Genomic DNA, 141,049 nt, shown 5'->3' on the forward strand with positions numbered 1-141,049 from the left:
AGAATTGAAGAAGAGAAGAATCAATTTCAAATCAGCAAATTTCTATTGCTATAGAGGCTATAGAGTTTTAATTTGAATTGTGTTGTAGTATGTTTTAGTCTACTTTTCAGATAGAGTGTTTACATGGTTAGGAGAAGTTATAAATGTAGGTTGGAGAAGTTATTTATAGTTTCTTTGTAAATATTTTATGATTCAATTATGATTTTTAATGTTAAGATTATTTTGATTGACTGGTTTATTTATTTTGAAAAAGTTTTTGTTCTGTATAATATCTTATTCTATTGTAGACTCCAGGCACAGTAAAAGCTTGATATTCCCGGCGAATCAAATAACTAGATTTTTATAGTGTAATCAATCAATCAAAATTATCAATCTTTCGAAATTAGTTTTTATATGAAATAACCGTTTTTATCTTCCGATTTAAAATACCCTTTGTGTATGTCTCAATTGAGTTATACAAATTGAATCTAAAATATTTTAAAGAAAACTTTGGTGGAGGATACTTGATACCGTAGCAAACTTTTTTTCCTAGCCATCTTATTTTATCTTTTAGCTAATTATTTTTCTCGATTATCCAATCATTTCAAAAATTCAAAATCATATTTTCCTTTATTTTATTTTAGTGTTCGGTAATTATTTTGAACAAACCAGTCCATGTGGATTCAATCTCGGACTCACCAAGTTATATTACTTCGCAACATCCTACGCTTGAGATTGCAATATAAAAGTTGCAGCATCTTACACTTAATGATTAACTCACTTAAGCTCGTATATCTTGGATGGCGTGACTCTTGGATGTCGCTTCATCCAATGATGCAACGTTATTAAGATCAAACTACAAACTAAATCTGCACAACTCAATAGTCAGGATCCCATCTAGATCTATTGAGACTGTTACTCTTTTCATTCTCATAGAACCGGCCCCAGTTCGACACTCATATAGGTGATTCTTATTGTGAGTATCTCCTTATACTCGTCTTGATTTTATACCTTAATTAAGATACAAGTAATCATTAAACGCAAAACTTATCCTTATACCCTTGCAGACAATACATGCTGCAGATATCACTCTCACCATAGGAATGGGTAAGGAATTTTAATCCCTTGGTGATTTCTGGCAAGCCACACATAACTTAGTTGTCCCTTTGAACTTAGTTCTTGGGATCTCCAGTCATATAAGTAGGGTTACCATTATGATGACTCCTATGTAATAGGCTTTAATCCCATCCCCTTCGATGAACTATATACTAGCTCTTTTGTCAAACCTTTTGTTAACGGATCCGCAATATTCTCTTTAGATTTTATATAATCTATTGAGATTATTCCATTTGACAACAATTGCCTTACGGTATTATGTTGACGATGAATATGTCGCGACTTACCGTTATACATATGATTCTGTGCCCTGCCTATTACAGATTGACTATTAGAATGAATGCAAATAGCTGGCACATGTTTTGGCTACATTGGAATGTCTTCTAAGAAGTGACGAAGCCATTCTGCTTTTTCTCCTGCTTTGTCGAAAGCAATGAACTCAGATTCCATTGTGGATCGCGCAATGCATGTTTGTTTTGTGGATTTTCAAAAAATAGCAGCGTCTCCCAGAGTAAAGACATATCCACTAGTGGATTTTGAATCTTTAGTATCCGATATCCAATTTGCATCACAATAACCTTCGAGTACTGCTGGATATCGAGTAAAGTTCAAACTATGATCACGGGTAAATCTTAGATATCTAAGAACCCGAATGATCGCTTTCTAATAGTCTTCTCCAGGGTGACTAGTGTACCTACTCAATTTACTGACTGCATAAGCTATGTCAAGACGAGTACAATTCATTAGGTACATTAGGCTTCCAATGATTTTGAAGTATTTTAATTGAGACACCGTATCACCTTTATTTTTCGATAAATAAAGACTGATGTCTACAGGTGTTCTAGCTACATTCATATCATCCTTGATAAATTTATCAAGAATTTTCTCAATATAATATGATTGAGATAATGCATATCCGTAAGATGTTTTAGTAATTTTCATTCCTAAAATAACATCTGCAACCCCCATATCTTTCATATCAAATCTTTTGTTAAGCATTTGCTTAGTTGATTTGATCATGTTTTAACTGCTTCCAATGATAAGCATGCCATCTACATAAAGACAAACTATGACATATCATTGGTCAATGTTTTTAACATAGATGCACTTGTCACATTCGTTTATCTTAAACCCATTAGTAAGAATTGCATGATCAAATTTTCCATGCCATTGCTTAGGTGCTTGTTTTAATCCATAAAGAGACTTTACAAGCCGACAAACTTTCTTTTCTTGCGACACTGCAAACCCTTCGAGTTGCTCCATATAGATTTCTTCATTTAGATCACCGTTTAAGAAAGCTGTCTTAACATCCATTTGATGTATCTCTAAATTAAACAACGCTGCTATAACAATAAGCATGCGAATAGATGTTATTCTAGTTACAGGGGAATATATGTCAAAATAGTCCAGACCTTCCTTTTGTCTGTAACCTTTTACTACAAGTCTTACTTTATACTTGTTTATTGAACCATCTGCTTTCATTTTTCTCTTGAATATCTACTTATATCCAAGAGGTTTAGAACCTGGTGGAAGATCCACCAATTCCCAAGTATGATTTTGCATAATGGATTCAATTTCATTATTAACCGTCTCTTTAAGTGCTGGAGTCTCTTCATGGAGAAATCGGGCCAAATTAAGAGTTGTAAGATAGAACAACATCTTCTGTTGCCATCTCTTAAACTCAGTACCATTAAATTTTTTTGGTTTTTCTCCATGATTGATTGGTACTTGAACTTGGTTCTGGATAGGGTCCGGTGTTGGTGTAACAATTGGAATACCCCTACCAGTTGTAGTTTCAGTTGCAGTAGCCATAATCTCTGATTATAAAAATCAGAAAAAATTAAAACACAAATTAATTTTCTCGTTACTAAAACCAGAAAATAAATTATAACACAAAATAATTTTATTTTCTTTGTTACTAAAACTAGAAAAATAAAATGCCACAATAATTTTCTGTAACACAAATTAATATTCTGCAATTGTTAATGACACCAATATATTACTACTAGTTGTCAAAGAAAATAAACAGTATATTACTACTATCTGTCAAATAGCATAAACCACTATTTGTTTTTCCAACCAGAATATGTCTTTATGAAATCAAAGAAAATTAAATACAATGAAGACACCAAAAACGAATCTGTCTTAAGATTGTTGGACAATCTTCACTGTAATTAATTAATTATGTTTGTGTACTTAACAACAAACAGAATATACAAGAAATAAAGGAAATGATAGAAAATTGTTTGATTACAAAAATCAAACTAGAAATAAAATTAAATAAATAAACACAGATTTTATTTTGTTATAAAAACAAAATTAAAATCTGGTTTAATAAACAAATAAAATAGAATAATAAATTAAACAACTTACTTGATTAATTTCTTCGAATAATAATATGATCAAGTCCAGTGTTTGACACTGTGTCCTTAAGACAGATTCGTCCTCTCTTCGGTGCTTTCAGAATATGGACGTCTATCTCTCAGAATAAAATGATCAATAACAAATAAATGCAGCACTACAATTTATTTGTTCAACGAACACACTTAGTGTATACACTCTTTCTCACAGAAAAATAATGGAATAAATGCAACAAAATGCAGAGATGATTTGCAGCAAAAGATGGACAAAAATTGGAGTAAATCTAATCAAATGAGGGCTGGTCTATTTATAGAAGTAATGACATCCTTTAATTTTGAATTGAACAGGTAGCATACCTGTTTGAACAGGTACTGTACCTGTTGGGTTTGAATTTGAACAGATAACCGAATCTGTTTGAATTTCAAATCTGTTCAGTGGATTTAAATTTGAACCAAACAGATTCGATTTTGGACAGATCTGAACCTGTAAAGAATTTCTGAAGAGGTGCAAATAAAATTTTGAATTCAAAAATTAAAATTAAAATTTGGACAGAATTTATTCTATCAAAAATAAATTGAATTCAAATATTTTTGGCCCAAAAAGATTAGTATTGGATCGAACAAGCCCAACCCAACCTCACACCACGCACCTGCGCCCAAGCCCAGGCTCAGCCCAGCCCGCGCGTGTGTGGTAATTTTTTGGTCCAATGGGTCTAGCCCATAACCTCTCCCTTCTACAAAATTAAAGTGCCCCTTGGGGCTCTCCCCAAGTTATAAGTCCAAGCTATATAAACCCATTCAAAACTTCCCACCAAATCAATGTGGGACAAGCCATTTACACAAACTTTAAGGAATTTCCACCAAAACTCCATTTCCATGGAGCACACTTTGGCTTCAATTTTCCATTCACTCGATAATGGTTTTGAGCAACCAAATATACCACATGAATCACAACGCAGCATAGAACACGTTACCACTTAGACTCGCCAATTTTGGCGCATGGTTCCCACCTAAATAATTGACCAAAGATAGGAAAAAATTCTGATTTTACCCAGAATTTCAAACCATTTGTAACAGAGACAACTCCAAATTTGTCAATCAACAACACTTAGCATGCCACTCATAATAGTGCACACATCAATTTGTATTGCGCCAATCAACGCCAAAAAAATAAATAAATAAATAAAATACGGCAACGTTGAGTCATGTTTCCTTACTTTGGCTCAACTAAGATCTGACCTAAAGTCTGCAAGATTTTATACTTATCTAAAAAATAGGATTACATTGTTCATGATTGAATATCTTTAGTAAATCTAGGTCAACCAAACTAACTTCCACAACTAAGCCATTTTAGAAGGGGGGAAAATGTGTATTGAGACTTAATTTGATTAACATATTACAACACAATTTCATCGCAAAAATTTAAAATAAATAGTGACAATATTAAACAAGTTGCAAGATCCAAAGAATTGGAAATTCCCTGCATCTTGTCAACATACATGTCATTCGCAAGATCAACTAAACCTTTACAAGATGAAAACATAATTTAAAAACTCAGGCTATGTTTGGAGCAACTCTGAAAACATGATTTCAGTGCATTTTTCAATGTTTTGTTTGGTTTAAGTTTTTAAAAATTGATTCTAATGTCACATTCCAAAACTTAATTCAGATTATGTTTGGAGCGCAGAGAGATTTTTGAATTTTGAATTTTGAAAAGAGCGAATTGGGCTTACCCGGTCATTCTCCCGGACGTCCGGCCGGTTGACCGGAACAATTTTTTTTTTTTTTTTTTTTGGGTGGGCAATTGGCACCTATTATTTGAAAAAAAAAATGAGAATTTGTTTTTTATTTTTTTTATTTTACATAAAAAATATTTTCAAAATGTTTTCAAATTTTTTAAATAAAAAAATTATTTTTATCAAAAATTATTTTTTGAATTAAATTTTAAAAAGAGTTTGATTATGAGTTTTGAATAGAATTTTGAGCTGTGTATTTGGTTATGAGTTATAAGTTTTTGAATAAAACAACTTTTCTAATTTAAAAATTCATTTTAAAAATTTAAAACTCATAACCAAACAAATTTTATCTTTTTATATCATAATTTAAAATTTTAAAATATAACTCTACACTCAAATTATAATTTTAAAACTCTATCAAACACTACCTGAGTTTTTTCTCACCTTGTTTTATTTTATTCTTAGAAAAATGTTTAATTCACACAATTGCTTTTTCTTTCTCACAGCCTTCGTCTTCTCTCGGAAACAGAGCTCTCTCTCATTCTCAAGATAACTAGGGTTTCGAGTTAGGCTTCTATTTCTGTTTGAGAATCATAACTAACTATTGCTTCCTAATTTCTTAGGCTTGGTTTGGGAAGTGGGTTGGCTTTTTGATTTTTTTTTGACTATTTTAGCATGGGGCTAAAAGGTCTGATTTGGGAAGAACTTTTGGCTTTTTTGACTTTTTAAAACTTTTTTATAAGAGAAAAAATGTAATGATTATAAATTGGATATAATGTTTCATCTTATTGAGACTAAAAAGCCTATTTTGTTGTTTGTGGCTATTTTAGCCACAAACTCACTTCCCAAATAGTGGCTTATTCTGTTAGGGTTAAATAAACCCACTGAAATAAAGTCGAGAATCATGCAAACTTATCGGGTGAGTTTTATGTACATTGATATGTATTATTATTATTATTGTTCCATGAGTAATTTTATCTCTATCCACCATTGTTGTTGTTTTGTTTTTTTGAAGGCAAGCTTCGGAGGTAGGATTTGGATTAAAGGCGACATTTCTCAGGCTACAGAGGTGTATTTCAATGAGAAAATGAGAAAACGCCATTTCACCTCAAAAGTTTCCATCGGATGAGGAACCAAAGAAGATAGTGAAGGCTTTAAGGGAGAATTGGCACCTTAACTTTGCCAACATCTCCCCGATTTTTCATGTTCTCCCTTTTCCTTCTAGTTGTTTTTTTTCTTTTTGTTTTTTATTTTGGAGATTTTTATTTATTTTTTAATTCATTACAGCCTTCTAGTTAAATCTATACAATATTTTTGTCATTAAATGTGTTGAGAATACTCCATCATCCCAGCTCCGCTTAGCAACAGTAAGGGCTAAGTCTTCATCCCATATCAGCTCAGCAGTTAAGTCAGCCCCAGCTTCAGTTAGTGCAGCTACAACCGCATCAGATCAGTTAGTTACAAAGTCAGTTAGCTTAGGAGTTGGTTAGGATATCATTGTGTATTAGGAGTTTGTTATATCTGATTCCCAACTGATATATATATATATATATATACAATGTAATCTGTATAACTCATTCATTGAGGAAAATAATAAGAATTCATCTTGAGTCTATATTTCATCATGGTATCATGTTCTCCCTTTTCCAACATCCCCCCAATTTTTCATGTTTTCCCTTTTCCTTCTAGTTGTTTATTTACTTTTTGTTTTTTATTTTGGAGATTTTTATTTATTTTTTAATTCATTACAACCTTCTAGTTAAATCTATACAATATTTTTGTCATGAAATGTGTTGAGAATACTTCATCATCCCAGCTCTGCTCAGCAGCAGCAGGAGCTAAGTCTTCATCCCATATCAGCTCAGCAGTTAAGTCAACCCCAGCTTCAGTTAGTGTAGCTACAGCCACATCAAATCAATTAGTTACAAAGTCAGTTAGCTTAGGAGTTGGTTAGGATATCATTGTGTATTAGGAGTTTGTTATATCTGATTCCCAACTGATATATATATATATATATACAATGTAATCTGTACAACTCATTTATTGAGGAAAATAATAAGAATTCATCTTGAGTCTATATTTTATCATGGTATTAGAGCTGTAAAGCTCCTCCGAGCTTAGATCTATGGCCAATCTATCTTCTTCTTCTTCGATTCCATCTAACCTCACAATGTTAATCTCTAATCTGTCTTCGTTCATTACTGTGAAGCTTGATTCCAGTAATTTTGTGATTTGGAAAAGCCAAATTGAAAATATTCTCAAAGCTACGAATCTAATTGGCTATGATGATGGTACAATTTCATGTCATTCTGCTATGATCACAGATTCAACTGGAACAGAGGTTCCTAATCCCGATCACCTTCAATGAAATCTTGTTAATTCTCACCTGTTGAGTTATATTGCAGCAACTCTGTCTCCTTCAATCTACTCTACTGTATTGCAATGTCAACATTCATTTGAGATCTGGTTTGCTTTGCACAAGAGGTTTACTACCCTTTCCAGATCACACATCCATCAGTTGAAGAACAAATTAAACAATGTTGCCAAGAAGGCAGATTCAATGGAAGAATATTTTCTCAAAATCAAAGAAATTGTCAATCAGTTAGCCCTTGCTTCAGTCATCATTGATGATGAAGATCTTGTTTTACTTACACTGAATGGTCTTCCTGATGAATTTGATGCTTTTACCACCTCTATTCGATCTCGGTCTGAAACAATCACCATGGATGAGTTATCAGCATTGCTTTGTTCTGAAGCTATCCATATGGAGTCCAAAACTAAGAAGAATCTCTTAGTGCCTACAGTAGCCTTTTTAACTGTTAAAGGTTCTTCTTCTTCATCAAACTTTTAGTTTAGAGGACAAACCTATGGTTTCAGAGGCAGAAACTCTTACAGAGGTAATAGAGGTCAATCTTAAGGTTACAGAATTGGTAGTTGTTCTGGTAGGTTCACAGGAGGTTTTAGTCGAGGCAGAGGTCAAAATTCTCATTCTACTCAACAACGTCAAATTTGTGGTGGTTTTAACCACACTGCTCTTGAGTGTTCGTATAGGATGGATTCTCAGTATCGGCCATAACCACATTCTCAATATCAACCACAGCAGTATCATCAGTCTTTTTCTTCATCTGCTCCTTCACATTCTAGAGCTTTTGTTGCTGCATCTGGTTCTCCTGTTGCCTCTTCTCAAGTTCCTTGGTACCTTGACTCTACAGCAACAGATCACATCACCAATGACATGAACAATCTGACTTCTTACCAACCTTATCAAGGGACAAATCACATTCACTATTGGAAATGGTAACTCTGTCCCTATTCAGCATACTGGTAAAGGCTTTTTACCAACACCACATCATTCTTTCAAACTTAATCATGTTTTACATGCTTCTTCCATTTCTTCTAATCTTGTTTCTGTTCAAAAATTAGCAAAGGATAACAATTGCTTTATCACATTGGATGATGTTGTGATTCAAGACAAATTTTCGAAGAGAGTGCTTCACAAGGGCTCTAATGTCAATAGTCTTTACCATTTCTTGCCATCTCCTACTCCTCTATCTTTTTCTCCTTTGCAGCATTCATTGCATTTCAGCTAGTCTTCTCCACCTGTTAGTGAGAGTACTTGGCATAATAGACTAGGTCATCCCTCTCCCTTAAAGTTCCAAAGTTTACATAGTCTTTTACATTGTACTACTAATAAGCACACTTCACTATCATGTCTTGATTGCTGTGTTGCCAAGAGCCACAGGCTGCCTTTTCAATTGTCAAATTCTACTACTCATTAACCACTGTCTCTTGTTCATAGTGATGTATGGGGTCCATATGCTTCTAATTCTGGTTATAAGTACTATGTTCTTTTTGTAGATGACTTTACTAAGTTTACATGGATGTACCCATTGGCCTATAAAAGTGAAGTTTATGCTAAGTTTGTGGAGTTTAAGGCCTATATAGAGAACCAATTTCACACATCTTTACATGTTTTACGAACTGATGGAGGTACTGAGTATTTTAACAATAAAATGAAACAGTTTCTTTCTACTCAGGCATTATTCATCAACATTCTTGTCCCTGCACACCTCCACAAAATGGTGTGGCTGAGAGGAAACATAGACACATTATTGATACAACCGTTGCTCTTCTCCATCATGCTACCACGCCTTTGAAATTCTGGTTTAATGCTGTGGCTGTTGATACTTTTCTTATTAATAGGTTACCTTCTTCTAAACTGAGTAATAAATCTCCCTTTGAACTGCTATTTCATTCCTTACTAGATTATTCTCAGTTAAGAGTTTTTGGTATCCAATGTTTCCCTTAGCTCAAGCCATATGTTTCTCATAAACTTTAGTCCAAATCCATCTCTTGTGTATTTCTTGGTTACCATTCCTTTGCCAAAGGCTATCGTTGCCTTGATCCTTTTACAGGAAAAAATTATTTGTCTTGTCATGTTGCGTTTAATGAATCTATTTTTCCTTATGCTTCTCTTCCTTCTTCTTCTCATTCTTCATCTATTTCTTTACCTCAGCTTCGTACATTTTTCTGGTCTTCTGCTTGCCTTTCTCTGTGGTTAATCCTAGTTTCTCTATGGTTCCTCCTCATTCTCCTTGTTCTTCTCTAGTGGTTAGTACTTCTTCTTCTTCTTTAATGGTCCCTTCCTCCTCTCCTTCTATTCCTCCACTGTCTCACTCCATTCCTATTCAGTCCATCTCCATTCAGCTTCATCTTTCTAGGCCTACTCAAAACACTCATCCTATGCTCACCAGGTCTAAAACAGTTCCCACTTGTTTGTCTGCTCAGAAAACTTCTTATTCTTCTTTTTATTCTGATTCTGAGCCTCCCACTCATAAGAAAGCTCTTTTGTCTCCACTTTGGTCTAAAGCAATGTCTGAGGAATATGCTGTTTTACAACATCAGCAGACCTGGTCTCCTGTTTCTTTGCCATCTCACAAGACAACCATTGGGTGTAAGTGGGTCTTTAAAATCAAAAGGAACTCTGATGGGACTATTGCCAAGTACAAGGCACACCTAGTTGCTAAGGGCTACCTTCAACAAGAAGGCATTGATTTTCAAAAGACTTTTAGTCTAGTTGCCAAACAGCCCACAATTCGCATTTTGTTGTGTCTTACTCTTCATCATCAGTGGCCAATTCGTCACCTTGATATTTCTAATGCATTTCTCTGTGGGATTCTTGAAGAAGAGGTGTATATGTTACAACCCCCTGGTTTTGAGTAGCCTTCTTCTTCATTTCAAGTGTATAAGCTGCACAAAGCATTGTATGGATTAAAACAGGCACCACGTGCTTGGTATTTCACCTTCTCAACCTTTCTTCTCTCCTAAGGATTTTGCAATAGCAAGTGTGCTACCTCTCTCTTCATTCAGCACACTGCCACCTCATTCACTGTTCTCTTGATCTATGTTGATGACATTCTACTTACTGGCAATAATGCCTCTCATATTCAGTCTCTTATTTCCCAAATCAAGCATTCTCTATGAAGGAATTGGGGGATATTATTTATTTTCTTGGCTTTTCAGTTCAGTCCGCTGGTGGTTCAGGCTATTTCCTTTCTTAACAGAAATATGCTCAAGATCTTCTTCACAAAGCTGGCATAGCTTATTGCAAGCCATGCTCTTCTCCTATTGTAGTCAAGCCTTCTCTTCTTTCTAATGCTCATTTGCCCTTTGACAATCCCTCTTTATATTGCAATATTGTATGAGGTTTGCAGTATCTTACCATCACCCGACCCGATCTTTCTTTGGCTGTCAACCAGTCTTGTTAACACATGCATACCCCCACTTTTGGGCATTTTTCAGCTGTTAAACGATTACTACGTTACGTTCAGGGCACCATTGCTCATGGTTTGACGTATCAGTCTAGTACCTTTGATTTTCATGCCTTTTCAGACTCAAATTGAGTATGGAATATGCTTGACCGAAAGTCCACCTCTGGTTATTACATATTTTTGGGTTCCAACCTTATCTCTTGGTCTACTAAAAAGCAGGTCACTGTGTCTCGCTCCTCTACTAAAGTCGAATATCAAGCACTGGCTCATGTTGCTACCGAATTAGCTTGGATTCAAATACTGCTTCAGGACTTAGCTATTTCCTCCCTTATTGTCCCTATCTTATGGTGTGATAATGTATCTTCTATTGCTATTGCCTCTAGTCCATTTTTCCATTCTTGCTCCAAGCATATCGAGGTGGATTGTCCTTTTGTCAGGGATCAGGTGCTTGCTAAACAACTAAGTTTACATTATAATCCTACTCAAGATTAGTTGGCTGATATCTTCACCAAACCTTTATTTGTGGCTAGGCTCTTGTATCTTAAATCCAAACTCATGGAGTTCTATTACCCCATCAGCTTGTAGGGACATGTTGAGAATACTTCATCATCCCAGCTTCGCTTAGCAGTAGTAACAGCTAAGTCTTCATCCCATATCAACTCAGCAGTTACATCAGCCCTAGCTTCAGTTAGTGCAGCTATAGCCACATCAAATCAGTTAGTTACAAAGTCAGTTAGCTTAGGAGTTGGTTAGGATATCATTGTGTATTAGGAATTTGTTATAACTGATTCCCAACTGATATATACATATACAATGTAATCTATACAACTCATTCATTGAGGAAAATAATAAGAATTCATCGTGTCTATATTTCATCAAAATGGTTAATATAAATGTATGATTTAGAATATAGTTTGGTTTAAGGGTAATGTTTTCTCATTATGAAAAAAATTATTTTATTTTGCCAATAAATGTTTTTTTTTTTAAAATTATTTCTTCTTGATCACAAACCTTTAACCATTTAGGTTCTTGTACTGCTCTCTGGTAAAGTTTTAGAGAACCATTTTTTTTTTTGCTTACTTACCAGTGGCCACATTACTTCCAAGAGAACTAGTCTCCAAGAAGCGAAGACAAGTCCACAAGATTGGAATCGATAATTCCTTCTCCAATTTAAGCCATGCTGAAGTCGAAGTAAAATCTACAAAAATGGTTGCACAATCTTATAGATTAGTGTGGATGGGTGTCTGGGTGGGTGGATCCAAATTTGTGTTCTTGTTTTTAGATTTTATAGATGATGGGTTTAGTTGAGGTGGTGCTCCTTTTTGGGGCTTTTGCTTGTGTATTCTTTAGCTCCTTGATGCTTTTTGGTTTTTATAAAAGTATTTTATCTATCAATAAAATCTTAGATTAAAAATACAAAGCAGGAAGTTGAAAAAATCTAAACAAATAAAATATGCATGCTTGTTTCCAAGCTTTCAAACCAAATGTAAGAAAGTTGGAGAATCTACATCATTTTCTGCCAGAATAGAACCACTGGAAGAGACCCAAAGAAATCTAATAAAAAAGAACATAATGAACCCGTGAACCTGTTTCCTGCAAGATGACTGTGACTATTGACTATTGAGTTATTTCATACTCAAATTCTCTAAAATCGGAACTAGCTGATAAACCAGAAGCTTATGAAACAAGATGGACATTTTGTTGGACAATCTTCACTGTAATTAATTAATTCTGTTTGTGTACTTAACAACAAACAAAATATACAAGAAATAAAGGAAATGAGAGAAAATTGTTTGATTACAAAAATCAAACTAGAAATAAAATTAAATAAATAAAAACAGATTTTATTTTGTTACAAAAATAAAATTAAAATCTGATTTAATAAACAAATAAAATAGAATAATAAATTAAACAACTTACTTGATTAATTTCTTCGAATAATAATATGATCAAGTCCAGTGTTTGACACTGTGTCCTTAAGACAAATTCGTCCTCTCTTCGGTGCTTTCAGAATATAGACGCCTATCTCCCAGGATGAAATGATTAATAACAAATAAATACAACACTACAATTTATTTGTTCAACGAACACATTTAGTGTATACACTCTTTCTCACAGAAAAATAATAGAATAAATGCAGCAAAATGCAGAGATGATTTGCAGCAAAAGATGGACGAAAATTGGAGTAAATCTAATCAAATGAGGGCTGGTCTATTTATAGAAGTAATGGCACCCTTTAATTTTGAATTGAACAGGTATTGTACCTATTGGGTTTGAATTTGAACAGATAATCGAATCTATTTGAATTTCAAATCTGTTCGGGTGGATTTAAATTTGAACCGAACAGCTTCGGTTTTGGACAGATCTGAACCTATAAAGAATTTCTGAAGAGGTGCAAATAAAATTTTGAATTCAAAAATTAAAATTAAAATTTGGACAAAATTTATTCTATCAAAAATAAATTGAATTCAAATATTTTTGGCTCAAAAAGATTAGTATTGGGCCGAACAAACCCAACCCAGCCTCACACCATGTACCTGTGCCCAAGCCTAGGCCTAGCCTAGCCTAGCCTAACTGCAGTGGCGCATGTGTGGTGATTTTTGGGTCCAATTGGTCTAGTCCATAACCTCTCCCTTCTACAAACTTGAGGTGCCCCTTGGGGCCCTCCCCAAGTTATAAGTCCAAGCTATATAAACCCATTCAAAACTTCTCACCAAATCAATGTGGGACAAGCTATTTATACAAACTTTAAGGAATTTCCACCAAAATTCTATTTTCATGGAGCACACTTTGACTTCAATTTCTCATTCACTCGATAATGGTTTTGAGCAACCAAATATACCACGTGAATCACAACGCGGCATAGAACGCATTACCACTTAGACCCGCCAATTTTGGCGCACGGGTCCCACCTAAATAATTGACCAAAGATAGGAAAAAATTTCTGGTTTTACCCAGAATTTTAAACCATTTCTAACACATTTTGATCTTTTTAGTTACAAATTATTTCAGGTTGATGGTCAAAGTGGTTATTTTTTAGCTTTCGAGAAGTTAGGGAAGAGTTTTGGAGAGTTCATGAAAGAGAACAAGCAATTGTTTTTCAAGGATCATTTAATTTCTGAAATGTATCAACAGGTTTTAATGTAAGCTCTACAATTTTATATCTTCAATAATAATATTATTATTTCTTAAATATATCTTTATTGTATTATAAATGTAGTGAATTGCTTCGACTTTTTCAACATTTGCTAAAGCTCGAAGTGAAGGGCAATCTTACCATACAAAATATTTTCATTTCGGGTAGAGCGTCTTGTCACATTACAATGATTGATTATAGTGTTAGAGGTAAAGTATTTTTTTAATCACAAATTAATTTGGAGTTACTTGTACTGTTTTTCTTTTTTTTGACTGAAATGTTTTTTTGTAATAGTATCTCAAGGTGGCAACTCAAATTGAAAAGAGTTAGAATTACTAGTGAGGGATATGAATGCAGCTTGTGGATATGCTTACAAAATAGGGGATATGGAATCGTTTTTGAAGGGCCTTAGCAACTGATTCAAAAAGTAAGCAATTTAGTTTCAAACACCTATCTCTTATTTGTATATGTTTTTTGTTTTATAAGCAACAGAGTAAGATATATATTGATTAAAAAATAAACAAATACAAAAACAGGACAAGGATATAAGGGAAGCAAACAAAATGCCCAAACGGAAAAAGACACACAAAACCTTATACATTACAAATCGCCCTCCAATCTTCAGAAATTAGAAAGACCCTTTCAAATGGATGCCTAAAATGATGCCAAATGACACACTTTTTCCCACAAGAAGCGTACTCTTATCATATTATAATTTGGAGCATGTGACATACTATATTTATATTTACATAAATCCTTTCTTTTTTTCCTTTTTTTTTTTTTTTTTTTTTTTTTTTTTTTTTTCTTTTTCTGCAGTTTCTTTGACAACTTGCATACGTTTCCATTATTTTGGACGTTAACAATGAGGAGATCTTTGACAGGCAATGTGTGGGATTTGGTGAAAGGGACACCAAGAAGGATTTTCAGACCACTGATGTTCGGACAATCTTGGGAATTGATTATTCAAAATCACAGCAAGTTATCAAAAATCAAAGCCCATATTGATGCATTTGAATCCTTGAATCGTCCAAAAAACCTCTCCCGGCAAGTACTTTCAGTGGATGAATCATCATCGAGGGATTGTTTGGCTCTAATTAGGAAGTCTTTTGCTCACTTTGGAAAGTTAAAACAGGTTTTGTATCATCCGGTTTATTCAGTTTATTTTGTTTGTAGTTAATAAAATTTGACATGAAATAATTATATATTTGTTTGAATGTTTTGTTGTAGGATATCCAGTATGAAGAGGACATACAACGACTTTGAGAGTCTGTCTTTCCAGACCATATACGAATGTTACGAGATGTAGCCTTAGTATTTGAAGCTACTTTGTCATCCAAGTTGGTTCCGGAGATGAAGGTTCTAAAGGATATGTGGCTTCTAGACCCATAGGAGGAAAAAGATTTGAGTCTAATAGAAATATTTTTGGATTGTATTTGGAGAAAAATGGTGTTGAATAGATGCTTTGGCTTGTCTGTCAAGTGAGGTTTTAAACTAATACATTTTCTAAGACGTTATCCTAACAATTGCATTGCACATTAGCATTGAATGTATGTATGCTTTAATGGGGTTTACGTATGAATTTACTAATTGTTTAGGAAAGAGTTTCTTCTTCCTAGATAATATTTACTCACTTTACTTTTCGATTTGTTTTACTGGTTAAGCTATTATTAGTTATATACCTTAAGCGGATCTTTGTTTTGGTGTATTGAATTAAATGAGATTAGTCTAAGACCAACAACTGTTAATCTTGTGATTATTAATCTCTTTGAATTATTTGTCTCATTTCATATTTGGGTTAACTCAAGTTGGGATTATGATGAACAATTTGATAAAATCTTATTAATTTTGTAATTTAACTTATTAGTCTAAATCTCTCTTTAGTTCCCTCTATTTTGTATCTTATCATCTTTTTGAGATTCAATAGTATATCCTCCCATATGCAGGATTGTATGTCAAGATTTTTAATTTTACAAGTCAAATATATTAGATTAAGTATTTTGTTGGATTATTAATTATATTTTAAAAATAATGTCAACTCAAACAAATATGACCTTACCTTTTAAGTGTGTAAAAACTCTCTTTTTTTCTTTTTCGAAGAGTAAAATGCATTAGATGGAAACCATAATTATACAATAGCCCAACCCAAAATTAACAGTTTCTTTGAGAAACTGCTTTGGCCGCCATATGCGCCAACATTACCATGTTTCAAGGTACCTTAGTAATACAAATGAAATCAAAAGAGTTACACAAGGTTTTGATATCTACGTAATATATTTATAATATCCCAATTAGCAGCTTCTTCATGTTGGAGTTCATTTACTAATTGTACACAATCAGTAAGCAAGGTGATAGCCTTCACTTGACTTTGTACATACCAGTAAATTGCTTCAAAACACGCTCGAGTTTCCGCAATAGTTGCTGAAGATGCCAAAAAAAAAAACTGTCGTGTCAAAACATCAATAAGTATCTTGTCAAAACACCTATCTGGACACTAAGATAAATTATTAATAACAACATAACAATTACCTATTACATTTGCTTGATTTCGGCCATCCACTCTTGGTGGTAGATGAATTGTCAAACTGAGCCTGATAGCCGACCATTCCAAATGATTAATTGTGATGGACTGTCCACAATCTGTTCGTGGACAGCCTTATTTCTATGCAACCAAATGCCCCAAAGGATTTTGGCAGACTCAATTATTGCATCCTCGTCCGGAGCTTGCTTGAACCAAAATTTGATCCAGTCCCTGACTGACATTGCCTCACCTGCATCAAAATCAAGACTGAAGAAGCTTGCCAAATATGCTTGGAAAAAGGGCATTGAAAGCACATGTGTTCAAGCATTTCATCCGACGCCGCACATCATGGGCACACCGGCTGGACATCAATACCACGACCGCTTAAAATTGCTAGAACGGGCGTGTCAACTCTTGATCAAAGGTTAAGATTGTTTCAAAGAAATGTTTTGGAGGAAAGGATTATGAAAATCAACTAGGCGACGTTTGCTTAGGAAATTAAAGGGCACGCCATAAAACGTAGTTTTGGTCACAAATTATTGTGGTTATATTGCAAACTATTGAATAAAATGTATGTATGTATATATATACATATATATATGAATCATTACAATTTCATTATGAATTATTGCAATAAAATTAGTCAAATAAATTTTAAGTCTTTCATAACATATAGATATGTACAAAGAAAAAAACGCGAAAATAATTTTTTTAAATATTATAAAATTGAGACAGTTTTGGTAAAGGATGTGTATAAATAAATTATTTAAAAACAAATAGGTGATCCTTTTTTTTTTTTTAAAGATGGTGATGTAAGAGCATTCTCAGCATATCACTTATAATAGCATTTTGCTAAATTAAGGGGTTGATTTTTCAAAAATCGTTCCCCAGGACATCTATTATACCACCCCTTAAATTTAAGATTGCTACAGTCACTTCTTATTTCTAGGGAGTCATTGTAGCTCCTTTATATCTGACAGTGGTCGCCCAGTGGGATGTCCTAAATGAAGTGATATGGGTAAAACTTGCTTCGCCAATCGTCCCCCGGACATCCGGACGGTCGACCGCCCCCAACTTCTGCTGCTCTTTCTTCTTCTGTGTCTATTTAATTATTTTATTATTAAAAAATATTCAAATTTAAAAACAATTAAAAAGATTATTTTAATAGAATAGATAAAGAATATGGAGTTTGTTGGGAGAAGTAGATGAAAAAGTGATTCCTAAAATAAAAAATAAATTTTTTAATAATATTTTAGGATAAAATTTAAATAAGCTGCTGAGGATGCTCTAAGGGTGATCTTAGAGGTATTTAAAATTTTATTTGTTATGGGTAAATTACACTTTGTCCCCCTAAAGTTTTACCCATTTCCCATTTTGGCTTCTATAAGTTTAATTTTTCTCACTTTGATCCTTTATGTTTGCAATCCTTTTCACTTTGGCCCTTTAAGTTTAATTTTTTCCACTTCAGCCCTTCATATTTGCAATCCATCCCACTTTGGCCCTTCATATTTGCAATCATTCCTACTTTATTCCTATACTAACTTCCATCTAAAAAAGTAGCAGAATCTGCCACATCACTAACACATCAGCTCCATGTGTGATGTAAAAAATTCACTAAAGATGCAAAAAATAAAAATAGAAAACAAAAAAATTTATTTATTTTTTTAGTCTTTAGTAAACTTTTTTTTCAAATTTATTCATAAATATTATTACATTATAGATGCATTTAGATTAGATGCAGCTAAAAAAATAAAAACAAATTTAACCAAAAAAAGGAAAAAGTTTACTAAAGACGAAAAAAAAATGAAAATAAACTGACTCAAATATCTGTATTGTCAATTCTAAAATGAAAAATTTATTATCACTTTTTTCGTCTTTAGTGAACTTTTTTCTTTTTTTAGTTAAATTTGTCTTTATTTTTTTAGCTGCATCTGATCTAGATGCATCTATAATGTAATAATGTTTATGAATAATTTTGAAAAAAAAAGTTCACTAAAGATAAAAAAAAATTCAATTTTTTTGTTTTTTATTTTTTATTTTTTGCATCTTTAGTGAATTTTTTACATCACATATAGAGCTGATGTGTTAGTGATATGACAAATTCTATTACTTTTTTGGATGGAAGTTAGTCTAGAAGTAAAGTGAGAAGAATTGCAAACATGAAGAGCCAAAGTGGGAAGAAGTACAAACATGAAGGGCCAAGGTGGGAAGGATTACAAATATAAAGGATTAAAGTGAGAAAAATTGAAAACATAAAGGGTCAAAATGAAAAAAATTAAATTTAAAGGGCCAAAATAAAAAAATAAGTAAAACTTTACGGAAATAAAGTGTAATTTACCCATTTGTTATTTTACTTTGTCACTCACATGAGGCTCATACCTCACGTGAGAAATAAATAAAAAAGTAGGTACATATGACATTGTCTTTAAAGTAAACATGTTTAGCCCAATAAAATTGTTAGGTTAATATTTAGGGTTGTTTTTTAAACTAGTTATTACATGAAAAAAGCTTTACATAATTAAATTTAGGGAAGTGATTAAGAGTTCTAAAATTAGAATTTTAATTTGAGCTCAAGTGATATGGCAAAATAAAAAAAAATTAAAAAATAAAAAAAAATAACAACAACAGAAAACTAAGCTTAAACATCATATCACAGTAGGACCTATTTCCATTAGAGCTCTTTAGAGTTCAGCTCTCAATCGTTTTTGTTAAATTTATAGCATATTAAAAGTTGATACATAATTTGTTATGTCATTAAAAGTACAATTGTGATACTTAAATGATGAGTCTCAATCTTTTTCTTATTTTCTATTTCATTTTATGTTATTTTTTACCTACTTTTTTCTCATTCTTAGGCACCAAACAACAAGACTCACATTCATAAATATAAGGATAAATTATACGAATAATTTCTATAGTTTACACAATGTGTTAATTTGGTCCATGTTGTTTTAGTTTACTCGATTTTGCCCCTTAATTTAACGGATTGTGCCATTTTAGTCTAATAAATAATGGTTATTAAGTTTGGTGGACGAAAAGTCATGTATTAATTTCGCCCCTGTCAAAATCGAGCAAATTAAAACAATAGGGATCAAATTGACACATTGTTTAAATTACAAAGACCAAATTGATACATTGTAGACTTTCTGTCCACCAAACTTAACAACCGTTAATTATTGGAATAAAATGACACAATCTGTTAAATTAAGGGGCAAAATCGACCAAATTGAAACAATAGGGACCAAATTGGCACATCGTATAAACTAGAGGGGCCATTTGCATAATTTACCCTAAATGTAATGAGACCTATTTAGTTGTATTTTAGAGTGAGAAAAAAAGTTAGAAAAATAAAACTATATGCAATATATTTTTAAAATATATAAATGTAATGAAAAAATGAGTTAGAAAAATAAAACTTATATTTAATGTTAAATGCCTTTATCTTTTTATTTTGAAACCCCTACTTCTTTGGTTCCCGCCATCTAAAATTGCGTTTTATTAGGGGTAGGTAGCGGATATACCGATCCGCCCAAACCGATCAAACCAAACTGATTCGCCGCATTTTGGACGAATGCATAATCATGAGTGAATGGTTGCAGATTGATTTTTTCCAATCCGCTTAGTTTTGGATGGATGTCGGATTTGAGGTTCCTTTGGCCGCAACCGAACCACCAAACCGCGAACACCCATAGTAATTTGTAAGACTTTATGTTTTCAATTTGTTTAGATATTCTATTTATGTTTTCAATTGAAAATGAGTTTAAATATTCTGTTAAAAATGAGTTTTCGACTTCAATATATTTTTTGAATTGAAAAAAGTAAATGTATTATTTATCTATATTTTCTAATTTTTAAATCTTACTCTAAAAATAATAAATAAAAAAGATGATATCTGTTAGTTGGTTTTTTTTTTTCAAAAACAGATATAGATGTAATAATATAAAGACATACAATTTATACTACTGCTCTATTCATGATTTGGTGGTTTGAATTGTTTTTATATTTTAAGAACCACAGATTGTAATACTTTATGTGAATAAGGCATGCTATGGTTGTAATATGTAAATGAGGCATGCAGTGATTGTAATATTTTAAAGTTTCAAACTTTCTTTCTTTGGATGAGGCATGTAGTGATTGTAATATATTTTTAAGTCATTGATTGTAATTTTTTTTTTTTTTTTTTTTTTGAGGAAGTGTACAAATTGAATAATGTTGAAAATTTATAAAATTTTAAACCGCTAAACCAATTCACATGCATCCGCCAATCTGCCAATCCGCTCAATCCACATCTGCTGGATTGGCAGACGGATACAGATTGATTTCTCCAATCCACCAATTTGATAGACGGATGACGGATTGAAAGTTCCGTGGCCGCAACCGACCTACGCCCACCCGTACATTCTAGGAGCTTCTATTTGTACACACCTATTCTACTCTTTGCACATCCTTCTCAATACTCACACTGAAAAAATTATTCCCAATTTATTTGCTCACTGCACACATCTTTTATTCCACATCTACCCTCAAATGTAAATCACGCACACACACACACCCAGACCCCCAAACCCGTCTCTCACACACACACACCTAAACCCCCAAACCTGTGTCTCTCTCTCTCTCACACACACACCCATCTTTCACACTCTACATGTCATCTCCAAAACCTGCATCCATCCATTGAAGACATCTCATTGAAGCATTGAAGACATCTCACGTGAATCATTGAAGGAATTCTTCACGTTTGGAGAACTTAGGTTAGTTTACTTATTTTAATCCTCATTCCTATTTCATTTGTAATGTAGGGTTTGTTTTTACCATTTTTGAACGCATAGCCCACCGAAATGAGCAATCTGTTCCTCATTCGGAACTAGTTTTTCGAAAATAAACAACTTGTTCAGAAGTAAAATTCTGAAAATTATCATTTATTTCGATAGTATAATTTCAAAAAAATTTCATTTTTTCGACATTCAACTTCCGAATATGTTTAATTCGGACGACATTCAACTTCCGAAATGAATGTGGTTTTTCGGATTTCAACTTTCGAACAGAATAGAGTATTGTCGTTTTCAACTTCCGAACGTTTTTTTTTTTTTCCCCTCTTTTGTATATTCTTACAGATTTCAACTTATGTGTGCATGAACATCAAGATTTTCAGCCAACATGCCGATGTAATATATTATCCTCTTTTATTTATTTGTAATGTACTTTTGCTTTTTTGATATGTTCTCTAAAATGTGATCTTCTTTTCAAATGCAATGTATTGCACATGCACTGAGGATTGCACATCCTATCATTCGGGCTGGTTGTGAGGACGAGATTCTACATCCTCATTGACTTTACTAGGCTATCGAGGCTATGGTGCATGTCCTTAAAGGTCAGCACAGTGACGAAACTGGACCTAGTTCTGCTGGACCTAGTTGTACTGCAGGTCGCTTTTCATCTCCGACATTGACATACAGTCGTAGGCCTAGTCGTAGGCATACAGATGATTCGTGACACGTTATTTGTCAGTTGATGAAATTTTTGTGGTGTTTTTGCAAGCTGACATTGCTGTACACTTCTTGTAATAACATTATAAAAGATATTTTTTTATTGGAATGGAATGGTAACAATGGTCGATGACATTGTAAATGATATTTTCTTATTAGAATGTAGTGGTAACAATGGTCAACAACATTTAATCCATGCCACAGAACACATCAACATCAAAAAACACATCCATTAATTTCTTCCATAGAGTGAACCTGACTTTCTTGAGTTGAGACATATTCCTGCATGTTTTGTCTAACATGACAAATTTGAAATGGCTTTATAAAGACAAATTTTCAATTTGAAACTGCAAATTTAGTATGCAATTTCCGAATTTGGAATAAAAAATGAAATTTTTTTTTTTACTTCATTCGGAAGTACAGTGGCGAAAAAAATGGTATTGTTCAAATGTAGTTGTCCGAATTATTTTTACCAGTTTGGAAGTTGAATGTTGAACACTTTACATTATTTCGAACGACAACTTCCAAAATTAAATAATTATTTCGATAGTAGACTATTAAATAAATTGATATATTTCAACCCTGATTTTTCGAAAGACGCTGAAAAAAAAAAAACGACTTTTACATAACAAAACTCACCTTTCCTTGACTATCTTTCTCATAAACATTTATCTACTTCTGAAAATCTAAATTTTCAGAAGGGAAATCTTCCATTAAAATGATGAATGAGGATGAGATTTAGTGTGTAAACTAATGAAAAGCTAAGAATCAAGAATGAGGGTGTTTAGTGTGTAAACTAATGAATGGAAGCTAACAATGAAGAGTTTCAAATGATGATGATGGAATGTGGAGGTTTAGCAAAATGAGTATGGAAGAATGGAGTATCTACAATGGACTTGTAGAGCTTCAACAGCTTCAACATGAGTCTGGATGTGGATGTGCAATGAGAAATTGTGTTTATTTGAATTGTGTGTGATGTCCATAATAGTAATTTCACTTAGGGATAAAATTGTAATAAAAATAATTATCATTAAGTGTGTGCAAAGAGTAGAATGAGTGTGTGCAAATAGAAGCTCCCCTACATTCTACATGTTTTTCTTTACACTACACCATATTCTCAACTTTACCCCTCTTTATACCTCCACTCCTCCTATTCTCTCTTTCTTCGGCACGTTAGTGTGCCACTCCGATCACCCTTTTGTCCATCTCAGCCACCATCTATCACATTCTCCGGTGGTGTCAACCACTACCACTAGCCCCTGCACCTAATCCCTACCTCTCAAACCCTACCCTAAGTCTCTACCATCCCAACCATCTTCAACTCCAGTTGGCCACCCTCTCCCACCCTTTTGCAACTCCAATGCTACCCACCTCTAACACTACCTCTTAACTTGTCCCCAACTACCACCACACAGCCTCTCTCTCTCTCTCTCTCTCTCTCTCTCTCTCTCTCTCTCTCTCTCTCTCTCTCTTGTGTCACAATCGAAGAAAGTAGAGGGCAGCGACAATGCGATGGCTAAGGTTTTCAATTGCAGAGAGCAGTGGTGGCTAGGGTTTCACGAAGAAAGGTGTAGGTGGCTGTGGGAAGAGGGTGGCAGACTTGCGAATCATAGGTGTAGGGCGGTGTTGGGATGACAAGGAGGGTAGGTGATGGTAATGGCTGGTAGAATTAGGATTAGGGTTTATGAGAGATAAGGGTAAAAATAGAACTTCATGTTTGAACAAAAATGGAATTAAAAAAATAAAAAAAAAAAGAGATGAATGGTAGGTGTAAATAATACTACTCTTTTTTAATATATAACATTTTTCATTTGTTTTTATGTTTTTGCATGATATTGTGCTTTTGGTCCATAGTGATTTTAGGTTTTTGCTGACTATAATATTCCCCTTTTGCAGTCGTAGGATTAGATGAAAACTATTTCTAAATTTGATATCACTATCATACAACATTCTATGTTTTTTAATTGGTCCATTTGAAAACCATTTCTAATTTTGAGACCACTAGTCTGTAATGTTGTTTGTTTGGACTGTTTGGTCAATGAACGCACATCTTTTGTTTCATCCTCTAGCTCCATCACCTCAATGCCCATAATTTGAGCAAAAACAAGAAAGCCGCATCTCAAATTCAAAAATGCAACACAAACACTAACTATCTTTGTCGGTACGTCAGCAAGTTAAGAAACTATAAAGTTTTTTATATTCGGTGGAAGGCAGGCTGAAACTCTGGCCCAACCAAGTGAAACTAAGGATTGAAAGAGTTCACAATGTGATCTTATGGGGCCTTAAACCTCAGAGAACAACTAAGAATGTCCATTACAATTATTTAAACACTATGCATTTTGCATTAAACTCATATAATTTCACAAGTGACCTAAAGAAATATTCTTATGCTTTTAGCGGTCTCTGAACTAGTTTGTGTTATTTTTATTCAGGTCAAAAATTGTTTGGAGAGATGCAAAATATAATCAAAAAAGACGGAACATTTAAGAATTTTGAGTTTTCCTAAAGTTTTTTTTTTTTTTTTTTAAATATTTTTTTAATTAGATTTTTATTGTGTATACAGTAAAAAAACCTTTTATTCCTTAAATTTTATTGTATATATTTTCCCAACATTCGACTTTCATCTATGAAATATATGAGGTTATTAGCTATTCATATGTGGTTAGTGTTATGATTTAAAGGAAATTTTTGTACAAATAATATTGATTATATTTTAGATATTAGTTATGTTCAGATTTTAATCACAATTTATATGCTGTGATTGATAGTTATATTTTGTGATCGATTTTTTTTTTTTTTTATCATACGCACTAACCGTGATAAAAAAATGTATATATATGTGATCTTATCTTATTATTAATCATAGATCATTTAAGTTCAATATCAGGTTTTATTAGTTATTAATCACTCTTAAAATCCGTGATCTAAATATTTTTTATCACGGTCAAAACATGTGATGAAATTATCTTTCAATGACGGTCAAAAAATGTGATAAAAAATTATCCTTAATCACGTTTTGTCAAATTGAAAAATTTGTGATTAAATAACATATATCACACTTAAAATCTGTGATCTATTTATGTTTGTAGTAGTGTTTTATGTTATACAAATAAAATTGTCTAATCACTTACATGAGTTTGTGAATACTTACGCATTTTTGTGAAATTGGTCAATTTGTATGAGATAAGTTATACGAATTTTGTGCTCATTTATGCATTTGTCTGAGATCACTTATGTGACTTTGTGAAAGCTTACGTATTTCGGTGAACTAAAAGTTTTCTCAAATGACTTACACAAGATTTTGTTCGTTTACGTTTTTTTCTCAAATCGCTTATGGGCGTTTGTGAAAACTTATGCCATTTTGTAAAATTCAAAATTTTTATGGGTACAAACTTATGCGAATTTTGTTTGAACTTAGTCATTTTTGTGAAATCACTTACATGAATTGTGAAAAATTACGCATTTTTGAGAAATCAAAGTTTTCTCCAATGACTTACTCGTAAAGGTGTTCACTTACATATTTTTGTGAAATCACTTATGTCAGTTGTGAAAACTTACGCATTTTTGTGTTCTTCAAAATTTTCAGGAACAAACTTACACGATTTTTGTGTTAACTTACGCATTTTTTGTGAAATCACTTGTGTGAGTTGTGAAAACATACGTATTTTTGTGAAATCAAAGATTTATCTACCGACTAGGATATATTTGTCTTCACTTACGTATTTTTGTGAAATCACTTACGTCAGTTGTGAAAACTTACATATTTTTGTGTTGTTAACAATTTGTAGGAATAAACTTACGCGTCATTTTGTGTTAACTACCCTAAGTTTGTGACACACAACTTACGTGACTTTCTGAAAACTTACGCAAATTTAGGAAATAAAAGTGTTCTTGTCACGACCCAAACCCGCCCCTATAGGTTTAGCACCGTAACCGGCCAGTAATCCTTGAACTACCGAAGGCCTCTGAACAAATTAACAAAATTAAGGGGCTAGTGGAAGAAAATACATAAATATAGTTGTCCAATGAGCTGTGCTGACTTATATGAACAGAACATTTAAAACTTTATGTAAGTATGCAATAGTCATTCATACATTATACCCACACACATTAAAGTATCTTAAGTACAGCCAACAAAACTACAAAGTCTTATATGTACAGAAACAACCGAACTTAAACACAGGACTCTTCGGGAACCTCCACGTAAGGCACAATGATTGGCTGACAACAGAACACAAATCCAAACAAAAGCCTTCAAGCTCAAACTCCAGAATGCCCACCTACATATATATATATACACACAGTGAGCTAAAGCCCAGTGAATGACATTAAGGTAAAGGGGTTAGTGAACGAAATCCGAATATATCATAAGTAGAAAACAGACCAGAGCATAATCATTCTCATATCAGAACATAATAATGGTACATCCCATAGAACACATCACATAACGTCTTCCGACTAGAGTAATCGGTTCCGGATACCGATTAAACACATATCACCACAATGAAGTGGCTAATAAGATCTCGTAAATACATGTATGTCATAGACCCGCATTTACATGTTGTCCCCCATGACTTGGGATTATCTATGGATGCCATAATAGATTTCAAACATGGAATATTCATTCACGAAAACAGATATCATTTCAGAAATCAGAACTTATCATATTTCATTTGGAACGTAATTCATATGAACGTATCTTACAATAACATTACTCACAATGGTTTCGTGCAATGGTCAATCAACCCTCGAGTCTTGACCTACAACCACAAAATACATAACACAAGCATAACTTATCATTACACATTCATGTGGCCAACACGGCTTAGCTTTCTCACTTTAATAGCCCATTCATTCCATGCTACATAACTTGTTCATATTGCCCATATACTCGGATTCAACACATATTTTCTAATTCACTTACTTATATTTCTTAGCTTATTAATCTTTAACGGCTCATAAATCATGCCTAAGAATACCTATAAAGGGATAGGAGTGAAGATATGTACTTAAAACATCTTTTGAAAACATGCTGAAAATAAGCTGGTGGCTAGAGCCAGCTTTTCTCGGCTAGAGCAAGCAGAAGGCAAAAACAGATCTTGCTTGAGCCGGGACTTCTTCGCTCGAGCCAGCTTCTGCAGAGTTCAAAATTCTGAGAACTCGAAATGTTGGCTCAAGCCACCACTTCTTCGCTCGAGCCAACTGTAAATTTCTGGGCAGTAAGCTTAACAAAAATGGCTTCCAAACCACCTTCAAACCTTGGGGTCTTGCATGATTTGATCAAACACACAAAAATAGCTTTAGAAAACTTCAATACAAGACCCTTGAAACATCTATTATTCAAAAACTCATCAATTCTTGAAAGGTTTGAACCAAAACTTCTTCATGCAACATTTTAACTCTTCCATGGTTTTTCATAACATGCAAATAGTGATCCACAAACTCATGAATTCTGAAACTATGGACATGATATAAGCTCACATGCATGCAAGGCCTTCAAAGCTCAACTCAAAATGATGAAACCAAAGGTTAATCTCCAAGAACTTACATGCAAGTCATCATCTTGATCAAAGACCCATTTCCTTACAAATATCATGAAATTAGCTCAATAACTTAATGAAATCATGACGCATGGAGGAATAGCTACAGAAATTAGACATAGAATCCTTACCCAAAGCCTTAATTTCAGAAATATGAGTTGAATCTTCCTAGTTTTCTTCTTCTCTAGCACAAAAACAAGCCTCTCTCTCAAGAATGAGTTATCTCTCTCTCTAGTTCAAGACATTGATGAACTCAGTAAAGCCAAATGAATGATATCACACTCCCTTAACCCTCAACAGAAAATACGCAACACACACTCTCACATTCGAACACAATACACGTGCACACACATGCATTATTCCAACACACCCACAAAAGTTTTAATCCTCTACATTCAATATCACCAAATGCCTTAGCGCATCAACACTTAATCCCATCTTGGATCATTAATAGGATTAGATTAGGTACCAATCATGCGTCATTTAAATCAAACACAAGTAACCTTAATTAGTCAAGGTTAGCATAAAATTCAATTATTCAAAAATAGTTCCAATTAAGGCTTAATTTAATCACATGCGATTTTACTAAATTGAATCAGTTTTTAACAAAACTTTTCAGATGGTTCTAAAAATTCTAATTAGTCAATCCATGTGCTCAATTCATTTTCTGAAAGCATTTAGGCTAACAATTTCAGATTCAAAGTAGAAATCATGACAAATAATTTTCAAATCAGATAGATATGCACAAATTACTACAAAGCACATTTCACAATTAACAATAACACATAATTCCATTCTAAACACTTAGTTAGCATTCTTAATTACGAATTAATAGCTAATTACGGACCGGGGTTGTTACAGTTCTCCAAAGACTTACTTGTATTTGTGATCACTTACGCATTTTTGTGAAATCATTTACATCAGTTGTGAAAATTTACACATTTTTGTATTGTTGAAAATTTTTATGAATAAACTTAAGCATCATTTTGTGTTAACTACCAAAAGTTTTGTGACACACAACTTACGTGACTTTGTGAAAACTTACACAAATTTATAAAATAAAAGTGTTCTCCAAGGACTTACTAGTATTAGTGATCATTTACGCATTTTTGTGAAAGCACTTACGTCAGTTGTGAAAACTTACACATTTTTGTGTTATTGAAAATTTTTAGGAACAAACTTACGAATTTTGTGTTAATACTCTAAGTTTTGTGACACAACTTATGCGATTTTGTGAAAACTTAAGCAAATTTATAAAATAAAAGTGTTCTCTAAAAACTTACTGGTATTTGTGATCACTTATACATTTTTTGGAAAATCACTTACATCAATTGTGAAAACTTACGAATTTTTGTATTGTTAAAAATTTTTAGAAACAAACTTATACATCATTTTGCGTTAACTATCCTAAGTTTTGTGACACCATTTACGTGATTTTGTGAAAATTACTCAAATTTGTAAAATAAAGGTGTTCTTCAAAAACTTACTCGTATTTGTGATCACTTACGCATTTTTGTGAAATCACTTATGTTATTTGTGAAAAATTACGTATTTTTGTGTTCTTCAAAATTTTTAGGAACAAACTTATGACAATTTTGTGTTAATTAACTACCCTAAGTTTTATGACACACAATTTACATGACTTTGTGAAAATTTTACGCAAATTTGTGAGTAAAAGTGTTCTCCAATGACTTGTATTTTTTATCACTTACATATTTTTGCAAAATCAATTACGTTAGTTGTGGAAAGTTATGCATTTTTGTATTGTTGAAATTTTTTAAGAATAAACTTACGCAAATTTTGTGTTAACTACCCTGAGTTTTGTGACACAACTTACGCGACTTTGTGAAAACTTATGCAAATTTGTGAAATAAAAGTGTTCTTTAAGGACTTACTCGTATTTGTGATTACTTACGCATTTTTTAAAAAATCATTTACGTCAGTTGTAAAAACTTATGCAATTTTGTGTTGTTGAAAATTTTTAAGAATAAACTTACGCATTATTTTGTGTTAACTATCCTAAATTTTTTAACAACACTTACGTGATTTTGTGAAAATGTATGTAAATTTGTGAAATAAAAGTGTTCTCCAAGGACTTACTCGTATTTGTGATCATTTACTCAATTTTGTAAAATCACTTACATCAGTTGTGAAAACTTATGTATTTTTGTGTTGTCGAAAATTTTTAAGAACAAACTTACGCGAATTTTGTATTAACTACCCTGAGTTTTGTGACAAACTTACATGACTTTGTGAAAGCTTACACAATCTTGTGAAATAAAAGTGTTCTCCAAATATTTACTCGTATTTGTGATCACTTACGCATTTTTTTAGGAAATCACTTATGTTAGTTGTTAAAACTTACACAATTTTGTGAAATAAAAGTGTTCTTCAAGGACTTACTCGTATTTGTGATCACTTACGCATTTTTTGGAAAACCACTTACGTCAATTGTGAAAACTTACACATTTTTGTGTTATTAAAAATTTTTAAGAACAAATTTACGCGAATTTTGTGTTATTTACACATTTTTGTAAAATCAAAATTTTCTCCGAGAACTTATTTGTATTTATGTTCACTTATGTATTCTTATGAGATCACTTAAGTGATGTATGAAAAGTTACTCATTTTTCTGTTGTTCCAAATTTTTGGAAACTAACTTATGCAAATTTTGTGTTAATTTACGTATTTTTGTGAAATCACTTACGTGAGTAGTGAAAACTTATGCATTTTTGTGAAATCAAAATGTTCTCCAAGGACTTACTCGTATTTGTGTTCACTTAAGTATTTTTGTGAAATCACTTATGTGATTTGTGAAAATTTACATATTTTTGTATTGTTCTAAATTTTGGGAAACAAACGCGAATTTTGTGTTAACTTACGTATTTTTATGAAATCACTTACGTGAGTTATGAAAATTTACGCATTTTGTGAAATCCAAGTTTTCTCCCAAACTTACTCATATTTATGTTCACTTACGTGACTTGTGAAAATTTATGCATTTTTGTATTTTAAATTTTTGAGAACAAACTTACGTATTTTTGTGAAAACTTACACATTTTTGTGAAATCACTTACGTAAGTTGTGAAAACTTACGCATTTTGTGAAATCCAAGTTTTCTTCAAGGACTTAATCGTGTTTGTGTTTACTTACGCATTTTTGTGAAATCATTTACATAACTTGTGAAAACTTATGCATTTTTGTTTTGTACTAAAATTTTTGGAACAACTTATGCATTATTGTGAAAGCTTGAAATCACTTACATGAGTTGTGAACACTAATGCAAAATCCAAGTTTGGACTTACTTGTATTTGTGTTCACTTACGCATTTTTGTCAAATCACTTACGTGATTTGTGTAAACTTACACATTTTTATATTGTTCTAAATTTTTAGGAACAAACTTACGCATTTTTGTGAAATCTAAGTTTTTTCCAAAGACTTACTCGTATTTGTGTTCACTTACACATTTTTGTGAAATTACGTACGTGATTTGTGAAAACTTATGCATTTTTGTATTATTTTAAATTTTTGGGAATACAGTTACACATTTTTGTGCAATCACTTATGTGATTTATGAAAACTAACGCATTCTGTATTGTTCTAAATTTTTGGGAACACATTTCCGTATTTTTGTGAAAACTTACTCATTTTTATGAAATCACTTACGTGATTTATGAAAACTTACGCATTTTTATGTTGTTTTAAATTTTTGGGAACACACGCATTTTTGTGAAATTACGTGAGTTGTGAAAATTTACACATTTTTGTAAAATCTAAGTTTTCTCTAGAGACTTGCTCGTATTTGTATTCATTTATGCATTTTTGTCAAATCACTTACGTGATTTGTGTAAACTTACACATTTTTGTGTTGTTCTAAATTTTTGGAAACAAACTTACGCATTTTTGTGAAAATTACGCATTTTTGTGAAATTACTTACGTGAGTTGTCAAAACGTATGCATTTTTGAGAAATCAAGTTTTTTCCAAGAACTTACTCGTATTTGTGTTCACTTACACATTTTTGTGAAATAATTTACGTGATTTGTGAAGACTTACACATTTTTAATTATTCTAAATTTTTTATAACAAAATTACACATTTTTGTGCAATCACATATGTAATTTGTGAAAACTAATGCATTTTGTGTTGTTCTAAATTTTTTGGAACACACTTACATATTTTTGTGAAAACTTGCGTATTTTTATGAAATCATTTACATAATTTGTGAACACTTACGCATTTTTGTGTTGTTTTAAATTTTTGATAACATATTTACGCATTTTTATGAAATCACTTATATGAGTTTTGAAAATTTACGCATTTTTGTGAAATCTAAGTTTTTTTCCTGGGACTTACTCGTATTTGTGTTCATTTACGCATTATGTGAAAAAACTTACTTGATTTGTGAAAATTTATGCATTTTTGTGTTGTTCTAAATTTTTCGGAACACACTCATTTTTATGAAATCAATTATGTGAGTTATGAAAATTTAAACATTTTTGTGTTGTTCTAAATTTTTGAGAACATACTTACGCAGTTTTGTAAAAGCTTATGCATTTTTGTATTGTTCTAAATTTTTGAAAATACACTTACACGTTTTTGTAAACTCACTTATATGAGTTGTGAAAACTTAGTATTTTTATGAAATCAAAGTTTTCTCTTGGGACTTTACTCGTATTTGTGTTTACTTACGCATTTTTGTAAAATCACTTGCTTAATTTTTGAAAATTTACTAATTTTTGTTATTCTAAATTTTTGGGAACACAATTACGCATTTTTATAAAAATTTATGCATTTTTGTAAAATCACTTATATGAGTTATGAAACTTACACATTTTTGTAAAATTAATTACGTGATTTGTAAAAACTTACTCATTTTTATGTTGTTTCAAATTTTTAAAAACACATTTACGCATTTTTGTGTTTTAAATTTTTGGGAACATGCATTTTTGTGTTCTAAATTTTTGAAAACATGGTTACACATTTTTGTAAAAACTTACCCATTTTTGTGAAATCTAAATTTTCTTCAAAAACTTATTCGTATTTGTATTCACTTACACATTTTTGCGTTGTTCTAAATTTTTTGAAAACAAACTTACGTATTTTTATGAAAATACTTACACATATAATATAATCTATTATTTCAATAATGTTTATCTGTAAGTTAACATGCTTAGCAGGTCAATAATGTATCACTTCTAACACAAATTTGTACAACTAGTAATACAAACTTGTATAACCTAAACAAGGAAAATGTATAAAGAACCATGTATGCCTTGCATATAGTATGCAAACCATACCTAAGAATCCTCCTAATAATAATAATAAAATTACCATCCATCAATGTTCAAGGGTATTCAAAAGAATAATTGTGAGAACCCAAACTTATAATCCCTGAATTTACTGAATGTTGATACGTGATTGAGAATAAATTTGTGTATTGTAAAATCCATGTGTAGAATAAATTTGAATCACCAGATGATAATTATAGATAATTTCAAAATAGTTGAATATGAATTTATAGTATTATTGTATTCAAAATGATGCATCTAACAATAATAAAGGTGAGAGACTTGCCTATAATGTCTTGGAATATTAAGCCTAACCATCCATCCATGTTCTCAAGAGCATTCAAAATTACGTATCTTACAATAATAAAAGTGAGAAACTTGCAAATAATGTCTTAAGCCTGCCCACACAAGGAAAGGTGATATTAACTCTCCTCACGAATTGGACTCAACCTCAAGCCACCACACTTGAGAGCCTCGTGCAATTTTTCCATGACCACAAGGCCACAACATTTCACTAGTGCCCCATCAAAACAAATTTCTGGTAAGAATTCTTTGAAAACATCAGAGTACTCCAAGCTTTTTGCATCACACTCAGTGCAACTACTTTTCAAACCTAGAGAAAGGGAAGAATAAAAGAAACAAAAATGAGAAAATTAAGTTAATTGTATAAAATTCTACATGTAGATTGTAAATTTAATATATAATAGCTTGGTGTAATATAAACACACAAGGGTTAAAAAATAGAGGTAGTATTTTTATGTAACAGGTATACCACTGTGGTGTATTCTTCTAAATCACAAGCATGTGAAACCCATCTCCTTATGTTTGTGTGGGAGACGTATACACTACTGTGATATACCCGTTATGTAAGATACTTTCACCAAAGAACAAAAGAAGGCGTTGCTTCTCACAGTCCACAAGCTCAGGATCAAATGCATTATCGTCGAAGAACAGAGAACTGCCGTACTCCAGTTCCACCTTCGAGGAAAAAAAAAATTAAAACATTAATTGCTAAATGTCACTAAGCAAATATGCTTTACAGGTCTTTCAGGTAAAAAAATTTATATACACATAACAAACCAAAACTTAAATGCCAGGGCGCATAAAAGCTCAAATAAGATTGTAAATACGAAAAGCCTAACTACAAAGGGTAACCAATTAAAAATAAAGACAAACCCTGAAATTTGGTATTATAGATGGCAATTAAACAGTAGCTATTGAATTATGGCCCTTACCCTCTTAATAGGATCGTCCTCTTGCTTTCCAAAGAAAATTGCCAGAACCAAGTGCTCGAGTCCAACCTCCTTATCACCTGCAAAATTTGCTCAAGTTTAAAATAACACATGAATATGTGCATAAACCTACTTCCTGCCACCAGACTTGATCAAGTTTCTCCAACCCAATTCAAACATAATTATGACTCAACTACGTTTGCAACTGATCATGTTAGTTTATTTCATTTTATGCCTCGAAAATTTATAGAACATATAATTATACAGCCATTTAGAATAAAGAAGAGGATATTTTACAAGATTCATAACATTCACATATTTTAAAAGATACAAAATATTCAATGGAATATTGACGTCATTACAAAGATAAGAGATTTTACCAAGTCTGTCGGCTGCTATGCGCGATAACTTGTAAATGCTAAACATAGACAGTTTTGAATGTAATCCACCCGAACATCTTGGCCTGTCATTGAGCATCCTCACATTGTCACCAACTCTTGAAAAAGAGAGGCCAAACAAAATGTGTTGTACGCTGATGAAACGTTGACATTGCATTCTTCTCTCATTATCAGCAATGTTAATCACTCCACGAAGCTCATCTGTACAAGGTCCGAAGCTCCCACGTGATATAGGAAATATGATAGCTTCCTGAAAATAGATCAACTGTAAAAAGGAAAACAAAAGCATTGGCATGTTGTCAGCATTCAAAAGAGTTATCAGGGCCTTGATTGAACCCTATGAAGCATGGCACATCGAAAAACAAGTCATACTAGTATGTTTTGGGCACTAGTACTTCCATTTTTTTAATTTTTATTTTTAACAATAACAAAACAATTTTATTAAAATAGAAAGTGAAAACAAGGGGAGGACAAGAAGTCCTCATTCAAAGACAATAACTCAGCGCTAAAATCCAAAGAAGCGCCAACTAAAACATAAAACAAACCACCACTAGGTACAACAAACAGTATCCCAATCCCTAGTAATCAAAAAAAGAGATATGTCCTTGAAAGGAGGAGACACACTGGCCCAAACTAATGCAAAATGCCTCACCCTATCCCACAAAGCATTAACCTCTAATTCCTTTTCAAAAAAAATTCTATCATTTCTTTCCAACCAAATGGTCCAAAAGATAGCCAAGATAATGCACAACAATGTTTTGGTCTTCTATCACTAGTACTTCTATGTGTACCAAGTAGACAACATGTACTCAAATTTTTTTTCTTAATTTTTGTCATACTCAAAGGTACCTAGCATATACCTAGGTCATAACTCAACTAGAATAGGGTTGCAAACGAACAGAGACGAATCGAGCTTTGTTGGGCTTGAGTTCGCTTTTTTTGTTTATCGAGCTCGATTATCCAACTCGAGCTCGGCTCGGCTTGTTAATATTAGTTGGGGTAAATTACACTTTGCACCTCTACACTTTGCACCAAATCTCACTTTGGCCCTTACATATGAAATCATGACCATCAAGCCCTCGCACTTTTGGTCAATCCCACTTTGGTCTTTACACATGAAATCGTGACAATCAACCCCCTACACTTTTGCTCAAATCCCACCTTGGTCCCTACACAAGTATCAACGTCTCTCTTCTGTAACTTCATTTTTAAATCTTTAACAAAATCCAATCACGTGACAAAAATGTGAATACGAAATGAGAGTAAGAGAGGAAAATCATCCATGTTTCCTACCAATATACTTTGTCCTACGTGATAAGCGCGTGAGAGTTATATAATACAATATATATACATATATATTCGTATGCTAAAAATTGGAACGAAGAAGCAAGAAAATAAAGCTTTTAAAATAATAAAAAAATGTGCCAAATAAATCAAAGAGAAAGAAAGATGAATAGATAAAAGATTGTGTTATAGTGAAAATAGAGTTTTGAAATTCCAATTTATGCAAAACTTTAGCTCATCTTCTTAATCGTTCACAATATGCGTTTTGTTTTAGCCTAATATAGTCCTAATTTGATATAAATTTTGGGACAAAGTGTGTATTGGTGGAAAATGTAAATGATTTTCCTCTCTTACCCTCATGTTGTAATCATGTTCTTGTCACACGATTACATTATGTTAAAGATTTAAACAATTGAGTAATAGAAAAGGGCATATTGACACTTGTGTAGGGACCAAAGTGAGATTTGACCAAAAATATAGGGGGTTGACCGTCACAATTTCATGTGTAGGAACTAAAGTGAGATTTGGTCATAATTTCATGTGTAGGGCCAAAGTGGGATTTGATGCAAAGTGCAAGAGTGCAAAGTGTAATTTACCCTATTAGTTGAGTTCAAGCTCAGCTTGAAGACTGATAATTAATATTTTTATTATTAAAAATTACATTATTTAAATATATAAATAATATATTTATATATTATTTAATAAAAAATTTAAATACAAATATTATTTATATTATTTTAAATATAAATAATGTATTAATTCTATTATTTATACATATTTTATACTATTTAATATATAAATAATATATTTATTTTATAATTTAAATTTAAATAAAAATAAACGAGCCAAACTTATTCGATCTTGAGTTCAAAACGAGCCTAAAGGTCAAGCTTAAGCTCGTTTATTAACTTAACGAATTGAACTAAGCCAAGCCCTCAACGAGTCGAGTCAAGCTAAGCCAAGCTCGCAAATAGCTCAGTTCATTTGTAGACCTAACTAGAATAGTATTTACTTTTGAGTTGATTACATTTTTAGTCCGCATAGCATGAGTCTTGTGTCATTTTGATCCTCAATGTTTAATTTGTGCCAATATTGTCTCCAATGTATAAAACGTAAGGCAAATTACATTACTAGTCCCTATATTTTACCCCTCATATCATTTTGGTCCCTACACTTTCAAATCACTCAATTTTGACCATTAATTTTAGATTGTGTCAATTTAGTTCTATTGATAATTCCGTTAGTGTTTTTGACGAAAAATTGATCACTAAATTGATTGATGTTAACTTATTGAGTTGAGCAAACTTATAATTTTGACCCTCAAATCATGATACATTCCACTTATGTGTGTATTTTCCACTAAAAAATGCTAACAGTTGTATTCAATTGACTAAATTGAGACAATTATCTATTCAAGGTTAAAATCGAGTCAATTGGAATTACGAGGACCAAAATGCAAGGACTGTTGGTGTAATTTGACCTAAAAAGTATTTCAATTTAGTTCCCAAATGTTCAAATTACATCTATTAATAGAGTTAGATTGGGAGACTAAATTGTGACACTTTTTACACATTATAAACCAGATTGATACAAAACATTGGGACTAAATTGAAACACTTTATACATTAGGGACTAAATTGACACAATTTAAACATTGGGGACCAAAATGACTCCTACTTTGGGGACTAGAGATGTAATCAACCCTTTACTTTTAAGTGAAGTTAGTTTTATTGGATTTTTTTTTCTTAATTTTTGCCTCAAACAGAGGTACCTAGTATATATCCAAGTCATACTTCAACTAGAACCGTATTTACTTTTGGGTTGATTACATTTTTAGTCCCCAAAGGATAAGCCTTGTGTCATTTTAATCCGCTATGCTTAAATAATGTCAATCTGGTTCCCAATGTATAAAGAATGTTTCAATGTAGTACCCAAATGTTTAAATTGCATCTATTAACAAAGTTAGATTGGGAGCAAGGTTTTAAAAAGCGGCCGCAACCGTTACGTAACGCCGTTACGTAACGGTTTTGGCGGTTACCGCCACCCGTTACGGCCGCTTTTGCAGTGTGATTGAGATTCACAGGTGTGTCGACTGTAGCGGCTGCCGTAGCGGTCGTAACGGTGCCGTAACAACCATAACAGCATGTTACGCACCGTTACGTAACGGTGACAAATTGTTTCTTTAAAAAAAATACAAAAAAAAAGCTGAAAATGGGGGAAGAGGGATAGAGAGAAGAGGGAAGATAGAAGAGAGAAAATGGAGGAGCAACAGATAGAGAGAGAGAAGAGGGAAGATAAAGAACATATTATTGATTTGTTGAAACTGTAAGACCTATGCTATTCTATTCAGCTGCTATCACTAAATCATTTTGTTTGTGTGTGTCTATCTATATATTGTTTGAAAATAATAATAATAATAATAAGTGTGGTCATTATCTATTTGGCTTGGTTAAAATATGTATATATATATATATATATATTTAGGCTTTTATTTATTCTCTTACTTTTGTCATTGTTTATCTTATATATAATAGTTAGTGATTGATTTTTTGTATAATATAAAGTCATTAATTATTAAAATAAAATGTAAAAAACTCAGTTTATAGTGATTTAGAAATATGAAATATATTGGATCATACTTAAAAATTTGCAAAAATTGATCAATATTTATTTTTAACCCAATAAATATGATCATGGAAAAAAAATATGCGTATCGGTAAATTTTTTTCAAATTGTGCGAAAAATAAAAAAATTCACGGTTCCGATTACCGCAACCGTTACACTACGGCCTTTACACCCCGCAACCGCAACCGCGTCACCGCCACCGTTACGGCGACCGCAACCGCTTTTTAGAACCTTGATTGGGAGAATAAATTGAAACACTTTTTATACATTATAGACCAAATTGATACAACTTTAACATTGGGAGCAAATTGAAACAGTTTTATACACTGGAAATTAAACTAACACAATTTAAACAATGGGGACCAAAATGACACAAGACTCCTACTTTGGGGACCAAAATTGTAATTAACCTTTTACTTTTTTGCAGAAGTAAAATGAGTTTTAATGGATTTTTTTATGCTTAGAATAATTTTAAAATTAAGCTTTAATTTGCAGATTCTTTAATATAATAAAAATTAAGTTTGGTTTACTCATGCCGTATCATACCAATGCATGTACACATGCTTCATGCATATTCAGACATATCACAACTGCTTGACCACATAATGCAACGAGCAAAGGGATCTAATGAACCAGTGACAAAAACCCTAGGACGCATGATTTGACTATATCATAAAAATAAAATAAATAACTACAGCTATTGGAACAAGAGAAATGGAAAAGCAAGAAAAATGATAAACAAAAGTACATAAAAATATATACGAACCACACATTGAATCGACCCAAATATGTGTATACTGATAGGGACATGAACTCAGCAAAATATGTAAAACAACAAATTGGTTGAAGCATAAATTGAAGAATAGTTAATGAGAGATTAGTTTTATTTAGGAATTTTAGTTATAATAGGAATTTGTATTTGTTGATCCTGTTCTTATTGGACAATGCCTATGACTATATATGTGTATATGGGTGGTGTGTAGTGAAAAGATACAACAATTTTGGCATTTATTTGTTATTGTTTATTATAATTAATTAACGATTTGTCTTCAAAAAGTTAAGTAAACCCAATTTTTGACAAATGTCTTGATGATGCCTATAATCAAATGTCAGGAGGTGCTTGTGATTTATTATAAATATAGGAAGGGTATAAATCACATAGGAAGTGTAATATGGGGATAAAATATATTAGACATCATTTTGGCTGAGATCAGCAAAAATAGTATTGTTAGTAATGTCCGTAAGGTTTTAGGGTCTTGTTGATACACCTTCAAACTGTGGGGGTGTTTGTGTATTTTCATGAAAGATCAGGGGTGGGTAATTTTCACCAAACAATATATTGTTACATACATAACAAACCAAACCAAGCCTTTTAAGTCCCATCATTTTCTATATATTGTTACAAATATAGAAATAATAAAAATTTATTCATTTTCAATTTACAAATACATTTATATTTTATTATATCAAAATAATAAGAAACCATTTTTACATTCAATTCAATATTTTAAAAAACTAGGCAAGTTACGTTGACCTCCCTCAACATTTAAGAAAAATATGATAAGTACCGTAATGTAGCATAATTACCCTAGCCTCCAAACAGAGGTAACAAAATATAGATAAAATTAATATTTTCCCTTGACATACTTTGTGTTTAAAAGACAAATTGATCTCCAATACGAAATGAAAAAGTCACCTCATAGACTTGACTTAGAACCCTAACCTAGACACTTTACAATCCTAACATTAACCTAAGAGCATGGATGTAAGTTTTATGAAAATACAAAACTTAGGGAGGTTAATCTAATTATGTCAAATTGTTTGGCTTGATGTAGTGTGATTATTCCTAAGAAATAAGTGCGAACAAAAAAAAATCCCAAACATCTAATTTAGAAAGATTTACTACAAAATAAATTAGAAACTTCAGGATTTAGAAATCCTAAAACTAAAAAGTCCAGAAAGAAAGAATAGGCACCCGTCCACATTATATTTATATTATATTTATATTATCATTTGACCCTAAGTATTTTTTTTTAATTTTTTTTTATAAATGATCCTAAGTTAATTTCTTTGAACTTAAAATGTGTTTCATGTTTGTCTAGGTGATGATACATGTGTCGCAAGGGTGTTAAACTTGTTAAGTTCTAAAAAACTTTAAAAAACAATAGGGAAAATTACACTAACCACCCTTGATGTTTAGAAAAATACAATAAACCCCACAAGTTTGGTTTTAGTAAGGCTAAAAGGACTGGAACTATGTACATGGCGTGAACAAATAGGAATAACCATGGTAAAATATACATTTCAATGTAAAAGTCTAAAAGATACAAAATCGTTTTCTATTCATGCGATTAACCAATTATTGATAAAAATGGGGCTAAGTGTTCAAGTGAATTAAAACCTAAAAGAAGCCCAATGTAATTAGGCCAAACTTGTGGGCTCAATGTATTTTCCCTTAACCTCAAGGGAGGTTAGTGTAATTTACCAAAAATAATAGACACATTAGGACACATGTCCGATACGGACACCTTCTTATAAATGTTTGTGCTTCTTAGGAAATAAAGAGAGGCCACTTCATCACTCAATAAATTAAGAGGAAAAGGGGAACAGAGAAAGAGATGGCAATACCGCATCTCCTTTGAAATCAGACAAGACATAGAGCCCGTCGATTATGCCATTAGCAAAATCATAGAGCATGGTTTTTGCATCCTCAGCTATTGACTCATCAGATGATACGTCATCAACAAATCTATGTAACTCTTGAATCTTGACGTCCTTCACAGCCTCTAAAGTCAAATTATCAAGAATATGATAACATTTTGGACGAGACAACTCCAAGGTAAGCTGCATTTTACAGTCTTCCTGGTTTCCAACACAAAAATAGCAATGATGATGATGATGATGATGATGATGATGATGATGATAACAAAATAAGGTCACCTATTCAGAAAGAAAAACATAGTCCAATATAAAATATATATGCATGGATAACATATCAGACCTTTGATTGAAATTGATCATTTACATTTCAAGTATTGATCATGAAGAAAGAAAGGAAAAAAAATGAAAAATGAAAAAGAAAAAAGGAAGTACTATAGGATTAAAAAATAAGATTTAAATGAAGAAACTAGAGTGTGACTGAAAAAATTGCTTCAAATTGAAGCCTTCAATGACTAAATTGTGAATACTCTTGCAAATAAAAATGTGGGATGAGAATGAATGCTGATCATTCATCTACTTTTAACAAATGATCAGTGTTAAGAACACGACACACATCATGTTGAAGCTGCAACCCATGTTAGCATAAATAATCAGATTAGACAAGCACTAGCAGCACATCAGATTAGGCCAGCAAACCATGATTTTAGAGAACAAAACTTGAGTGATCATTCAGCTGTTACATTTAGTCTGAAGAACTAAGTTGAGGAAAATAACTTTAAAAGAAAACGCCATGCAGTAGTGATGAATTTAGTCAAGAAGACAAAAACATCAAGCTCTTACCTTTAAAGGCACATACTTCAACACCTCCCTCATTGCACTTATTATGTCAGACTGGCTAATATCATCCCACTACATCCATAAAAATTATTAATCAACTCAGCATGATTCAGTAAACCATCATTGGTGAATGAATTCTCACAACATTGCAAAATAGTAGCAACCATAATATTTGGACAATATTATGACACAAACTGAAGAAAGGAAATACCTTATCAGGGACAAAAGGAAAGGCCCACGGATAAACCTACAACAAAAGGTATGAAGACAAAATTAAACTTCCTCATAACAAAACTCAATCTAAAAATAAAAAAGGAAAGAAAGAAAGAAAAAATAAATAAAGCTATACGGGCAATCATATGGACACTTGCCAATGGTAAGAGTAGCAATAAAGTCATTACGACAATGACAATGCTGCCAAAACATCTCCGTCTACAAAGGGTGAAAATAATTCCCAACTGACCCAAAATTTTTAGGGCATTAGAACACATTTATTTATTTTTACGAGTAAGAGTAACTTTATTAGAAAAGGAGCATCAAGACGATGCTAACAAATACAACCCACACCACAAGCTAGAACACACATGCGATTGGGAAAACAGACATTGTTATCATGCATGAGCTAGAAGACACAATTCTGAAATTTATGACATATAAAAGGCTCTCAAATGATACAAATATGTAGAGTCACACCACGCTAAAATTGTGCAAACGACAAATTTTATTTGTTTAAAAAACGTATGATAGAACTTGGGAGGTGAGCATTACCTCTTCTAGTTGTCCATTCAACTACATTGTTGAGCTCCCCTTTATGGGATACTTCAGAAATTCCCCAAATGGATTGTAACAATCAAGTAGAAATTATTGATCAAGGAATTTGCAAGTATGAGGAAAGTGATATTGTTCTGGTAGAAAATTCAAAAGTCCAAGAAGCACTGAAGGGCAAAAAAATTACGTGCGCAACATCATTTTATCAAAAGATCTTCACGAACATGAAAATGCATTACAATTGTTTGATTCTATTGACCAATGTTCTTAAACACAGAAATGGCCAAACTAGAATTAGGATCTAGTCAAGGATCACCGATTCAACTAAAATCAAGCCATGAAGTCATAATTATAATTTTGACATACAAATATGAAAAATTATACTTAATTAAAATATAAAGGTATTAAGATAGATTCATTTAAATTAATTTTTATATTTTAAGATACATATATATTTACATGAATATATTTATTGAATATAATTGCCTATACATTTATATTTTATATACTGATTATTTACAAAAATAAGAAATCAAAAAAATATAATAAAAAATCAATTGTACTTGATGTTTGAAAGAAAATGCAATAAATAATATAAGGTAGCGTTTGGTAGAGTTTTAGAATTATGATTTGAGAATAGAGTTATATTTTGAGTTTGTGAGTTTTGGAATTATGATTTGAAAAGAGAAAATTTGTTTGGTTATGAGTTTTGAAAAGAGTTTGAATTTTTGATGTGATATATGAAATTAGAAAAGTTGTTTGATTCAAAAACTTACAACTCATAACCAAACACACAACTCAAAATTCTATTAAAAGCTCAAAAAAAATTTAAAAATTCCGAAAATATTTTTTATTTAAAATATAAAAATAACAGGTGCCGATTCCCCCCCCCAAAAAAAATAAAAACAAACAAACACTGTTGCGGTCAACCGGCCGGACGTCCAGGAAGATGACCGGGTAGACGTGTTTTCAAAAGTGGGTGTGGAATCAATTTTTAACCAAACACAGTACTTAAACCAAGCTGTAGAATCACGTTTCCAAAGCTCCACCAAACACAGCCTTAGTTTTCGTAATATCAACAAAGGGACATTGTGGTATAGTGGTTAAAAGTGAGACCACTATCCATGGGGTTGTGTTTGAGCCACCCTAAATGTTGACTTTTACGAAGTTTCGCTTGGCAGCTGGTAGGCCCATGTGTTAGGATCATTGGATTGCCTCAACCAGTTTTCTTGACCCAGCTACCAGTTCGAACTGGTAGCCAATTCAACCGTAGTTCTTACCAGTTGTCAATGGATTGATTGTTTATCCAGACAAAAACCTAAATCCATCAATGGGTGAATCGGTCGAATCAACCAATCTAGTCCCATTTTAATAAAACCACTGCTACTGATGCGGCTCCAACTAAAAGGATTGATTTTATTGGTATCTAAAATTGCCTTTGTGTATTAAATCCAGGTTTGGTGGACCTCGTAAACAACAACACAACCACAGTTTTCAATAAAATTTTCTAAAAACAGCCCGCTTTTTAGTAAACACCAAAAAAATATTTTGGAATTTTCGAACACTGTTTGTATACAACAATGAAAACAAAGCAAGTTTTTTAATTTTTAATTGTTCAGAATACTTCCATGAATGATAAAGGTATCCAGGGGAAAGACACGGCATTCGACAACAGCTTTCCATTCTCAAAGCTAAGTTTGCAAGAGCCTTTTTAAAAGTATGAGTTACAGGATCTTTAATGAAAACCTTGAACATGATCCAACATCGAGTCCTAGCTTGTGTTACATGAACTCTTCCACTTTGCCGAAATATATCCATGCCCACTGGATATGACTCAAGCACATAGAGGCAGGCAAAGCCTTAAATCTCAAATTCAAGAATACAGTAAAAATTGTCTTTGGGAATATGCACATATTTCAAAAGACGAGAGAAAAACTCATCTGCTTAACAATATTCATGAACGTTATAAATAGAAGAAAAACTGAGAATATAAATTTACCCAAAAGCCACTTTTGGCTGGCCGTTGAATTTGAGAAAATGAATGCAGGTGGCATCCCCTACTAATCCCTTTTCTTAATGACTTCACATATTGAGAAGATAAATTATAGAGATTCTAAACTGTGTGGACAGCAGCGATTCTAAATCCATCTCCAACAACATATTCTTTTTCTTTTTTATCAGCAACAAAATGAACTTTTATTAAAAAGAGAAAAAATAAAGAGGTTTACAAGAAGGACCGCAAAACACTAATTTCCAAAGCAGAAATCTGTGGAGGAAAACACTGATTTCCAATCACTAGAGATCAAGAAAAGCGGAATCCCTTTAAACGGGGGAGCCACTGAAGCCAAAAAAGATGCCAAATCTAACCATTTCCCACAAAGAGGTTACATCAACACTTTTATCTTCAAAGATTCTCACATTTCTTTCCAGCTAGATAACCCAAAAAATTGCCAATGCAGCGCGCAAAGCCCCAACATCTTCGCCTTTTTATTGTTGCCCAAAACTCAAAAATCAATTAAGAGCATGGATTTGCTTGCTTTGGGAGCCACCCATGCAAGGTCACCCAGAGAAAGAACTGCTACATCCACCTTGCCACTGGACAGTGTAAAAATAGATGATTCAAAGTATCCCCATTGCCCTGACACATGATACACCATTGAGGACAAAGCTAGCAATTAGGGCTCCTTTTTTTAAAAATATCATTCGTCAAAATGCTTACATGAACCAAAGACCACAAAAAAAACTAAGGCGCAAAAAACTTCCAAATTCTTTAGTGAAAAGGAAAGAATGAAACAGTTGGGTTCTCAATAATCTTATCAAAAAAAGATTTGCAAGAAAAGACACTTGAAGAATGAAAGAGTCACATCTGTTTACCACTTGCGTTACGGTCCAAAGGCAAATGGTCAATAAGAAACAACAAAGAAGCTAAATCGCCAACCTCCCTTTCAGTAAGATTTCTTGAGAAACTAAAGTTCCAAGCAATCAAAGCCAAATTAGAGCTTGCCAAAGAAGTGATGGAAGAATGATAAAGAGTTTGCTACCTATAAAGACGCAGGAAGTACACGTCAATAGAAGAGTTTCGAGTCCAAATATCCTCCCATAAATGAATTTTTTCGCCATTTCCCACCCTCAAATAAAGAAATCTAGAAAAAAGAGGGAAAACATGAGAGATTGATTTTCAATGGGATCGACAATTACCCCTAATGACCACTCAAGAAAACCTACTATCATCTTGAACCCCATACTTGCTTTTAATAATAGAATGCCATAATGAATCACTCTCCAATGGAAATCTCCATAACCACTTACCAAGAACGGCAATATTCCTCGCTGCAGTGTTGCCAAATTGCTAGACCCCCTTTTTCCTTAGACAATGAAACAATCTCCTAATTAACCAAGTGCACCTTCTTACCTTCATCCTTTCATTCCCATAGGAAATCCTTCATCAAGTTTTCCATTGTTTTTGCAATCCTGACCGGAATCTTGAAAAGGGACAGAAAGTAGATATTCACCACTCAGAATGAAATGAATCAACGTGTACCTCCAACCTTTCGAAAGCAAAGCTCTCTTCCAACCCTCCAATCTCTTACATATCTTTTCAACAACCGGAAGCCAAAATGCCTCATTCCTAGGATTACCCCGTAAAGGTTCTCAATGGAACACCCTAGAATGCCTGCCAACCTCTAAACTTGACTTTGTCGCAAATTAATACCCACTACACTGCTCTTGTTCAAATTGACCTTAAGACTCGAAACGACCTCAAAAACTCTTAAAAGAGATCAAAAGCAACCCACCGTGCTCTCCTGCCCTGATGAAAAAAATATGGTGTCATCCGCATACTGAAGATGAGACAAACTCTATCCCTCCCAAACCCCTCCACTAAACATAAATATCTAGCGCCATCAACCAACACATCTACCACCAGAATAAAGGGGAAAGGAAATAAAGGATCACCCAGCCTTAAACCTCTACTAGCCCCTACACTGCTCTTGTTCAAATTGACCTTAAGACTCGAAACGACCTCAAAAACTCTTAAAAGAGATCAAAAGCAACCCACCGTGCTCTCCTGCCCTGATGAAAAAAATATGGTGTCATCCGCATACTGAAGATGAGACAAACTCTATCCCTCCCAAACCCCTCCACTAAACATAAATATCTAGCGCCATCAACCAACACATCTACCACCAGAATAAAGGGGAAAGGAAATAAAGGATCACCCAGCCTTAAACCTCTACTAGCCCCCTAAAAGAATTCCCAAGTTCCCCATTAACAATAATTGACATGTCGCAAGTTGACAGCCACCCCCAAATCCATTTTCTCCATCTCTCTCCAAAACCCTTTCTATGCATTACAAAATCCAAAAAATGCCAATCCACATGGTCATATGCGTTCTTAAAATCAACTTTGAAAATGATACCCTCCTTTCCTCATAGTTTGGTACTTCTCCACCACTTCATTTGCTGCCAAGGCACCATCCAAAATCTGACACCCCTTAACAAAGTCTCCTTGAACCGAAGAAACAGTATCCCCCAAAGTCACTCTTAGTCTTTCTGATAGTACCTTTACCAAAATCTTATAGAGATGAGACCAAACTTATAGGTCTAAAATCATTTTCATTGAATTCTCTTTTTTATGGATCAAACATATGAATGGCACAGTTCTACAAAAATTAACAATCCCCATTTCGTGAAATTTTGAAAAACTCTCACTAAATCTCTCCACCACCTCCCAACAATCTTAAAAAATTGCCATGGAAAAACCATCTAGCCCTAGGATTTTGTCTCTTTCACATACAAAAACTGCCTCTTTAATTTCCATTTCTCAAAAGGCCTTTCTAACCACCTTGTATTTACCTCATCAATCGGCGACCACTCAAGACCTTCAATCTTAGTTCGTACTAAACCCCCCCCCCTCTTCCTCCCCCTCCAATCCGAATAAAGGTTTGAATAAAACCTAAAAATCTCGCTGATAATGTGATCGTCTTCATCGACCATCATCCCTTGCCCCACCTCTAAACTTTTTATGAACTTCCTTTTCCTTTTTCCATCCACAACCCTGTGAAAGAACTTGGAATTAAGATCTCCATCCTTGAGCCATTTTAGTTTTGCCTTTTGAGCCCAAGAAATTTGTTCCCTAAGAGCTATGAAGCACGAGTAGTCCAAAAATAGTGCCGTACATGCACCGGGTACTTACTGGGTGCGGGTACGGGTACTTACTGGGTGCGGGTGCGGGTACGGGTACGGCTGCACGCGTACCGGGTACGGCTGCACGCGTACCGGGTACGGCAAAAAGTAGTCGGGTACTTCTACCTCAGTTGGGTACGGCATAGGTACGGCTCGGGTATGGCATGGGTACGCCTTTGGTGCGTTTTGGGTACAGCGGGGACAGAAATCAAATTTTCTGAAAAATTTAGGGGTACCGGAGCAATATTAAGAAAAATTTTAAAAAAAAGAAAAAAGAAATAATGTGTATTCGAATGCCCTAATCTCATCACTTTTTTTCCCTAATCTCAATCTTATCGAAGCAAAGAGAAAGAGGCGACTTCGACCATCTCCATCACCCTCTTCTGCGACTTCGAAACAGAGATTGACTTCGACCCTCACCCTCATCTTCAACCCTCACCCTCGTCTGCGACTTCGAAACAGAGATCGACTTCGACCCTCACTCACCCTCGTCTTCGACTTCGACCCAGAGATTCGACCCTCGTCTTCGACTTCGATTCGACTTCAACCCAGATATCGACTTCAACCCAGATATCGACTTCGACCCAGATATCGACTTCGACCCTCGGCTTCGGCTTCGACTTCGACTTCAACGCAGAGATCACCCTCCTCTTCAACTTCGACCCACGGCATCAGAGGTATATCTCTTCTTCAGCTTTATTTTTTTTTTTTTTCTTGATTCTTCTTTAGTTATTAATACTGAAAATGCTAATAAATATTAATAATAAATATTAGAGATGAAAATGCTAATAATCAAAAATGGTAATAATCATAAATATTATTATTAGTTATTAATAATAAAAAATTACTTCATCTTTATTTATTATTTTTTTTTTCTTGTTTCTTCTTTAGTTATTAATACTGAAAATGCTAATAAATATTAATAATAAATATTAGAGATGAAAATGCTAATAATCATAAATGGTAATAATCAAAAATATTATAGTTTTTAGTTTTGATATTTAACTTCAATTTGTAGGTTGGATCTTTTAACCATAATTATAAAAATAAATAAATAAATAAAAAAATATCGGCGTACCGCAGCCGTACCCGTACCCTACTTTTTTGGGATTTTGCCGTATCGGCGTACCCGTACCGTACTCGTACCCGCACCCGTGCTTCTTAGCCTAAGAGTGACCTCCTCCATCCTTGATTTCAGCTCATTTCTCTCTCTTCTCAAAGCATTATCCAACCCTACACTAACCTCGACAGCATCTACCTCTTCAATTCTACCTATGTTCCCCCTTTCAATAGTTATTTCCAACAACATAACTATTGCCTAGTGTATTTTCCCCCTGCAATTGGAAGGGGGAGCATAGGTAAAATTACTCTAAAAAGTGTCTGCCTAAGCACATTGTGTCCAGTTTCAGTGACAGTTGTGGAGCCAACCCTTCCTTTCTAGCTGACCCCAAATTCCCAATTTGTTAGTATCTAAAGGCCATCCAAACACCCATTGAGAAAATTGAAAGCAAGTGACTAATTTCTTAACATACAATCAACAAACAAAACCAAATTGAATTATCAAGAAGATCATTCAAGATTGCAATTGTTTCATAACCTAGATAACAAAGTTACAGTAAAAATTACCTCAAAGCCTTTGTTTTCAGCACAACCTTGACATTGCTACATAAAGACAATTTAGTCACATGAGAAACACACAAAATAACTAGTATTAAGACCACAGCCAGCCCATGATTGAATGAATCTTGCCTGTATTATGTCACAAATATCATGTTCCCTTAGTGTGGAAAATTTTTCAACTTTCACCTTTCCCTCAGCAACAGCTACACAAGGATCGCAGTGAGCCTGCACATGGAAAAAGGAATTTAACAGTGAAAGAAAATAACAGGTGAACAACAAAAACAAAACCAAAAAAAAAAAAAAAGGCTTCATGTTAAAAGCGAAAGTTATCTGTATATACAAATCCTTACATGGCATAGGTTTGAATAGTATGTTGAACACTCATCCTTGACGATACTCATTTCATATATTCTCTCAAAATCTTCCTGGAATAAGCCAAAAAAATTGAAAATAAGGACAATTGAAGCATGTTAACAATTCACCTCATAAATGCTTGTGCAAAGTGAAACAAATTAGGAGAAACACCACAACTGCAGGTACAAAAATCAGGTTAATAAAAATATATTAGAAGATACGTATATGATGACAAAATACATGAGTGACGCATGTAAAAGAGAATAATCACATACTAGTGCGTAAAGCAAGGGAAAAATTATCCACCAGCAACCGGCAATGATTAGGTATGCAGTTCTGGCAGTTGAACATAAGTTACCCCAACTCAGCCCATTATATTTTAGGGCGTGGACTTTCTTTTTAGTCTTCAGGCAACGGATGGGGCAACATTAATTCAAGCCAAATTAATTTTCAATATAATGTTCTTACCCTTGTCCAATAAAATTTGACAAAAAATAATCTACATACAATATGCAAAATTGATTAGCCAAGAATACTGGGGCTTGTCACACCAAATCACCCCTCCATCATCAACCTATATAGCCCATTGTTTTCTAAAATCACTATTCCCATTCATCTCCTCCCCACCATGATGACAAATCGAAACACACCCTCAAACAACCCACCACCATTGGGACCACTCCTCTTCCTCTCAACCTCATATCCACCATTACCAACACCGAGTCAAACCATTGATATTGCTCAACCATCAGAGATGCCACTTCATCGAACCCATCACCAAACAACAATGCTACATACCAAGAAAAACTATCCAGAATAGTACACCTATCGACCAAATTCATTGGAAGTGTGGCCCACATCCCACTAATTTTAAATCTACACCATCCACTTCATTTTTAGTGTAAACTTTCATGGTCCCTAGCATTTTATACCATATCACAAAAGACAACCTCGTGCCATACTTTTTCTATGTTGATATGATATGGATATCAACCTAGCTTTTGGCAACAACCAACCCACACATGCCTAATCTTAATATCACTGCCACCATTTCACACTATCTGCCCATTAAAAGATGTGTAATTCTCTTAGGTTGAACAGATTTTTTTGCTAAATAAACTATTTTTCAATAGTTAATTGATCTCTCCATCAAACTTAAAGACACTTCATTATTTGAATCAACACACATTAAGTCAAGAATGCCTTGTCAACTCTAAAGACTAAACTCTTATCAGTACTCATTCATAAACAAGCTCATCCATATCCACAGAGTGTAACGAATCACTATCAAATCCATAAGCTGTTCAACATAAAGATGAGACTGCAGTAAAGATTAAAACACAGAATATTGATGCAGAACTCTAATACTACTACTAAAACCAATAGCCACAGAGAATTGACCACGTGTACATGAAGGAAGAATTTACCATATCAAAAACGCTCAACACAAATCTGACGACAACATTAAAATAACTTTCGCGAACGATATTGTAAGCACTCTCTGGGAGTAGTTTTTCCAAAGTACAGAAACCAACATAAGACATCGCCTGTAAGGTTAATGCTGCAACAGCCTTTGCAATCATGAACAGCCAATTGGAATCTCCTCCTTCCATTGCTGAGGACTGAAATGCCTAAAAAAAGAATTGATAAATTCAGATACTGAAGAGCTAATGCACAGAAAACAAGCTGCCTTACAGCCAAAAAAAAATGTTTGTATCAAACGCTATTATTATATGTATATATTGTTGTATAATTGCCAAAAAAAATAATAAAATGCCCCTTTGACATTGTATGTTACATAGAAAACCAATTTATAAAATGCCCTATTGATGGGTCTGACCTAAGTCACCAAATTGCCAAGCGGGAGCGAGAGCGGGAGCTGGAGCAAGATTTGAGGGTGTTAGCATTGATGGAACTAAAAAATATAAGTTCTATCGTCAACTAAGGAAGTTTGATGTGGATTTTGCACTAAAGAATATAAAATCAAGAAAGGCATTAGGACTAGATTATATACCTATTGAGACTTGGAAGTGTTAGGGAAGAAGGAGGTGGTTTCGTAACCAAATTATTAAAAAATATTTTAGAACCTATATATGAAAATAAAAGATGTCTAAAATTGAAATAACTATAGAGCTATTAAGTTGATGAGTCATACAATGAAATTGTGAGAGTGATAAGCATCACCTAAGAGTTACAATAAAAGTGTCGAATTATTAGTTTGGATTCATGCCCTATAGATCAACAATGAAAGCAACATATTTACTAAGAAATTTAATAGAGAAGAACACAGAGTAAGTTCTGCATAGATTTAGCAAAAGTTTATGAAATGGTCTTAGAGAAATAATATGGTAGATGTTAAGAGAAAATATGTTATCAAAGGGCATGGGCAGAGCCATGAGTTCAACATTGGAGGGGCCAAAACCTACAATATTGAATGCCATGCTAGGGCGAAGTGGGGTTTTAATGGGTCGTGTTGACTTTGCAATAAATTTTAATTTATTTAATAATAATTAACATTATTCAATGTGCTGTACTCAAGGTTGTTAAAATCGGGATCCTAGTTAGGTTCGGTGAGTGGGTTTCGAGGATCGTAAGATCCTACTTTTGATTAAAATAAGGTAACAATACAAATTAGAATTATATATATTAAAAATAAGGTGAAAAATCACAAAATCAACGATCCTACTTCCGATCCTACCTACAATCTTGCACGATTCCATACAATCTTACTTGCGATCCTATTATAACACTGATACTACAACAATCTAGATTATTTTAGCAATGTAGGATTGCAGGATCGTACAATCCAGATCGCAATTTTAACCACTATGGTTGTACTACACATTTAAGCACACGAATGCTAATCCAATAAATAATATCAATATATCAAATTTCATAATTTTTTTTAAATGATTAAAGAAAATAAAACAATGGTGTTTCTATAATCTTGTATATCCACTAATGAATTGAAGAAAAAAATATATAGTGGGAAGCCAAGAAGCTCAGACACATGTAAAAGGGTGCCATGTCTATGTCAGACACCAACACTCTCAAACAAGTGTCTATACTCCTTTCTCCCTGTCCTTAATTAAAAATACAAACCTAGATATTGGACGCGTCTGACACTCATTTTGTGGCATGCTTGTCACTTTTTGGACATTTGCTAACATATAATTTTCAAAGTCAGAAAATTTAACATAAATATCTTTTATCCTTAAAAAAAAATTATAATTATCAAAGTATATAAAATAAATTACGAAACTCAGGTGTTTGACCTCTCACAAGGCGAGGCACAAACCTTAAAGCATTGAGGCGTAAGCATTTCGAATTTTAAATTTCAATATTTAGTAAATAAATAAAATATTTTAAATAGTAAATAAATAAATAAAAATTAAATCAGTGTAAATACTTTTCTCCTCAAGTTATTGAACATTTCAATGCACAGAAGGAAGCTTGCTTTCACTGAAAGTGAATTTGACATTATTGACTCTAGTGATTGAACTTCTCACTTGAGCATTAACTTTGTATTTTTTCTTAATTGATCATTTACTCCTACTATAGAAGACAATTGCAAAAAGGAATCTTTTTTTAATTTTTTCCTTTATATGCTTAAACCATCTACTAGACTATGTTTAACAAGAGCCTAAGGCAACCTTTTCAAGCTTGTAATCCTCATATGCACGTACACATGCCTCATACTATGATGTGAAAGTCTTTGGGGAGTATAACTTAAAAATCAAAGCCTTGATGCATTTTATTTTACCTAGCCTCTCAAGGCGAGGAGAGGTGAGTATCGAGGCAAGCCTCAGTAAAGCCTTTTAAAACTTTGATAATTGTTAAGAATAATCCTAAAAAAACTTCCCAAAAATTAAATTGAAAAAGTTACGTAAAAGTATTAGTAGATGGCTAAGGCGGATAAGGCAAATGTCATAATTATATATCATATATATGTTTGCTATAGTCCAAAAATTCATGCAAGAGAACTAGATACGTGATTATTTCTTATAAAATAATTATTTAACTTAATATATATTATGCACATTCATAGATAACTATATAATATATTCCTAGACAATATAATATCAAGATATAATTATTTGTGGCGTGACCCAAACTAGTTTTACAAATTTTCTGTATCGATGTGTTTTTGTCATGTTGTATCAGTGTCTATGCTACATAGGTGAGGAGAAACAATGTAGAGAGAGAAAGTGGAGAGAGAGTATACCAAGTAAAGATGAAGAAGAAACTAGGTGAGTGAGTACTCTATTGGAGAGAATTAGCTAGTAGACCAAGCAAAGTACAAAAGCCAAGAGACTTTGAGCGTGAAAACAGTTTCTGACATGAGATTTGGAATTGCCTTGTTACAAAATTACCCTAATCGAAATGAAGTTAAAATTTTTTATGATGTTATTTATCAAAAAAATAATAATAATTTATTTATGATGTTATGTAATACTATGAGGCAATGAATATAGTTGTCAATAAACAAGTGAAGTTCAGAATCATGTAAAATGTGACTAAAGAGACTAGCCTTTTTAAAAATTTAAAATTCAAAATTTTAAGTGATGCTGTGACAACCAATTTCAGGTTGGGGGGCCAACTTTACTAGCCAACTAAACATCAATCCAGTCCACGTATTTATGTAAATGATAAAAAGTTCACTGTCAAAGGGTATTTTATTGCAATAAAAGACTTTGGGTTACAATTACAATTAGATCACCTGCCGGATAACAAGTGGATTCTAAAGCACTACAGGATTGCATTAAGGGTCAATTTGAGTCTTCACCTATTTGCCTAAATCATGGATGAATTTTTTAAACACATTAAAAATGATGTCCCATGGTGTATGTTGTACCAGATGATATTTTTTTAGTGGATCAAACTTCAGGAAGGAATTAAACCTAAATAGAAATCTTGAGAGAAACACTCAAGTCAAAAGGTTGAAATTAATATATCTAAAACCAAATATATGGAATGCAACTTTGATAACAATAGAAGTAAAATAGAGGCAAAAAGAACGAGTGAACATTTTCATAAGCTAGGATCAATTTATTAATAAAGACAGAATGGTTAGAGATGATTTAAACCAGAAAATCAAAGTACGTTGGTTCGAGAGTGGTACCAACTTGTTATGTGATCAACGAATACCAACAAATTGAAAAGAAACTTTATAAAACATCTATAAGATAAGCAATGTTTCACGGGACAAAATTAAGAAACAACACATACATAAAATGAACGTAGATGAGGATGTTTAGATTGATGTGTGGTAAGACTAGAAAAGATAGACTTAGAAATAATGTATTCGTAAAAAGCAAGAATAAGCACCAATTACAGATAAAGTTGAAAGAAAACAAATTAAGATAGTTTGGTTATGTACAACAAATATTTTTAAATGCAATGATAAGGAATATTAATAAGATCACCATAAATGAAAATGTATGAGAGAAAGGATGACCTCAACTGACATGAAACCAGGAAGTAAAGAACGGATGTGAATTTATTTAATTAATTGAGCATATACACCATGATAGAGCGAGGAATGGCAAAAAAAAGGGGATTTGCATGGCCTGCTCCACATAATTGTGACACAAGGCTTAGTTAGGTTTGGTTTGATTATGTTTTTTTGAAAATAAATAAGTACCAGAAGTGATTATCAAATTACATCATGATCTAGAACTTCATAATGTCAAAACTAAAGAGAAAATGAAACAAAACCATAATATTCCCCATGATCATAAATTAGAATTCAAAATAAATATAATATTTCCATCTTATAATCAAAACCAAAGTATATTGCATGCATAACAATTGCAATCAATCTACTCTTGCAATAGTTTGCTTAGGGGATGAAAGATTCTAATACCTCATAGGCTTCCCTTTCTCTGTCACAGTAATAATCCTTAGGCCTGCCCTTCCTAAAACTCTAAAATAGCGATAAAAGAAGTCAGAAGCACCTAATGAAAGTTAGGTTGCAGCGAAACTATTAATAAGAAACTAATGGAAAAATGAATAATTTACCAACCAAGTCATCAAATGGCTATCTTCTTCCTTTTTCCGATAAGGTTGCAACAACAGATAGACCTGTCTAGTTATGCTGTCTCTCCATTCAGTCTTTGATATTTCACTGTCCTTTCGTTTTCCAAGAAGGATCTCACATTCTTCAAGTGACATCACCTAAAAAAAGTCAGAGACGCCAAGAGAGAAAGAGAGGGAGGGAGTGAGTGAGAGAAGATGAAATTCTCATACAGGGAATATATTCAACACTCTACAATGAACCAATACCCTTGCTATATCTTCTTTTTCTGGAACGTTTGTACCATAAATATCTCGATTAACTACTTGGTGAGCCTTCTCTCGTTTAGACACAATTAGAGCAGCATCCCTGTTTTAGGATTGAGTATATAAAAACAGTTGAACAAGAGTGAAACTTAATCCTCAAAACTCCACAATTATAAGCATTGTTTCAGTTGCAACATTACTAAAGGCTCTCAAGAGGTCAATTCACTTGTCTTGAATCATGACAACCCTTTTTTCTGACTTCAAGCTATATGTATTATGTACATTCCTTTATTGGCAAAACAAATAGATCAACCCAACTCATTCGTGAACAAGCAGAGATGACATTAACGTATGAGTTTAATGGGTAGTCATTTCCCCAAGAACTACTAACCCAATCAAAATAAGCAAATATGAAACCACTGAGCTAATAATTGAACATAAACTAAGATTCTATTAATGCCTAAAAAAAAAAAATTTTTAAAAAGCACCATCCAAACTAATTGTCCCATTTCTTGTACAAACCAGACGATGCATATCATAATCACAAGAAATAATATGTAAACACATGTGGAGCAAATCACATTCCAATACCAAATTTGGAATAACTTGTAATGGTATCACAAATTGTAAAGATCACAACCATTCATGTTCTGTTTTGATTTTATAACTAGATTCAGCATCATTCTCAATTGTTCCATATTGTATCCTTGCAAACAAAATTAGAAACAACTATGGCCATTTCTATCTATTTAATATTTGTACGCCGTAACTTATGTAATAGCATTGCAGAGAATGACACTAGTCTTCTACATTTCTCAAATTCATGCTCTTACTATGGTACATCTCAACGTGTCATGTAAGAACTAAGGGCACTTCTAAGAAGGTAATGTGTCATGTCAATGTCCAACACAACATTACACTCATCAGATATTTCCCAACATTTAGAGACACATGAAACACAATACAAGTTTGAATAGAATAACTTGAAATTCAATAATATATTGAAAACAATTTAAATTTATGCCTATTTTTCACCTTTAGGCTTTAAAAATTATTAGCTTGGACTTAAATTTATTTATCCTCATATATATGACACATATGACATACAATAAGTATATATTATATATGTTGCATATGTTGTGACCTACATTATTTTTAAATTTTTGTATCGGTGTATCGATGTCATGTCACAAACATTGTGGCCTTGTTTGGTTTGCTTTTGAGAAACAAATTTTGGAGAAAAATTTTTAAAATTTTATTTGATTTAGTGATTTTGAAAAAAAAAATCCAGAATCACTTTCTATCTCCTACACATCACTCAATCACTTTTTCTTTGTCCTCTCTCTTTCTTAATCACTTTTTCTCTCACACACATCTACTCAACTACAACAAAATATCAAATCATTCCAAATTTCTATTTCCAAAATATACAACCAAACAAGCCAAAAAAATTTCTAAACTCTTTTCCTAAGATTTTTTTTGAAAATTTATCTCCCAAAATCAAACCAAACACACCGTGCTTGTGTCTCTGCTTCTTAGATTATCCCAATATTTCATAATCCATAGTAGGCATTTGCATTGACTCAAATAAACTCTCCTGCTCTGTCCTATGGAATTTGAACCAGAACTCCATTTAAAATTCATTATTTCTATGTCATTGACCTTTTCATTTGAGTATTTCAATTTACACCTCCAACCTATTCTTTATTTTTGTTTCTCTCTTTTTTATACCTTTTTCATGAACGAAATCCGCATATTTTCACATCTAGGATGTACATATATCACTATTATTGAAAAAAATTCTTGTTGCAACTGAAACTAGAACATAATGATAATAAAAATAAGATAACTGCTAAGGCTCACCATCCATCCCAAACGTAATCGACCTTCCTGCCTCGAACGGGGAAATACCCACGGACATCATCATCATCGTCACCAGAAAACTCCATACTACGCTTCAAACGGATCTAGGGTTTATCTTTGTTTTCTTTTTCACTAAACTCTCGAATTATTATATTATATTGACAGATAAAAGAAGAAGAAGATCAATCAGATGATCGGCCAAAAAGAGGAGGAGAGAGACTAAAATAAATCGGGGATTGGGATTGGGATTGGGATTGGGGTTGGGGAAAAATTAAAAATCTATTCCTCTCACTCCATTGCCATCCCTATTATCTGTCCCTCTTATGTGACCGCCTCTTCCATTTGCCCAAGCCCGACCTAATTACTAAACTTTTCCCTTCATCACCTCATTAATTCACTAACGCAGTAGTTACATATTTATGATATTTTTATATCAGAGTAATTTTTTAAAAACTATTAATGAAACGGTTTATATTAAATAGTTTAATAGTTACGATTGTACATATTTATGATATTTTTATATCAGAGTAATTTTTTAAAAACTATTAATGAAACGGTTTATATTAAATAGTTTAATAGATTAAATAGTTTAATAGTTATGATTGTGTTATATGATGATATATAAATTATAATGATATAAAAACAATAATAGACTTCGTTTAGCATGAGTTATTTTGGCTAAATTAGCTAATAAAAACAAAACATATTAATTTAACCAATATGATAAAATATTACATTCAAATCATAAATATTTCACTTTTTTTCTCATAACTATCAAATCAACTATCAAAAAAAAAAAAGTTAAAATTTATTTTGAACACAATTTTTTTAGCGAGAATAAAAATAACCAAAAAGCCAAGTCATTCATCCCAAACGAGGGCTAAGTATTAGTAGTTGACCCACTAATCTTTTTTTAATAATATTTTTTTTTATGATGTGCGTTACAAAAGAATAATATTAATTTAATTTTAAAATAAATATGGTTATAATAATTTCTTTTCATAATCTTAATCATATTGTTTCAGAAGAGTGTTATTTAAATATTTATATATAATATTTTTAGTTAATTTTTTTTGAATATTTTGGTAATTTTATAAAAATGTAATCATCATATAGTGATTTTATATATTATATATTAAATTATAAGATAATTATCATCATACATATTGTATATAGATATATAAAATTTAAATTAAATATAAATATTTCATAATAAAGATTTTCATGTTAAATAGAAAACTATCAAAATTTGGGAAAATTAATAATACATCCTCTATATGTAGAAAGTCTATAATAGTTAGAGTACTGGCAAAACATACATGGAAGTTAAAAGTCCCTAAACTTTTAGGCTCCGTTTGGTAAGATTTTCTAACTATGATTTAAAAATATAAGTTGCATTTTGAGTTTGTGTGTTTTGAAATTATGATTTGAGTGTAGAAAATTTGTTTAGTTATGATTTTTTAATAGAGTGTTGAATTGAGTTTTGAATTGAATGTGGAATTGAGTTTTGAAAGTTTGATTTGACATGTGAAGTAAGAAAATTTGTTTGGTTATGAGTTTTGGAAAAAGTTTTCAAAACTTAATTCAAATTGTTATAACTCATAACAAAACACACTACTTTCACACTATTAAAAATTCTGATCAACACTCATAACCAAACTCTTTTTAAAATTCAATTAAAAAAAATTATTATTAACAGAAAATAACATTAATCAATTTTTTAATTGGAAATACTACAAAGGAAATAATTTTTTTTCAAAATAAATATTCAAAAAATTTAAATCATAAATATTTAAATAATTTAAATAATCTAAAAAATTTAATAAGCAAAAAGTTAAAATAAATATTCAAAAAAATTAAATCATAAAAATTTAAAGGGGATTTACATACAAGTCTCATTTTGTGAACTTATAATCCATTAAGTCCTAGATAAAATTATTTGCTCCTTCAAGTCCCATTAATTTTTAATAGACTAATTTACCCTTCCAAGACCTCCCTCATAGCTATCAAACATCTATTGCTGTACTTCATTCCCTCTCTCTTACTCTTACTCTCTCTCTCTCTCTCTCTTAGCCGAAAACACGTCGGTTCTACAAACTATATTGCCTGAAGCTCGACATCACGACATCTCGAACTAGATCTAGAAATGAATCAGACTTTGAAGGAATCTCCCCAAAGCCCTCACCGCTGCAATCTCCCACCAGTGGCCATAGATTCTTGTCGCTGAGATTCTCTGACAGCCATAATAGCTTCCCTTTCTTGTAATCGTTTCTTCCTTAAACGATTTCGACTCCGTCAGCCCAATCCACTCAAGGCTGGATCATCGTCATCGGCTCACTCGCATGGCTCTCTCTCGGAGATGATCACATCAAACTAATCTCTCTCTCTGCAGTTTGGGTGTTGAAAAATGTAAAGAGGAGACACAAACAGACGCACACAGGGGGGGTCTGATCTCTCTATCCCTCTAGGTTATATCTCTCTCTCTCTCTCACTTTTCTCCCACTCTTCCACTACCTCACCTTTATTTTCATTAGTAAAATGGTGGTCTGGGCAGTGGATGAGAGAGTCTCTTCGTTCTTTCACAAACATTTCCCAAACACGTCCATTACCTCACCTTTATTTTCATTATTATAAAGCTCTATTGATAAGCCCCTTTTCCAGCATGTTCCCGCTCTCTTCAACTTTTTTTTTTTTTTTTCTATATATATATATATACATTTTTTTATTATAATATATTATATCAACATACCAACCCACAGTTTTAAATTTGGAGGATGATCTGGTCCATTGATACTTGATAATAAAGTCAGTTTATTGGTTTATTGATTTATTTGAATCATCAGTGTGTTTAGTTTTATAATTTTAAAATTGAAAATATTATCAGTTTAAAATTGAAAAAATGATAATATTCTCAGTTTTAATATTGAAAAAAATTGAAAATTTTCTCAATTTTACTAGATATTTTTGAAAAATTTCTCAATTTTTTTCATGATTAAAATTGAAAATATTATAAATTGAGAATGTTCTCAATTTCAAAACAGAGAATAATTTCAGTTTATAAAACTAATAAATTTCTCAATTTTTTTTGTAAAAATATTGTCAGTTTTAAGAAATTTTTCAATTTTTTTCATGATTAAAAATGATAATATTATAAACTGGGAATGTTCAAATTGAAAACAAGAGAAGATGAGAGAGAAAGCTAGAGAGAGCAAGCCAATGATTTTGATCAATTCAAGAGACAATGAGGATTTGATGCTCTCAGTCAAAACTGCCTTTTGCCTTTTGCCTTATATGTAGTTAATTTTTTGTGTTTTCTCAATCACGTGATTGTTTGTAATAACGTAGAAGTGGAGGTGTTGCCAAATGTTGGAGGAGAGAGTTGGAGAATAATAAATGTTGGTAGTAATAATTAACGAGGGGGGAAGGGTTTGGCTGTTAGGCACTTTGCGAGGGCGAAGGGTACCAGTCAGTCACACACAACCCAAACCAATCACAAAAGAAAAATATATATATAACTGTTTGGATTAAAGGGTAAAAATGTCTTCTTATTTATAAATAGGACTTATTGGTTCAAAAACTTTTAGATAGGACCTAAGCTACTACAAAATATGTAGATAGGACTTTTAGGTAATTAACTCAAATTTAAATAATTTAAAATTTTTAAATTTAAAAACAACTCTACCCTCAAATCGTAACCAAACCCATAAAACAAAACTCAATTAAGAAATTATTTTTAAAACTGATAACCAAACACATAACTCGAAACTTCATACTACTTTCACAACTCTACACTCAAATCATAACCAAATACATAACAAAAAAATTAAAATATTTAAAAATATTTTTATAAAATAGAGTTTGAATTTATTTTTATAAAATATTTTAAAATTTTAAAAATTAAAATCGTAATATTTAAAAATTAAAATATTTAAAAATATTCAAAAAATTAAAAAAATCGTAACATATTTAAATATTAAAATATTTGAAATATTAAAAAATTAAAATATTGATTTGAATTGAGTTTTGAAAAGAGTTTTGAATTATGTGTTTGGTTATGAATTTCGAAAAGTAATGATTATGTTTTAAATTGAGTTTTGAGAAATGTGTGTAGAATTATGATTTAAAAGCTCAAAACAAACACCACATTCAAATCAATGGATGGAACTATAATTTAAGAGGCTTACCAGACGAAGTCTTAAACTTTAGAAGATATGGTCTACGCTCCAGGTGATTCTACCGCAAAATATTCGTTGGGCACCCATTTTTTTTTTAAAAAAATTAATGTGTTTTGTTTCAATTTTTTAAAAATTAATGTTTTTGTTTTTTGTTTTTTTATTTTTTATTTTTATTGAATATTTTTAAAATTTTAATATTTTTTTTTTTTGTTTTTTTAGATACACCTTACTTAAATGTATCTAAAGAACAAAATATTTGCGAAAAATATTTTAAAAAATTAATAAATACACAAAAATACAAAAAATGTACTGAATTTTCGTATATTTTTATTTTTATATTTTTGGTATTTAGTGAATTTTTTAAAAAAAATTCACAAGTATTATACTTTTTGAGTGTATTTATATTAGGTGTGTCTAAAAATTTTAAAAATTGCTTAAATATTAAAAAAATAGTAAAAACAAAAAAAAAATACAGAAAACGAAGAAGTAGAATTTTTTAAAAAGTGAATTCTAAAAATAGAAACCAAACATATCATTTTACCCATATACAAAATGATGAAAAGGGTCACAAATAAATCCTAATTCCAGCCAACACACCCTAGGTCCGGTAGACACCACCCAGCTTTGCCCACTCTTTCCAATTGCTGCCACCACCTACTCCATTCATCGTCGCTGCCGCAACCACTGCTAGTTCTTCCTCCCATCGCCTTGCATCCACTCCCATATTCTCCTTCCATTAATGCCACCTCCATCTCCTCTATTTCCTCTTGTTGCCGCAGCCATCTCATTCGCCACTATGACCTCTTCTCTACCGTGAATCTCCAATAGATATCTGAGAAACTAGATCATGGTGTACAAAATTGGAAACCTTTAGCCTCTTTCTACAAGAGGAATGGTCGTATTCATAAAGTTGGCCATTTGAATAAAAAATATCTATTTCACTAATGCAAGGAGTTGAAGAGACCATGACTTGGAGAAGTCCTCGAAAGCAACCTAGGCTATGTTTTATAAATCACGAACTTGATGAATGTTTGGCACGGCAACGCACTGCACATATAAATTTTATGGGTCAAACAAAGCATAATGTAGGGTACACATTGAATGATGAATCACAAAACAAGTGCATATTCAATGTTGAAAATATAGTGCCAAAATGCCGATCCTAAAATCAATTTTAGATTTGAATTTCTATAAATCGCTACCGATAGTTTGTCCATTAGCTCCGATGGCAGGCAGGTGAGGTTGGTAAGGTTGGAATTAAAAGGGGTGCTCAACAAAAAAGAGAAAAATTCAAATTTGACTTGGGGGTGTACAAAGGAATGTGATGCCCAACCAAATTATTGGGGTGCATTTAGAGCTACCCCCACACTCCATTTTTTTTAGTTTTTTTGTTCCTAATTTGTCCCTATATTTAAGCTTATATTACTAGAAGCTTAAACATTTTACAAACAAAAGTGACTCTTGAACTCTTTTCACTCTGTTTAACCCTAATTTCCTGATCTTTCTCTCTACCTATTATATAACTAACGAAAGAGAGAAGAAAGAGACAGAGAAAGAAGTTTAGAAGTTATAAGATGATAAAGTCATCAATAAAGCATTGCTGATCTGAAACATATGCAACCAAAGGAAATCGCTAGTCTGCTCTGAACATTTTTTCTATGTTACAAAAGCTTTTCTATTTCTATTGAAGAAAAATGTGTTGGGCTCTTCTGGCACGTTTTGATTTAATAGTTATTTTTCCCATTAAAGATCAATTAATGAAATCATTGTCGATGTGAAGCCCCAAAAATCGAAGATATAATAACAAAGAAACACAGGGTTTTGATAAGGTTACACATCCAAAAGTAAATAATAGTGCATCAAAATTTATATATTATAGACAATGTTGCTCTTAAAAAATAAATTTTCAATAATGAGATGAAAAATCCGACGTTAGTCCACGCCTGGCACAGCTTCTCAATCTCTTCCACAAAATCTTCTACGTCGACAAATTCTCCAAAACCTGGAATCGGATGCCAAGGCAAAAGTTGTGAGTTGCGCAACCTAATAAGAACACCCAACCCCAACTTTCTACAACCTCTGGATAATACGAACAAGTAGAAGTACAAAATATAATTACATAGGTAGAGAATTAAAGAGAAATACAAACAATTACAACAATGCAGTCTTAAACAACAGCGATAAGTATCAATCAGTTAATAATATTTAACAATTAATTGCAACAGTGAAATCAAAGCCATTAGAGTGCCCCAAAGAGACCCGTCAGTCCAACCTCTAGAACTAGACACCATACTATTTGAAACTCTCCCTTTTGCTACTTTGCAGACTTTACCACGAATGCTTGCAATGATTATATACCAGGCAATGCCATTGATGAACCTCAAACGGGATATTAAAAAAAAAAAAAAGATTTTATCATCCCGAACCCAATCTTATCCCTCAAAAACAAAAAGGTTTTACCCTCCTGAATGTCCCATTTGGACCCAACTTATCTCACCAGATCAAACAACCACATAGAGTCTGAATATGCATGTTCCATCATAGGGTTAACACTACAACCACTTGCGCAAAATTTAACTCAAAGTGGATACGTTCCACCATCATTTCATTATCAAACCAACCATTATCACTTATCCTTTGAAATCATTACAAGTGAATGCAAACCCATTACCACCCGATTAAGTTTCTCATTTTTAAATTCATCAGATTTTCAATTAAAACAACGAATAATTACAACAAAGCTAACCAAAGTCAAACATGAGACAACTAAGGCATGATAAATTAAGTTCATAAAATAAGCATATATAATATCATGAACCTATAACATACAAGAGAGATGATATAGAGGTGATAATCCATAATTAAGAACACTCTCACACATAATTTCATATACTTTTTGGAAAAAAACTTTGAAGAATTATCTAGACTATTAAAAACCTTATTTTAGACTTTTATCAATTTTCATACATGCTATACATACACCAAATAATTTGTTATTTAAAAAGATGTTGATTTCATAAATATTTACTATTTTAATAATTTCTTCTCTTTTTTTTAACAATTTTTATAAATTGTAACTAAAACTTACAATTAGTGACGTTTTTCTGTGACGAATTTTTCAAATTGTCGTCGAAATTTGAAAATTAGTGAATTTTTTTGTGACGATTTTTTTAAACTATCACTAAAACCATAATTAGTGACCATTTTTGTGACAATTTTTAAACTGTCACTGAAAATTAACAATTAATGACATTTTGTAATAATGTTTGATGAAAAACGCTATTAATTATCATATGACCTATTAGACAATAAGTCCACCTATTAAGACCTACACATAAGTCTCCCAAAAAAATAACACTTCAAGAACTCCAAGAAAATCAAACGAATATGACAATGTTCTTAAAGTTACCTTGAGCTCGATAAAAGTATGGATAAATCATCACATATAATAGATAAAAGTATAGGTAAATCATCTCATGCCTCAAATCATTGATAAATATCCACATGTCAAGGTATGTTGTGCTCAAATATAATTGTTCTATGCAATTTTAGAATGATAGTTAACATGATTTCATTTAGAGCTATGCATTGTACCATGGATACTTCTAATAAGGTAAAGTGTCATGCCCAACCCACATCGCCTCCCTCAGTGAATCTTGAATCCCCTTACTCGACCCCAACATTGTGTTCATTTGGGTACCTATCATCTCATGAAGATAATAAGTATGAATGCAAATAAATAAATAAAGTTCTCTAGAAAATTTTACAACAAAAGAATATGTTTAATAATTATTTATCAATTACACCAATACCAATAGAACCAACAAAATGGGAATAAAGTGCAAAATAATAATTGAAAGTTACATGATTTGTTTTCTTTGGCCATTCATTCTTTATTGCTCCCCCAATCCCACCATACCCCAATTTGATTTTAATAAACCCAAAGCATGATATAACCCAATTTGATATAAACATGAAGCATGATTTCAATGAACACAAAGTATGATTGTGTAATTTGTGGCCGTTGGTCCACTTTATATCAATGCAAATTTTTTTCCAAGAATATAAAATAAAAATTAAAAAAAAAAAAGTACAATACTTACAAGAAAAAAGAAAATATTTCACACCTACGAATTTATTTGACATAATTCCCTAGAGATGTATAGTCAAGTTAGGCAACCAACCAAAAGAAATAGCAACTTGCTTCATCATCAAATCTCTCTAATCAAAGCTCTCTAAATAACAATGAGCAACATTGCTTCAAGTCATACAACCGAACAATAATGGATTTGCAAGGTTTTTAAGGAGTTTCACTTCTTCCTCAAGCTTTCTAATGTGAGCTTATTAAGAAAATTTAAAGAAAAACAAAATTGATAAAGCAATCCAGTCAAAAAGATAAAACCATATCAAATATATAGTACCACAAACACAAAACCAGTGTTTGGTTAAAGCAATCAATGACATGATTGTAAGAATTCATAACATAAATGTAATAAAGCAATTAAATTGGACATCAACAATACCTGTGTTTTCTCTCTTGAAGCACTACTGAGTCTTGGCAGCAATTGAAACCTTCATAGATATAGTGGCACCAAAATAGAAGCTATCAAAAAAAAAAAAAAAAATTTAACGAAATCAATACCAAAAACAATTGAAGTTAAGAGACTTAGTAAATTGACATTATTAAGTCCCATTTAAGCATTCAGATCGAGCATCCAAGTTAAACACTAAACCCCAAATTGAAAAGCCCCAAATTTTGAAATTGGAAAACCCTAGACCTTAATTTTGAAATTGAAAAGCCTCAAATCAAAACTCAAAACCCTAATATCTGAACATGGACCAGAAATTGGGTGGTGGGAGGGAGAGGTGAGAGAGCTCCGGCCGGAGGGAGAGGGGAGACGGCTCCGTTTGCTTCGTTTGAGGGTCTTCGTCGAGCGGAGGGAGAAGCGAAGACGAACCGGGCTGCGAAGGAGGTAACTCTGAAGGACTGCTCTTCGCTCTCTCTCTCTCCAGCCGTGTTGTAGTATTTGCTCTGTTTTTCCTCCTCTTTTTCTTTAGGCAAAATTTTAGGAGGGAATTTTAATTTAGCCAAAATTTTGGACGGTTTGTTTTAAATATTGAGAAGAAATTTCAATTTAGGACAAAATTTTGTAGTAAAATTTGGTTTGGCCTTAATTTATACATTTTTTTTTTATTTTTATTATTTATGTTCGTAATTTTATCTTTATTAAAGTTTAATTAATATTTTAAATGGTTGACAAGTTTTAGCTAAAATATTTAATAAAGACAATATATATTATAATAATCAATAAGGTAAAATGTTACATTTAATCCATAATTATTTTAATTTTTCTCTCACAGCCATCAAATTAACTATCAAAAAAACCAACTATCTTCTCAAATACAACTATTTTAGCCTGACTAAAATAGTCAAAAAAACCAAATATTCAACTTGTCAAATAGAGCCAATATGTCCTTACTTTAATTAGTAACACCAGTTGTCTTATAAATAAATAATTATTTATCAATTAATTATTGTACCTATTTAATAATTAAATTTGAAATGCATTATGTTGAATTTGTATTTTCTAAATTTTATGCGGTGGTAGTGGGGGCGGCAGGATGGTGTAATGATGGTATGAAGATAAAAAGCAGGTGTCGATAATAGTGTAATGACATTGGCAGTGAAATGATGATGGTAATTATGGCAATGGTGATAATGGTTATGAAGATAAATGGTTGTAGTAGTTGTAGTGGTGGTGAAGAGGCGGTAATAATAAGAGTGGAAACTGTGATGGTAATAGTGAAATGCTAGTGGTGTTTATAATGACAATGACAATGGTAATAAAGGTGGTGATAATAGTTGTGAAATCCCGTATTTTTATATAATAAAAATAATATATGTTTTTAATTTTCTTAAATAATTATTCATCATATTTTGAATTTAATAGTCTGTATATTTTTATACTGAACATTTATTCAAAATAAAATAAAATAAAATAAAATATTTTTTTGACTTTATATTAGTACCCAATATAAATTTATGAACCTTATGATATTTTTATTATATTTTTCTCTATAGTTGTTTTTTAATCAAATTACACTGAAACCTAATATTTTATATACAAAAAAAAAAACAAAAAAACAAACGTGGTGGACATGCTGATGGCATACCACCAAGTGTTCAACTTCATACCACCAAGTGTTCAACTTCTTTTGCTTTTCTTTTTTTTAAAATTCTTTTCATTTTCTTTTATCTTCTTTGAGCCTGACTTTTCTTCACATTCCTTCATCTTTTCCTTCACTTCCAGCTTCATCTCTCTCTCCCTCTCCGTCGGTTCTCCTTCTCCCTCCACCTCTCATTCTCAAAACTCTCTTTTTCCTTCCCTATCTATGTTTTTCCTCCTCCCCCGACCTCCATAGCCAAGGCCTTAACCCATACTATCACCATCCGAGCAACCAACCTGTGAACTTCACCACCATTGGCGCACCGTCGGACCACCACCACCACCACCACCATCACCTAATTCCATTATCATCTAGAGCCACCATTCACAACGTGTTGTAGCTAAAGAAAGAGAAGAAGGAAGATGGAGGAGAAAGAAACAAAGTTAGAGAAGTTTATTTTGAAGTTCAAAAGTTGATTTTCGGCTTACTTTCGGCATGCCGAAACATCTATTCCGGGGAGAAGTGAGAAAAATAGGCCATGTAAGATGAAGTACGAAGTAAGTTGAAGAGATTGGCGAAAGAATGAAGTAAAACCGTTAAGAATTAAGAAAGTTATGGAGTCCAAAAAATGGTTTGAAAAAATGTCCGAGATGGTAGGAAAATAATCTTATTTTTCGTCAAATTTTGGAGATCCGACGGCATGCAAAAAGAGACGGAATGAGGCGTGTGAGTAGTGAACCAAAAACTAGGCCGTGAGGTGAATCCAATGACAGAAAAATTAGATAAAACGGAGTTACGTTGAAGAAGATACAAGTATTTGAACCGGTGACATTGAAACTAAAATTCTGGGACTCTCTGTCGTGCATGCTGGGGCTGTTGGAGAAGATGAACTAGATTTTATCCAGTGTTTCTCGGCCCATGGTGCTACGGTGCATCCTAGTACATTTAGGTTAATCGAGTGGTCCTATGACTTTGGGGATGACCACCCTTGGGTTTTTTTGACGTGTAGAATCCATTTTTGGGGTTAGATCTTGCAAATTCTAAGTCTAAGATGATGATCAACAACTAAAAGTTCTAAGAGAATTCAATGGAAGATCAATGGTGAGATCGCGTCCGATTAATGTGAAATTTCAGCAAGACGATCATGGAGCCAGGACGGTCATATCTTACGATCAAGATCATAAATCAAATTCGGACGATAAATCGTTAGCAACCTAACATAGTAAGAAAACCCTCTCATTTTTTTTTATATTTGAAATTTCGGATTATATACATATGATAAAATGTTTAAACTTGTAGATAGAATTTTATTTATAATTGTATGAAAATTTATGATGGTATATCAAACATTGGTAGTTTGAAAATCATGATAATATTGTGGAGTTTGGACTTGCATGTGTAGTTTATGCCATTAAAAAGATTATTGAAGATGTTATTTGGCCCTTTAAATCTGTCAGAAAGTTGTACGAATTTTTAGACAATGTTATACTCGAAATTTGAAGATAATTTCTTCTACAAAGTTGTTTATAATAATGTCTAGTTCATCCACAAAATTTTTCAACAATTATTGAGTTTTGTACGAATTTATACAGATTTTTAACCAAATCTGGAGCTATAGGCAGATTTTATTATGTGTTTGAAAAATCATTAAAACTTTTATATTAAACCAAATCTGATAATTTCTAAGCAAAAAATGCAATTTGAGAAGTCTATTTTTATAATAAATTCTTAGATTATGTAATTGATTTATAAATTTAAGTATGAAATTAATTTAAGAAAATATGATAAATCTGTGTTATGAACATTCTTGGAATTTTTAAGAATTATTTGTAATTTATTTTTGGAAACTTCTTTATGAAAAATGACCATAACGTGTTTATTGAGTATTTTGTAGAGTTATATGAATTTTAGAATTGTATAAGTAATTTATTTATAATTTCACTTGCAAGATATACATTCTAAAAATTTTGGCAGATTAAGGAGGAATCAAAAATAATCTCTTCAATTGTTTCTTTGGACTAAAATTTAATATGGTGCTAATCTAGTCTTGTAGATTAAAAATCCATGCACGTGTGTGATTATGATTTATTTCTTCTTTTTGGTATCTACATCATTATTTTATACCATGGTTTAAATAAATTGTTTATTTAAATTTTGTACATTGTTTACTATTGTGTGACATGTGTAATATTTTATGTTGGGAATTTTAATGAGTTGGTAAACCATTATTTGTGATTAAAAATTGGAATTATTGGTGATTAATATCAAAATTAACTAAAATGATTAACAGCATACACAAAGTTAACAATTGACAGTTAATGTCAGTCGTTCAGGGTGAGTATTGGTTTTAAAGAGTGTATGAAATTAAGGGTTGACGGTCAATACCGGTTGTTCAGGGTGAGCCCTGGTTTGGAGAATTCTCACGTAAATTGTGTTGCGAAACTCTAAGATGGCACGAGACTTATTTGAACCCTTTTCGGTATTCGATTTTGGAATAAGAGTGGACGTGCAGGTGGCACACAGGGAGGTTACTTACCCTTGGCACACCGTTTCCTTGGGGCAGACCACGGATGCCACTACTTGGGTATATAACTCCAGACGTGGGCATCCTTGGTAGTTACGGTTGGTAACACTTAAATATTTGACCAAGGGAGAGTTTCAAATTAACCGTTGCCATGCATAGTGGTTGGTAAGTTAAATCTCTTTGGTGAGATTTCGAGTGTCACCTATTTTATTAAAATTATTGAAATTATTCTAATGGTTGTAATTTATGTTTACAATTATATTGTTATCTCATGTTTAGAATCTCAATATTTTTTTCTTAAAAAGAATGATAAGTTGGTTATGTTTTCTTACTGTGTTGCAAAACCCATGGCATATATTTTTGTTGCCCTGGCGTTTTATGTCAGGTTTTGGCGAGGAAATAATTGAAGCTGAAATGGAGTTGACGCTAACGTAGAGCCTTGGCTGACTTGAAATCATGACTAAAGTCGAATAACTTTATTATCCTATATATTAGCTATTAAGGATCTTATAATTTCATTGATGTTGTATTTGGATAATTTTAAGTTTTTATTTAATATTATTTGAACATTTGGTTATGTACGAGAGTTGGAATGCCCTATTAAGATGTCAACTTTTTAGTTTATTAAGTCATTTTGTTTATTTAATTTCCCTTGATGTTCCAAAAATTTGGGGCGTCACAGTAGTAGTGGTGGCATGATAATGGTGGTGGTGGTAACAGTGACGGTTATGATGGTAACAACAATGTTGGTGATGATCGTAGCGATGGTGAGGTTATCATGATGTATATTGACACTTGTGTATAAATATTTATAAATCAATATTAAATATTATTTATAAATTCAACATATGGGTTTCAATCTAAAAATTTTAAAGTCCTTGAAGAGATAAAAAAATGGGCCAACTTTCGGAGCTCCGACGGGACACAAAAAGAGATAGAATAAGGCGTATGATGAGTAGAATGAAAACTAAGCCATGAGGAGAATCCAATGATGTGAAAATGAGGCGAAATGGAGTTTCGATAATAGAGATACAAGGGCTTCAACATATGGGTTTTAACCTGCAAATTTTGCCCAAACAGAGAAAACAAAAGGCATAATTTCCCAACATATATACATATTTTAAAATGGTAAAAAAAGAGTGATATAAAAATTTCCCAACAACCTCATAAAGGTTTAAATTGAAATCATTTTTTTTACAAGCGACAAATGCATAATTTTCCAAAAGTTAAGGGGGGTACGTGGCCCCCCTAGGCTTCACGTGCCTCCGCCCCTAGACGTAGGGTATCTGGGTTCTTGCATAAAGTTTCTTACTACCATCAATAGTGCATGAAGCAACATCAAAAAAGAAAAATGTAAGGAGATTACATCAATAAAGAAGTGAAAGTGAAAAAAGTATCAAAGTAAAAGGCAATATAGTGTAAAATTCATGTTATTTAAAGAAAAAGAGGAACTTGCACTACAAGAATTCACACTTTTGCCGACTAAAAATTTGGTCGGCAAAAGTCCATTTTTAATCGGCAAAAGTTATCCACGACTAATTTTTTTGGTCGCCAATTGAGGGTCGCAGAAAGTAATTAGCAACTAAAAAATTTTTTAGTCGTGAAAAAGTTATATTTGCCGATTAAATTTTTGGTCGCTAAATATATAATTACTGCGACTAATCCATTTAGTAGCTAAAACACTTTAGTCGTGAAAAGTTATATTTTCCCGACCAAACATGTGAGTCACCAGTTCGCACATTCAACGACTAAATAGTTTGGTCGGCAATTGTCGCCCATTTCCACAACCAACAAATTTGGTCGCCAATTGTCACATTCTGCGACCAAAAAATTTGGTCGGCAATACATTCCACGACCAAAAAGATTGGTCGGCAATATTCACTACAAGAAATTGTATTTTTGGCAACTAAAAATTTGGTTGGCATAAGTCAATTTTCAGTCGGCAAAGGCTATTCGCGACCAATTTTTTTTGTCGCCACCTTGGTCTCCAATTAAGGATCGGCAAAAATAATTAACGACCAAAACTTTTGTTAGTCGGGAAAAAATTAAATTTGCCAACTAAATTTTCTATCGCTAAATATATCATTACTGCGACTAATCCATTTAGTCACTAAAACACTTTAGTCGCGAAAAGTGACATTCTCGACCAAACATGTTAGTCGCCAATTGCCACATTCCACGACCAAAAAATTTAATCGCCAATTGTCACATTCCACGACCAAAAGGTTTGGTCGCCAACTATCACATTCCACGACTAAAAGTTTAGTCACCAATTGTGACATTCCACGACCAAAAATTTTGATCGCTAATTATGACATTCTAGGACCAAAAAGTTTGGTTGCCAAAAGAAATGTTTGCACCAACATGCAATAAAATAAACCTGTAATTCATAATAATCTATCCAATCTATTCAATACAATCTATAATTTACAATAATCAATCAAACCAACAATTTACCTGAATCATGAACATTCAACAAACTATATAAATCATCAAACTTTGAACCTGTTTAATTAAAGTCAACTATTATAAATTTTCATCCACAAGTAATTCCAAACTACATACTCGTTCAATTAAAAATCCACTTGTAATCTATATAATCATCCAATTTACATCCACTTAGCATTAAAATTTAAAACATATTCCTTAAGTGAAGAGTAGAACTCCCTTCACAGAGCATCAATAACTTTCATTGATTGAGCAAAAAGAAAATTCTTCCAACAGTATTCATATCCAGCTACGTCTCTTTCAGCTTCTTTCCAGGCCTCATAAGCCCGGACAAGAGCAAGGTTATCACTGCAATCACGTGAAAATTGTGCTTTTGCTGCTTCTGCTAGCTGCAAAGAGAAAGACACACAAATCAATTAGTGAAACAGATAAGATAAGATACTCAATTTTCTAGCAAAAGCTATCTATTAGTGAAACCACAACTAAAATACCCAGTTAACTGTTGGCATATTATAATCACCGAAAGTCACTTAGTATTTTATTAGCCGAAAGGCACTAGGGTCTGTAATCATTGTTATGCCCTTAGGGATCATCTTGTAATTGTCTTGTTTGTAAACCCTAATCTTCATCTATAAATAAGGGGTGATATCTCATCATACCCTAAGCTGATTATTCAAGCTTCATGGTATCAGAGCTTAATCTATAGGGTTTCAGCTCACCCTCGTTGGTAGACCTTTTTACCAACAACACTCTAGGGTTCGAAGCTTACCTGGATGGATCTTCGATCTCCTCATCCCCTCAGCTCGTCTTCCTCAGCCGTCTTCCTCGTCGACCTCCTCTGTCGACAGCACCGCAGCTTGGCCGACAGCACCGCAGCTCGTCTCCTTCGTCAGCTCAGTCGATCTCATCCCCTCAGCTCGTCTTCCTCGTCACTCGGCCGACAGCACCGCAGCTCGGCGACCTCCTCCAAGTCACTTCGTCGCTCGTCTCCTTCGTCGTCCTCTGATTTCCTCAGCCTCTGATCTTGTGGTATATAAATATATATATATACCTATATATCCTGATATATATATATATATAAATAGAGCCGGATATATATATATATATATATAGTTATATATAAAAGACATGTATAAATAAATCAATTTAAAAAAAAATAAAATAAAATAAAAATAAAAAATAAAAAATAAAAAAATATATATATATATATAAATAAATAAATAAATAAATAAAATGAAATAAATATATATATATATATATTAAAAAAAAAAAAAAAAAAAAAAAATCATTTCTTAATTTTTGTTATGTCTTTATAGTGGTCATTGTGCCTGTTATCTCACTACCATCTTCCGGGTTTGTGATTTCTACTAGTTTGTTGTGGGTTTGGTAGTATTGTATCCATGACAGATTCCACTAGTGTGTCCTCTTCGTCTCAAACACCAAAGAGTGAGAGTCTCATTCTACCTACTACCATGACTGAGAATCCCAACCCTAGTCTGAAAATCACCACCTCTCTATTTAATGGTCAGAACTACCTAGCATGGTCTCAAAGTTTGACTTTGTTTTTGAAAAGCAGAGGAAAGATGGGGTATGTTGATGGCAGGATACAGGCACCTAGTACCACTGACTCAGGTTATGACCAATGGGAGATTACCAACTCTTTGATTATGAGTTGGCTTATCCATTCGATGGTTCCAGAACTTGGTGAGGGCTATTTGTCTATGGAGACTGCCCAGGACATTTGGGAGGCTGTGGCTGTTACCTATTCCCGCAAAGGAAATTTTTCACAGGCATTTGAGTTGCGTCGCTCTATTGAGAGCACACTTCAGGGGGAGCAGACTGTTCTTCAGTACTTCACTTTCCTCACCAACGGCTGGAAACGCCTTGACCACCTGGAAGACTATAAGCCCGTTTGCCCTACTGATTCTGTCGGGTACAAGAAGTTCATTGCTCGGGAACGGGTCTTTAAATTTTTGGCCGGCCTAAATATGGAGTATGATCCAGTTAGGGGTCGAGTTCTGAGTATGGACACCCTTCCTTCACTCCAGGAGGCATTTGCCTATGTACAAAATGAGGAGAGTCGTCGGTCAGCTATGATGTCCCCTGTCTCTACTGACCGTTCCGCATTACTGTCTACTCCTCGAGATGGCCTCAGCCTGCCTCCTCCGTCTGCTGCTAAGGAGTCTGTATTCTGTGATTATTGCAAGAAGCCGCGGCATACTCGTGAGACATGTTGGAAGCTTCATGGGACTCCATCTGGGGGTCGGGGTGATCGGTCAGGTTCTCGAGGCGGTCGGTCAGGCCACTCTCGAGGACGTGGTTCCTATTCCCGGGCTCATCAGTCTAGTACCGTTGATACCCTTGATTCTAATTCTACTTCTGTTACCCAAGCTTCTGATACTGAGCTGGAGGATGCTTTGCGCCAATTGTTGGACCGCCGATCTTCTACTGCTCTCAGTACCGCTTCCTCGTCCTTTGCCCGCTCAAGTAACTTAGCATCTGTTCCTTGTGCTTTCCTGTGTCATACATCTTTGCCTTGGATTATTGATTCTGGTGCCTCAGATCATATGTCTGGCTCCTCTGATCTTTTCTCTGCCTATAAGCCCTCTTCAGGTCAGGACAAAGTTAGGATTGCCGATGGAACTGTTTCTTCCATTTCTGGAAAAGGTTTAGTCCAAGTCACTCCTACCATGCATCTATCTTCTGTTCTCCATGTTCCCAAGTTTTCTGTTAATCTGTTATCCTTAAGTCGTCTTACCCAGGATTTGAATTGTTGTGTGACGTTTTTTCCTGATCATTGTCTTTTTCAGGACCTTGTCACGGGGAGGACGATTGGCAGTGGTAGTGCAGAAAATGGTCTCTATTTCCTAGATCAACCGGACAAACTTGCTTATTCTTCCACCACGTCTTCTACTACTCCCACTGATGTATGGTTGTGGCATCGGCGTCTTGGGCATCCCTCATTTCATTTACTTAAGCATTTATTTCCTTCTAGTTTCGCAAATCATCATGTGTCTGACTTTCTTTGTGAGTCTTGTCAACTTGGAAAACAACATAGAGCTTCTTTTGCTCCCAGTTTGAATAAAAGCTTAGTTCCTTTTTCATTAATACATTCTGATGTTTGGGGGCCCTCTCGTGTTCTGTCTGTGAAAGGTCATCGCTGGTTTGTTACATTTATTGATGATTTTTCTCGTGCTACTTGGGTGTATCTCATGAAAGATAAGAGTGAAGTTTTCTCTGTGTTTCGCACTTTTCATAAGATGATTTGTACTCAGTTTGGGGCCACTATCAAAATATTTCGTTCTGATAATGGCGGGGAATACATAGATTCTGGGTTAGAACAATATTTCTCTACTCATGGCATTATCCATCAGACCTCTTGCACCAATACCCCTCAACAAAATGGGGTGGCCGAACGCAAGAATCGGCATCTTCTTGACATGGCTCGGTGCATGTGTTTTTTTATGAACGTGCCTCAACCCTATTGGGGCGACGCTGTTCTCACCGCTGCCCATCTTATTAATCGTCTCCCTACCCAGGTCTTGGACAAAAAGGCTTCGCTTCACGTCCTCCTCGGTTCTCAGTCCTTGTTTTCTATTCCTCCCAAAATATTTGGTTGTGTCTGTTTTGTCCATAATCACTCTCCCTCTCGTGGTAAGTTGGACCCTCGCTCCCTCAAGTGTGTTTTCCTTGGTTATTCTCCTACTCAAAAGGGGTATAAATGTTATCACCCTTCTTCTCGTAAGTGGTTTGTGTCCATGGATGTCACTTTCTTTGAGTCCCAGTCCTATTTCTTGTCCTCTCCCGTGTCACCGTCCTCATTTCCGGGGGAGCCTTGGTGTGAAGTGAGTCCTGTGTCTCCTATGGTAGAAGTGAGTCCTGTGCCTCCTATGGTAGAAGTGAGTCCTGTGTCTCCTATGGTAGAAGTGAGTCCTGTGCCTCCTATGGTAGAACCAGTTGTTCTTGCACCCCCCTCTTCTACTGGAACTATAGAACCCACTGTCACCAAGAATAAGGATGGGCATGTTTATGTCCGGGACATCTACAGAAAACCAGTTAATTGGATACAAGGGACCGTTTCTGCTACTCCACTGCCATCTCCTGCTTCTGATGAGAGTCTAGGTAACTTTGAATCTCGTGAGTCCATTGATCTTGATGTTCCTATTGCCAAAAGGAAGGGTGTGAGATCTTGTACTCAACATCCTATCTCACAGTTTGTATCATACTCTCATTTGTCATCCTCATATAGAGCGTTTGTGTCCAATATTTCCTCTGTTAGCATTCCTAACCATTTTCAGGATGCTCTTGCTATCTCTGAGTGGAAACTAGCCATGATTGAGGAAATGAAAGCACTTAGGAAGAATGGCACTTGGGAATTGACTGAGTTACCTACGGGCAAACGACCTGTGGGCTGTAAATGGGTATATACTGTGAAACACAAAGCAGATGGGTCTATTGAGCGTTACAAGGCAAGACTTGTGGCAAAAGGGTTTACTCAGACATATGGCATTGATTATCAGGAGACCTTTGCACCCGTGGCTAAAATGAATTCAGTCAGAGTACTTCTCTCTCTAGCAGCTAATCTAGATTGGCCGCTTTATCAGTTTGATGTCAAGAATGCTTTTCTCCATGGTGACCTCGAAGAAGAAGTATATATGGACATTCCTCCGGGTTTTGAGGATCATCAAACAGAAGGGAAAGTATGCAAACTTCGGAAGTCGTTATATGGTCTCAAACAGTCTCCAAGGGCTTGGTTTGAAAGATTCACTCAGGCTATGTTTAAATATGGTTTCAAACAAAGTCAGGCAGATCACACATTGTTTGTGAAACATTCCTCATGCGGTAAGACTACAGCACTTATTGTTTATGTAGATGACATAGTTCTTACAGGCAATGATAGTGGAGAAATACCTCTGTTGAAAAAATACTTAGCCAAAGAGTTTGAAATCAAAGACTTGGGAAGCTTGAAGTATTTTCTGGGAATTGAAGTTGCTCGCTCTAAAGATGGGATATTTATCTCACAGAGAAAATATGTGCTTGACCTGTTGAAGGAAACTGGGATGCTTGGCTGCAAGGCATGTGCCACCCCACTGGAACCCAATCAAAAATTGGGAGATGATGAAGGAGGAGAAATTGTGGATAAGGGGAGCTATCAACGATTAGTGGGTAAGCTCATTTACCTATCTCACTCCCGTCCTGATATTGCTGTTGCTGTCAGTATAGTTAGTCAGTTTATGCATGCTCCTCGTCAGATTCACTTTGAGGCTGTCATGAGAATCTTGAAGTATTTAAAGTCTGCTCCTGGTAAGGGTCTGTATTTTTCAAAGTATGATCATCTTCGTGTAGAAGCCTATACAGATGCTGACTGGGCTGGGTCAGTAACTGATAGGAGATCAACTTCAGGGTATTGCACATTTGTCGGCGGCAACCTAGTTACTTGGAGGAGTAAGAAACAAAATGTGGTTGCCAGGTCAAGTGCAGAAGCTGAGTTTAGAGCTATGGCACAAGGTGTGTGTGAACTTTTATGGATCAAATTATTGTTGAGTGATCTCGGTATTGCTCAGACGGACTCCATGCGGTTATATTGTGATAATAAGGCCGCCATCAACATTGCTCACAATCTAGTTCAACATGACAGGACGAAACATGTTGAGATTGATCGCCACTTCATTAAGGAGAAACTCACTAGTGGTACCATTTGTACTCCTTTTGTTCAGTCTGGTGACCAACTTGCTGACATTCTCACCAAGGGACTTGGGAATAAACCGTTTCATGACATATTAGGCAAGCTGGGCATGAGAGATATCTTCGCACCAGCTTGAGGGGGAGTGTTGGCATATTATAATCACCGAAAGTCACTTAGTATTTTATTAGCCGAAAGGCACTAGGGTCTGTAATCATTGTTATGCCCTTAGGGATCATCTTGTAATTGTCTTGTTTGTAAACCCTAATCTTCATCTATAAATAAGGGGTGATATCTCATCATACCCTAAGCTGATTATTCAAGCTTCATTAACAACTATAGACATAAAATTATAATAGCATAAAAAGTCACGAAAAATCATGATGGATTCGAATATTAAAGTTATAATAGCATTGGGCTGCTAAGGGGGCAAGAAAGGGAAACAAAATTACATTGTGGCACACTGTCAATGAAGATTTTGAAGTAGAAAAACATGAATCATCCATTATAATTTTATACCTGTTGGCATGAACACAATGAATGATGAGAATCCACCACCCACTTTATTTTTACCTAAATTATATACATATTAACTTGTTGTGCTGAGTAGGGAAAAAAATTTACAATGATGATATGACATGATTATGGATGCATGATATATTTCTCAATAATTATTATATTAAGTATAATAACAAATCTCACTACATGTAAATGTGACAGGTACACATTATATCAAAATAGAGCATAAGCCAGAGCTAGCCACTGCAACCCCAGCTGCAGCAAGACCAGGCCAGGTCAACACAGCAAGGCTGCAGTACCAGCTGCAGCCAGAGCAGCTAAAGTCAGAACAGATAGGGCTGTAGCTTCAGTCATGCTCACATGTTATAAAGGGAACTAGCATAACTGAATGCTAATTCAATCTAATCTAGTCCATCTAAACAAACATGGCTTGAGAGCGTTACAAAATGAACAATTCAGATCATTAAAACAGAAGTTATGATAGCCCATGGACTCCTTAAGTTGTCTCAAGTTCAAAGTTGAACTGGATATATATACATACACACACATACACCAGATCACACAAGTCCAAAAAAAAAACTATAAATAAAACCATTACTGAGGAGGAGCACCAATTCCACAAGAAAAACCTGAGCATCTGGAGAATGAAATGTAGCAAAGCTAAAATAATACATATTGGGCTGAAATATAATTGCAGAATTTTCTCCATCCAATGGAGAGTAAAGAAAAGAGTATAATTACCCAAAAAGGAATTGGGAAAATGATGTAATAACTAAACAATTTATGAGACACAGGTCATAAAAAGTGTATGTACATAGTACTCAAGTATTGCAATCTCGGTCTTTTTTCTTTTCATATATATAGAAGGGGGTGGGGGATAGGAAAAAGAGTATTCCCACACCAATACCCTAATGTCAAGAAGTTCACAGTTCTATCATAATATGTACTTATTCATAGTTAAAATAAGATTTGGAAATGCCTCCGGAGTGTCCAAAACCGATTACAACGGTCCACGATTGATGATATATGTCATGTTGAATAGAATAATAACAATAATCACAATCTACTGACCGGGGTTCCCCAAAAGCCGCTCCACTGCAGCATGAACATTCCCTACAGTGGCTATCAGTGCCTGTAAATTCTCTCGGGTATCAAAGAAGCCCATTTCTTGTAGCTGTGAGAGCTGAGTGGCATACAGTTCTTCCGGGGGCACTAAAAAAACAAGGCATAAACTGTGAGTAGATGACAAAGCATAAATCAGTAGGGCATAGGGGAAAAGGAAATAATAGTCACCATCTGATCTGACAGGAACAGCAGGACTTCCAATCCCAAGACCCCCAAACATATTCATCAACATCTCCAATCCCATGTTGTCAAGTGTTCCAGCTATTGGGAGAAAAGTTGCACACCCACAGTGAGATAAAATAACATACAACAATTTTTAAAAAATGAAAGAATTTTTTTCATATAATGTCTTCTTCCTTCAGCTTGTTTATTTTATTTTATTTTCCTTTCCTTTTCTTTATCTGGGAAAGTAATTTTTATGGGTCAGGGGGTAACATCAAAAGATTACCACACCAACAGTTATCAAGACTCTTTTGGAGTTCCCTATTGTAGAACTAACCATTGACAAGTTCCCTCTCATTGATTGCAACCAAGAACGTTAAAACTTGATATAGATGTGGCAAGACAGAGTGCTATCATAAATGATGAGCTCCACTGTACAACATTTAAAATATACAACAAAACAATAGCATTAAGTCTATTGGAGGTATCACGAGTGAAGCCAAAGAGTAAATTCTTCCAGAGACAAGCACCTGTTCCCCCACGGGTTTGACATGCTTCCCTGCAAGAGTGCAATTTCGTTTAAGTAAACCAAGAAAAGAACGGGCATTAAAATCTAAACAACAAAATTCTATATAGGTATTGTGCAGATGTATTAATTCATAAAAGACAGTATTCAAATATCGGGCACTGGGCAGTAACACGGCCGCATTGATTGTGCCAAAAAATATATACTGCTATATGAATAATGCATGTGTAATGGACAAGGAAATGTTTATAATAAGATTGTCAGGCTTGAAGTTAGATTCTGTTACCAAACAAATTTAGGAGGAAAATTGCTTACTGGGTTGATGGTTGCCAACCAAGCTGAGACAAAAGAGTTTGCTGTAAAGTCATGAGTTGCTGAAACGGGGGAAAACAGGTGTTAACAAAGAGGGAATCAAGAAAGAAAGAAAGAAAGAAAGTGAAAACATTAAAATGAATATACAAAACCATGGTTCATGCATGCATGCAGTCATGAATATACATATGCACTTTTTGGGAGGGAAAAGGAAGGGGGACTGCAACCTTTTCATCAATGAAAGCTCCCTCCCTCTCTAGGGTTTCCTGGTACATTCATGGACCATGAAATTGCAACTTAACTTGTTTAATGCAGTTTAACTTGCATTGCACCATGAAATTCATGTTTAAAATTTGTTTGATGCAAACTTAATTTGCACCATGAAATTGCATGAATTAATTAACATTGTTCCAAATCTCAATTATGGATTTCATTATCAATACTAAACTCATGATAAAAACTTTCTGCCCACAGCTTCCTGTGGGTACCTAAAAGTTGATAATAGTATAAAATTTAATTAAAAAATTATATGGAGTCTTCTTTTTTTTTTTTTTAGTAAGTAAGATGATAATATTAAAAATATATGGTGTCTTGCATCAAAAGATTAAACTAAAAAAAATAAAAGCAGAAAGGTGAAAACTTACCTACAAGTTTTCTTTACACTTAAATGCTTTTCTTTTTTTTTTTTTTGGATCGGCAAAAAAAAAACTTTATTGATGGAATAAAACAAGTACATAGTACAAAGCGAATTACATCAATAAAGAAAAAGGGAGGTGCAAAGGCATTACAATGGACTAAATCATCCCAACAAGGTTGGCACCATCTAGCTCATCCTATCATTTGCTAGCACCCCCAGAGTTGGTGAGAGACCAACGAGAAGCGACCAAGAGATCACTGCAAACAAACAAAGAGGACACTGCAAACATCCAAGACCAGCATAACACCAAATCAGTTCAGCATCCACCATATCAGTTCAGCATTACACCACTTAGCCGAGCAGACACAAAGGTTATAACACAGTACATACCACCTCTCACTATTAGCAACACTATATAGAGAACTCCTTATGCAACCAACAGATCTTTTGTTCTACCTGAAACAAACCCAGGACTTCATTGTCAATAGGAACATTAACTGTCTCAGATCTTCTATCTGGTGGAAGTACAGCATCCAGTTGGGCTACTAAAAGACTCCTCCATAGAACTATATTTGAAACAAGGCAACAAAGCAACAGAGCAGTCAGATCTGATCCACCATCAAACACAGACACATAAAAACAGGACACACACAGCAGCAGCTTCTACTTGATGTATATTACACACTTCCACTGCAGCATCCAGTTGGGCTACTAAAAGACTCCTCCAAAGAAATATTGAACCTGGATGGATGCATGTGAGAGACTCCCCTTGACGTGTACATCCAACAGACTCAAATGCCACCTCCACCTAGAAGCCACGGAAAGCACACCTCTGAACCTGGAGGGATGAATCTGAGAGAGACTAACCAAACCTACAAAAAACTGAATCAGCTTTAACTCCACGACTTTGCAGAAAATCAGCAGAAACTGAGTCCACTGAACCTATTCTGATACACTACAGCTGAATCCACTGGTGCTGGTGATAGCAGAATCTCAGCCACACAATCCAAAGGTAACAATCAACCTACGGCAGACCCAAGGTAATTAACAGAACCAAAACCACAGGGGCCCAATCACTTGATACACAGCCTGATCTGTTGGTTTGAAAGGAACTGGTTAATTGAGTAATCTCTACCCACCAAAGATGACTTCAACTACATGGCTACTCTAACTTTAATAAGCTCACAGACCACTCCTAAATTGGGTTGCACCTTATTGAAAATAACCTCATTTCTGTGCTTCCATACTGACCAACACACTGCTAAAGGAAGAGCTTTCCAAATCTTACATCCAAAGTAGTCTAATGCAAAATGCAAAATTCATGCTCCCCATTTTTTTAGTGGTTTTTAACTTGAAGTCTTATATATGGAACTTGTACATCATTTAATCCTATTTATATTCTTTTAATCTTAAAAGTTCGATACTTAACATGCTAACAAATGACTAAAACACCCACACATATATATGTACACGTTTCCCCTCCCTCTATACTTCAGTCAAATAAGTTGCCATAATTTAACCCATTCATGGCCCACATACACGTTTCCCCTCCCTCTATACTTCAGTCAAATAAGTTGCCATAATCTATACCCATTCATGGCTGTCAGACTTTTGGTTTTGTGTTGAGAGATTTGTTTACACCTGACTTCAATGCATAGTGCACCATTTCACGCTATTCAAGCAAAGGGGTGGTTGTCCTAACATAAATTTGAATATCAACCAATCATCTAGCATTATATGACATAATGTAGTACCAAAACATGACAGCCAAGGTACTTACTCATTTGGATTATTAATCTATATGTAGATACATATTTATAATAGTGTGAATTATTACAAAAGTGAATATTCACATTTATAATGAATAAAATAATGTGAATTTTTTGAAAGAGTAAAGGTCGTAAATGTGAAAATGTGAAAATGCATACTATTTTATGTTCACACTTAAAACTATGACGCAATAAGTGTGAAACTTCACATTTTCGATCCATACAAATCTCCACACAAAAACAGGAAATGTAACCATTTATCTACAAACCTCCACAAAAGACGGAAACTTCTATGGTATGCATACCATAAATGTAACCAGCTAATGCATATATTATATACCATACATATCTCCACATACACACACACAAAACAAAACAAGAAAGAAAGAAATATTTATGTCTACAATAAATCTAATGATATACTTACTATTTAGATCAAGTGTAAATATTATTAAAAGTACAAAATGGGACTTTTATCTCATAGCATTCTATATAAGTGGGACTGAATGGGTTAATTAAAAGCACATCTTGCCGGACACAGTTACATGGTTTGCAATTACCGGTGTTCTGCAGAGAAATTTTTATGTACATCTTGTTTTCATTATTGCTACTCTTACATGAAGTATTTTTTCTTCTTTATGACATAATACTTACATTATTCATTTTCATTTCTTTTCTTGGACAAAAAAAAAAAAAAAAAACCATGCATCCACACAGAGTGACTGCAATTTAAGTCAATGACGTTCAAAAAACAGGGAAAACCAAAACAAACATGGGGTGAACTTGAGACCGATAATAGATGTGTCACCAACTGATCTAGTGAAAACTATAACTACAAAAAGGAATGGAAAAATTGATTTTAAGTAGCTAACCGAAATACTTAGGACTTGGACAAAATTTGTAGAGTTAAACTAAAAACCTAACTGGTCCTTGACAAACAAACACCAATAAATAAATAAATAAAGAAAAAGAATGAGAAACGAAACATTAACCACCACCGTTAAGCTTTTCTTGAAACATAATAAACAAATATATAAATCCTAAATAATTCTCATAAACTGCAAAACAAGATGTTAAAAGGCTAGTAAGCAACCAAACAAATTTTGTTGGGGAGGCACAAATTTTTTGAAGGTGAATGCATAACATGAGGTGTTTTACCCCTCATGAGGTGAGACATAAGCCTTAAGGTGTCGAGAAATAAGCATTTCGAATTTCGAATTTTTATATTTAGTAAATAAATTAAATATTTTAAAATAGTAAATATTTAAATAAAAATTAATTTAAGTGTAAATAATTTTCATCTCAAGGGGTTGAACATTTTACTATAGAGAAGGAAGCTTGCCTTCATTGAAAGTAAAATTGATATTCTTAGTTTAGTGATAGAACTTCTCACTTGAGCATTAATTTTGTGTTTTTTCTTGATTCATCATTTACTTAATTTTTTCTATAGGATATAGTTGCAAAATATTTATTTTTTATACTATTTTATGTTTAAACCATCTGTTATTAGACTAAGTTTAACAAGAGCCTAAGACAAGCTCATCATATGTACTCCTCAAATGTGCAAAAGGCATACAAGGAGGCTGCCTCAGACTGTGATGCGCAAGCTTTTAGGGAGATCAAAGCCTTGATGCGTTTTGCCTTAGCCTCTCCTTGAGGCAAGCCTCAGTAAAAGCCTTTTAAATGCAGACCTTCATTTCTTTCATTAAATCAATATTTATAACATGCATGTCTAATGTAGATAAAAAGACGTATAGAGAGCGTGTGAGAGAGGTAGATTTTTCAAGCAATGTACCTGCATTGTTTCAGGAGAAGTCAATTGACGAATGAATTCTGGGTTTTGCATCATCTCCCTAAGTTGGGAATTGGAACCCAGCATATTGCTCTGCTGAGAATTGAGACCAAGAATCTAACAATTGAAAAGCATTAGGGAATAAGAAACTTCACATTCAAATACAAAGCAAATTGCATAACAAAGAAAATTACTACCTGATTCATGTACTGAGGGTTGGAGAGGAGACTTTGCATCATCTGTGATACAGCTGGATTTTGCATAAACTGACTTAATGAAGCAGTATCCTGCGTGGAACCAAACATCTCTGGGAGACCAAGACCACCAACTGGCGGCAGCCTAGCATCCTCAGCAGGATTCGATCTTGTAGTGGAGTCTGTTTGAGCACCACAAGCTGCCATATTCACAATAAGTTAACAATATATTAGCAACAATTACGTGCAATGGAAGACATAGAAGAGGCAGATGGGGTCCATGGCCTCCAAAACTTTAGAAAATTTAAGGGGCCCAAAACATTTTTGGATATTTACAACAGAAAATAGTAGTTTGCCTCCTTCCCAACGTCTAAGTAACTTTTACCTTGCCCCCTTCTAAAATTTCATCTTAATTTAACTCATTCCAGTATTTCCAATTAGTCATCTATGTAACTCTTAGATTTTTTTCTTAACTTATCTTAGATTTTTTCTTTTCCTTTACCCTCCACATATTTTTCATTTTTTAGTAAGGGTTGATTTTACTTTTATCCCCTAAATTATTTCCATTTTTCTATTTTATCCCTAAACTATCACGTTCATCTATTTAGTCCCTAAAGCTTTTAATTTCAATTCATATGGTTCAATTAGAGACAGCTCATCCAAAAATTCAAATTAGTAATGTGGAAACCTGGCAACAAAGTAATTGTATAATTTGGACAATCTGAATCATACAACCAAACACCCATCTTCATACTCACACTATATTAGAATTAGACAACTTACACCTTATAACCAAACACCCATCTTATTCTCCACCCCCTCATTTCAAAAAAGTGAACTAAAAAAAATAAGTGTTTGGTCGTATGGTTTAAGTTGCTTTAAATTTTTTAAATGACTTTTTGCCCATCTCCAAGTAGCCTACATTAATTTAGGACCGAATCAAACACATGCCCCCTGACATCATGTTTGACAGTCACAATCAGTTGATCTTAGTTCGTATATAATAATCAGGTCTATGTTTGACAGTCACACACTACCATACATTGAAAATGCAATATATGTTTATCAAACATAAACAACAAACTTTTGATGACCTTTTTATTGGATGTTATTTTAAAACATATTAACAACCTTCTCCATAGTAACCTTGTAGAGCAATAAACTGATACCTTCTTTCCACATTTGTATCTGTCATTGAGAAAGTCTTAAGAAACTGTAAGGCCCCGTTTGTTTTGGGGTATAGGGAGGGTATTGGGACTAGTAACACTAAGGTATTACTAAAGCCCCTGTTTGTTTACAGAGAAAGGGTTGGGACTATTAGTCCCTTGGTATTGCTAATACCCTTGGAAGGGGGATTGGTAAGGAGGAGGTAGAGATGGTATTAGAAAATAGTGAGAGGATTAGAAATTCTTTTATTTTTTATATATTGGGAATTTTTTTTTAAATATAATGTTTAATTTTTTATATTTTGTTTATTTGTTTTATTATTTTATATAAAAATAATTTAACAATTCCTCATTATTAATCCCCTCACTATCAATCCCCTCACTATTAATCCCCTCACTATCAATCCCCTCACTAACAATCCTCTCACTATTAATCCCCTCATTATCAATCCCCTCCATTCTATCTCCCAAAACAAACGGGCCCTAAATGCATTCATGCAAATTTGATATTTATACAATTATATATATATATATATATATATATATATTTATCAATGACAGAGAAGATTATCGCAAAAGAAAAGAAAGACATACACAAAAGGTGCGAAGGTGACAAGAAGTCCACCAAACCACAATCATTAAATGGAAAATACAAATCATTTCTGCATTGGCATCAGGCACTTAACCAAGGACTTGGCAACTACTTTCATGAAGTGAACATATGCATAGTTATGTAAAACACAGAGAAAAGAATGGTGTTGGGTGGGGGTGGGATTTAGAACAATTAAAGATTGGTTTGAATAAACTAGAGTGCTCCTAAAGGCATAAACATTAAAGACTGGAAACTTTAACAGTGGATAGTCAAAAGTCCAAAACAATTTCAGCAAACCAGTCCTAATTGACAATTTTTTCAGTAAGCTATTTGTGACACATTGCTCTTTAAGAAATTAGCAATGATAGAGGAAATATCACAGTGGCATTAACAATACCATTTCTAAAAGAAGTAGCATGAGCCAATAGAGGAAATAGATCAAAAATGGTTGTCAATTCCCTTTGGAAGTTCCCTTTTGTTACAAGTCCAGTTGTAAATTTCTCAAATGGCACCAAACAACCCACAAGGAACATATATTATCTACTATAGGAACCTAATCAAAGTACAATAAAGCATGAAGTCATGGACACTGTCAATGTTCCCAACATTCTAAAGTCTACAATTGTTCTCATTAAAAAGGGGATGTTGCACGGCAAATGCATAGGACACCATTCTATATTTCAATAGAGATTGACAAAGGTATAGTCCTCATAAAGACTTCAAAGTTCAAACCCAGCTAAAAAACAATAGACAGAGTAACAAACCCAAATAAATTAAATTATGTTGCACTATTAATAATCACTTCATTCAAGCACATAACACAAAATTCTCAAAATCAAATAATTGAAACAAGAAACTGAACCCAAAAAAAAAAAGAAAAAGAGCAAACAAGATAATGAACTGAACATGAGAGAGAGAGAGAGAGAGAGAGAGAGAGAACCATGGAGGAGGACTGAATTTGTGGGTCAAGCTGATGGGTTTTGATCTGTGGAGCTGAAGAAGAGTCTCTGCCCAAATCAAGGGCTGGCCATATGTCTCTGTCCAGAGACTCCCACACACAATCCGACCCACACAGCCCGCGCCAAAACCACGAGCAACCCAACGAACACATCTGATAGCTTGAAATTCCAAAAAAGAAAAAGAATTAAAAAAAAATCATCACATTCAAATAACAATAAAAACAAAAAACAATTTGCAGGAAAGAAACCTGAAGGGAAGAGGCGATTTTGAGGGCAATATCGTCTGGGAGACAACTTTGTAAAGCTGTCTATTTCGCCTCTCCAATTCCAAAAAAAAAACAACTTTGCAAAGCTACACACCTTTTCTTCACTTTCTTCTTGCACCTCCATCTCTAAACGCTCGCCTCTCATCTCTTCTCTTCCTCACTCGCCGGCAGTAGTCGTGGCTACAACCGTTAGTACAATCGTGGAAAATGAGTGGCAAACGGCCATGGCTTCGATCTCCACAGATTGGAGCCTGGATACCCTCTTAGTCAGATCTTCTCGAATTCGGCAGAGCCGTAAGAATTAGGGATTTTTGGTTGAAGGGGATTTTTGGTTTTTCAGATTGAGGATTTTGGTTCAAGACATGGAAGGGGGGGAAGCCGAGCGGGAATGGAAAAAAGGGGGGTGGGAAATCGAGCGGGAATATATATTTTTTTTTTGGTAATATTTAAACAACAAAATGGCTCTTTTTTATAAAAAAAAAATTATTTTTTGTTAAAATAATTTTTTTTATAATTAATGAATTTTTTTTTTATTCTTTTTTTTTTAGTTATTAAGGTTAAAAATTTATTTGTTTCATTTTTATTTTAATGAATAAAAAAAAATCTTATTTTTTTACTTTGGTAGAAATAGGGGTAATATTTTAATGAACAATATTTTCTATAAATTTTATAAATTGGTTTTTGTTTATTTTTAGAAAAATATATATTACAAACACGTTTAGTTTGAACAAAATATTTAAAAAAATTTAAAAATATAAACATGTTTGTCTAGGTCTAAAATATTTATATTTATTTTTTTATTATTTATGATGATGGGATCATACACATTATAATTGAAAAAATAATAATTGGAAAAAAAATATTTGAAAAGAGATGAGAGAGATAGAGAAGAAAGATGAGTGAAAGAGAGAGAGAAAGACAGAGAGGTGGAGTTGTGATGGCGAAACTGGTGGTAGTGGTAGTGGTAGTGGAGTGGTAATGGCGATGGAGATTAGTGGTGAAGTTGTGGTAGTGGTAGAGGAGATGGAGTGGCGGTGGTAGAGGAGAGGTAATAGTAGTAATAGTGGTGGTAGTGGTAGTGGAGTGGTAACGATGGTGGTAGTAATAGTAGTCGTAGAGGTGGAGTGGCAACAATGGTGGGTGGTGAGAGAGAGATGAGTGAGAGATAGAGAGATAGAGTCAGAGACAGAGTGATGAGTGAGAGAGAGACAAAGTGGTCTCTAAAAGTGCATTTTCTTATAGTGAAGACCTCGGTAAATAGAGAAGAGGGGAATGAGAGAGTGAGCAAAGTGAACACAATAGGGGAGAGAGACAGACAGACAGACAGACACACAGAGAGAAAGGGAGAGAAGAGTGAGAGACAGAGAGACAGACATAGAGAGAGAAAGAGAGAAAGAAGAGTGATGAGTGAGAGAGAGACAAAGAGAGAAAGAGAGAGAGAAAAAGAAATAGAGACAAAGACAGAGAGAAACAAGAGATGAGTGAGAGATAGACAAAGAGAGAGAGAGAAAGAAAGAGACAGAGACAGAGAGAAACAAGAGATGAGTGAGAGATAGACAAAAAGAGAGAGAAAGAGAGCGAAAAGAGATGATTGAGAGAAAGACATAGAAAAAGAGAGAGATAGAGAGAGAAAAAATATAAGCAAGAGAGACAGAGAGAGAGATAGAGAGAAGAGAGATTAGTGAGAGAGATAGAGAAAGAAAAAAGATGAGAGAGATAGAGAGATGAGAGATGAGCGAGAGACAAAGAGAAAGAGAGAGAGAGACACAAAGAGAGAAAGAAATAGAGAGTGAGAGGCAAAAAAAGAGACAGAGAAAGAGGAGAGATGAACGAAAGAGACAAAGAGAGAGATAGAGAGAAGAGAAATGAACGAAAGAGACACAGAGAGAAGAGAGATGAACGAGAGAGACAGTGAGAGAGATAGAGATAAGAGATATGAGGGAGAGAGACATAGAGAAAAGAGAGATGAGAGAGAGCGAGAGAAGAGAGATAAGCAAGAGAGATAGAAAGAAGAGAGGCACACGAAATAGACAGAGAGAGAAAAGAGATGAGAGAAGAGATAAATGAGTGAAAGACACAGAGAGAGAGACAGAGAGAGAGAGAGAGAAGAGTGATGAGTAAGAGAGAGAAAGAGAATAGAGAGAGGAAGATGAAAAAAATGGGTAAAAAGAGACAGACAAAGAAAGAGAGAGAAAAAGAGATAAACGAGAGAGATACAGGGAGAGATGAGCGAGAGAGATAATGAGAAGAGAGACAGTGAGAGATGAGAGAGATAGAGAGATGAGCGAGAGACATAAAGAGAGAGAGACAGACAGACAGACAGAGAAGAGTGATGAGTGAGAGAAAGAAAGAGAAATAGAGACAAAAACAGAGACAGACAGAGACAGACAGAGAAGAGTAACGAATGAGAGAGAGAGAAAGAGACAGACAGATAGACAGAAAGAGAGAGAAAGAGTGATGAGTGAAAGTAAATTTTTATTTTTCATTCAGCGACTAAATTATTTTAGTTGCCAAAAATATCTATACAGCGATTAAAATATTTTTTAGTCGGAGAAATTAAATTTTTGCCGACCAAAATTTTGGTCACCAAAGATAAAAAGTGAATTTTTATTTTTCATTTAGCGACTAAATTTTTTTAGTTGCCAAAACTATCTATACAACGACTAAAATATTTTTTTAGTCGCTGAAATTAAATTTTTGCCGACCAAAATTTTGGTCGCCAAAGATAAAAAGTGAATTTTATTTTTCATTCAGTGACTAAATTATTTTAGTTGCCAAAACTATCTATACAGTGACTACAATATTTTTTAGTCGCTGAAATTAAATTTTTGCCGACCAAAAATTTGGTCACAACAGATGAACAGTAAATTTTTATTTTTCATTCAGCGACTAAATTATTTTAGTTGCCAAAACTATATATACAGCGACTAAAATATTTTTTAGTAGCTGAAATTACATTTTTGCCGACCAAAATTTTGGTCGCCAAAGATAAAAAGTAAATTTTTATTTTTCATTCAGCGACTAAATTATTGTAGTTGCCAAAACTATTTATACAGCAACTAAAATAGTTTTTAGTCGTTGAAATTACATTTTTCCAGACCAAAATTTTGGTCGCCAAAGATAAAAAGTTAATTTTTTTTTTCAGCGACTAAATTATTTTAGTTGCCAAAACTATATATATAGCGACCAAAATATTTTTTAGTTGCTGAAATTAAATTGTTGCCGACCAAACTTTTGGTCGCCAAAGATAAAAAATAATTTTTTATTTTACATTCAGCAACTAAATTATTTTAGTTGCCAAAACTATCTATACAGCGACTAAAATATTTTTTAGTCCATGAAATTAAATTTTTGCTGACCAAACTTTTGGTCGCCAAAGATAAACAATAAATTTTTATTTTTCATTCAGCGGCTAAATTATTTTAGTTGCCAAAACTATCTATACAGCGACTAAAATATTTTTTAGTCGCTGAAAATACATTTTTGCCGACCAAACTTTTGGTCGCCAAAGATAAAAAGTAAACTTTTATTTTTCTTTCAGCGACTAAATTACTTTAGTTGCCAAAACTATCTATATAGCAACCAAAATATTTTTTAGTCACTGAAATTAAATTTTTGCCAACCAAACTTTTGGTCGCCAAAGATAAAAAGTAAATTTTTACTTTTCATTCAGCGACTAAATTATTTTAGTTGCCAAAACTATCTATACAGCGACTTTAGTCGCTGAAATTGCATTTTGCCGACCAAAATTTTGGTCGCCAAAGACAAAAAGTAAATTTTTATTTTTCTTTCAGCGACTAAATTATTTTAGTTGCCAAAACTATCTATACAGCGACTAAAATATTTTTTTAGTCACTGAAATTAAATTTTTGCCGACCAAACTTTTGGTCGCCAAAGATAAACAACAAATTTTTATTTTTCATTCAGCGACTAAATTATTTTAGTTGCCAAAACTATTTATACAGCGACTAAAATATTTTTTAGTCGCTGAAATTAAATGTTTGCCGACCAAACTTTTGGGTGCCAAAGATAAAAAGTAAATTTTTATTTTTCATTCAGCGACTAAATTATTCTAGTTGCCAAAACTATCTATACAGCGACTAAAATATTTTTTAGTCGCTAAAATTAAATGTTTGCCGACCAAACTTTTGGGCGCCAAAGATAAAAAGTAAATTTTTATTTTTCATTCAGCGACTAAATTATTTTAGTTGCCACAACTATTTATATAGCGACGAAAATATCTTTTAGTCGCTGAAATTACATTTTTGCTGACCAAAATTTTGGTCGCCAAAGATAAAAAGTAAATTTTTATTTTTCTTTCAGCGACTAAATTATTTTAGTTGCCAAAACTATCTATACAGCGACTAAAATATTTTTTAGTCGCCAATTGTGGCAAATTTAGTGACTAAATTTTTTTAGTCGCCAATTGTGAGATTTTTAGCGACTAAATGTTTTTTTAGTCGCCAAAAATTTATATACCCTGACTAAAAAAATTTTGTAGCTAAATATTGTACTTTTACCGACTAACATAATTTTTGGTTGCCAATTCCACAACTTTTGGCAACCAAAATATTTTTAGTCGGCAAAAGTGGTCGCAAAAACTGTATTTTCTTGTAGTGTTGTATTCCTGCAATTTTGTTTGTTACCCATTTTTTCCACAAAGAAATTGTAATATGAGTATAGAACTCCTTAATCATGATATCAATTTGTTACCCATTTTATTTGTTTTAACTAATCCTACCTAGGGTTTCAAAGCACAAAAAATATTGACTATAATAGTTGCAAAAAAATATTCATGATAATAATGTAACATATCGGAGTACAAAAAAAAACATATTAAAAAAAAAACAGAGAGACTGAAAGATACCAAAGAAAATGGTGATTGGCACCGTCGGAGAGCACGAGCAAGGAGGTGAAATGGAGAGCGACGTAAAGAGTGTGAGTAGAGATGGAGAGCAAAATCGAAATAGAGAGAGAGAGAGGAAGAGTAAGTGACCGAAATTCTATGTGGGAAATGGAAATGAGTTGGTGAGATTAGAAAGGAGAGAGATAGCCGGTGATGATGGAATAGTATTGGGTTGGTGGGATTTCAGCTGCACAATCTGCCAACGTTGGTTTTTGTTCCAAATTTGAGAGGGAAATATAAACTTACGTGACACGACACTCACAAATGCATCATGTGTTAAGGGTGCTGGGCCTTATATTATTGAGCATGTAACTAATTAAAAATTGATACATATAAAATAAAATTATTCTAGGTTTTCACGAATCAACATACAATGATTTGATTTGATAAGTGTCAATTTTTGATTGGTTACCTATGGGACCCATCACCTTAATACATCATTGTGAATGCATTTCTCAGTGTAAAATACAAGATCTGTAGCATTGCCGGGAGAGAAATTTCGTCCGTATAGAAAATGAGAAAAGTATCTGCTACAAAAAATTAAGATTTTGCAGGAAAAAGACTTAGGACAAAATTACTTTTTAGAAACAAAATATTTGTATTGCGAAAAGTGTTGAAATTGTGCGTAATGAAAATTGGACATTAGTGATGCAATTATTTTCCTCTTCGACTAAATTATTGTCTCAGAAAATACACATGTTCAGACAAAATTATTGTGTCCATGTATTTGTTATTGACATTGTTAAAATCCAGTCAGTTAAAACCTTATTTTTTACATATCGAAACGACTTTTTACCGATTGTCTTTTCAGGGATATATAAATTGGTCCCTAAAAATATTTTTAGGAACCAAAATTTTAACCTTTACGGACCATAAATTTGGTCTATAAGCCTCTTCTATGTTCTTGGGTATATGCGGCAACAAGATTTTAGATTTACCAACATTGATTTAAATCCAACACGAGCCTTTATTTTTTCTACATTTTTTGGTTTTTATGTCTATTTGTCTTTATTTTGTAGATGGAAAAATTAAAACTTGTAAAGGCAATTGTCAAAGTGTTCAACACATACTTTTTTCTCTTTGAACTCTTGATTCTTCTGCAATTGAACGTCATTGTAGTCCTCTCTTCTGCTATACGAAAATGTCCTAAAGTTATGTAATAATTTCACCTTCCTAAAGCTATTATCAAGTATTAATTTGCTCCTCTGCATTGAAAACAACATGACGCCTCACTTCTTGCTGGACAACGCAACCATTGTCGACATCTTTCTCCCTTAATTCATAGTTCCTCCATATTTCCAAGTGGGTGTAAGCTTTTTTTGCCATTACACGACCAATGTATCTGTCGTATTGTATGGACGTCACCATACACCGACCTGAACTAATGTGTCCTTGTTATTTTAAGTAACCCTTGGCACAATGTTCTAAAAACCGAATCGGTGAATGAACTGGAAAAGAGATCGGGTGGACGGGTCACTGGTTTAATCGTCGGGTTAAACCGGAATCGAACTGTGATGTCATAATTATTTTATAAATATTTTTATGATTTAAAAATAAATAAAATACATTCATTAAAAATATTTTTATAATTTAATATATATATATATATATTCATCAAACATATATGTTTATATATATTTTTATATTAATATTATTTGTAAAAATATTAATTATACTTGTGTTTGAAGGAAATTAGTTTGAATTCAATTAATATTATATATTTTCTACATATTTATAAGGAACCATGGTGGCAGAGTGGAAATTCATATTCTTTGGAGCTTGAGCCTTTAGCATAAACTTTTCAATATTGGACCAAATATAGCAAACCGGTCCGGTTCGCTTCAACCCGGACTTGGTCAACCGGTTTAGCGATTTTACCGCGGTTCCCACTGATTTTGCTTAAAATGACCAGTTTTCAAGAGAGACTGGGTTAAAGGGTATATCCGGACCTGCCAGTCCGGCCCGATTTTCAAAACATTGCCTTGGCGTCTCCAACTTTAATATTTGTCAATGACGATCTAGCACCATGCAAGATAATTGATTGGCGAATCAATTGGAATAATTGACCACTGTAATTTATTGTGCAATTGATTGGATGGATTGGTCATCACTAATCGATTTGCGAATTGATTAGATGGCTTGACCACTAGCAATTAATTGCACATTTACAATTTTATATTAGAATGGATTGGTGAATGGATTGAAACAATTGGCCACTCTAATCGATTTGGCAATTGATCGGATGGCTTGGCAAGGATTTTCAGTTTCAATTGGCCAATCAATTAGAGTCTTCAATTGATTGCAAGCAGTGACTGCTACTAATCGATTGAACAAATGATTGGATAAATTTACTTGCTCATTGCTTGAATTTGTGTTACATACGTATTTTTTTAAGGTCACTTACGTGATTTCCTGAAGATTTTCCTGATTTCGCTACTACAATTATGTTTAAAGATCATACAAAAGAAATTTAAAATATTTCACTTTTATTAGAAATGTAATTAAAAAAATTAGAATAATATTTTAATCATAATTAATTTAAAGTATTTATTTTTAATCTCACCTTCTAAATAAATATAATTATATACATATATTAATAATAATATTTAAATGGGTGTGATTGTATATATTTTTCCAATCTTATTTTTATATAAAATAATTTTCAATCTTTTTGGGTGGATTCCAATCATTTTCACGCTAGTCATTAACACTCTATGAACACAAAGAGTACCATCGAGGGTTTTATCCCATTTTTTTTTTGTCTCTACCTCTTTCTCCGTCCTCCATGGCTCCGGCAGTGGATTACATATGCTCGACGAGAATCGCCTGGACTACCGACCAATTCATGACACCCAAAGACTAATGGACCACCATCATTGCGTCAAAGAGATCATTGGATCACTACCATCACACTGTTTCCATGCAGGTAACGAAACTTCGATTTCACTCTCTATTTTCTGAAATGGGTTTCCATGAGTGAAGAAATGAGTAAGTTTATTCTTATGTTTTTAGTGGTCTCTGAACTAATTTGTGTTATTTTTATTCAGGTCAAAAATTGCTTGGAGAGATGCAAAATATGATCAAAGAAGACAAAACATTAAAGAATTTTGAGTTTTCCTCAAGTTTTTTTTTATAAAAATTTTATAATTAGATTTTTATTGTGTATATAGTAAAAAAACCTTTTATTCCTTAACTTTTATTGTATATATTTTTCCAACATTCGACTTTCATTTATGAAATATATGTTGGAAATGGTTATAAAATTCTGGGTAAAACCAGAATTTTTTTCCTAAGTTTGGTCTATTTTTTAGGTGGGCCCCGAGCGTCGATTTTCGCGAGTCAAAGTGGTAACGCGTTCTATGCCGCGTTGTGATTCACGTGGTATATTTGGTTGCTCAAAACCATTACCGAGTGAACGGGAAATTGAAGACAAAGTATGCTCCATGGAAATGGAGTTTTGGTGGAAAATCCTTAAAGGTTTGAATATGGCTTGTCCCACATTGATTTGGTAGAAAGTTTTGAATGGGTTTATAAGGCTTGGGATTGGAACTTGGGGTGTGCCCCAAGGGGTACCCAAGTGTTTTAGAGAGGGAGGTTATGGGCAAAATGGGCTAGACCCATTGGACCAAAAAATCACCACACATGCGCGCGTCCGCCCGGGCGGGTTGGGTTGGACTTGTCCAGCCCAATACCTATCTTTTTGGGTAAAAAACATTTGAATTTAATTTTGTTTTTTGGTAAAATAAAATCCAGAATTCAAATTAATTCCAGAAATAAACTAGTCCGATTTTACTGTACACCCAAACAGGGCCCTTCCCATTTTTATCTTTTCAAATTTGAATCCAACAGGTTTGTATCTGTTTATTCAAATTGAACAGGTTTCATACCTGTTCAAACAGGTTTTGCACCTGTTTAATTCAAACCCAACAGCCATAATTTCTCCTATAAATAGACAAGTCTCTCATTTGTTTTTCATAAGAATTTTCGTCCTTCCTTGCTGCAAATTCGTCTCTGCATTTTGCTGCATTTATTCTATTATTTTTCTTGTAAGAAAGAGTGTAAACACATAGTGTGTTCATAAGGCAAACAATTTGTAGTGCTACTATTGTTTGTACTTGATCATTTCATCCTGGGAGATAGACGTCCACATTCTGAGAGCACCGTGGAGAGGACGAATCTATCTTAAGGACACAGTGTCAAACACTGGACTTGATCAGATTATTAATTGAACAAATTAATCAAGTAAGTTGTTTAATTTATTATTCTGTTTTATTTGTTTATTAAATCATATTTTAATTTTGTTTTTGTAACAAAATAAAATCCGTTTTTATTTATTTAATTTTATTTCTAGTTTGATTTTTGTAATCAAACAAATTCTCTTATTTCCTTTATTTCTTTATATTCTAGTTGTTGTTTAGTACACAACAGAATTTTATCTACTTAAATACAATGAAGATTGTCCTACAATCTTAAGACAGATCATTTTTTTTTGGTATCTTCATTGTATTTAATTTTCTGTGATTTCATAAAGACATATTCTGGTTGGAAAAAATAAATAGTGATTTATGCTATTTGACAGATAGTAGTAATATACTGTCTATTTTCTTTGACAACTAGTAGTAATATACTGGTGTCATTAACAATTGCAGAATATTAATTTGTGTTACAGAAAATTATTGTGCTATTTTATTTTTCTAGTTTTAGTAATACGGAAAATAAAATTATTTTGTGTTATAATTTATTTTCTGGTTTTAGTAACTAAAAAATTAATTTGTATTTTAATTTTTTCTGATTTTTGTAATCAGAAATTATGGCTACTGTAACTGAAATTGTAACTGGAAGTGGTACTCCGATTGTTACACCAACACCGATCCCTATCCAGAACCATGTTCATGTACCAATAAATCATGGAGAAAAACCGAAAAAATTTAACGGTACTGAGTTTAAGAGATGGCAGCAGAAGGTGCTGTTCTATCTTACAACTCTTAATTTGGTCCAGTTTCTCCATGAAGAGGCTCCAGCACTTAAAGAGGATGAAAGTGATCGGCAAGTTGTTGCCGTTGTAGATGCTTGGAAACAATCAGATTTCCTGTGCAGAAACTACATCCTTAATGGCCTTGGCAACATGCTGTATAATGTATACAGTCCTCTGAAAACAACAAAAGAATTATGAGATTCTTTGGAGAAGAAATACAAGACAGAGGATGCGGGCACGAAGAAATTTGTTGTCGGTAAATTTCTGGACTTCGTTATGGTAGACTCCTAAACGGTTATTTCTCAAGTTCAAAGTTTTCAATTAATTTTACATGATATTCATTCTGAGAGTATGTCTCTAACCGAGTCTTTCCAAGTCGCTGCTTTAGTGGAAAAGTTACCACTGACTTGAAAAGATTTTAAAAATTATTTAAAACATAAACGCAAAGAGATGACCATGGATGAACTTATTGTAAGACTGAGAATTGAAGAAGATAACCGTAAGGCTGAAAAGAGGAATGGGAAAAATCCCATTGAGTCCAAGGCTAATGTGGTTGAACAAATTCATAAACCACATAACAAAAAGAGGAAGTTTACAGGAGATGGTCCTAAACAAGGAGATAGTAACAAGAAGTTCAAAGGAAAATGCTATAAATGTGGCAAGACTGGACATCAAGCTTCTGACTGCCGCCGCCCTAAGAAGGATCATGGAAGTACAAGCAAGAAGACTACCAATCAGGCCAATGTAACTGAACTAGATTACATCTCTGACGGAGTGAATGACGTCAACCTCTCTGTTGTGGTGTCTGAGGCTAATTTGGTTGGAAATCCCAAGGAATGGTGGGTTGACACTGGGGTAACTCGTCATATTTGTGCGGACAAGAAGATGTTCATTACCTACAATGAGGCTGCAAATGGTGAACAACTTTTCATGGAAAATTCTTCTACTTCTACTGTGGCTAGACAAGGGAAAGTGATCTTGAATATGACATCAGGGAAAGAACTGACCCTCAACAATGTACTGCATGTACTTGACATCCAGAAGAATTTAGTTTCTGGTTCTTTGTTAAGTAAAAATGGTTTTAGGCTTGTTTTTGAGTCTGATAAATTTGTATTAACAAAGAGTGGTATGTATGTTGGTAAGGAATACATGAGTGATGGTCTCTTTAAACTAAATGTAATGACAGTTGTACCAAAAGTTGCTATGAATAAGAATAACACATCTTTTGCTTATATGCTTGAGTCCAATTTATGGCATGGTAGATTAGGATATGTGAATTTTGATGCTTTGCGTAGATTAATTGGTTTAGATTATATACCAAAGTTTGAAATTAATCCTAATCATAAATGTGAAGTTTGTGTAGAAGCGAAACTAACTAAGGCTCCATTTAAATCGGTTGAAAGGAAAACCGAACCTCTAGAATTAATTCATACTGATGTATATGATCTAAAATTTGTTCAAACTAGAGGAGGCAAAATGTATTTCATAACATTTATTGATGATTGCACAAGATATTGTTATGTTTATTTACTTAGAAGTAAAGATGAAGCCTTAGAAATGTTTAAACTCTACAAAACAGAAGTTGAAAATCAACTTGGTAAAACCATTAAAATGGTTAGAAGTGATAGGGGTGGTGAATATGATGCACCATTAAATGAATTTTGTGCACAACATGGCATTATTCACCAAACTACAGTACCTTATTCTCCACAGCAAAATGGAATTGCTGAAAGGAAGAATAGAACCCTTAAAGAAATGATGAATGCCATGTTACTACGTTCAAGCTTACCACAGAACTTGTGGGGGAAAGCAATATTGTTTGCTAATTATGTTCTTAACAGAATACGCCACAAGAAAACTAACAGCACTCCTTATAAATTGTGGAAAGGTCGACCGCTTTCCTACAAATACTTAAAAATGTGGAGGTGTTTGGCAAAAGTTAAAGTTCTTGTTCCTAAAGAGACTAAGATTGGACCAAAAATAGTAGATTGTGTGTTTATTGGTTATGCTTAGAATAGTAGTGCATATCGGTTTCTGACTTATAAATCAGAAATACCTGATATAAATGTGAACACTATTATAGAGTCAAGGAATGATGTATTTTTTGAACATGTCTTTCCTTACAATAAAGGATATGAATTAAGTTCACAGAAAAGAACTTATGATTGTACACAAAGTCAAGAGACTAATGACAATCAAACACAAGAGACTAGTAATGGTCTCGACCAACATGATTTAATTAATGATGAACCAAGACGAAGTAAGAGAGCGAGAACATCAAAATCCTTTGGTCCAGATTTTCTGACATACCTGTTAGAAAATGAACCTCAAAGCTTTAAGGCAGCAATGACAGGTCTTGAAGCACCTTTGTGGAAGAGGCTGTTAATAATGAAATTGAGTCCATTATGCAAAATCATACTGGGGAATTGGTGGATCTTCCACCAGGTTCTAAACCTCTTGGATATAAATGGATATTCAAGAGAAAAATGAAAGCAAATGGTTCAATTGACAAGTATAAAGCAAGACTTGTAGTTAAAGGTTACAGACAAAAAGAAGGTCTGGACTATTTTGACACATATTCCCCTGTGACAAGAATAACATCCATTCGCATGCTTATTTCTATAGCACCGTTGTTTAATTTAGAAATACATCAAATGGATGTTAAGACAACTTTCTTAAACGGTGATCTAAATGAAGAGATCTATATGGAGCAACCCGAAGGGTTTGTAGTGCCAGGGCAAGAAAAGAAAGTTTGTCGACTTGTAAAATCCCTTTATGGATTGAAACAAGCACCTAAGCAATGGCATGAAAATTTGATCATGCAATGCTTATTAATGGGTTTAAGATAAACGAATGTGACAAATGCGTCTATGTTAAAAACACTGACATAGGATATGTCATAGTTTGTCTTTATGTGGATGACATGCTTATCATTGGAAGCAGTCAAAACATGATCAAATCAACTAAGCAAATGCTTAACAAAAGATTTGACATGAACGATATGGGGGTCGCAGATGTTGTATTAGGAATGAAAATTACTAAAACATCTGACGGATATGCATTATCTCAATCTCATTATATTGAGAAAATTTTTGGTAAATTTATCAAGGATGATATGAATTTAGCTAGAATACCTATAGACGTCAATCTTTATTTATCAAAAAATAAAGGTGATGCGGTGTCTCAGTTAAAATACTCCCAAATCATTGGAAGCCTAATGTACCTAATGAATTGTACTCGTCCTGATATAGCTTATACTATCAGTAAATTGAGTAGGTACACTAGTAACCCCGAAGAAGACCATTGGAAAGCGATCATTCGAGTTCTTAGATATCTAAGATTTATTCGTGATTATGGTTTGAACTTTACTCGATATCCAGCAGTACTCGAAGGTTATTGTGATGCCAATTAGATATTGGATACTAAAGATTCAAAATCCACTAGTGGATATGTCTTTACTTTGGGTGGCGCTGCTGTTTCTAGGAAATCTACGAAACAAACTTGTATCACACGATCTACAATGGAATCCGAGTTCATTGCTTTAGACAAAGCAGGAGAAAAAGCAAAATGGCTTCGTCACTTTTTAGAAGACATTCCAATGTGGCCAAAACCTGTGCCAGTTATTTGCATTCATTGTGATAGTCAATCTGCAATAGGCAGGGCATAAAATCATATGTATAATGGTAAGTCACAACACATTCGTCGTCGACATAATACCGTTAGGCAATTGTTGTCAAATGGAATAATCTCAATAGATTATATAAAATCTAAAGAGAATATTGCGGATCCGTTAACAAAAGGTTTGACAAAAGAGCTAGTGTATAGTTCATCAAAAGGGATGGGATTAAAGCCTATTACATAAGAGTCGTCATAATGGTAACCCTACTTATATGACTGGAGATCCCAAGAACTAAGTTCAAAGGGACAACTAAGTTATGTATGGCTTGCCAGAAATCACCAAGGGATTAAAATTCCCTACCCATTCCTATGGTGAGAGTGATATCTGTAACATATGTTGTCTGCAAGGGTATAAGGATAAGCTTTGCTTTTAATGATTACTTATATTTTGATTGAGGCATAAAATCAAGACGAGTATAAGGAGATACTCACAATAAGAATCACCTATATGAGTGTCGAATTGGGGCCGGTTCTATGAGAATGAAGAGGCTAAATTCTCTAGAAACACTCATGAAAACCAGGAGCGTTCAAGGCCAAAATGAACACAACAGTGAGAACCACGATGTGTTAGAAGATATTTTGTGTGAACTCTATTGTCTTGGCTTACACAAACGGCTGAACAATTCAAGGCATCGCGTCCATTGGTTAGCTAGTAAGTTCGATAGGTTATCACTAGGGAAGGTTCAAGGCCGAAAGCTACCTATCCTGATGCAAGATATTTTCGACTTATACTCTTTCGATAAAGTCTGCATATTGTTGCATTTTCGTTGTCATCAAATTCCATTCATGAGGGGGATTGTTAGAAATGGTTATAAAATTCTGGGTAAAACCAGAATTTTTTCCTAAGTTTGGTCTATTTTTTAGGTGGGTCCCGAGCGTCGATTTTCGCGGGTCAAAGTGGTAACGCGTTCTATGTCATGTTGTGATTCACGTGGTATATTTGGTTGCTCAAAAACATTACCGAGTGAATGGGAAATTGAAGCCAAAGTATGCTCCATGGAAATGGAGTTTTGGTGGAAAATTCTTAAAGGTTTGAATAAGGCTTGTCTTATATTGATTTGGTGGGATGTTTTGAATGGGTTCATAAGGCATGGGATTGGAGCTTGGGGTGTGCCCCAAGGGGTACCCAAGTGTTTTAGAGAGGTAGGTTATGGGCAAAATGAGCTAGACCCATTGGACCCAAAAATCACTACACGCGCGCGCACGCCGCCGTCCGTCTGGCCAGTCGGGCGGGCTGGGCTGGGCTTGGGCAGCGGGTGTGTGGTGTGAGGTTGGGTTGGGCTTGTCCGGCCCAATACCTATCTTTTTGGGTCAAAAACATTTGAATTTAATTTTATTTTTTGGTAAAATAAAATCCAGAATTCAAATTAATTCCGGAAATAAACTGGTCTGGTTTTACTGTACACCCAAACAGGGTCCTTCCCGTTTTTATCTATTCAAATTTGAATCCAACAGGTTTGTATCTGTTTATTCAAATTGAACAAGTTTCATACCTGTTCAAATAGGTTTTGCACCTGTTTAATTCAAACCCAACAACCATAATTTCTCTTATAAATAGACAAGTCTTTCATTTGTTTTTCATAAGAATTTTCGTCCTTTCTTGCTGCAAATTCGTCTCTGCATTTTGCTGCATTTATTCTATTATTTTTCTTGTAAGAAAGAGTGTAAACACTTAGTGTGTTCATAAGGTAAACAATTTGTAGTGCTGCTATTGTTTGTAGTTGATCATTTCATCCTGGGAGATAGACGTCCACATTCTGAAAGCACCGTGGAGAGGACGAATCTGTCTTAAGGATATAGTGTCAAACACTGGACTTGATCAGATTATTAATTCAATAAATTAATTAAGTAAGTTGATTAATTTATTATTCTGTTTTATTTGTTTATTAAATCATATTTTAATTTTGTTTTTGTAACAAAATAAAATATGTTTTTATTTATTTAATTTTATTTCTAGTTTGATTTTTGTAATCAAACAAATTCTCTTATTTCCTTTATTTCTTTATATTCTAGTTGTTGTTTAGTACACAACAAAATTTTATCTACTTAAATACAGTGAAGATTGTCCTACAATATATGAGGTTATTAGCTATTCAGATGTGGTTAGTGTTATGATTCAAAGGTAATTTTTGTACAAATAATATTGATTATATTTTAGATATTAGTTTTGTTCAAATTTTAATCATTTTTTTATTGTGATTGATAGTCATATTTTGTGGTCAAACTTTTTTTTTTTTTTTTTATCACATGCACTAACCATGATAAAAAAATGCATATAACTGTGATTTTATCTCATTATTAATCATAGACTATTTAAGTTCAATCTTAGGTTTTATTAGTTATTAATCGTACTTAAACTCCGTGATCTAAATGTATTTTATCACGATCAAAACATGTGATGAAATTATTTTTTAATGACGGTCAAAAAGTGTGATCGAAAATGACCCTTAATCAAGTTTTGACAAATTAAAAAATTCGTGATTAAATAACATATATCACACTTAAAATCCGTGATCTATTTGTGATTTTGTAGTAGTGTTTTATGTTACACAAATAAAATTTTGTTAGATCACTAGCGTGAGTTTGTGAATACTTACATTTTTGTGAAATTAGTCAATTTGTATAAGATAAGATACGCGAATTTGTGTTCACTTATGCATTTTTTTTAGATCACTTACGTGACTTTGTGAAAACTTACGCATTTCAATGAACTAAAAGTTTTCTTAAACGACTTACACAAGATTCTGTTCATTTACGCTTTTTTTTAAATCGCTTATGGGCATTTGTGAAAACTTACGCAATTTTGTGAAATTTTTTTGGGTACAAATTTACGCGAATTTTGTGTGAATGTAGTCATTTTTGTGAAATCACTTATGTGAATAGTGAAAATTTATGGATTTTTTTGAAATCAAAGTTTTCTCCAACGACTTACTTGTAAATGTGTTCACTTACATATTTTTGTGAAATCAAAGTTTTCTCTAACGACTTACTCGTAAAAGTGTTCACTTACATATTTTTATGAAATCACTTACGTGAGTTGTGAAAATTTATGTATTTTTGTGTTCTTCAAAATTTTGGGTATAAACTTACACGACGTTTTGTGTTAATTTATGCATTTTTTGTGAAATCACTTACGTGAGTTGTGAAAACATATGTATTTTTGTAAAATCAAAGATTTATCCAATGACTAGGATATATTTGTCTTTACTTATGCATTTTTGTGAAATCACTTATGTCAGTTGTGAAAACTTACGCATTTTTGTGTTGTTAAAAACTTGTAGGAATAAACTTACGTGTCATTTTGTGTTAACTACCTTGAGTTTTGTGACACACAACTTACGTGACTTTGTGACAAGTTACACAAATTTGTGAAATAAAAGTGTTCTCCAAGGACTTACTCGTTTTAGTGATCACCTACGCATTTTTGTGAAATCACTTACGTTAGTTGTGAAAACTTATGCATTTTTGTATTGTTGAAATTTTTTAAGAGCAAACTTATGCGAATTTTGTGTTAACTACACTAAGTTTTGTGACACAATTTACACGACTTTGTAAAAACTCACGCAAATTTGTGAAATCAAAGTGTTCTCCAAGGACTTACTAGTATTTGTGATCACTTATGCATTTTTTGGGAAATCACTTACGTCAGTTGTGAAAATTTACAAAATTTTGTGTTGTTGAAAATTTTTATGAACAAACTTATGCATCATTTTGTGTTAACTATCCTAAGTTTTGTGACACAATTTACGTGATTTTGTGAAAACTTACCCAAATTTGTAAAATAAAAATATTCTCCAAGGATTTACTCGTATTAGTGATCACTTACGCATTTTTGTGAAATCACTTACGTTAGTTGTAAAAACTTACGCATTTTTGTATTGTTGAAAATTTTTAGGAATAAACTTATGCAAATTTTGTGTTAACTACCTTGAGTTTTGTAACACAATTTACTCGACTTTGTAAAAACTTAAGCAAATTTGTGAAATAAAAGTGTTCTCTAAGGACCTACTTATACTAGTGATCACTTACATATTTTTTTGAAATCACTTACGTCAGTTGTGAAAACTTAAGCATTTTTGTGTCGTTAAAAATTTTTAGGAATAAACTTACACGAATTTTGTGTTAACTACCTTGAGTTTTGTGACACAATTTACGCGACTTTGTAAAAACTTACGCAAATTTGTGAAATAAAAGTGTTCTCTAAGGACTTTCTCGTATTTGTGATCACTTACATGTTTTTTGGGAAATCACTTATGTCAGTTGTAAAAACTTATGTAATTTTTGGTTGTTGAAAATTTTTAGGAACAAACTTACGCATCATGTTGTGTTAATTATCTTGAGTTTTGTGACATAACTTACGTGATTTTGGGAAAACGTACACAAATTTGTGAAATAAAAGTGTTCTCCAAAGACTTACTCGTATTTGTGATCATTTACGCATTTTTTTGTGAAATCACTTACGTTAGTTGTGAAAGCTTACGCATTTTTGTGTTATTGAAAATTTTTAGAAACAAACTTACGCGAATTTTGAGTTAACTACCCTGAGTTTTGTGACACAACTTACGTGACTTTGTGAAAACTTATGCAATTTTGTGAAATAAAAGTGTTCTTCGAAGATTTACTCCTATTTGTGATCACTTACACATTTTTTTGGGAAATCACTTATGTCAGTTGTGAAAACTTACGAAATTTTGTGACATAAAAATGTTTTCCAAGGACTTACTTATATTTGTGATAAGTTACGCATGTTTTGGGAAATCACTGCCGTTAGTTGTGAAAACTTACGTATTTTTGTGTTATAAAAAATTTTTAGGAACAAACTTGCGCGAATTTTGTGTTATTTACACATTTTTGTGAAACTCACACAATTTTGTGAAATCAAAATTTTCTCCGAGAACTTGTATTTGTGTTCACTACGCATTCTTGTGCGATCATTTAAGTGATTTGTGAAAATTTATGCACTTTTCTATTGTTCCAAATTTTTGGGAACAAACTTATGTGAATTTTGTGTTAATGTACGTATTTTATGAAATCACTTACGTGAGTTATGAAAACTTATGCATTTTTGTAAAATCAAAATTTTCTCCAAGGACTTACTCATATTTGTGTTAACTTAAGCATTTTTGTGAAATCACTTATGTGATTTGTGAAAATTTACGTGTTTTTGTGTTGTTCTAAATTTTGGAGAACAAACGTAAATTTTGTGTTAATTTACGCATTTTTATAAAATCACTTACATGAGTTATGAAAACTTACGCATTTTGTGTAATCCAAGTTTTCTCCAAGCACTTACTCGTATTTGTGTTCACTTATGTGACTTGTGAAAACTTATGCATTTTTGTGTTGTTCTAAATTTTTTAGAATAAACTTATGCTTTTTGTGAGAATTTATGCATTTTTGTGAAATTACTTATGTGAGTTGTGAAAACTTACGCATTTTGTGAAATTCAAGTTTTGTCTAAGGACTTACTCATATTTGTGTTTACTTATGCATTTTTGTGAAATCACTTATATGACTTGTGAAAACTTCGCATTTTTATGTTCTAAATTTTTTGGAACAACTTATGCATTATTGTGAAAGTTTACCTATTTCTGTGAAATCACTTGCGTGAGTGATAAAAACTTACGCATTTTTGTGAAATCGAAGTTTTTCTCCAATGACTTACTTGTAATTGTGTTCACTTACACATTTTTGTATTGCTCTAAATTTTTGGAAACAAACTTACGCATTTTTATGAAAACTTTTTGGGTAAATTACACTTTGCACCCCTACACTTTGCACCAAATCTCACTTTGGCCCCTACACATGAAATCACGAGAGCTAACCCCCTGCAATTCTGGTTAAATCCCACTTTGGTCCCTACACATGAAATCGTGACAGTCAACCCCTACACTTTTACTCAAATCCCACTTTGGTCCATACACTTTTATTCGTCACTCTTCGTACTCTTGGGTCCAAGCTCCGCATTACTTCAAGTGACGTCGTACAACTTGAGAACAAAGCGACGGTAAGCTATCCGGCGAGTGTGTTGCCGGAAAACCCCTCCGACGGTCAAGTTAATACACTTGGAGAAGATGATAGAGCCAAAAGAGACAAAATAAAGATAGCTCTAATAGCCAAAATTCTAGACTTGTTGCATGGAGGCGCCACACAGTTTATATAGTTTTTGTGCACACAACTCTGCTTATCTTTTCCTGGACACGTGGACATACTACCTTCTCTTTGTCTTACACGTGTGTATGCGACAATGCAGCCAAACAACATTGACAAAACAGCTTAACGATATTGACGCGTATGGATAGTAGGATCTTCTCCACAACTCTTGATTGCGCCACATATTGATCACTGCCAAGCTACCTTTAGTGTGGTGTTGCAATCTTCTTTTGGAACCGCCCTATTTTCTCAGTCCTATCGAATGCCCATGATAAACGCTCAATCGAACTTTGTAGCTCAGTTGCTCCCACGATCTGTTGAGCCTAATTCATGAAAGACAAATTCCATCCAAACCGAAGCTCGGTCAAGTACATGACCCTAATTCGACCGAGCTAGCATCTTAGCCTAATCCACTTTGGGCCGTTCTAACCTAGACATGCAGTCTCCAAGTCTAGCTCAAGCCCAAACTAACTTGGCCCTTCAGTTCGGCCTAAATCTGCCTCTTAGGACCTATGGTGGGCTTCACAAATCTCTCAAGTTCTCTCATGTTGAGATTCCAATATAAGAGAAACTCAGCCTTTTTAAATATTCTGATTTTTTACCATCAAAACAAACCAATTCAAAATAACTATGGAAAAAAAATAGAATTTCATTTAAAGGAAGTGGTGATACTTTTAAATTTGTATAATTGTTGACATTTTTAAGTTGTAATTTATTTTTTTCTTATTAAAAATGATAAAGTGTAAAAGATCGATTATTATTATTATTATAGACCATGAAAAAAATATTTCAAAATTGTATGATATAAATTTAAAATTAAATAATGTGGGCCCATTTAAAATAATTGTGATTATAAATGTGTTTTTCTGAATTACTTATCTAAATATTTATTCTAAGTTTATATTATTATTTTTTGTATCAAATTTCATTATTGATTGTGTAGCCAAACAAAGCATTGGACAATTGTGACCATGCATAAAGTCACCAGTTCAAGCAATGAAAAGCTCTGCCTTTTGTCTTTTAGCAAGACTCATCGAGCACCTGTGTCCAACCCGACTTAACCCATTTTCTATGCGGCAGAATGAAACCAACCCAATTACAAACCATTTTCTAATTGGACTCTTGATGGTGTGCTAGCAAGTGATTAGGTGGTCATATTGGTGCCAACCTAGTTGGGATTGATATGTGTCACTATGATGCTATTTGCACCCATCCTCTTTTTCCTTCCTTTCTTGATGTAATAAGTTCTTTGTTCATCAATAAAGGTTTTTTTGCCAATCAAAAAAAGAAAAGAAAAGGGTTTTAGATAGGTTATTGGGCGGGTTTATGGACATGGGCTAAACTTGCCAGCTCTACACTCCTGAACAATTTTGTCAACATTTTGTAGAACACTCGAGCTATTTCAGAGATCTTATTGGAAGAATTCATTTTGAATTTGAATTTTTTAAAATTTCTATGATGATTCTCGAAGAAGCTAGAGAATTGAAGAAGAGAAGAATCAATTTCAAATCTACAAATTTCTATTGCTATATAGGCTATAGAGTTTTAATTTGAATTGTGTTGTAGTATGTTTTAGTCTACTTTTCAGATTGAGTGTTTACAAGGTTAGGAGAAGTTATAAATGTAGGTTGGATTTTTGAGTTCGGGGAGGAATTGGAGAGATTGTAAAAAAACACTATGTCATCAATACAGATAATTTTATTTCATTTCCATGGTATTCTAATTTTCCTTGCTAAGGTTAGAGGTGAATCTTCAATAGTTTCTTTATAAATATTTTATGATTCAATTATGATTTTTAATGTTAAGATTATTTTGATTGGCTGGTTTATTTATTTGGGAAAAGTTTTTGTTCTGTATAATATCTTGTTCTATCATAGACTCTGGGCATGGTAGAAGCTTAATATTCCTTGCGAATCAAATAACTAGATTTTTATAGTGTAATCAATCAGTCAAAATTATCAATCTTTCGAAATTAATTTTTATATGAAATAACCTTTTTTATCTTCCGATTTATAATACCCTTTGTGTATGTCTCAATTGAGTTATACAAATTGAATCTAAAATATTTTAAAGAAAACTTTGGTGGAGGATCCTTGATACCTTAGCAACCTTTTTTTCATAGTCATCTTATTTTATCTTTTAGCTAATTATTTTTCTCAGATTATCCAACCATTTCAAAAATTTAAAATCATATTTTTCTTTATTTAATTTTAGTGTTCGGTAATTATTTTGAACAAACCAATCCATGTGGATTCGACCTCGGACTCACCGAGTTATATTACTTCGCGACATCCTGCACTTGGGATTGCAATATAAAAGTTGTAGCATCTTACACTTAATGACTAACTCACTTAAGCTCGTATATCTTGGATGGTGTGATTCTTGGATGTCGCTTCATCCAATGATGCAACATTATTAAGAATCAAACTACAAACTCAATATGCACAACTCAATAGTCAAGATCTCATCTAGATCTATTGAGACAACTCCAAATTTGTCAATCAACAACACTTAGCATGCCACTCATAATAACGCACACATCAATTTGTGTTGTGCCAATCAACGAAAAAAATAATAATAAAAATAATAGCAACGTTGAGTCATGTTTCCTTAGTTTGGCTAAACTAAGATCTGACCTAAATTCTGCAGGACTCTATGCTTATCTAAAAAATAGGATTACATTAATTGTTCATAATTGAATATCTCTAGTAAATCTAGGTCAACCAAACTAACTTCCACAACTAAGTCATTTTAGAAGGGGGGAAAATGTGCATTGAGATTTGATTTGATTAACATATTGCAACATAATTTTATCGCAAAAATTTAAATAAATAGTGACAATACTAAACAAGTTGCAAGATCCAAAGAATTGGAAATTCCTTGCATCTTGTCAACATACATGGCATTCGCAAGATCAACTAAACCTTTACAGGATGAAAACATAATTTAAAAACTCAGGTAGTGTTTAGAGCAACTCTGAAAACATGATTCCAGTGCATTTTTTAATGTTTTGTTTGGTTTAAGTTTTTAAAAATTAATTCTAATAAAACTTATTTCAGATTATGTTTGAAGCGCAGAGAGTTTTTTGAATTTTAAATTTTGAAAAGAGCGAATTGGGTTTGCCTGGTCATTCTCCCAGACGTTTGGCCGGTTGGCTGGAACAGTTTTTTTTTTTTAGTGGGCAATTGGCACCTATTATTTGAAAAAAAAAACTGAGAAGTTGTGTTTGATTTTTTTTTAACAAAAAATAATATATATATTTTTATATTTTACATAAAAAAATATTTTCAGAATTTTTTCAAATTTTTTAAATAAAAAAATTATTGTTATCAAAAATTATTTTTTTGAATTAAATTTTAAAAAGAGTTTGATTATGAGTTTTGAATATAATTTTGAGTTGTGTGTTTGGTTATGAGTTATAAGTTTTTGAATAAAACAACTTTTCTAATTTAAAAATTCATTTTAAAAATTTAAAACTCATAACCAAATAAATTTTATCTTTTTAAATCATAATTCAAAAATTTATAAATTTAAAATATAACTTCACACTCAAATTATATTTTTAAAATTCTTTCAAACGTTACTTGAGTTCTTTCTTGCCTTGTTTTATTTTATTCTTAGAAAAATGTTCAATTCGCACAAAGACCCCTCGAATGAGCTGGTACTCACCCTTCTTTCTTTTCTCTTTTTCCTCTAAAACAGTAAACAATTGCTTTTTCTCTCTCACAGCCTTTGTCTTCTCTCGAAAATAGAGCTCTTTCTCACTCTCAAGACAACTATGAAGCACGAGTAGTCCAAAAATGTTATCGTATAAGTACCGGGTACTTATCAGGTGTAGATACGGGTACGCATACCGGTATGACTGCACACGTATCGGCCATGCCAAAAACGCACCGGGTACGTTTTATATGGTCAGTATAATAATGGGTACGCCATGGGTGGGTACTTTAGGATAAAAAAACGAGATTTTTTATAAATTAAAAGGTAATGGAGCAATATTTTGTGTCTATTAAAAAAATTATAAAAATCTGGGGTTCTTTTGTAATAAATAAAACATGAACCCAAATAAAATTAGTGTTCTATTATTCAATATCATTCGATCATCTCATCTCCTTCCAGTATCTCCTTCCGAAATACTCCAAGACTGAAGAACTTCGAAGGTGCTAGGGTTCCATGTCTATTCGATCACCTCCTTCCAGAAATACTCCCAAGAGAGTCTGAAGAACACTTCGAAGGTGCGATTGAAAGGTTTAATCGAAGGTGCTGCTGATTGATTCTCTCCTTCGAAGGTGTGATTGAAGAGGTAAGTTCATCTTCGATTCTTCCCCCTCTTCTTCTTCGATTCTTCATCCTCTTCCTTTCATATTTTTGTGCTGTTTCTTCACAGCAAACGATCGATTCTTCTCTTCTCTTTGATTCTCTCTTTCTTCGATCCTTCTTCTTCTTCTTCTTCCTTTTTCTTGAACTCTCTTTTTTTTTGTTCTTTCTTTTTTTCTGATATATGTCCAGATTTTTGAACTAAGATCTGTCCAGATTATTATTATTTTTTTTTCTGATATATGTCATATATATAAATGCAATATGATACTTGTCACTTGAATATATATTTTATTCAATATATGCAATATATTAGATCTGTCCAAATTGTTATTTAAATATTTGAAAAGTTATATACTCGAATGAAGTGAAAAAATTCACAAATTATTTTGTTAATAGTTATATTATAGGAATATGACTTCATCAGGTATAGCGTTATCATATTATAGTTTCATTAGGGTTATCTTTTATTTTTGTTTAGCGTGTTTTTGACATTAAACTCTCTGTTCTAATTTCTTCTATTATATTTCTATGTAATAATGACATTAAAACAGCTCATATGATTTAAGCGTTGTTTGGGATGTTCTAAGTGTCTTTTTTTACTTTTCATAAAATATGTGTTGGGATGAAGGGATGGAGTAGAGGAATGATGTGACTTCGGGACTTAAATAGAACAGTGTTTTTTTGATTTTTTTTTTCTTTTGAAGATGCCAAACTTAGCCTTACTCTTTTTTTTTTTTTTTTTTTTTTGTAATTTCTCTTTTTAATTATGTTATTGAACTTTAATTGGTGTGTTGGATGTTTAGCTATAAAATTAAAAAAAAAATAAAATTGCCATACCTGTACCCTACTTTTTTTTTTTTTTTTTTTTTTAATTTTAAATTTTCTGTATCGGCGTACCCGTATCGAACCCGCACCCGCACCCGCACCCGCACCTGTGCTTCCTAGCAAGACAACTAGGGTTTCGAGTTAGGCTTCCATTTCTGTTTGAGAATCATAACTAATTATTGCTTCCTAATTTCTTATTCTGTTAGGTTTAAATAAACCCAACCCACTGAACTAAAGTCGAGAATCATGCAAACTTACCGGGTGAGTTTTATGTACATTGATATTTCTTTTCATTATTATTATTATTATTATTATTATTATTCCATGAGTAATTTTATCTCTATCCACCATTGTTGTTGTTTTGTTTTTTGAAGGCAAGCTTCGGAGGTACGATTTGGATTAAAGGCGACATTTCTCAGGCTACAGAGGTGTATTTCAATGAGAAAACGCCATTTCACCTCAAAAAGTTTCCATCGGATGAAGAACCAAAGAAGATAGTGAAGGCTTTAAGGGAGAATTGGCACCCCAACTTTGCCAACATCTCCCCAATTTTTCAGGTTCTCCCTCTTCCTTCTAGTTGTTTATGTTCTTTTTGTTTTTTATTTTGGAGATTTTTGTTTATTTTTTAATTCATTGTAGCCTTCTAGTTAAATCTATACAATATTTTTGTCATTAAATGGTTAATATAAATGTATGATTTAGAATATAGTTTGGTTTAAGGGTAATGGTTTCTCATTATGAAAAAAATTATTTTATTTTGCCAATAATTTTTTTAAAAAAAAATTATTTCTTCTTGATCACAAACCTTTAACCATTTAGGTTCTTGTACTGCTCTCTGGTAAAGTTTTAGAGAACCAATTTTCTTTTTGCTCACTTACCAGTGGCCACATTATTTCCAAGAGAACTTGTCTCCAAGAAGCGAAGACAAGTCCACAAGATGGGAATTGATAACTCCTTCTCCAATTTAAGCCATGCTGAAGTCGAAGTAAAATCTGCAAAAATGGTTGCACAATCTTATAGATTAAAGTGTGGATGGGTGTTTGGGTGGGTGGATCCAGATTTGTGTTCTCTTTTTTAGATTTTATAGATGATGTGTTTAGTTGAGGTGCTCCTTTTTGGGGCTTTTGCTTGTGTATTCTTTAGCTCCTTGATGCTTTTTGGTTTTTATGAAAGTAAAATCTATCAAAAAAATCTTAGATTAAAAATACAAAGCAGGAAGTTAAAAAAGCAGGAAGTTAAAAAAATCTAAACAAATAAAATATGCATGCTTGTTTCCAAGCTTTCAAACCAAATGTAAGAAAGTTGGAGAATCTGCATCATTTTCTGCCAGAATAGAACCACCGGAAGAGACCCCAAAGAAATATAATAAAAAAGAACATAATGAACCCATGAACCTGTTTCCTGCAAGATGACTGTGACTATTGACTATTAAGTTATTTCACACTCAAATTCTCTAAAATTGAACTAGCTGATAAACCGGAATCTTATGAAACCAAGATGGACATTTTGACTTTTTAGTTACAAATTATTTCAGGTTGACGGTCAAAGTGGTTATTTTTTAGCTTTCGAGAAGTTGGGGAAGAGTTTAGGAGAGTTCATGAAAGAGAACAAGCAATTGTTTTTCAGGGATCATTTAATTTCTGAAATGTATCAACAGGTTTTAATGTAAGTTCTACAATTTTATATCTTCAATAATGATAATATTATTTCTTAAATATATTTTTATTGTATTATAAATGTAGTGAATTGCTGCGAATTTTTCGGCATTTGCTAAAGCTCGAAGTGAAGGGCAATCTTACCATACAAAATATTTTCATTTCGGGTGGAGCTTATTGTCATATTACAGTGATTGATTATAGTGTTAGAGGTAAAGTACTTTTTTAACCACAAATTAATTTGGTGTTACTTGTACGGTTATTTTTTTTTTTGACTAAAAATTTGTTTGTAATAGTATCTCAAGGTGGCAACTCGAATTGGAAAGAATTAGAATTACTGGTGAGGGATATGAATGCGGCTTGTGGATATGCTTACAAAATAGGGGACATGGAATCATTTTTGAAGGGTCTTAGCAACGGATACAAAAAGTAAGCAATTTAGTTTCAAACGCCTGTCTCTTACTTGTATATGTTTTTTGTTTTATAAGCAACAGAGTAGGATATATATTGATTAAAAAATAAATAAATACAAAGACAGGACTAGGAGTTCTACACAAGGGAAGCAAACAAAATGGCCAAAAGGAAAAAGACGCGGAAAACCTTATCCTTACACATTACAAATCGCCGTCCAATCTTTGGAAATTAGAAAGAAAGGAACCCTTTTAAATGGATGTCTAAAATGGTGCCAAATGACACACTTTTTCCCACATGAAGCGTACTCTTATCATATTATAAATTGGAGCATGTGAGATACCGCATTCCCATTCTTCTCCATGTTCCAAGTAACATATCAGAAATGTATACGGATATGTTTATATTTATATTTACACAAACCTTTTTTTTTTTTACTCTGCAGTTTCTTTGACAACTTGCATACGTTTCCATTATTTTGGACGTTAGAAATGAGGAGATCTTTGACATGCGATGTGTGGGACTTGGTGAAAGATACACCAAGAAGGATTTTCAGACCAATGATGTTTGGACAATCTTGGGAATTGATTATTCAAAATCACAGCAAGTTATCAAAAATCAAAGCCCGTATTGATGCATTTGAAGCCTTGAATCATCCAAAAAAGTTCTTCAGACAAGTACTTCCAGTGGTTTCAGTGGATGAATTATCATCGAGGGCTTGTTTGGCTCTAATTAGGAAGTCTTTTGCTCACTTTGGAAAGTTAAAACAAGCTTTGCACGATCCGGTATATTCAGTTTATTTTGTTTGTAGTTACTAATAAAATTTGACATGAAATAGTTATATATTTGTTTGAATGTTTTGTTGTAGGATATCCAGTATGAAGAGGACATACAACGACTTTGGGAGTCTGTCTTTCCAGATCATATACGAATGTTACGAGATGTAGCCTTAGTATTTGAAGCTAGTTTGCCATCCAAGTTGGTTCCGGAGATGAAGGTTTTAAAGGATATGTGGCTTCTAGACCCATAGGAGGAAAAAGATTTGAGTCTAATAGAAATATTTTTGGATTGTATTTGGAGAAAAATGGTTCTAAGACGGTATACTAACAATTGCATTGCACATTAGCATTGAATGTATGTATGCTTTAATGGGGTTTAGTATGAATTGACTAATTCTTTAGGAAAGAGTTCTTCTTCCTAGATAATATTTACTCACTCTACTTTTCGATTTGTTTTACTGGTTAAGCTATTATTAGTTATATACCTTAAGTGGATCTTTGTTTTGGTGTATTGAATTAAATGAGATTAGTACAAGACCAACAACAGTTAATCTTGTGATTATTAATCTCTTTGAATTATTTGTCTTATTTCATTTTTGGGTTAACTCAAGTTGGGATTATGATGAACAATTTGATAAAATCTTATTAATTTTGTAATTTAATTTATTAGTCTGAATCTGTCTTTAGTTCCCTCTATTTTGTATCTTATCATCTTTTTGAGATTCAATAGCCATATGCAGGATTGTATGTCAAGATTTTTAATTTTACAAGTCAAATATTAGATTAAGTATTTTGTTGGATTATTAATTACATTTTAAAAATAATGTCTACTCAAACAAATATGGCCTTGCTTTTTAAGTGTGTCAAAACTCTTCCTTTTTTTTTTTTTGGAAGAGTAAATGCGTTAGATAGAAACCATAATTATACAATAGCACAACCCAAAATTAACAGTTTCTTTGAGAAACTGCTTTGGCCGCCATATGTGCCAACATTACCATGTGTCAAGGTACCCTAGTAATACAAACGAAATCAAAAGAGTTAATTAGCAGCTTCTTCATGTTGGGGTTCATTTACTAATTGTACACAATCAGTAAGCAAGGTGATAGCCTTCACTTGACTTTGTACATACCAGTAAATTGCTTCAAAACACGCTTGAGTTTCCGCCAGTTGCTGAAGATGCCAAAAAAGGAAACTGTCGTGTCAAAACACCTGTCTGGACACTAAGATAAATTATTAATAGCAACATAACAATTATCTATTACATTTGCTTGATTTCGGCCATCCACTCTTGGTGGTATGAATTGTCAAACTGAGCCTAATAGCCGACCATTCCAAATGATTAATTGTGATGGACTGTCCACAATCTGTTCGTGTACTGCCTTGTTTCTATGCAACCAAATGCCCCAAGGGATTTTGACAGACTCAATTATTGCATCCTCGTCCGGAGCTTGCTTGAACCAAAATTTGATCCATTCCCCGACTGGCATTGCCTCACCTGCATCAAAATCAAGACTGAAGAAGCTTGCCAAATGTTCTTGGAAAAAGGGCATTGAAAGCACTTGTGGTCAAGCATTTCGTCCGACGCCACACATCGTGGGCACACCGGCTGGACATCAATACCACGACCCCTTAAAATTGCTAGAACGGGCTTGTCAACTCTTGATCAAAGGTTAAGATTGTTTCAAAGAAATGTTTTGGAGGAAAGGTATTAGAAACAAGAGCTTAAACAAAACCAGTATTTGAGAGAGTTCAACCTTATTCCATAGAATGAAGCAGATAGCTATATATAATAGCTTTACAAAGAGTAACCAAAAAGCAGAAAAACAGCACACGTTTTATAACCACCGTAAATACTTGGTAAAAACTAAATACCAAGTCAACATAGCATACCCCTAAACAATAGGGATTTATTGAAACAAACAGTAACTAGCCCAACAATTCCTTCCTTAAACTGAGTGCAGCTTGCAGTCAGTTTATACATGGTTCTGGACAAACACCTAGCATACTTCGCAGCTTCAAGAATGCATCCAACTTGAGAGGTTTGTCATCACATCTGCAGCTTGATCTTGACTGTTGCAATGCACCATCTCCACAGTTCCTGCCTTTGTAAGTTCACGAAGAAAATGAAACCGAACGTCTATATGCTTGCTACGTCCATGCATTACTGGATTCTTCGCAAGTTTAATGGCCGAGCTACTATCACAGTGAACAATTGTAGGCATATTTTGCTTTTTACTAAGCACCTCCATAATTCTTTTCAACCATACTACCTGACATGCACAAGAAGAAGCAGCAACAAATTCTGCCTCTGTGGTGGATAGAGTTACAATCGGTTGCTTCTTTGATGACCACGATATTGCCCCTGAACTGAACAAGAAAACATAGCCTGAAGTACTTTTCCTGTCATCTTGATCTCCTGCATAATCACTGTCCGTGTATACCAGTAATTCTCCATTTCCTTCCTTTTTGTAGAACACCCCAAAATTGACTGTTCCTTTTAGATACCTCAGGGCTCTTTTTGCTGCCTGCATATGAAGCTCAGTAGGACTACTCATATACCTGCTAATAAGACTTACCACAAACATCAAGTCCGGTCGAGTAGCAGTCAAATACATGAGACTTCCTACAACCTGTTTGTACAAAGTGTTGTCCACTTTTACTCCATCTTCATCTCTTATCAGTTTGCAACATGGAACAATAGGATTAAGAACCAGATTGCTTTTATTCATTCCAAATCTCTCCAGAACTTCCAAAGCATATTTCCTTTGGCTAATAAATATCCCATCAGACCTTTGCATAATTTCTATACCAAGAAAGTATCTCATCTTCCCAAGATCAGTCATGTCAAACTCAAGCATCATTGAATTCTTAAATTCAGCAAACATATATTCATCATTTCCAATAAAAATGAGATCATCGACATATAGGCTCACAATTAGAATTTGACCTTCCTTTGATGTCTTTGTGAACAAGGTGTGTTCATAATGACATCTTTCAAAACCTTCCTTCATGAAGTAAGACTCTATATGACTATACCAAGCTCGTGGAGCTTGCTTAAGTCTGTATGAAGCCTTTTTGAGCCTATAAACCTACTGTTCCTGACCCTTGTGGACATAACCTGGAGGCTGCTCAACAAACACTTCCTCATTTAACTCCTCGTGTAAAAACGCTGATTTCACATCCAGTTGGTAAATTGTCCATTGTTTTTGAGCTGCAAGTGCTATTACTAGACGAATCGTATCTAACCATGCCACAGGTGCAAACACCTTTGTAAAATCTATCCCATGTTGCTGAGAATAGCCTTTTGCTACGGGCCTTGCCTTGTACTTGTCTACTTCTTCATTTTCATTAAGTTTTGTTTTATAAACCCACTTCACTCCAATTTTCTTACCTCCTGTAGGCAGCTCCTCCAATTCCCACGTATCATTCTTTTCTATTGCCTTGATTTCTGAATCCATAGCTTTTCTCCATTTCTCATTTTCTCATTTTTCACTGCTTCTTCAAATTTGATTGGATCAGCCGCTGCAAACATAACAAAATGAGCCATGCCATCATCCTCTTCAGAGAAACCTTCCCCTGTTTCATAATCTTCCATCCAAATTGGCGGTCTTCTATTCCTTCTTCCATTTAGTTCCCCTCCTGTGTCATTGTTCAACTCAGCAAAAACTTCTTCATTTTCAGCAACATCTTCCTCTTCATTTTCAGTAACACCTTCTTCATTTTCAGGGGCATTTTCTTCTTCATTTTCAGCAACTATGATTGCTCATTTTTCATTGTCTCCCCATTCCAAATCAGCAATGATTGCCTCCTTATGTTTCTTGTCCCAAACCCAACTTTTATCCTCTTCGAATACCACATCCCGGCTGACCAATATTTTTTGAGAGACTGGTTCGTACAATCTGTACGCTTTTGACTCCTCACTGACTCCAAGCAGGACGCAACTCAAACTTTTATCATCTAACTTTTTTCTTTTGCTATCAGGTACATGCACATGAGAGACGCACCCAAAAACCTTGAAATACTCCACTGACGGTTTAACTCCACTCCAGGCTTCTTCTGGAGTTTGATTCTTGACAGCAAAAGTTGGGCTCCTGTTCAACACATGCACAGTCCAGTTAACTGCTTCCGGCCAAAATGTTTTGGGAATTTTCTTCTCCGCGAGCATGCTTCGAACCATGTTCATGATGGTTCTATTCCTCCTCTCTGCGACTCCATTCTGTTGCGGAGTATATGGTACCGTTAATTGTCTACGTATTCCGTTTTCATTACAAAAGTTGTTAAACTCTTGTGATGTAAACTCACCACCTCGATCTGTTCAGAGACCTCTGATACTTGAACCTGTTTCTTTTTCTACACGGTTTTTATAGCTTTTGAAGGTAACAAAAGCATTTGATTTTTCTACCAGAAAATAAATCCATGTCTTACGACTGTAATCATCAATAAAACTAACAAGGTACCTTTTCTTGTTGTTGGATATTGGAGTGATTGGCCCACAAATGTTAGCATGAATAAGTTGGAGTATCTGAGAGGCCCTCCATGTGCTCACTTTTGGAAATGAATTCCTGTGTTGCTTGCCCACCAAACAATCTATACATATTTTGGAAGGAGTCTTAAGTTGAGGCAAGCCGTTCACCATTTGCTTATGTTGGAGAGTTCTCAAACCTTGAAAATTCAAATGGCCATACCTACAATGCCAAAGATGCGTTTGATCCTCGGTGACCGTATTGAAGCACGCAGGCTGTCCTGGTTGAGAGACAGCAAGTAAAACAAACATCCTGTTGGAGGACATTCCAGACTCCATAATCAAACCTCTTTCAGGATGAAAGATTTTGCACTTCCCATGTTGAAATACAATAGTAAGTCCCTTCTACTGAAATTGTCCGATGCTCAGCAAGTTATTCTTTAGCTCTGGTACATAAAACACTCCAGTAATGATTTGAACAATCCCATTCACTTGCAGCCGTATATTTCCTTTTCCATAAACTGCCATGCTTGAATTGTTTCCAAGCTTGACTGATTCTCTGAAGCTTGCATTCAAATCCGAGAAACAATCCTTCTTTCCTCACATATGATTACTGCAACCCGAGTCAAGATACCACAAATCTTCCTTGTTCTTTTTCTCATCGTCCATATAGGCCATCAACAATACCTCTTCATCAGCTTCAGCAAAATTTGCTACTTTTTCTTTACTTGGGCATTCATATTGAAAATGCCCTAGTTTATGACAATAATAACATTCCACGGTGGACTTGTCAAAGGCCCTGCCTCTCCCACGACCTCTGCCTCTGAAATTGCCACGTCCACGACCTCTTCCTCCAGAATTCTCATCATGCGTAACCTTCAAGGCCTGCTCTTTTGTGACATGGTCATTCATACGTTGTTCATGCACAAGTAAACTGCTCTGCAACTCATCAATGGTCATAGAGTCTAGATCATTTGACTCCTCAATAGAGCAAACAACATAATCAAATTTAGAGGGCATTGACCTCAAAATCTTTTCAATAACCAACACATCTGCCATCTTTTCACCATATATTCTCATTTTGTTGGCTATGGTGAGAGTCCTGGCAAAATACTTATTCACAGATTCTCCTGCCTTCATGTGAAGAACCTCAAACTCTTTTCGAAGAGCTTGTAATTGTGCTCGCTTGACTCGTGTTGTGCCTCGATACTTCTGTTTCAACGAGTCTCAAATATTCTTTGTTGTATCCTTGTTCAGAATTGTCTCCAGGATTGACCGATCGATTGCTTGGAACAAATAGTTCTTGGCTTTCAAGTCCTTCAACTTTTGATCTTTAATAACTTTCTTCTGCCCTTCTGTGAGATCTTCTTCTTCTGTTGTTGAAGGAATCCCATTCTCCACCAGACCCCAATATTCCATTGATCGTAAGAAATTTTCCATGAGCATAGACCAATGATCATAGTGCCCGTCAAACTTAGGAATTGCTGGCTGCACAAAGGTATTTTCTGACATCATATTCACGCCTAGAAGACTGCTGCTTCTCTAGATCTCAAAAATTAGGCTCCCTGGAAGGAAGCTCTGATACCAGTTATTATAAACAAGAGCTTAAACAAAACAAGTATTTGAGACAGTTCAACCTTATTCCATAGAATGAAGCAGATAGCTATATATAATAGCTCTACAAAGAGTAACCAAAAAGCAGAAAAACAGCACACGTTTTATAACCACCCTAAATACTTGGTAACAAACTAAATACCAAGTCAACATAGCATATCCCTAAACAATAGGGATTTATTGAAACAAATAGTAACTAGCCCAACAAAAGGATTATGAAAATCAAGTAGGCCACGTTTGCTTAGGAAATTAAAGGGCACGCCATAAAATGTAGTTTTGGTCACAAATTATTGTGGTTATATTGCAAACTATTGAATAAAATGTATGTATGTATATATATATATACATATATGTATGAATCATTACAATTTCATTATGAATTATTGCAATAAAATTAGTCAAATAAAATCTTAAGTCTTTCATAACATATAGATATGTACAAAGAAAAAAACGCGAAAATATTTTTTTTAAATATTATAAAATTGAGACAGTTTTGGTAAAGGATGTGTATAAATAAATTATTTAAAAACAAATAGGTGTCGGCTCATGTGAGGGTAATCCTTTTTTTTTTTTTTTTTTTTTAAAAAAAGATGGTGATGTAAGAGCATTCTCAGCATGTCACTTATAATAGCTTTTTGCTAAATTAAGGGGTTGATTTTTCAAAAATCATTCCCTAGTACATCCATTATACCACCCCTTAAATTTAAGATTGCTACAGTTACTTCTTATTTTTAGGGAGTCACTGTAGCTCCCTTATATCTGACAGTGGTCGCCTAGCGGGATGTCCTAAATGAAGTGATATGAGCAAAACTTGCTTCGCCAATCGTCCCCCGGACATCCGGACGGTCGATTGCCCTTGACTTCTGTTGCTTTTTCTTCTTCTGTGTCTGTTTAATTATTTTATTATTAAAAAATATTCAAATTTAAAAACAATTAAAAAGATTATTTTCATAGAATAGATAAAGAATAGGGAGTTTGTTAGGAGAAGTAGATGAAAAAGTGATTCCTAAAATAGGAAATGAATTTTTTAATAATATTTTAGTGTAAAATTTAAATAAGATGCTGAGGATGCTCTAAGGATGATCTTAGAGGTACTTAAAATTTTATTTGTTATGGGTAAATTACACTTTGCCCCCTAAAGTTTTACCCATTTCCCATTTTGGCTCCTATAAGTTTAATTTTTCTCACTTTGGTCCTTTATGTTTGCAATCCTTCTCACTTTGGCCATTTAAGTTTAATTTTTTCCATGTCAGCCCTTCATGTTTGCAATCCATCCCACTTTGGCCCTTCATATTTGCAATCTTTCCCACTTTATTTCCTATACTAACTTCCATCTAAAAAACTAATAGAATCTGCCACATCACTAACACATCAGCTCCATGTGTAATGTAAAAAATTCACTAAATATGCAAAAAATAAAAATAGAAAACAAAAAAATTTATTTATTTTTTTGGTCTTTAGTAAACTTTTTTTTTTCAAATTTATTCATAAATATTATTACATTATAGATGCATTTACATTAGATGCAGCTAAAAAAATAAAAACAAATTTAACCAAAAAAAGGAAAAAGTTTACTAAAGATGAAAAAAAATGAAAATAAACTGACTCAAATACCTGTATTGTCAATTCTAAAATGAAAAATTTACTATCATTTTGTTTGTCTTTAGTGAACTTTTTTCTTTTTTTAGTTAAATTTGTCTTTATTTTTTTAGCTACATCTAATCTAGATGCATCTATAATGTAATAATGTTTACGAATAAATTTGAAAAAAAGTTAACTAAAGATAAAAAAAAAATTCAATTTTTTTGTTTTTATTTTTTTATTTTTTGCATATTTAGTGAATTTTTTACATCACATATAGAGCTGATGTGTTAGTGATGTGACAAATTCTATTACTTTTTTGGATGGAAGTTAGTCTAGAAGTAAAATGAGAAGGATTGCAAATATGAAGAGCCAAAGTGGGAAGGAGTACAAACATGAAGGGCCAAGGTGGGAAGGATTGCAAATGTAAAGGATCAAAGTAGGAAGGATTGAAAACATAAAGGACCAAAATGAAAAAAATCAAATTTAAAGGGCCAAAATAGAAAATAAGTAAAACTTTACGGGAACAAAGTGTAATTTATCTATTTGTTATTTTACTTTGTCACTCACATGAGGCTCATACCTCACGTGGGAAATAAATAAAAAAGTAGGTACATATGACATTGTCTTTATAGTAAACATGTTTAGCCCAATAAAATTGTTAGGTTAATATTTAGGGTTGTTTTTTAAACTAGTTATTACATGAAAAAAGCTTTACATGATTAAATTTAGGGAAGTGATTAAGAGTTCTAAAATTAGAATTTTAATTTGAGCTCTAGTGATATGGCAAAATAAAAAAATAATAAAAAATAAAAAAAATAACAACAACAGAAAACTAAGCTTAAACATCACATCACAGTAGGACCTACTTCCATTAGAGCTCTTTAGAGTTCAGCTCTCAATAATTTTTGTTAAATTTATAGCATATTAAAAGTTGATACATAATTTGTTATGTCATTTAAAGTACAATTGTGATACTTAAATGACGAGTCTCAATCTTTTTCTTATTTTCTATTTCATTTTATGTTATTTTTTACTTACTTTTTTCTCATTCTTAGACACCAAACAACAAGACTCACATTCATAAATGCAAGGGTAAATTATACAAATAGTTCTTGTAGTTTACACAATGTGTTAATTTGGTCCCTGTTGTTTCAGTTTACTCGATTTTGCCTCTTAATTTAACGGATTGTGTCATTTTAGTTCAATAAATAACGGTTGTTAAGTTTGATGGACGAAAAGTCAAACTATGTATCAATTTGGCCCCTGACAAAATTGAGCAAATTAAAATAATAGGGATCAAATTGACACATTGTGTAAACTACAGGGACCAAATTGACACATTGTGTAGACTTTCTGTCCACCAAACTTAACAACCGTTATTTATTGGACTAAAATGACACAATCTGTTAAATTAAGGGACAAAATCGACCAAATTAAAACAATAGGGACCAAATTGGCACATCGTATAAACTAAAGGGGCCATTTGCATAATTTACCCTAAATGTAATGAGACCTATTTAGTTGTATTTTAGAGTGAGAAAATAAGTTATAAAAATAAAACTATATGCAATATATTTTTAAAATATATAAATGCAATGGGACCTATTACTAGTATTTTAGAGTGAAAAAATAAGTTAGAAAAATAAAACTTATATGTAATGTTAAATGCCTTTATCTTTTTATTTTGAAACCCCTACTTCTTTGGTTCCCACCATCTAAAATTGCATTTTATTAGGGGTGGGTAGCGGATATAGCAATCCGCCCAAACCAACCGGACCAAACCGATTCATCGCATTTTGGACAGATGCGCGATTATGAGCGAACGGTTGCAGATTGATTTTTTTCAATCCGCTTAGTTTTGGATGGATGCCGGATTTGAGGTTCCTTAGGCCGCAACTGAACCGCCAAACCGCGAACACCCATAGTAATTTGTAAAACTTTGTATTTTCAATTTGTTTAGATATTGTGTTTGTGTTTTCAATTGAAAATAAGTTTAAATATTCTGTTGAAAATGAGTTTTCAACTTCAATATATTTTTTGAATTGAAAAAAGTAAATGTATTATTTATCTATATTTTCTAATTTTTAAACCTTACTCTAAAAATAATAAATAAAAAAGATGATATATGCTAGTTGGTTTTTGTTTTCAAAAACAGATATAGATGTAATAATACAAAGACATACAATCTCTACTACTGCTCTGTTTATGGTTTGGTGGTTTGAATTGTTTTTATATTTTAAGAACCACAGACTGTAATACTTTATGTAAATGAGGCATGCTGTGATTGTAATATGTTATGAGGCATGCAGTGACTGTAATATTTTAAAGTTTCAAACTTTCTTTCTTTGGATGAGGTATGCAGTGATTGTAATATATTTTTAAGTTATTGATTGTAATTTATTTATTTATTTTTATTTTTTTGAGGAAGTGCACAAGTTGAATAATTTTGAAAATTTATAAAATTTTAAACTGTCAAACCGATTCACATGCATCCGTCAATCTGCCAATCCGCTTAATCCACATCCGCCGGATTGACGGACGGATACAGATTGATTTCTTCAATCCGCCAATCTGACAGATGGATGACGGATTGAAAGTTCCATGGCCGCAACCAACCTGCGCCCACCCCTACATTCTGGGAACTTCTATTTGTACACACTTATTCCACTCTTTGCACATCCTTCTCAATACTCACACTGAAAAAATTATTCCCAATTTATTTTGCTCACTGCAGACATCTTTTATTCCACATCTACGCTCAAATGTAAATCATGCACACACACACACACCCAAACCCCCAAACCCGTCTCTTACACACACACACCCAAACCCCTAAACCCGTCTCTCTCTCTCTCACACACACACACACCCATCTCTCACACTCTACATGTCGTCCCCAAAACCTGCATCCATCCATTAAAGACATCTCATTGAAGCATTGAAGACATCTCACGTGAATCATTGAAGGAATTCTTCACGTTTGGAGAACTTAGGTTAGTTTACTTATTTTAATCCTCATTCCGATTTCATTTGTAATGTAGGGTTTGTTTTTACCATTTTTGAACGCATAGCCCACCGAAATGAGCAATCTGTTCCTCATTCGGAACTAGTTTTTCGAAAATAAACAACTTGTTCGGAAGTAGAATTCTGAAAATTATCATTTATTTTGACAGTATAATTTCAAATTTTTTTCATTTTTTCGACATTCAACTTCCGAATATGTTTAATTTGGATGACATTCAACTTCTGAAATGAATGTGGTTTTTCGGATTTCAACTTCCGAACAGCATACAATATTGTGGTTTTCAACTTCCGAACTTTTTTTTCCCCCCTTCTTTTGTATATTCTTACGGATTTCAACTTGTGTGCATGAACATTAGGATTTGAGCCAACATGCCGATGTAATATATTATCCTCTTTTATGTATTTGTAACGTACTTTTGCTTTTTCGATATGTTCTCTAAAATGTGATCTTCTTTTCAAATGCAGTGTATTGCACATGCACTGAGAATTGCACATCCTATCATTCAGGCTGGTTATGAGGACGGGATTCGACATCCTTATCGACTTTACCAGGCTATTGAGGCTATGGCGCATGTCCTTAAAGGTCAGCACAGTGACGAAGCTGGACCTAGTTCTGCTGGACCTAGTTGTACTGCAGGTCGCTTTTCATCTCCAACATTGACATACAGTCGTAGGCATACAGATGATTCGTGACACGTTATTTGTCAGTTGATGAATTTTTTGTGGTGTTTTTGTAAGCTAACATTGCTGTACACATCTTGTAATGACATTATAAAAGATATTTTTTTATTGGAATGGAATGGTAACAATGGTCGATGACATTGTAAATGATATTTTTTTATTAGAATGTAGTCGTAACAATGGTCGATAACATTCAATCCATGCTACAGAACACATCAACATCAAAAAACACATCCATTAATTTCTTCCATAGAGTGAACTTGACTTCCTTGAGTTGAGACATATTCCTGCATGTTTTGTCTAACATTACAAATTTGAAATGGCATTATAAAGACAAATTTGCAATTTGAAACTGCAAATTTAGTATGCAATTTACGAATTTGGAATATAAAATGATTTTTTTTTTTTTTTACTTCATTTGGAAGTACAATGTCAAAACAAATGATACTGTTCAAATGTAGTTGTCCAAATTATTTTTACCGGTTTGGAAGTTGAATGTTGAACACTTGACATTATTTCGAACGACAACTTCCAAAATTAAATAATTATTTCGGTAGTAGACTATTGAATAAATTGATATATTTCGACCCTGGTTTTTCGAAAGACACTGGAAAAAAAAAAAGACTTTTACATAGCAAAACTCACCTTTCTTTGACTATCTTTCTCATAAACATTTCCATTAAAATGATGAATGAGGATGAGGTTTAGTGTAAACTAATGAAAAGCTAAGAATCAAGAATGAGGGTGCTTAGTGTGTAAACTAATGAACGTAAGCTAACAATGAAGGGTTTCAAATGATGATGATGGAATGTGGAGGTTTAGCAAAATGAGTATAGACGAATGGAGTAGCTACAATGGACTTGTAGAGCTTCAACAGCTTCAACATGAGTCTGGATGTGGATGTGCAATGAGAAATTGTGTTTATTTGAATTGTGTATGATGTCCATAATAGTAATTTCACTTAGGGATAAAATTGTAATAAAAATAATTATCATTAAGTGTGTGCAAAGAGTAGAATGAATGTGTGCAAATAGAAGCTCCCTTATGTTCTACATGTTTTTCTTTACACTCCACCATATTCTCAACGTTACCCCTCTTTATACCTCCACTCGTCCTATTCTCTCTTTCTTCGGCACGCTAGTTTGCCACTTCGACCACTATTTTGTCCATCTCAGCCACCACCTATCACATTCTCCGGTGGTGTCAACCACTACCACCAGCCCCTGCACCTAATCCCTACCCCTTAAACCCTACCCTAAGCCTATACCATCCCAACCATCTTCAACTCCAGTTGGTCACCCTCTCCCATCCCTTTGCAACTCCAACGCTACCTACCTCTAACACTACCCCTTAACTTGTCCCCAACCACCACCACACAACCCCACTCTCTCTCTCTCTCTCTCTCTCTCTCTCTCTCTCTCTCTCTCGTGTCACAATCGAAGAAAGTTGTCACGCCCCAAAATTTGGACAATTAAATATTAAATTAGGACTAAACCCCAATTAAGATTCCATCATCCAAATCCTAGGAGTGAAATAAAAAAAACTAAAACGCCAACCAAACCATCCACCATAAATTCATAACTAACAAATACCTCCAACATTAAAGTAGCAACAACTAGTCCAAACAACTTAAATAAAGTACGGTTACAAACTATGCCAAATTATTCCAATACTAAAGCCATATAAAAAAAATACATAAATTAATATCAACCCTAAGCTCAAGAAAATAAAAGAAGTCCAAACGACATGTCCTACGATCACAGTTATTTCTGGTCACCACCATAGCCTCAACTAATCCTGCAAATGAAGCTCGGCTACGCTCAAACAGAACGCATCCGAGTTGCCAAGAGACAAAACGGGTCAGTATACAGGTATACTGGTATGAGTACAAGATTTAACACCCACGTGTCCACCAGACACAGACAAAAATACATTTAATTCTTACCACGGGACAAGACAAGTAGTTCCAGCTGTACCGAGACGAATGGGTAGTTTCCCGAGATACGGTGGCATTTAGTTTCTTGTCCATACACAACGAAATATAAATTGATTATAAAATAGACAAAATAGAAATAAAAATATGGTGCGTCAGCCCTGCATAAAAAGTTAGTAAGACCCACCATCCTGCAAAACAAATAAAGTTAGTATAATTTAATCATAAGTAACTTGTTGAAAAAAAATATAAAATTACACCGTTTCGTACTTAAATAATTCGAATTGATCAAAACTCAAAGAACGAAAGTTGTACAGAATCAAATTTCCTAAAAGACTGCGTGAACGAATTTAACAGAAACTGAACAGGTTAAGAGAAAAACTTGATCTAAAAATCTAGACGAAATTCAATTGAAAAATATGAAGCTGAAAACGAACAAAAACTACCATAAGATGATTTTTTCCGAAAAAGTTCAAAACATGAAACGTGTGCAGAATAATGTTTTACTTTAGTTTATGCGAAACCAATAAAAATGAACTCGTTTCGTGGTTAAAACAGCCTATAAAAATCTGCATTACTAGAGTGAATCAAACCGATAATAGCCAAGGTCATCCGATTATAAGTTCTAATCGATCTTTTTAATAAAAAGCTACAACACAAAAGTTGTCCAAAATCACGAATACATGCTTCTGCTCAAATTTCATAATTTATCAAGATCGTTTACTATTTTTTTATCATGTACATAACAGTACCATACACACTATACTAATAAATTCATAATTAAATTCTTTGTTCCTTAACTCCACCACTTCGGCTCTCCCCTTCCAGCCTACACATATATCCCATGTGCCTCCCGTATACCTAACATCGCTTCGAAGCCAAACTTGCACGGGGATATTGTCTCGAGTTTGACTCACACTCCCCGGATGGTTAGCATATACGTACGTGCACAAATCAAAGCACTCGTCTACTCATGAGAACGAGGCAACAATATATATATACACAACATCTCACACATGAGAATAAACATAACAATGCCGAGCCTAAGGCATTCAAATAAATCTCATAATCCTCACTTTTTGTTATACACTCTTTCTCACAACACTCAAATACAACAACAATCCATGGAGTCATGGTGGAGTATAAGGAATTTATCTATAGGTTCTTAATTAATTTTAATTTCATATAACCATGAGTGTAATTACAATCATAAAATAAATTCATATAAAAATCCTAAACATGGCATACACAACTAGTCAAACTAATTAAAATCAATTCATCATCTACATGCAAATACAAAATCAATCCAACATCAAATAAAAATAAATAAGTAAATAAAAACAATGAATCAATCCATCCTCTAACCAATATCTATGGATTCTAAATTTATTTTAATTTTATATAATCATGAGTATGATTACAATTATAAAATCAATCCATATAAAAACTATAAATCTTGCATATACAACTAATCAAAATAATTAAAATCAATCAATCATCTAAAAACCCTAAACCTTACATAAACAACTAATCAAAATAATTAAAATCAATCAATCATCTATAAACCCTAAACCTTACATACACAACTAAACAAAATAATTAAAATTAATCAATCAGCTAAAAACCCTAAACTTTACCTACACAACTAATCAAAGTAATTAAAATCAATCAATTATCTAAGAACCTTAAACTTTACATATACCACTAGTCAAAATAATTAAAATCAATCTATCATCTTTGTGTGAATACAAAATCAAACTAATATCAAATAAATAAATAAATAAATTAATTAATTAAATATAAATCAAGGGAAGTGGATTTTGTACTCACAATTATTTTTGAAGATCAAAGAATTACTCAAAGAATTAATAAAGTCACCCAAAATAAAACCCTAAACCTTGCATACCCAACTAATGCAAATAATTAAAATCAATCAACCATCCAAAAACTCTAAACCTTACATACACGTCTAATCAAAATAATTAAAAATTAGTCAATCATTTAAAAATTCTAAACCTTACATATCCAACTAATTAAAATAATTACAATCAATTAATTATCTAAAATCTTAGACCTTACATATACATCTAATCAACATAATTAAAATTAATCAATCATCTAAAAATCCTAAACCTTACATATACATCTAATCAACATAATTAAAATTAATCAATCATCTAAAAATCCTAAACCTTACATACTCAATTAATTAAAATTATTACAATCAATTAATCATCTAAAATCTTAAACCTTACATATACATCTAATCAACATAATTAAAATTAATCAATCACCTAAAAAAAAATCCCAAACCTTACATACCCAACTAATTAAAATTATTACAATCTATTAATCATCTAAAAATCCTAAACCTTACATATACGTCTAATCAACATAATTAAAATTAATCAATCATCTAAAAAAATTCCAAACCTTACATACCCAACTAATTGAAATTATTACAATCAATTAATCATCTAAAAATCTTAAACCTTACATATACGTCTAATCAACATAATTAAAATTAATCAATCATCTAAAAAATCCCAAACCTTACATACCCAACTAATTAAAATTATTACAATCAATTAATCATCTAAAAATCTTAAACCTTACATATACGTCTAATCAACATAATTAAAATTAATCAATCATCTAAAAAAAATTCCAAACCTTACATACCCAACTAATTAAAATTATTACAATCAATTAATCATCTAAAAATCTTAAACCTCACATATACGTCTAATCAACATAATTAAAATTAATTAATCATCTAAAAAATCCCAAACCTTACATACCCAACTAATTAAAATTATTACAATCAATTAATCATCTAAAAATCTTAAACCTTACATATACGTCTAATTAACATAATTAAAATTAATCAATCATCTAAAAAATTCCAAACCTTACATATCCAACTAATTAAAATTATTACAATCAATTAATCATCTAAAAATCCTAAACCTTACATATACGTCTAATCAACATAATTAAAATTAATCAATCATCTAAAAATCCTAAACTTTACATATACATCTAATCAACATAATTAAAATTAATCAATCATCTAAAAAATCATAAACCTTACATACCCAATTAATCAAAACAATTAAAATCAATCTGTCATCTTCATATCAATATAAAAATCAAATCAATATTAAATAAATACAAATAAATAAATATAACGAATCAAATATAAACAAAGAAAAGTGGATTTTGTACTCACAATTATTTTTGATGATTGAAGCAATATCTAGAAGATTAATTGAACCACCAAAATAAAACCCTAGCCCCTTTCTTTTTTCTTTTTCTTTCTTTTCTATCCACGCCACACACACTCACACAGAGAGCACTCTTTTTTCTTTTTTTTTTTCTTGGATGATCAATCTCCCTCTCTCTCTCTCTCTCTCTCTTGGCCTTGCCGCCGCACAATACTTCTCTTTTCTTTCTTTTGTTTATAACCTAATAATTATTATATTATAATATAACCTAATCTCATTCTAACCCTAATAAATTATTATAATATACTATATTATGTAATACACATAATTATAATATATATAAATATAAAATTAAATATATATATATATATATATATATAACACCTCTTTTTTTTTTTATAACAAAAATAAATATATAAATATATGAATTAATTGAATAACACAATAAATTTATCAATTACAACCTTAAATTCGTTAAATATCACATTAACTAAACAACACATTAAATTCTCATGTAAACCGCACAATTAATAAAGTAAAAAAAATAAAATAAGATAATAATAATCATAATAATAATAAATAATGACTTAACAAAATTAGGGTCGCTACAAAAGTAGAGGGCAACGACAATGCGATGGCTAAGGTTTTCAATTGCAGAGGGCAGTGGTGGCTAGGGTTTCGCGAAGAAAGTTGTAGGTGGCTGTGGAACGAATGTGGCAGACTTGCGAATCATAGGTGTAGGGCGGCGTTGGGATGACAAGGAGGGTAGGTGATGGCAATGGGTGGTAGAATTAGGATTAGGGTTTATGAGAGATAAGGGTAAAAATAGAACTTCATGTTTGGACAAAAATGGAATTAAAAAATAAAATAAAAGAGATGAATGGTAGGTGTAAATAATACTACTCTTTTTTAATATATAACATTTTTTCATTTGTTTTTATGTTTTTGCATGATATTGTGCTTTTGGTCCATGGTGCTTTTAGGTTTTTGCTGACTATAATATTCCCCTTTTGAAGTCATAGGATTAGATGAAAACTATCTCTAAATTTGATATCACTATTATACAACATTCTATGTTTTTTAATTGGTCCATTTGAAAACCATTTCTAATTTTGAGACCACTAGTCTGTAATGTTGTTTGTTTGGACTGTTTGGTCAATGAAACCCACATCTTTTGTTTCATCCTCTAGCTCCATCACCTTAATGCCCATAATTTGAGCAAAAACAAGAAAGCCCCATCTCAAATTTGAAGATGCGACACAAACACTAACTATCTTTGTTGGTACGTTAGCAAGTTAAGAAACTATAAAAAAATTTCTATTCGATGGAAGGCAGGCTGAAACTCGGGCCCAACCAAGTGAAACTAAGGATTGAAAGAGTTCACAATGTGATCTTATGGGGCCTTAAACCTCAGAGAACAACTAAGAATGTCCATTAAAATTATTTAAACACTATGCATTTTGCATTAAACTCATATAATTTCACAAGTGACCTAAAGAAATATTCTTATGCTTTTAGCGGTCTCTAAACTAGTTTGTGTTATTTTTATTCAGGTCGGAAATTGTTTGGAGAGATGCAAAATATAATAAAAAAAGACGAAACATTTAAGAATTTTGAGTTTTCCTAAAGTTTTTTTAAATTTTTTTTTAATTAGATTTTTATTGTGTATACAGTAAAAAAAACCCTTTATTCCTTCAATTTTATTGAATATATTTTTCCAACATTCAACTTTCATCTATGAAATATATGAGGTTATTAGCTATTCATATGTGGTTAGTGTTATGATTTAAAGGAAATTTTTGTACAAATAATATTGATTATATTTTAGGTATTAGTTATGTTCAGATTTTAATCATAGTTTATATGCTGTGATTGATAGTCATATTTTGTGGTTGATTTATTTTTTTTTATTTTTTTTTTATCACACACACTAACCGTGATAAAAAAATGTATATATATGTGATCTTATCTTATTATTAATCATAGATTATTTAAGTTCAATCTCAGGTTTTATTAGTTATTAATCACTCTTAAAATCCGTGATCTAAATGTTTTTTTATCACGGTCAAAACATGTGATGAAATTATCTTTTAGTCACGGTCAAAAAATGTGATAAAAAATGATCCTTAATCACGTTTTGTCAAATTGAAAAATTTGTGATTAAATAACATATATCACACTTAAAATCCGTGATCTATTTATGTTTGTAGTAGTGTTTTATGTTGTACAAATAAAATTGTCTGATCACTTACGTGAGTTTGTGAATACTTACGCATTTTTGTAAAATTGGTCAATTTGTATGAGATAAGTTATACGAATTTTGTGCTCATTTATGCATTTTTCTGAGATCACTTATGTGACTTTGTGAAAATTTACGTATTTCGGTGAACTAAAAGTTTTCTCAAATGACTTACACAAGATTTTGTTCGTTTATGTTTTTTTCTCAGATCGCTTATGGGCGTTTGTGAAAACTTATGCAATTTTGTAAAATTCAAAATTTTTATGGGTACAAACTTATGCGAATTTTGTTTGAACTTAGTCATTTTTGTGAAATCACTTACGTGAATTGTGAAAATTTACGCATTTTTGAGAAATCAAAGTTTTCTCCAACGACTTACTCGTAAAGGTGTTCACTTACATATTTTTGTGAAATCACTTATGTCAGTTGTGAAAACTTACGTATTTTTGTGTTTTTCAAAATTTTCGGGAACGAATTTACACGATTTTTGTGTTAACTTATGCATTTTTTGTGAAATCATTTGCGTGAGTAGTGAAAACATACGTATTTTTGTGAAATCAAAGATTTATCCACCGACTATGATATATTTGTCTTCACTTACGCATTTTTGTGAAATCACTTACGTCAGTTGTGAAAATTTACATATTTTTGTGTTGTTAACAATTTGTAGGAATAAACTTACGCGTCATTTTGTGTTAACTACCCTAAGTTTGTGACACACAACTTACGTGACTTTCTGAAAACTTACGCAAATTTAGGAAATAAAAGTGTTCTCCAAGAACTTACTCGTATTAGTGATCACTTATGCATTTTTGTAAAATTATTTACGTTAATTGTGAAAATTTACGTATTTTTGTATTGTTGAAAATTTTTATGAATAAACTTAAGCGTCATTTTGTGTTAACTACCCAAAGTTTTGTGACACACAACTTACGTGACTTTGTGAAAACTTACAAAAATTTATAAACTAAAAGTGTTCTCCAAGGACTTACTAGTATTAGTAATCATTTACGCATTTTTGTTTTATTGAAAATTTTTAGGAACAAACTTACAAATTTTGTGTTAATACCCTAAGTTTTGTGACACAACTTATGTGATTTTGTGAAAACTTAAGCAAATTTATGAAATAAAAGTGTTCTCCAAAAACTTACTGGTATTTGTGATCACTTATGCATTTTTTGGGAAATCACTTACGTCAATTGTGAAAACTTATGAATTTTTGTATTGTTAAAAATTTTTAGAAACAAACTTACACATCATTTTGCGTTAACTATCCTAAGTTTTGTGACACCACTTACGTGATTTTGTGAAAATTACTCAAATTTGTAAAATAAAGGTGTTCTTCAAAAACTTACTCGTATTTGTGATCACTTACGTATTTTTGTGAAATCATTTATGTTATTTGTGAAAAATTACGTATTTTTGTGTTCTTCAAAATTTTTAGGAACAAACTTATGAGAATTTTGTGTTAATTAACTACCCTGAGTTTTATGACACACAATTTACGTGACTTTGTGAAAATTTTATGCAAATTTGTGAATAAAAGTGTTCTCCAATGACTTGTATTACTGATCACTTACATATTTTTGTAAAATCAGTTACGTTAGTTGTGAAAACTTATGCATTTTTGTATTGTTGAAATTTTTAAGAATAAACTTACGAAAATTTTGTGTTAACTACCATGAGTTTTGTGACACAACTTATGCAACTTTGTGAAAACTTATGCAAATTTGTGAAATAAAAGTGTTCTCTAAGGACTTACTCGTATTTGTGATTACTTACGCATTTTTAAAAAAATCATTTACGTCAGTTGTAAAAACTTATGCAATTTTGTGTTGTTGAAATTTTTTAAGAATAAACTTATGCATCATTTTGTGTTAACTATCCTAAATTTTTTAACACCACGTACGTGATTTTGTGAAAACGTATGTAAATTTGTGAAATAAAATTGTTCTCCAAGGACTTACTCATATTTGTGATCATTTACTCATTTTTTTGAAATCACTTACATCAGTTGTGAAACCTTACGCATTTTAGGAACAAACTTACGCGAATTTTGTGTTAACTACCTTGAGTTTTGTGACAAAACTTACGTGACTTTGTGAAAGCTTACACAATCTTGTGAAATAAAAGTGTTCTCCAAATATTCACTCGTATTTGTGATCACTTACGGATTTTTTTGAAAAATCACTTATGTCAGTTGTTAAAACTTACACAATTTTGTGAAATAAAAGTGTTTTCCAAGGACTTACTCGTATTTGTGATCACTTACGTATTTTTTGGAAAATTACTTACGTCAGTTGTGAAAACTTGCACATTTTTGTGTTATTAAAAATTTTTAAGAACAAATTTACGCGAATTTTGTGTTACTTACACATTTTTGTAAAATCAAATTTTTCTCCGAGAACTTATTTGTATTTGTGTTCACTTACGTATTCTTATGAGATCACATAAGTGATTTATGAAAACTTACTCATTTTTCTGTTGTTCCATATTTTTTGAAACAAACTTATGCGAATTTTGTGTTAATTTACGTATTTTTGTAAAATCACTTATATAGCGATCCCGGTTATCCCTTTACTGTTCTGTTGTATTCCGGACTCAGTTCCGTGGAGTTGGTAGTTGTATCTATCTTGTTGTCATCCTTTAATTCCATTTGTTTGGGTTTTAGGATGTATTGGGCTGAGTTGTTACAGGTTGGTTAGGCTTGGTTTCAATTCTTTGTTGCTCAGTTTTTAGGAGGTTTGCTCGAGCGCTCGAGCGGAGATTGCACACTCCTAGTTTTTCGTGTCCCTGCAAAACTTCTGCAGGTGTGATTTTTACGCTCGAGCGGGTTTCTCTACGCTCGAGCGGTGGCGCTCGAGCGGGTATTCTGGCGCTCGAGCGGGTGGTACCTTTTGGTGTAAGTTCTGGGAAGGGGAAATCTACGCTCGAGCGGACTGGTTTTCGCGCTCGAGCGGATGTACTTTATTCTTGTGTTTTGGCGCTCGAGCGGGCCTTCTTGCGCTCAAGCGTACCTAGTTTTTGTTCTTGACGCTCGAGCGTTGTGTTCTCCGCTCGAGCGGGAATGTCGTATATTAGTTGGCAGCTGGGCATTTTAAAATCACTTTTTACATTCTCTCTCTCTCTCTTACTTTCAAAAAAGCTATTTTGAGAGCTCCTTTCTCTAGAAACTCCCTTCTCTCTAGGGTTTGATCTAGTTAGAGTGTCTCACTATCCTCTAGCCTTTGTAAAAAGTGTGTGGATCGTCGAGGGCTTTATTTTGATCCGTAAATCTTCGAGTTTGGAGCATTTTGGTTTCTTTAACTTCCCCGTTTGAGCTCTAACTTCGAGGTAGGGATATCCTACTCCTTCTCATGAGTTTTGTCTTTGAATTTTAGTATTTTGATGAGTTGGGAGTTGTTGGGTAATTTTGAAAAAGTTTGGGTCTTTGTGTAATTTCACAAAAGATGGGGTTTTATTTATAATTAAACCTATATGCATGCTTGGCATAGAGAAATGATGTAAATGATGAACCATGGATGAAAGTGGAACCTTGGGGTTGTTATGTTAATTGTGGGAAAATGCCCTAATTAGTTGGATAAATTAATTTGTATAATTAATTTTGGGAAATGAGGAATTGAATTGAGAATATTCAAATTGAAAGATTATGGGATTAAAGAGTGTAGTTGGATTCATTTAATCGCTCACCTAGGTTGAATGTCGATATTTTATCCATTTGGTGCATTTATTTCCTGTTTAGAAATAACTGCTTTGGGCTATCGGTGGAGGATAGTCTTGATTGTTATAGACACTGCATGATGATTAGGCAAACTAAAACTAATCGATTGAGTATGCTATTGAATATAGCAACTGGAATAATACATTAATTCTATGTATTGATTGAATGTATATGACCTATGTTTATATACATGTGATGTGTGAGAGGAGATAGGGGATGTACTCCACGGTTTAGGGGAAGATAGGGGATGGACCTCTAAACCGGATTTTGTGTGACATTGATACAGCACTACAATGTGTATCAAGTGTTAATTATGGAAGTGTTTGAATTGATTTGATATAGCACCAAAATGTATATCGTTATCAATTGTAAAGTATAGAAGTGATTCTATGTCATGTTGATACAGCACCGAAATGTGTATCTTTCGTAAAGTGTAGAAATGGTTTAAGGGTTATTGATACAGCATTAAAATGTGTATCCCTCACGATTTTTGAAAGTGTTTTAAAGATGAGTCTAAACCTCATTAAGTTATTTGGTTAAGTGTTGAAACTCAAGGTTGGAAAGGATGTGAGAAATGAAATGTAACATGGACTTAATGTCATAAAATCGGAATATGAGATATGCGGATGTATCTGTGTTGACCATCTATCAACTGCTAATCTTTTAGTCATTATTCATGGCTGGTTTAGTGTATTTCTACTGGGCTGTGGCTCACCCTTTATGGGACATCATTTTCAGGTACAGGTAGCATGCCACCTCCAAAGACATAGCTTGGGAGGCTAGAGGCAGGCAGATTGTCTTGTTTACTTTCTTTGATGTATTGCATGTAAATTCAACCCGAGGGCTTAATATGTATTGAGTTAGTACTCTTCTTTTTGTAACCAAGTGTTAACTTGGAAAGCTGTAAGCCTTAGGGCATTTGCTTTTGTCATTAACATGTAATACTTTTGTAAGAGCTATTCTGATTTAATGAAAAGGTGGTTGGTTTCTTTGTATCAATGCATGTCTAATGAGATGGGTTTTACTTATTAATTTGAGGACGTTACAACTTACGTGAGTCTTGAAAACTTACGCATTTTTGTGAAATCAAAATTTTCTCCAAGCACTTACTCGTATTGTATTTACTTAAGTACTTTTGTGAAATTACTTATGTGATTTGTGGTTGTATTGTTCTAAATCTTGGAAACAAACGCGAATTTTGTGTTAACTTACGTATTTTTATGAAATCACTTACGTGAGTTATGAAAATTTACGCATTTTGTGAAATCCAAGTTTTCTCCCAAACTTACTCATATTTATGTTCACTTACGTGACTTGTGAAAATTTATGCATTTTTGTATTCTAAATTTTTGAGAACAAACTTACGTATTTTTGTGAAAACTTATACATTTTTGTGAAATCACTTACGTGAGTTGTGAAAACTTACGTATTTTGTGAAATCCAAGTTTTCTTCAAGGACTTAATCGTATTTGTGTTTACTTATGCATTTTTGTGAAATCATTTACATGACTTGTGAAAACTTATGCATTTTTGTGTTATTCTAAAATTTTTGGAACAACTTACGCATTATTGTGAAAGCTTACGCTTTTTTGTGAAATCACTTACGTGAGTTGTGAAGACTAATGCAAAATACAAGTTTGGACTTACTTGTATTTGTGTTCACTTACGCGTTTTTGTTAAATTACTTACGTGATTTGTGTAAACTTACACATTTTTGTATTGTTTTAAATTTTTGGGAACAAACTTACGCATTTTTATGAAATCTAAATTTTTTCCAAAGACTTATTCGTATTTGTGTTCAC

At 33.1% G+C, this 141,049-nt stretch overlaps 3 protein-coding genes and 4 long non-coding RNA genes across 14 annotated transcripts; 4 read left to right on the forward strand and 3 right to left on the reverse strand.

Moving 5' to 3' along the window:
- The first annotated feature begins 5,695 nt into the window (after positions 1–5,695).
- Positions 5,696–6,811, forward strand: LOC145794584 (uncharacterized). The gene is made up of 2 exons (XR_014334500.1): positions 5,696–6,110; positions 6,207–6,811. It is a non-coding gene; the product is annotated as an uncharacterized LOC145794584 (long non-coding RNA).
- Positions 6,812–15,028: 8,217 nt separating this feature from the next.
- LOC114289739 (uncharacterized) lies at positions 15,029–15,618 on the forward strand. Its single transcript, XR_003638716.2, has 2 exons — positions 15,029–15,230; positions 15,326–15,618. It is a non-coding gene; the product is annotated as an uncharacterized LOC114289739 (long non-coding RNA).
- Positions 15,619–33,133: 17,515 nt separating this feature from the next.
- Positions 33,134–58,426, reverse strand: LOC114289725 (uncharacterized). 4 transcript variants are annotated; one of them, XM_082877362.1, is made up of 15 exons: positions 58,044–58,426; positions 56,184–56,283; positions 55,920–56,075; positions 55,765–55,824; positions 51,326–51,529; positions 49,895–49,969; positions 49,674–49,769; positions 49,551–49,586; positions 42,185–42,220; positions 41,977–42,045; positions 41,104–41,337; positions 34,549–34,816; positions 34,172–34,248; positions 33,848–33,914; positions 33,134–33,549 (listed from the first exon to the last, which is right to left on the reverse strand). In XM_082877362.1, exons 1-15 carry the CDS (start codon positions 58,127–58,129, stop codon positions 33,359–33,361), a joined length of 1,755 nt encoding a protein of 584 aa, XP_082733488.1. In that variant the 5' UTR covers positions 58,130–58,426; the 3' UTR covers positions 33,134–33,358. The 4 variants fall into 4 exon arrangements, with proteins under 4 accessions (XP_082733488.1, XP_082733486.1, XP_082733487.1 ...); XM_082877360.1 differs by having other exon boundaries at positions 34,549–34,831; XM_082877361.1 differs by having other exon boundaries at positions 34,549–34,831; positions 49,551–49,576; positions 49,673–49,769.
- A 5,567-nt stretch (positions 58,427–63,993) lies between these two features.
- LOC114289718 (uncharacterized) lies at positions 63,994–67,367 on the reverse strand. 2 transcript variants are annotated; one of them, XR_014334929.1, is made up of 4 exons: positions 67,059–67,304; positions 66,742–66,821; positions 65,813–65,918; positions 63,994–64,220 (listed from the first exon to the last, which is right to left on the reverse strand). It is a non-coding gene; the product is annotated as an uncharacterized LOC114289718 (long non-coding RNA). The 2 variants fall into 2 exon arrangements; XR_014334928.1 differs by lacking the exon at positions 65,813–65,918 and having other exon boundaries at positions 67,059–67,367.
- A 1,043-nt stretch (positions 67,368–68,410) lies between these two features.
- Positions 68,411–71,538, forward strand: LOC145794943 (uncharacterized). The gene is made up of 2 exons (XR_014334930.1): positions 68,411–69,608; positions 71,296–71,538. It is a non-coding gene; the product is annotated as an uncharacterized LOC145794943 (long non-coding RNA).
- A 1,857-nt stretch (positions 71,539–73,395) lies between these two features.
- LOC114290330 (ubiquitin domain-containing protein DSK2a) lies at positions 73,396–89,477 on the reverse strand. Of its 4 annotated transcripts, none has more exons than XM_082877367.1 (9): positions 89,155–89,477; positions 88,776–88,953; positions 86,081–86,277; positions 85,887–86,000; positions 81,689–81,747; positions 81,378–81,406; positions 80,854–80,946; positions 80,632–80,772; positions 73,396–73,747 (listed from the first exon to the last, which is right to left on the reverse strand). In XM_082877367.1, exons 3-9 carry the CDS (start codon positions 86,186–86,188, stop codon positions 73,713–73,715), a joined length of 579 nt encoding a protein of 192 aa, XP_082733493.1. In that variant the 5' UTR covers positions 86,189–86,277; positions 88,776–88,953; positions 89,155–89,477; the 3' UTR covers positions 73,396–73,712. The 4 variants fall into 4 exon arrangements, 3 of the variants coding, with proteins under 3 accessions (XP_082733493.1, XP_082733494.1, XP_082733491.1); XM_082877368.1 differs by having other exon boundaries at positions 89,043–89,448; XR_014334927.1 differs by lacking the exon at positions 88,776–88,953 and adding an exon at positions 79,494–79,560 and having other exon boundaries at positions 73,650–73,747; positions 89,043–89,354.
- A 23,371-nt stretch (positions 89,478–112,848) lies between these two features.
- On the forward strand, positions 112,849–117,328 carry LOC114298499 (uncharacterized). The gene is made up of 8 exons (XM_082877364.1): positions 112,849–113,075; positions 114,124–114,178; positions 114,292–114,474; positions 115,452–115,582; positions 115,660–115,784; positions 115,869–116,001; positions 116,429–116,768; positions 116,852–117,328. Exons 2-8 carry the CDS (start codon positions 114,164–114,166, stop codon positions 117,011–117,013), a joined length of 1,089 nt encoding a protein of 362 aa, XP_082733490.1. The 5' UTR covers positions 112,849–113,075; positions 114,124–114,163; the 3' UTR covers positions 117,014–117,328.
- Positions 117,329–141,049: the final 23,721 nt, after the last annotated feature.

The sequence above is a fragment of the Camellia sinensis genome, chromosome 7 (genome assembly GCF_055761805.1).
Source record: "Camellia sinensis isolate YWXY chromosome 7, ASM5576180v1, whole genome shotgun sequence".
Taxonomy (NCBI): Eukaryota; Viridiplantae; Streptophyta; class Magnoliopsida; order Ericales; family Theaceae; genus Camellia; species Camellia sinensis.

What these genes read in the sequence shown, in the direction of transcription:
- LOC114290330 (XM_082877365.1), bottom strand. Translation starts at nt 89,205, where the DNA reads ATGAGAGGCGAGCGTTTAGAGATGGAGGTGCAAGAAGAAAGTGAAGAA. An exon ending in CTTCTCCTGAAACAATGCAG is followed by an intron (nt 81,748 to 85,886) that starts GTACATTGCTTG and finishes CCCCCGTTTCAG; the next exon opens with CAACTCATGACTTTACAGCA. An exon ending in GGTTGGCAACCATCAACCCA is followed by an intron (nt 81,407 to 81,688) that starts GTAAGCAATTTT and finishes GCACTCTTGCAG; the next exon opens with GGAAGCATGTCAAACCCGTG.
- LOC114289725 (XM_082877360.1), bottom strand. Translation starts at nt 58,129, where the DNA reads ATGGAGTTTTCTGGTGACGATGATGATGATGTCCGTGGGTATTTCCCC. An exon ending in CTGAAAACAAAGGCTTTGAG is followed by an intron (nt 42,221 to 49,550) that starts GTAATTTTTACT and finishes CTTTTGTTGTAG; the next exon opens with GTTTATCCGTGGGCCTTTCC. An exon ending in TTCCTTTTGTCCCTGATAAG is followed by an intron (nt 42,046 to 42,184) that starts GTATTTCCTTTC and finishes TTATGGATGTAG; the next exon opens with TGGGATGATATTAGCCAGTC.
- LOC114298499 (XM_082877364.1), top strand. An exon ending in ACATCTCCCCAATTTTTCAG is followed by an intron (nt 114,475 to 115,451) that starts GTTCTCCCTCTT and finishes AAATTATTTCAG; the next exon opens with GTTGACGGTCAAAGTGGTTA. An exon ending in ATGTATCAACAGGTTTTAAT is followed by an intron (nt 115,583 to 115,659) that starts GTAAGTTCTACA and finishes TTATAAATGTAG; the next exon opens with TGAATTGCTGCGAATTTTTC.